The sequence below is a fragment of the Talpa occidentalis genome, unplaced genomic scaffold, assembly GCF_014898055.3.
Source record: "Talpa occidentalis isolate TD23 unplaced genomic scaffold, MPIMG_talOcc4v2.1 talOcc4.15, whole genome shotgun sequence".
NCBI classification, from domain to species: Eukaryota; Metazoa; Chordata; class Mammalia; order Eulipotyphla; family Talpidae; genus Talpa; species Talpa occidentalis.
The window spans coordinates 75026837-75148732 of NW_023601543.1; the positions used below are offsets into that span (position 1 = coordinate 75026837).

A 121896-nucleotide genomic window follows, 5' to 3' on the forward strand; every position below is an offset into this window, starting at 1 on the left:
GAGAAATCCCAAGGGAGGACATCTTTAGGGTTGATTAATTCAGGGCTCATGGTACCAAGATGGGTCTCACATTTCCAAGTGACACATGCATGACATGCTTGGTACAAAATATAATATTGCCTTTCCTATGAGCCCCTTGGCAAGAATGAAAAAACCTTTCCCTCCAGCAGACCACATCTCACATCTCATGCCATGTTGCATCACGCGTCCACACTCACCAAAAAACAGCCACAAGGAATGAAATCTCCACGAACGGCTAAGAATAGTTCAGATTACCCATGAGTTTTAGGTAAGGCCACCATCCCTAAGAGATGACACCCTGAATAAAATCAGTTTTCATTCTGGAGAGGAGAAAGTGAGAAGCGTTGGCGTGACTGCTTGGAGCAGTCCTGGAGTGAGAAGCCTTGGAGCGCCCTGCCCACACCTACTTTGCTCCTGCCCTTAAAATGCAAACCCCAGTGACTCCTGGTTTAAGGGCTTTTTACTGGGCATGGAGCCAGAAGTTCCACAGGGGCAATGGCCCAGAATAAGCCCTCATCATCCAATGATAAACAGGGAGTTGGTAGACAAATATCTTGCTTCCTGGGTCCTCCTTTGAGATGGGTTATATATTTCCCAGAATTCACCGGTGAAATAAGCCATGGTGGTAAACACTTAATATGCACATTTCATCAGCTGGGCTGCCTTCCTTGCCCTGTCTCCTTGGCACTTTCCCTGTTAGCAGCTCACAAATAAACTCTTTGCAACAGCATCCTTGTCTCAGGGTCTGCCTGGGGGAACTCAGACCAGTAAAAAGCTCCTCCCTCAAAAAATTCCACCACAATTGAAAACTCAAAAGCCCTTTTTCAATTATTTGTTCTCCAAGACACTTAGAGTAACCCTCTCGAATCAGAGTTCCTATTCTTTGCCAAAGACTACAAAAAATGAATATAGACAGAAATAGTTATTCTTGCTTAAGTATATATACAAAATATTTTCATCAAGTGGGTAAAATGAAGCACGTTGCCCGCTGTACACAGGGCTCCTTCTTAGAAAGCACCTTTTGCTTATGTGGCCACATTGGACCCAAGGGCAGCCCACCCTTTGGCTGACAATGTCCACATAATATGGAAAGATAAAATGATGCAATTTCCTCTTGAGAATCTCCATTGCGAAATACCAATGCCGAGAGATTAAGCAATTGTTCTGTGTTGGGATGAGGTAGACTTAAGAACAGTCTGGTAGAGCCAACGGCAGAAAATACAAATTATTATGAACCAGAAATGATGAAAAAACCAAAATTACAATGTATGAAGTAATGATTCATGAAGTCGAGATTTTCAGAGCTGTTTCTGCTCCTGCCTCTCCTTCTAGCGACACTCTCCCCAGGCTTGGCATGGTTACAGCTCCTGAAATGAATTTCCATGAGAGTGCATCTCCTTATTGGCCATGTTTACCCTGATACCCACTGCCCTTTTATGAGGAAGCCTGAGGAAGCCCATCACAACCAATATCACAATAAAAATGCTGTAAAAAACTTAATCACAGAAAAGCCTGGATTTTTTTTCAATACACAATGAGATATCTGAGATGTGGGCTATGTTTCACTGCAATGTGAATCAACACCACTGAACTGCACACTTAAAAAAGGCTAAGAGGGGGCCTCCCCTGGTGGCGCAGCGGTTGAGTGCTGGGCGGTGAAGATGCCCACAGTCTCTGCAGCGCCGGTTCGATCCCTGGCCGCCAGCGAGGGTCCCACATGGTGCGACAGACCTCTCTTGCCGCATCCTCTGCTCCCCTCAGCAGTGTATTTCGTCAGTCTGCTTGTTCTGTTGCCCGCTCTGGCTCTGGTGAATTCTCTCACCCTTCCACGCTTCTGACTATACCCAGTGCTTATATAAATAAATAAATATTTAAAAAATAAAATAAAATGCACAAAAAAGGCTAAGAGGGTAAATTTTTATTATGTGCATATATGTGTTTTATTATATTATGTATATATTTTATTATATAAATATACATATGTCTTGATGTATAAACTATTAATTTTATATTCTATATACCTTATAATCTATAAATATATATCTAAAGATAATATGAAGAGAATAAAGAATGGGAGAGGTGCCGTTATAAAAGGGTTTAGAATAAAGCATCTTGTCTTGTGATACACTAACATAATAATGGTATTTTCCAGAATAATAGAATGTTATCCCTTAGTTAAGAGTCAAAGAAAAATAACCTGTTATTTTACTCTTAACCCGACATCCAAATTGAGGATATAAAAAGACTGAAAGTAGTTGAGTATTAGAAGAGGAATTTTGGAAAAATTGTATATTGTGACTGCTTTTCCCAAACCTAAGGAAAGGCATATAATCAGATCAACTGAGAAGTTTCATAATTTCTCACGCAGGTTGAGAAGCACCAGGTAAGCGTGAGGCTGATCCCTCAGTGACATAAGTGTGCAGAATCTGGCCACTGCGCTGCTTTAAAATAGGAGTGAAAAAGAGATCGCTTCCTAGGGGGTCTTGTATATCCCTTGAATAAGGGATCTCTTGTCCAAGAGAATCCAGAGGAGGGACAAGCTGAAGGGGCCATCAGAGGACAAGGTGCTAAGGAAGGTATTCACCAGCCAGCAATGAGACGCATTTGCCCATCAAAGGAACTAAAAGTGAGAGTGAAAGGTCCCAGCATTGAGATGAAGAGAGACAAAGGGCCAAGGTCTCTGATGAACTCACAAAGGCACCAGCGAGAGCCTCAGCTTCAGCACCCGCTATATGGAGAGAGCACTGATGCTCGCCACCAAGCGCTGGCAGGCAAGCAAGATCATGCCTGGCCTCTCCACCCTCCGGCCTCCCCCAGCTCTCAACCTACAGTGGCCTGAAATCTCTTTGTGCAGGAGGAAGAAGAAAGAAAAAGTCAACCAGAGTTCCCACCCACTGGCAAGCAGCCTGAGGCAAGCAGATTAGAAGAGAGAAGCTTTACCCTCAGATGAAATATTTTGACAGAAGATATAAATTACTGAGTGAAATTTGTTTTATTACCTAAAAGTAACCATCAAGATCACGGAACTTCTCTCAAATTTCAACAAAGTCCTACAAAACAACCAGCTCTGCAGAATAAATTTAAAGAGATATTGGGAGACAAAAATAAAGTTGCTTTATAATTACACCCCATGAACCCAGCTTATTCAATGGAAAGGTTACAGATATTTAATTTTAGGAAATGGTTAGATTGGATAAAAGAAAAAAAGGCTCGATCTGATCATATACACTTTTCATTTTAAAAATAACCGAAGAAAATACCAAAAACCTTTATTTAGATAGGGACAGTATATTTGAGTAGGAAAGGTACAAGCAAAACAAAACTAAACAAAAAAGCCTAACCATCCTGAGTTGCTGTCTAGATAGTTAAAAGAACTGGAGAGAATTAGAACATCACAAATTTTTCTCTGCAGCGACAATTGCAAATTCTATTTTCCAAATTGCAGATCCATTTTTTATAATGCATGCTATCAAAATTGTAGGCCTATGTTAATGCTCTTCTCAATATTCTTTAAGTTTGGATTTCTCTTTCTAACATGTGTAAGGAGCAGATACAGATTTTATGCCTCAAAATCAACAAGACAATAGTAGTAATAGTTACAATTTACTGAGGACTCACTCTGGATCAGGCTGTGTGGTAGGAGTGACAGCATCGTGTTTCTGACCCTCAAGGGCTATGCTAGGTGGGGAGCTGCTATTCTCTGCAGCAGAGAAAGTGAAGTAATTTGCCCAGGACCATGGAGTGAATAACTGGCCAAGCCAAACCCAGGACCTTCCTGCTTTGGTGTGTTTTCTTTTCCTAGAGAACACTCAGGCCCATGAGAGGTGTTTTAAGTATTGATCAATCACCAGGCTTTGTGTTCTGACCCAGCATGCATCCTGGGCTCCTATGACACCCATGTCATTGGAACACCGGGTTGGGTATGTTAGCACCTGACAGATAAAATCTCACTTCCACATGGGCCTGCTAGTGAACTCACCTGGAGTAATTAATGCTCTGGGCTCCTAGTAATTAGCAGTCCCTTTAATGAGTCCTAAAATGATTAAAATAAATCCTCCTTACAATTCCCATCAGCAACAAAATTGTTAACAACTAAAAATGATTTCCATGTGTCCCTGGCTTGCCTGAAGACAAAATTCAGGAAGGTATGAAAATAACTCTGGCCATTAAGCAGAAAAACACATGTGCTTTCTATAATTCCTTCTTAATAGCACTGGACCAAGTTACTGAGCAAGGAGACCTCTAAACAACTCCACAACCATCCCCTGATAGCAAGCGGGCACTTTTCATTCTGTGAAAAAGAAAAAAAAAAAAAGACCATCTACCATCTTCCTCATTACAACCTCGAGGCTTTCTACATTGGTAGATTGTAACATTTTGTTTGTAAATTATCCCTCATACCTGTGGAAACTGTGAGAGGCGTGTGCTGCTTCTATAAATAAATAATATATTCTTCTTTACAGCAAGGAAATAACATACCAAAGCCATATAATCATTCCTATACACATATTATCTTCAGAATAACATTCTTGCTTCCACCGAGATTTTGTCAGGAAATCCAATTGGGCGATGTGACCAGCTGCATCCTAATGCACCAGGGGTCACAAGGGAGAAGCCTTTCCTGGCCCCCTCACTCCTGGGCTCCAGGGAGCCCCTGGCTGAGGTCACAGCCTGCCCTCCTTCTGCACACATCTCTGCTCTGCACTTGGTTCTTTATCATCATCCTTCCCTGCTTCTGTTCATTTCCGTGTCCTCATTAACTTCATTGTCCTCATCAGATGACTCAGAGTGATCACGGAGAGATGATTGGTAAATGAATTGCATTAGCAATCAGTTTACTTGAGGCTGACCCTGCCTTCTTGGATGCGTGAATTAGGAAATTATAGAGTCAAGGAAGAGACAGGAGGAGAGAGAGGGGGGAGGAAGGGAAGAAGAGGAGAGAAACAGAGGGAGGGAGAAAGGAAATGCAACATCCCAGACAAGGCGGCAATGCGCCTAGAATAGACATTATGGGATGACGTATTACCGCAGCCACTCCCACTGTGACAACAGCTCACTGAAAAATAAATAAATAAATATATGATACTTAAGGTGAAAGCCCAGAACAGTTTTAGGAAGAGAATCTAGAGTTTTTCTCCTTGATTCTTCTACTCATCATCTTTCTTTTCTCCCAAATAATTCAGTCTTACTTGATTGGGACAGGGTGGAAAGGGCAAAACCCCTTTCCTGACTTCCACCATGTGGGTGTAGATTTGAAATCCAGGCAGTCTGTCCAATCAGGTCGGATTTCCTAATGAATGTGCTGAAATATCTAAAATATTTTCTTTAAATCTTAGAGGCACTTCTGGTTGGCCAACCAGCTGTTGAACCACAAATATTTATGTCAACATGATGCAGAAAAATTGACTTGAAACAGACTTTTTTTCTCCAGATAAAGCAGTCCAAATATTCTTGCACTGTATTGGTTCAAGCTGTGTGCTGTGGGCTGAACTCTATCCCACCTCCAAAATTCCTATGTTGAAGTTCTAAATCCCAATACCTCAGAGTGGAACTGTATTCAGAAAGAGAGTCCTTAAAGAGGAGACTGAGGTCATATGGCTACTATGTCTGGTGTCAAAGATCAGGACACCGACAAGCACAGAAAAACAAGTGAAGATGCAGTGAGAAGACAGTCAGCTAGAAACCAAGGGGAGAGAGAGGCCTCACAATGAGTCAATCCTGTCAACACCTTAATCGCTGACATCTGGACTCCAGAATGAGGAAATACACGTGTGTGGGATAGTGTGTGATAGTCGGACACAGCAGCCCAAGCTGACTAACAGAGAGTGCCATTTAGACCCCAGTCCTCATCCAAGTTTATGACTATCAGAGGTCAGACTGAAATGGTTTAACCTTGAATACTATATATGAAAGTAATTCCAGAATTGTAAAGGTAATGGGAGCAAAGTAAATTAGTGCAAAAATAATATGTTTTACCATTATCAACATTCAAAGTGGGTTGTGAATTACAGGCTGGGATGACAATGTTATTACTACTAAAGGCCTAGACAGACAAAAAGCACAGCTTTTTTGTGTCATTTTCATCTCATTTTTCAGAACACAAAATAAGAATTGTGGCATTGCACTGGGATTTAGGGGGACAAGATGGGTAAAACATGGAGAGGTCTGGAGCCAAAAAAAAAAAAAAAAAAAAAAAACTTCCTAGTGTTATGCCACCGTCTTCCTGTTTCACACTGAATAAAAGCCTTAATAAAAAGCAAACATGTTCCATTAAAAGCTAAGGGAAAACTAGGGGAATACTTCCATTGAAATATCTGATTTCTGTCAAAAAAAAAGCAGGATGTGGGGCCTCCCTGGTGACGCAGGTGTTAAAGTCTCAGCACTATGAAGCTATCATCAGCCACTGTGGCCTGAGTTCAATCCCCAGCCAGGGAACTAACCCACATGGCAGAGCAGACCTCTCCTTCCCCGTCCCTGCTCCCCTCAGCAGTGTATTTCAGTTGATCTGTCTGTTCTGCTCCCCACTCTGTCTCTGATGAATCCTCTCACCCCCCCACCTCTACACCCCAGTCTTTATATGCATACACAAATAAATCTTTTTTCTTAAAAAAAAAAAGCAGGATGCATCATCTCCCGAATTATAGTTTCAATAACGAAAGTTACTTATTTTCCATTTGGATATAGGAATCATTATACTTAAGAATCAGCTTTACCCACTGCATCCATCTTCTTTTTTTACTACTCACATTAGCATATTTTACTGAATTAGTTATAATTTGCTGATGTGTTTCATCACATAATTCAAAGGCATATGGGTGCGTGTGTGCATGTGTGTGTGACTGTGACTGTTAAAGTAGAAAACCAAGACACTCACAGAAGTTTAGACATTGTGCATAATAAACACAGTATATTTGGAGCAATTTCTAAATGGCTCAATGAAATTTTAGGAATTTTCAATAGGGTGCAAAGACAAAAGAACCTTCATAAACACTGTAAGTGTTTTCTTGGTTATTTTTTTTTTCTTTTCACTTTTTTCCCTCCATGTTGTTTATCTATTTTTAGCTCTTGGCATCCATCGATCTTTACAGATTCTTAACCTTCAGTAACTCCACATTATTTTACAGAGGCAGATTTGACTATATGCCTCATTTCTATGATTCTGCTGTTATTAGTCTAATAAGTATTCTCCCTCACACTTGCTGCAAAGTGGTTTTCTAACAGCATCAACAAATAAATGAATAAAAAATGTGACTTCATTTGCTGCACACAAAATTTGTACTTAAAAATAAGCTGCAGTTTTTATTTTCAATACCTCTAAGAAATTTGCAAATCCATCAGGTCAAAATAACCAGCACATGCAAAATGCTTGTTACTTACCACCAATTTTACTTTTAAGAGACATTTGAATAGTTGGAAGAATTGTCAATCTGTACATTTTCCTTTGATTATAGAGGAGACAGGCTGCCATTACACTAGAAATAGTTAATATTACAGCAGTAGGCAGCCCAGAAACATATAACTCCTTCTGCTTTCCAATTTGTATTTATTTGAAAAAGGCCTAGGCAGTCTAGTTTATGCCAAATTCTTTAAGAAGGTGTTGTACACTTATAGCCTACTTTTACTGAGAATCTTAGATCCTGAGATCTTAACAATTACAAGATTTACTTTTCTCCCAGAAATGTTTCTTATGTGACTTTGACAAATACATTCCTCAGGTTTTTACTGGCGTCGAATACACACACATATACTCACCATAATTATAGGACATGCACAAAACATTAGAAAACATAAGGTATGATCTCAATGTTAAGTTGCTGAGATTAATATGAACAATGTAAAAACAAATTCTACTAAATCTTAAGATAAATTTACTCCTCCATGAGTTCTGAAGAGAGAAACATCAGTGAGAATGGAAATAACAAAAAGCTCAGTGTCACTTTAATCATTAGGGTGACCGACTCATTTATTGGCTCCATTTTTCACCCCAACCTCTGTTCACAAGCTTTGATATGTGATATTAAAGTTCCTCCAACAGGAACAGTTAGATTCTCCTATTGGAACTTGCTGTAACCAATACAGTATTAGTAAGTAAAGGTTTCAAATGTGCTCAAGTTGGAGGAGGTCACTGGGAGGATGTGATACTCAGTTGACCTGAGAGCTGGACCATGGCAATTTCAGGCTCCTCCTTCCTTCTCCTAGCCTGGGAATGTGCATTCTGCTTGACCTTCTTGTGACAGAAGTTGCCCCAAGGTCACAGCCTTGACATAGTAATGTGGTGTTGATACCATCTGGACTGTATAGGTGACTGAACCCAGTTAAGGTCTCTATACAAACTTTAAGAATCTGGCAGGCAGGTGTGGAAAGCTACTCATATCGCTGCTATCAAACATGAGCCTTAAAAGTAGGTCCTAGCTTATTAAAGCTGCTACTTTCTTGGCAATGTAAATTGTTCCAGCCAATAGGGAAAAAAAATAAGAGATACTTCTAAAAATGAAGAAATAAAATACCATAATATCTAGCTATTCCACTGCTCTGTATCTGAAGAGTACAAAAACACAAATCAAAAGAGATAAATGCACCCCCATACTCATTGCAGCATTATATGTAATGATCAAGAGTTGAAAACAACCTAAGCATCCACTGACAGAGGAATGGATAAAGAAAATGTGGTATATATGCACAATGGAATACTACTCAGCTATTAAAAATAATGAAACCTGCCATTTGCAACAACACAGGTAGACCTAAAGGGTGTCATGCTAAGTGAAGTAAGTCAGATGGAGAAAGACAAACACTGTATGACTTCACTCATACATGGTAGATAAAACAAGTGAATGAACAAAACACAACAACAAAAAAAATCTAGGCTATAAGAACAGAATAGTGCTTACTGGAAGGGCAACTCAGTTACCGGAAATGTCACTTAGAGGTTCAAAAAAATTCACAGAATCACCCTGTTCCCAGGCTATGCTCTTGTTCACCTTGAAGAAGCCATTTTCAGTTTCTTTTGCTAGAATTATTTTTAGATTGTCTTACCAAGCACCCCATCATAAAATTCTAAATATAAGAATGAACTTTGGATACTTATAGATTATGCATGCCTTTTAAAAAATATTCATAATAGGTAAGTATGGAAACAATCCAAATGCCCAAAAATAGATGGCTGGATCAAAATGTGGTTATATACATAATGGAATATTATTCAGCAATCAAAAAAGATAAACTCATGCCATTCATAGCACCATGGATGGAGCTAGAAGGCATCATGCTCAATGAAATAAGTCAGAAGGAAAAAGAAAAATACTGAATTGTTTCACTTATAAGAAGAATACATGGGGACCAAATAAGGGATCAGGGAAAAATACCAATAATAATTACAAAAAAAAAAAAAAAAAAAAAAAAAAACCCTAGCAGGCAACCAGAAATAAGAGACATTCTGCGAGAGAGGGGGAGGAAAAGGGATCAAAACAGAAGAGAGACGAGCACAAGGGACTGTGTTGAAGGTTCACAGGTGAACTCGTGATGGGAATTTTATAGGGAATACACAATGATATAAAAGATATAAATAAAAAATATTTAAAAATAAAAATAAAAAATATTTAAGAGTTCCAAATGGGTCCAGACATACTACTGGGTGCCAGGAATACTTAAATAAGCAAGATATGTCTCAGGTCTCCAAGCAGCTCCATATCTGCTTTAAGAGACAAAAGAGAATTATAATTCATTAAACTGCAAAGCGGTATGTTTTTTGTAGGGAATAATGAAGACATTGCTCAGCACAGGGTGCTGGTTAAAGAAATCTTGATACAACCACTTAACTACTGTTTGGATTCCATAAAAATGAAATTATAGGATATTTGACATGAAACAATGCTTTTGACATGTTATCAGTGAAAAGGCAGCTACATGCAATATTGCTGCATCAGTAGATACCTATTAAATGTAAGCAATATACATACACACAAATACATATTACACAAAAATATAAAATAGCGACTAAAATGTTAACTACAGTTACCTTTAGGTAATGGGATGACGAGTTTTTTATTATTATTATTTGTATTTTTCTAATGCATCTATAAGAATTATCTATTACCTGTATAAGGAAAAATTAAAGGCAATTTTAAGAAAATGTTCACACACATGAAGACCAACCCTCTAAGCATAGTGTGATTGTTCGTGGTGAGGAAAATCAGTAATGGCAGAGCAATACACTCTGCACTGTATGACTATAGTATTATGTTTTCATAATACTTGATTCTATACATGGGTATAAATGGAACCAATCTCTTTCAACATAAAGCTCCCTTCTTAAAGAAATTTTTGCAAATGATTTTACATGAAATGCTTTAGGATTTAAAGCCTTAGGTAAAATCTCTTCCCACATCATCAAAACTAAGAATTCATTTACTTGAGAGTATGACTTATTTTCTATGTTATTTGCATAAAGACTTAAGCACAAGATTGGTAACTGTTTATGCTAAAATGCCACATGTAATAGCTGTTTCTATCTATGCATCAAGATGCAAAGTAGATATTTATTATGGACCTATTATGAAAATCTGTTAACTTTTTGCTTTCCCTCAGAGGACATTATAATTCGCATTTTCTCAAGTCATCTACTGTTATTCCCAATATTTGCCCTAAAGTCTCCTATGCATGATTTTGATAATTTATCTCTGTCCTGGAAATAGTTGGAAAAAAATAATTTACTGAGCACATACAATGTGTCAGGTAATACAAAACATCTCTTACACAGATTTTCTCATTTAATCCTCTAAGTAACTCTGAAAGTATTATTGTATTGCTAGCCCATTTAATAAATAAAAAAATATTACTTTAACAGTATAAGTCCCCACTAACATATACCAGGGCTTAAGGGAGAAATGACTGATCCAGGGCTGGGCAAATTACAAGTAATCGATAATTAGATAAATAGGTACATACATACTTACAGACAGACAGACAGATATAGTATATATATGCAGCAAAGAGAAAGCTATTCGTTGGTTTAGAATGCCAATTAATAAATATAAAAGCTATGATATTGTTAGAAAATCACCACTTTGCAAACCCTATAACAATAATTTATTCAGATGATAGTTGTTAATGGGTGGGAACCAATGGGTAAAAGTTTATTGGGAAAGGATATCTACATAGTTTTCTCCATGGATAAATTGTTAATTACAAAGGAAACTGGATACCCTGATAGTGGAGAAATTTACAAGACACTACCTTAGCCAAGTGACCCAAATTACCAACCCCAAACATGAAACAAATTAGCATCAAGTGCCTCCCAGTATATTGATCTGAGCAGTACCCAGCATCACTTATGTTATATTTTTGCCAGTAATGCATGACCAGAATCAAATTATTAAAAACTTAATCCAAAATGGATGACATTATACAACTATACAGACTTTTCAAAAATAAGAATAACATGAAAGATGAAAAAAAAGAACGGCTGAGGTCAAGAAACTCAGTTCTAGATCAAAAGACTAAGGAGACAGAAAAACTAAAAAACATAACATCCAATCTAATATCCTGTGTTGGTTCCCACACCAGAAAAAGAAAATTGTTGTAAAGGGCATTTGTGAGTAAAATTGATTATATTTAAATTGAGATTTTTATATGGATGGATGATTACATCCATATAAAATGTTCTGAATTTGATAACTGACTTTGTCCATATAGGAGATTATTTTTATTCTTGGAGATACATGACAAAATCATTACAAATGAAAGATCACTATGTCAAAATTACTCTTAAAAGGTTAATAACAAAAGAGAGAATATGTACTTAGAGTTAATAAAGCAAATAAAAATATATTTATAGTTGGTCAGTCTCAGTGAAAAATACGAGTGCTTATTGTATTTTTCTTTTGCTTTCCTTAGGTTTAACAGTTTTCGAAATAAATGCTGAGAAAACAGGAGTCTAAGCAACTTGCCAAAGAAACGCAGTGAGTGATTGGTGGTGTCAGGACTTTAAACCCGGACATTATGATTGCAAAGCCAGCCAGGGTTCTTGACCACACCTCATATCGCAGCAGCCAGCGCCATCACTTCGACACACCAGTTGGCTCAAAATCTGCCATGGGCCTCCATCCCACTCAAGGCAAAAATTAACATCTTTATTTGCAATCGCTTACAAGGCCTTGTACCGCTTCGACTCAAGAGTTTGGTCTAATGGGCCATGAAGACTTTAGAAACACAGAAACCCAGACCCCACGCCAGATCAACTGAATCAAAATCCATACTCCAGCAAACCCCAGGGGATTTTTGAACCCACTAAATCTTGAGAAGGGCTGCATCTGTAACTTGATTTTATCTTCTACCGGCCTCCCTCTTTCTCATTCTTTTCTAGAATTCTTTCTCTGTATTCTTTCTTTATTCTACAAGGGCATCAGAACTGTACTGCCTCATCTGAACCTCTCAGCACCGATGCATAGCAGGTTAGTACAGTCTGATTAGCTTTGTTGGACAGATAAAGATCCTTCTCTTGATCAAAAGACAGGGAGTTGAATGCCAGGAACGACCTGGTGCAATGGGGCTGAGAAGTCACTGATCCTTCTTAAATGTGTCTCTGCAGCTGCATTGTGGGCACCAGCTTTCTTTGGGTGGATATCTGTGCTGCATCAGAGACAGTGACATCTGCGTACATCATCCTAGTTCTCTTCATGTCCTTACTGTTCTACCACCTGGAAATGGATTTCATCTGGTTTTAAACTCAATGACCTGAACCCTGGAAATACATTTTGGTTAATGACTTCATTTAAAGCATCTGACAGAAATGCATGCATGCAAATCAAGGAATTTGTCCTCCTTCAAGAGAGGTTGGAAGATCTCAAAACTCACTGAACTTTAGAAGCACTGGACTTTAAAAAAAAAAAAAAAATATATATATATATATATATATATATATATACACACACACACACACACACACACACACACACACACTGGTGCCTGGGCCCCAGCATAAAGAATCTTATCTAAAAGGTTTGGGGTGAGCCCCATGCACCTGTATTTTGTAAAAGGGCACAAATAATTCTAGTGATTAGTCAGGTTCAAAAATAATTCTAAGAGCTCAAGAAAAGATACATGTACACATGCAATCATGCACATGTCACATACATAGTAACATCTTAGAGGGTCTGCAGCAACTGCACCAAATAGGGAGAAAAACCAAGCAGATGATGAAAGAACGAGTTACTGAACTGACTCAAGAAACAACCTGGACGTGACTCAATGACGAGTGAAAGTCAACGAGGTGCTACGAATCCATTTACACCACTGATTTCACTGATCACTGAGCTGTATTTCTTTATTTGCCTTCAGTCCTTTTTTGGTATGAAGCATGTCCCCTAGAGAGGTTTCTAGCCACTTTGGATATATCAGCAACCTTGATTCACCTTCCAGGAAGACTATTTAGAAGACATTACCAAGTGTTGCCATGCCACATGGGGCCCAAAGACCCCAAGTCATCTACCTCACTGTAGAAGGAATGGGGGTAAATATCAACAATGGGTATTAAATGGATGTCCCCCTCATTTGTCAGTACTGAAGTTAACTGTTTCTGATAGATAAGCAGCATCTAAATAAGAAGTTAACTCCTTGGGGAATAGTTTTCTTCACATGGTGAATGGTGAACAACTACTATTCTTATCTTGTTAGATAGGAAGTCTTGTTGTAAATAACATGGAAAGAGATAATCCCTGTCAGGAAAAAGCCTCACACTATTGCCCAATGTTTCGGATATGCATTTTGATGATGCCACAAACAAAATCAATTTCTGTTAACCTTATTCAGCCTCACAGTATGAAGAAGAAAGGTAATAAGCATCTGATGTGACACTGCTAACTACTCATCACCATGCACCTCACCAGACTCTAGTCATTTCATTCTTTTATTTAACAAAGCATCTGATTTATTATCTTTTTCTCAAATTTTATTGATTTTTCACTTGTATAATTTGAGGAGTACAACTTCACCCCCCCCATGTGTGCCTCACTCACCCTCCGCAGAAGCTCCAGGGCCACAACTATCACCTTCCTTCCCTTCTGCCCTCCTCCAACTCCCACATCCCCTCTCTTAAGTGCCATATTTTTCAGTCTAAGAGTTATTTTTTAAAAGATTTATTTATTTATTTATTTATATAAGCACTGGGTACAGTCAGAAGCATGGGAGGGTGAGAGAATTTACCAGAGCCAGAGCGGGGAACAGAACAGGCAGACTGACGAAATACACTGCTAAGGGAGCAGCGGGCGCAGCAGGAGAGGTCTGTATGCCATGTGGGACCCTCACCGGTGGCCAGGGATGGAACCGGCGCTGCAGAGGCTGCGGGCAGCTTCACAGCCCAACGCTCAACCACTGCGCCACCAGGGGAGGCCCTCTAAGAGTTATTTTTGTTGGGGTTTGCCAGTTACTTAATTCTTACTTCCTTCCAGTTAAAATCCACTTGCCTCCAAGAAGCCACCCTGAGCACTGTGATCCCTGAGCAACTTTTCTTTCCTCTTTATACTTTATGATTCATTTGCTCCTAGGGATGCAGTGTGTCCTTAGTTATCTTTCAGTATGTATCTTTTCCCAGCAACTGAACTCTGCTCTTCTTGAAGATAAAAGTTCTATCTTGGGTTCCTTTTCTCTTGGGGCCTGCTCACAATATACAGAACACCTAAGTAGATGTTCCATAAACAAAAGCTGATCAAATTTTTTATGAAAATTCTTACCCAACCTGTGAACTTAATTTTCCTTCCTATCATTTAAAATATATTTAAATTAAAAAAATAAAAAATAAAATATATTTAAGCAACAATTCATTTCAAAAGTCCTACTCAGATTAGAATTATTACTCAACTTTTAATTTCCAGGTAATCTGGGGTCATTCAATAGTATAAATTTAGATGAATATAATTTTTGTTATCAATTTAAATACCATTTTAGGTGCTTCTCTAAAGGTATCCAACCATTCCTTGCTTACCTTCAACAATAAGTGTGTTCTACCTTCGGGACTTTGCACATGCTTTTCAATTTGCCTGGAACAGTCTTTCCTCTCAGCTATTCATAGCTGCCTCTTAATTATAATTCAGGTCTCAAGTTAAATGCTCTGCTCCAGAAAGACCCTTCAAGACCGTTCAGTTTAAAAGAACTCACACACTCACAAGCACACATACAGTCTCCAACACATCTTACGCTGTTTTCTTCATTACATGAAAATGTCAGTACATGTTTCCTTCCATTCCAGTGAAAATATCTCATTCACCCATTTGTTTATTGCCCATTTCCTGACATGTGTATGTAGGCCACAAAACAGGTGGGAACTTTTTTGTAGTTTTCTTCCCTCTGTCCCCAGCGCTCATGAACTGGTACCTAGTAAACACATGGTAAATCTTCATGACTAGAATGGATTTTGAATAGCCTGAAAACTGAGGAGAGCACTTTCTTACTCAGAGATGAGCCAGACATTTGAAATTTGAAAACAATTTTCATTTACTTGTCCAGTTCCTATGGAACCTCTGAGTTCTTAGAAGAAAGAGGCCTGAAAGTAAGTGACATGGAGTTGATAGAGGACAAAACTTGTTTGATAAAAGAAGAAATGGCAACGCAAGTTGCTAAGAAAAACTGGGACCCTCTCCCATTTCTCATGCATGTACCAAATGATTACAGGTAATATCAAAATAACCATTATTTGCTGAAATGAAATCAATAAATATTTAAATCCATGCACCTTGTCAACTGTCCTATCAGTTTTCCTTCCACTCTCTTGGTATAATTGTCTCATGTTTGACAACTCCCTGCTAAGAAATATCAAGTTCACATATTAAATGATCAAAAGCACAAATGACATTTATGCATCTGTGAGAAAAAAATATACAGTGCATTACTCAACCTCAAATGTAACACCATCTTTAGCTGTAATAACCATTGGATTTTTAAAATAAGGTTTAACATTCCTTGGAGTCAAAGGATATGTCATAGGATTATGCTTTTAACTTCTTTTCTTCCTTATCACACAGAGCTTTTCTTTTTTAACTCCAGGATGAAATTCACCAAGTTTACTTACATTCTCTTAAAGCAGTTGACACTTCAAGTGACTTTCATGTCCAACACTATTTGTTCAGAAGTCTTTCTGGCATATATCCATAGCATAGTGGTATCTTTCAGTCCCAAAGTGTTTTTTTTTTTAACCAACTGAACCATTTTTTTATTTTAATATTTGTCTACAGACTTTAGTTGGAAGCAATTCTATTTGAACCTTAACTGAAAATGCTGTAGTGAGTTTGCTACTTTAGAAGTCTAAGATCCTTTTGTTCTGAGTTTGCTACTTTACGTACTGATATAATTTGTAACAAGTAGGCAGAGTTACAATAATGAAAGGAAGTCTTTCTCTGGTGGTTTAGTAGCATTTGAAATTGAAATGACAGAGACCATGATAATAAATAAAGTTTTCTAAAGACAAGGAAAATTTCCAAACCAAAGGATGCCTTTCCTAAGGAATGAATAAAATACAATAAGCTATAAAACTGGTTTCAGATTAAATAGTGAATTATTCTAGTCAAAATTTACCCTGGGTCAGAATCTCTGAGTCTCTGGTTTCCGACATTGACTTTGCAGATTACCTAACGCCTCTGAGATTGTACTCCTACTTTTAGTAAAACAGAAATAGCCAATTCTGCTTTTCTGTGTGTGCTAAAATTGCTGTGAGGAACAAATTAGGTAATGTCCATGAAACCATTAGATAAACTGATAAAGTTTTTCAAGTGAGAGATTTTTCTTTGGAGGAGGGAAATAATGAGACTGGCAATGTAAATATATTCCCTTAAATGTTCTAGGCTACAAATACAATTTTAGTGTTTATTAAACAGAATGATTAATCAATATACTGAAAGATTTACATGTCTTGAATCTATTGATTCCTCCCCCCCACACACCCAGTGAGTATCAGTACAAATACTATTATGTTAGATATTGTGTTAAAATAGAATACTAATGATCTAACTATACAACTTCTGGGTACTTATCTGAAGAATATAAAACTATTAATTTGAAATGATATATGCACCCCCCCATATTCATTGCAGCATTATTCACAATAGCCAAAAGTTGAAACAATCTAAGTACTGCTGCAGGAGGAGTGAATAAAGATGATGTGGCGGGGTGTGCCTGTGTGCCTGTGTGCCTGTGTGTATGCACAGTGGAGTACTGCTCAGCCAAAGAAAATAAGAAAAAAGATGAAATCCTACCATTTGGAACAACACAGATAGACCTAAAGGGTGTCATACTAAGTAAAATAAGTCAGTAGAGAAAGACAAACACTACATGATTTCATTCATATATGGTAGATAAAATAAGTGAACAAAACCAAAACAAGTTCTAGAAGGTAAGAACAGAATAGTAGCTACCAGAAGGGAAGGGGGAAGGAGTGGATTAATTAGGTAACAAATGGTGAAGGACAGAAACGAGACTTCTGAGGAGGAACATAATGTAGTCTATACAGATGCTTATTTACAAAGCTGCACACTTGAAACCTATATAATGTTATGAGCCAATGTTACTTCTCTCTATATATAATTTTGACTTTTATATATTGCCTCATAGTTTCTTTTATGTCAACTCAATGTCTCCCATATTTGTGCAAAATCTCTTCTGTTATTTATTTCATAGAAGCTTCTGAAGACAACTCAGGCATATAAATATGTGAGTCAAGATTCTTAGCTTGCAAAAGCAATGTCTGTTGGAAGATGTCAGAGGATCACATCATGAAAGTTCCCCTGGTCTAAAATGAAAATTCAGGAGGGTTATCCTGACTGTGACCTTCTTCCCTGAAATAAATTCAGTGCCTGCCTCTATGCTGCAATAATTATAAAAACACAATTTATGACCAGTGAAAGGAAATGACCAAAAAAAATGGATGTCAGTTTCCCATCATATCAGTTCTCAGGGATGGGAAGTCTACCCCATGAAATGAATCAGAAAGGGGAGGGCATAGAGGAAGAGCAAAAGAGAAAGATGGGGGATAGGATTAAAATGGTTTTGATGTCCAAAAATCAAAAATACTGCTCACCAAAGAAGCACGATGTTTACCTTGTATTAACTGGTTAACCATTATTACCGTCATCAAAGAAACATTAAACACAATTAATAATGCTCTGCTTTATGTTACAGAAATTATTCATAGAATGGCTTTTATGCAGATATTGAGTGGGTCACTCTTGAAAAAAGTCAGTGCCCATGACATTTAATGTCTGCCAGTGCATATTCTGCTGTGAGAAATTAGAAGGTATTTTCTCTATAAAAGATTGCCTTTATGGCAATTTTTCAAGCCTACACTTAAGTTACGGCTTCTTCTATTACAGCTTCTGTAGAAGCAGCTCTTTCATTGCAGAATTCTGGCTGTACATATTATTGTAGTAATAAAGTAATAAGAACCTAATCTCTTTTGAAAGGGTTTGCAGGAAGGATGAGTGCAAAATTGGCATAGGATAAAGTTTTTGACCTTTACTCAGTGAAGTACAGACAAAGTAGGTTACAGACAATCTGATTTTTTCCTAACTTGTCTTCATTCCAGCATGTCCTGTGAGTTATGCACAGATCTATAATATTCATTACTACTTCAGAGCAATAAGACATAGTTCATACAATGTTTGAGTCAATTCCAAAGGTTGCTACATAAATATTGAATTTTCAGAATGAATGTCCAGTCTCTTCAGCATTCCTCAGCTGGATCCCCAAAGGCTAGGGCTTCTGGCACTCCACAGCTCGTGATAATTCTTTTGATCAAAGAGAAAGCAGAAAAAGTATGAAATGTATGGAGAGACTTGGAGTGACTCCAGAAGACCTATTTACATGCCTTGGGTTGAAGGACAGGACACACATATAAGGCAGTCAAGTATGGTGGTTTCCTGGCTCCCCATGCAGACAATGTTTCCACCAAACACTTGACCAAATCAACAGCCACTGGGTTAGCTGATTACTGTGCCCTTATCTTTATTTTTGTTGTAGTTTAAGCAACTGACAGCCAGATCATGATGACTGTGCAATCTAAAAAAGTTTTCTTCTTTAGTAAAAACCCTGATCTGATATTGGAGGTAGTAGTTATGAGCACATTCTGGAATCAGATTCAAATGCTGTGTCTGTATAATTTAATAGCTGTGCAGTCTTGGAGAAGTTGCGAAATTCTCTAGGCTTTTGTCTCCTAATCTGTAAATTGATGGGTATAGTAATAGGGTGGTATGTATAAACCCATATAAGATGTTTAATTTAGTGAATCTCATATGGCACTAGCTCAGTAAGTGTTATTATTACTATTGCTCTTACTGTTGTTGGAGATAGCAAAATCCTTCTTGAGAACCCACATCAAAACTGAAAGACGGGGCACTCCCTGGTGGCACAAGGGGTTAAGACGCAGCACTATGAAGCTATCGGCAGCCACTGCAGCACAAGTTCAATCCCAGGCCAGGGAGCTGACCCACATGGCACAGCAGAACTCTCCTTTCTCGCCCGCTGCCCCCCCTCAGCAGTGTATTTCAGTCGATTCTGCTCCTCACACTGTCTCTGGTGAATCCTTTCACACACACACACACTCACACACACACACACACACACACACACACATCTCTGGCCTGCACCCTAGCTCTTGAATGCCTAAAATTTAAAAAACAACAACTGAGAGATGATGGTACAGTAAAAACATATTCACTCCATATCTTTCTCTGAAAAAACCCAAAACAGAAATGAAAAAAAAAAATTCCATCTACATGAACCTGGGAAATAGCAAAATCCCCAATTCAGTGTACAAACCACATCTGCCCAAATTCAGTACAGTTTGGGCTTAATAAAGAAGGATGCCGAGGGCCTCCCTGGTGGCGCAGCGGTTGAGCACTGGGTTACGAAGCTGCCCGCGGCCTCTGCAGCGCCGGTTCAATCCCCAGCTGCTCCCCGGACACCAAAGGAGGCTCCCGCATGGCGCGCAGACCTCTCCTGCCACCCGCTGCTCCCCTCAGCAGTGTACTTCGGTCCTTCTGCCGTTCTGCTCCCCACTCTGGCTCTGGTGACTTCTCTCACCCTCCCGCGCTTCTGACTGTGCCCAGTGCTTGTATAAATAATAAATAAATAAATCTAAAAAAAAAAAAAAAGAAGAAGAAGGATGCCGAAAGCCAAAACTCACTTCTGCTCTTGAGTAGTGTGAAAATATTCTAGAAGTTAAAGGTTCTTGAGAGGCTGAATTGAAACCCCTATACTTGGACCAACAAAGTTTGGAGATCTGTATAGAGTAAGAGGAACTGGGGAGCTGAGGCAACTGGGATTACAATCCCAAATCACAAACTGTCATGGGAGCAGGTTGATAAAGAGATGGCATAACTTCACTATACTATTTTCTACCCCCAAAAATTCTTAAGAAGTGAGCCCAACAGGAAAGGAAAAATACCACTTGGTTCTGAAGCAAACATTTAAACAAAGATGAATACTAAATAATAAAATAATTAGCTAGCAATTATTTACTAAAAAATAAAAAAGCTCAGTTTCCACTTTGTTTCATATTGCTCTTTTACATTGTTTCCAAGCAATAGAGAGATGCTTCCACTGTGGGAAACACAAGCAGATATAAAGGGGAAGTACCCTGGCGAGTGATACTAAAGTAACATTCTAGTTGAGATGTGTCCCAAATTCTGCATGGCATATATTTGTAATGTTAAGAATATATTCATTATTTATTTAAATTTAGCTGGATTTTTATGTGCTAAATCTGGCAGCCATATCCCATTCACAAATAAGAAGGAGAAAAAAATCCAAGTGAGCCTGTATATGTAGACACTTTAAAAACATGGAATAAATTAATATAACAAGCAAAAGGAATGAAAGCTGCACTGTAGATGCATGGTCCCCAGGAAATTCAAGAAAAGTTCACCTGTGCATATGTATAATCTCAAGGGAAGTAAAGGACTATGGACTATTAGAAGAAATAGCTCAAATAATAAACAGCAGGAGTTAAAAAGTGATTTGGCAAAAGGAAAAGACTAGAAGATGACAACAAAGCTACTTCAAAATAAAAAGTATGAAAAGTCAAATACATTCTGCTGAGAGTCAACAATGTGGAAAAGAGGTGGGAGAAAATAACCCGAAGTCCAGAAGACAAAGGCAAATTCATGAAGAGCAGAAGGCAGAGGAGCAATAGAGACCCAATGGCCAGTTGATGATGGGATGATGACAACTGTACCAGAAGACCAGCCTAGAAGAAAATAATAGAAAACCACTCTAAAATAAACAGTCCCATAGCTGCAAATCAGCAGGACAAAATGTACCCCAGAAAAAAAATTATAACCTACATAAAGTCATAGCCTAATGAAATTACTAAACTCAAGGTTAAGAAAAGAACCCCCTATAAGCAACCAGCAGTAAAAGCAAGTCAGGTACAGGGCCTCCCTGCTGGAGCAGAGGTTAAAGTCTCAATGCTACCCAGCTATCACCAACCACCATGGCAGGAGTTTGATCATGCCAGCCAGGGCGCTAACCCACATGCCACCACCTGTTCTGCTCCCTATTCTGTCTCTGGTGAATCTTGTCACACACACACCCACCCCTCTGGCCTATACCCCAGTTCTTGTATGCATAAATAAAAAGAAATCTTCACAATAAATAAATAAGAGCAAGTCATTTATAAATGGGGAAAAAAACAGTTCGCTATCTCCTACTTCTAAGATACAGTGGAATAACACACTTTTGGTAGAAAAAAAAATGTGATCCACTGATACAATGCCCATTTTAAAACATAACAGAAAAATAACTATCAAACGTGTTGGACTGTGGAAATATAACCTCAAGGTCAAAATTCCAGACATCAAGAGAGGAATCAAGCGCACCATAGCACAAAGTTCTTATGTGAGCAGTAACTAACATTAAACAAGTGATTCCTCAGCTATAAAATAATAGTTGCAAGGATGGTTTTTAATTTCTCTCCTAGTTCTAAATCTTTCAAGTTTCATTAATTAGAGTAAGATATAGTTCTTGTATCTTGGCTTTTAAAACATAATATCATTATTCAATCACTCATTTAGCATTGAATCATATTTTAACTATATCTCTTCAATGTATGGCATGTTTGCCATTTGGTATGAAATAAAAAGCTGATTAAGAAATCATCATGGGGGCTCCCTGGTGGCGCAAGGGGTTAAGCACCGCACTATGAAGCAATCCACAGCCTCTGCAGCATGAGTTCGCTCCCCGGCCAGCCAGGGAGCAACCCACATGGCGAAGCAGACCTCTCCTGTCTCGCCAGCTGTTCCCCTCAGCAGTGTCTTCGGTCCGTCTGCCTGTTCTGCTCCCTGCTCTGTCTCTGGTGAATTCTTTCACCCTCCCATACCTCTGACTATACCCCAGTTCTTGCATTAATAAATAAATCTTTAAAAAAAAGAGAGAGAGAGAGAACATTTTAATCCCATCAAAATGTAAAACTCAAGTGTATATTTTCCTTTGCAGAGAATATGAATTAGAGAAGACCTTTTAAATGCTATCACTGAACAAATATGATTGTCTTAGGGGGTTGCTATGTTTGTCAGAGTCTCTATAAAAATACCCTGAATTATGTTATCTTCCACCACTTTCAATAGAGAGAGATGCCCTTCTTATTTTTGGCTGTTGGCAGCAACCTTATCCTGAAGGGCTCAGTGTCCTTCAATCAAGACATTGTGAACTATCTGTTTTCCTGAGTCATCTTTGATTAGGAATTAATTTGAATTTTTATGACCTCTATCAAGAGGACAATTCTCTTTTCAGTGATGCTACTGTTCTCAAATGAAATGCTCTGGACTTAAAGACACAATAAACTTTTAGTTCACAATCCTAGACCTCAGCACATTAACACAGATAGCTTAATTCTTAGAAATTGTGTGCTATGTACATAAAGAGAAAAAGGTCTGGGGGCGAACAAAACATGTTAATAAGAAAATCAAAGAAAAATATTGTTTCCTTTTCCTTCTCATTGTTAAGCCAGCACTGATATTGTTGACCAGATATTCTCAGTAGCTTACAGTTTGTTGGCGGGGTTGCTGTCAGATTCCACAGTTGAGTTTAGATGGATGACATACTAAGCAACATAAAGTTCTTCGAAAAACAGGGCATGATCTTTGTACTCTTGGGAGAACATAGGCAGAACCTTGTAATTGCTTGCTAATTACCCCGAGTAAAGTAATTTGTTTTATCTGTCTGCCATTTGGTTTCCTGCAAAGTGCAAAAAAAAAAAAAAAAAAAACTATTATGGGATTTTGCTCAAACTAATTACTACTATTTTATCATGAAGACTGTTCAAGTGTAATCCTCTTTCCCTGGCTTGCTTTCTCCTTGAATTTAAATTTAAGGTAAACCAAGAAGTAGTTTCAACACCCTAGACTGTAATAAATACTCCTGATTTTAACCTCCCACATGGATAATGTGCAGTGATCCTCAGTACTCTAAGTCTAGCAAGTGTTGTATATGGCTTTTCTTGGTAGGTGATGGAATTGGTAATAAGTCAATATCAAAAGGAATTTATTATGACAGAGCATTTAGAAATGTCATCGTTACATAGCGCCTTACAATTAACAAAGACCTCTCATACATATAATTTCACAGATTCTTCCCAATCATCATGTAAGGTGAGGTAAATTAGATAGGTTTTCAAAAAGTATTCACTCCCTACCCATCCCAAGCCATAGAAGGAGCACTTCTTTACCCCATAGATGGTTTTTTGGTTTTGGTTTTTTTTTTTAAAGATTTAATTTTTTATGCATACATGAGCTGGGGTGTAGGCCAGAGGTGTGGGAGGTGAGAGGATTCACCAGAGACAGAGTGGGGGACAGAACATGCAGATCTACTGAAATACACCGCTGAGGGGAACAGTGGTTGAGTCAGGAGAGGTCTGCTGCACCATGTGAGTCAGCTCCCTGGCCGGGGATGGAACTTGTGCTGCGGTAGCTGCGGATTGCTTCATAGTGCTGACACTTAACCCCTTGTGCCACCAGGAAGGCCCCACCCCATAGATGTTGACCGCATGACATGTGTTACTCAGAGGGCCATTAGCAGATAAAACAAAAGTGATGGCTTGAAATGTGCTTGTACAGATGGGCTTTTGCTACTGCCTTGAGAAGAACAAGCCTACGAGCTGGTCTCAGAAGAACGAGGGACATGTAAAGCATACCTGCAACCAACAAAGAGTCTGGAGGCCAGAGCAGCTGCAGCCAGCCCAGTCATCTTCACCCCAGCCACCCACTGACACACCAGAAAAATAGAATGTGCATTGTAAACCTGGGAAATACCATAGGTGCTTGTTACATAACAGAAGCCAACTGATGTATCTGATGCCATTATTCCTGATTTACAAAGAATGAGAATGTAGGACTCAGAGAAGAGGAATAACATGCTCAGAGTTTCCCAGAAATTAAATAAGTCATAATTGCCTGTCTGAAAAGAGAAAAAGAAAAAAAGGTCAGTGACATTTATGAGGCTGTATATCATACGTGTTTGAAATCAGCAAAAGATAAATCTACGTGTTGCTGGATTAAAAATAACATATATAAAGCCTGTTTCCCCTTTTGTCTTATCTATTCAGGATGAGCTCTAAATACTGATGGCTTTGAGAATGGATACTGACAGTCTCAGTCACAATATTAATGAGATATTTTGGCTAATAGAAACCCTGAAGTTTTATTTTCTCTATTGAGCCCATTAAGATGAAATCCAGCTCTGGCAGTATTCTCTCATTTGAATGGCTGGTATGGTTTCCTTGATTGAAATGACTGCTCCGTTGAGTTGAATGAATGGCACTGCTAAAAAGTACACTGTCAAATATTGATAGCTAATTAGATGGATTTTATCATAATAGTCAACTGCACTCACACAAAAAAAGAAGAGCTATTAAAGATCTTGACAAGAAAATAAACTGAGCCCTAGAACCTCACTGTTTATTCAAAGCTTATTTCTAAGTTTAGCCCTCAGAGTAGGAAGATTTATTTTTACAAAGCCAGTGAATGATAAGCCCAAGGGACTATGTACATATTTTAAGAAAAAAAAAAAAACAGTACTAAAGTTAAGTCTATTATAGAATTCCTTGGATTCTTAACCAACTGGCTTTTTAGAAGCTCTGAATTCTCCTAATTGGCTACACTGTTAAAATCTTTCAGAACAACCTAAGAAAGTTTTTCTAATAAAGAAGTAGTACAAGGACAAAGAAAAAAATTACTGGCACTTGAGACTAAACAAAAAGTTGTGGATAATCTTTAAGCCTTGACAAAGATGTCCATATTAGGTGAATACCAATCCAATAATAGAAAGATAAAGAGTAAAATCGAGCACAAACTGGGAATAAACTGAATTAATCTGAACATGAGAGGGAGAAGAAAGAAAACTGAAGAACTTCAGTGATTTCAAGAAGAAATTGCAATGGCACATTAAGCTGAAGGTCAACTCAGAACTAAAGTTAATAAATACACCGGGGACAGTTACGAGGATGAGCCAGGAACAGGGATGTCTGCATTATGGGGTAGTTAAAGGGGATGGGTGGGTATTGAGAACATTTAATAAATTTCTGTTCCCATAAATTTTGACTCATTTTAGCATGAATATAGCTACTACTCTGCCTGCCAAACTATATTGAGAGGCATTAAAAGCAGCAATGCCTATATGTAAATATATGATAGTCCAAAAATTTATTATTCTTGTTTAATTTAGTTCATCTGTTCATTTTCGCTATTTACAGTGTACAAGTGAAATTATATATACATATACATACATACATGTATATGTGTGTATATATATATAGAGAGAGAGAGTGTGTGTGTGTGTGTATGTGTGTGCGTGCTTTCTGTCTGGCTTATTTCACTAAGCATAATTCCCTCTAAGCTGTTACAAATGGCAGATTTCCTCTCTCTCAAAAAAAAAAAAAAAAAAAAGACATGACGACATTGAGATGGCTCACTCAGGGTGACACTGCTTCTTTATCACAGATTCGTGAATTATTCTTGGCAAATGTTCACAGGTTATTTAGCTAATTTGTAAGATTTCTTTCAACGTTCCTTTATTTACCTTGCTTCTCTATACACTATGGACTTTATTGCATGCTGACACTTCTCCAAAGGATAAACAGGGGAATGGAAACAATTCAATTTAACAAAAAGTTAATGATTGCTTAGACCATGTGATGATAATAACAGTAATAACATTAGCTACCATATGTTGAATATTAGTGTGCTCCGTAAAAATTGCTTTGTCGTCAAGGAAGAGCAAAATATAGTCCTTGCCCTCAAAAAGCTTACAGCCTAACAGGGAAGCTCTAATGATAGTAATTTCTTAAGCAGTTACTATGTGTCAATCACTGTTCTAAATGTTCACTTATGCGTATTAACTCTTGTTATGCTTGTAGGAAACCCTATGAGATGGAAGCTATTATTATCCCCATTTGATGGTTTAGGAACACGAAATCCATAGAGGTTTAAGTAATTTACAGAAGTTCATACAGTCATAAGTCACCGAGTCGGGCTTCACAGCCTATGCTTCTAAACTCTAAGTCACAATGCTCCTTGTAATCTTGTAAATAGCTAGGAAACAAAAAAATAATGGTAAGAATGGAGGTATTCTTTTCAACAGGGGGACTGCAGAAAGCATCATGGAGACAGCAGCATTTGAGGTGAATAAAAAAGTGAAATTCAAATCAATCGACTCAGTCACTTATTAACTAATGTCAAAAAAGACGGGTGACTAAAATAATAGTTGGACAATTTTTTGAATTTTAAATATCACCCCCAATGCAACTTCAAGGTACCAAGCACCTAAAAATATATTACAAGTTCTCAGATTACTGAAAATGACATTGGTAAAGTTTTCTTAGGCTTTTTTTTTTTTTAAATCAGAGAACTTCAATCTTTTCAGAGCATAGTAATGGGAGCCTCTATTCATTTCCCTTAAAATACTGATTCCAGTAAATGATTAGATTTATAAAGTACTCTGCAAAATGGACTAGACCAATCCTCAGCAAATTGCAGCTCATGAGCCTAATCCAGCCCAAAGTCTGTCTTTCAAATAAAGTTTTATTAGAAACAGCCAAACTCATTCATTTATAAATTATCTATAGCTATGTTTGCACTTTAGTGTAAAATAGAGTAGTTACAGTAGAAATTTTATGGCCACGTTAAAATATTTGCTATATGTTCTTGCACAGAAAATTTTCTGACCCCTGAATTGTATAAGAACTTTAGAATGATCCCCTAATTTCATGAAAATTTTTTGTCTTACCCTTATCAAAAAACATCCCCCTTAGTCTATCCAAAGTCTTCTATAACATTCAAAACAAAACCTCCAACATCAATATTATCTCTCCCCAATAAACTAACACTCAAACAACGAAGATTTATAGTCTCTTGTTCTCTCATAAACTGACTTTGTTTTTGCAAAACTGCTCTAAGTTGCTGGTGCCAAAAGGGTTAATCATCATTTTCAAGTACTAACAAGTAAAAGGTACTCCCTCCCTAGGAGCTACAAAGTTAACTTTAAACAGGATGTAGGCCCATTCTCCAAAGCTTTACACTCTGGCATAGACAATATGGGTGCAAACTGATGGTATGATAGGATGAACAAAAAAGGAGCACCTACCATAAATTTACCCAGCGGGCCATCATCATAATGCTATCTTCACAGTTCCTTCTGGGAACATGCATTCCAGATGAGATGATATAATAAACATATTCATAGGAGTGTAATCCGATCGATACTTGAAAATCCAGTACTTGTAATCCAATCGATACTTGTAATCCAATCGATACTTGTTTTCCAGAGTAAGGACTCAACAGTTGCTTTTGATGATCTTTTCTTTCCCACATTCTCTCACATCCCTCCCTCCTCACTGCTGCCAATCCAGCCAGCATTCTCCCAGCTCTCCCTCTGCAAAGCAAAGGTTGTGGACTGAATGATGCACCACTACCAGCCCCCACCTAAATTGAAATACTGAAGCACGAGGCCTCCAATATGGCTGTATTTGAAGGTAGAACCAGTGAGGAAAGAAGTAAGGGTAAATGACATCGGAAGGGTAGGGCCTTAATCTGATAGGTGAGGCCAGGATGCTCTCCCACCCACTCACATCGCCACATGTATGTGATGAAAAGGCCACATGAGAACACAGCACAAAAGTCACCATCTGCAAGCCTGTGAGAGAGTCCTCACATGAACCAAATCAGCTGGTCCCATCATCATGGACTTCCAGCCTCTAGCACTGCGAGAAAAGCAAATTTCTGTTGTTTAAACCACAGTCTGTGATATTTCATTATGGTAGCCTGAGCAAGCTAATACACTAAACCTAAATAGCACCTAGAGATCACTTTTCAAAAGTGGCACTTTGGGCACATCGCTTCCTCCTCAAGAACATATATTTTGCTGATGTGATTGTCTATTCTTGCGAATACAGTGCTGCTTGAATTACAGCCCTCAGTTAGTATCCAAGGTTTCTGAGGACTTCAATACCTTTAATTTTATTTCCAAACACTAACAAAAGTTAGGTGCTTTGCTCACTACGGCTGACTATACCTTGCTCATTTCCACAACTCTGAATTATCAGGGATTTCCTCATCATTTTTGGCCCACTTTCAAAATCCTTCCTCTTCCTTATAACTTCTGTCCACTATTGCAGGCTACACTTATTTCTTCCGCTGAGTCAAACTTACTCCTTATGTCACATATTTTGCACTAAATATATACACGAAATAAGCCAAGTGTGACTTCAAAATATTTTTTCAATGTGCCAGCAAGAGTAAAATAAAACACAAAATAGAGAAACAAAGTTGGTTTTTGCTATAGTAAAAATAAAAAAAAAAATACCTAATTTACCTGGAAATATCTTTACCCAAAATATATGGGCTCTACAGAATAAATGAGCAACAGAAAAACTGTGAGAGGCATATTTTATAAGAAAGCTGAATAAATACATAAGCATATATATTTCACCAATATGCCAACTATAATAAAATAATACCTGAATCAACAAAAATTAGTTCAAAATATAGCACACACAGAAAAGGTCAAGATAGTTAACAAAATCTGGGGGAAAGAAAGTTATAGGGTAAATGTTTATATTAAGCATTAGACATATAAGCTTTAATAAAACTTTTACTGGAACAAGAATAATCACATGAACATATAAAATAGTTTATAAACAGATACCTATCTATAAAAGACTAATATCTGCTTCAAGAACCATTTCAATCAGTGGAAAAGATGAACAGAAATGACTATAATGTAAAGGATACAAGGAAATCAATATACTCATAAAATTAAATTACATATGAACATACAGTTTGACTATAAAAACTGAAATCTTTTTTAAAAAGATAAAAATCGTAAATATGCACCCTGAAAAAGTCATTTCTAGGCCTTAAAGTGGTAAAATAGAATACTCAATTTGATTACACACGAAAAGAATAGTCTCTATATTTGAAATGCTAAAACTACATTGAACTGCCTATTCAACCCCATTGTCCATTTATTAATTGGGTTATTTTACTATTGTTGGATTCTGTAAGTTTTCTACATATCTTGGATATTAACTCCTTATTGGTTGTGTAATGTGTAAATATTTTCTCCCATTCAATAGGATGTCTTTTTAATGTCATGTATTTTTTTCCACCATGTAAAAGAATTTTAACTTTAAGTAATCCCAATGGTTTATTTTTTTCTTTTATTTCCCTTGCTTTAGAAGTCTCCAAAAACAGCTTTATTGTTACACAATATGTCACCAATGCTTTTTTTTTTTCATTATGTTATGTGTGGCCTTCTAGTTTTTTCAGTACTATTTATTAAAGAAGCTCTTCATTCCCCATTGTATGGTAGTGGCTGCTTTATCATAGATTAGGTAATGATATATACCTGTATTTATTTCTGGTCTTTAAATTCGGTCCCATTAATCCATATATCTACTTTTGTACCAATGCCATATTGTTTTTAGTACTGTTGCTTTAGAGAAAGTTTGAAGTTAAGTAGCATGATGCTTCCATTTCTCTCCTTTTTTCTCAATATTGCTTTTACAAGTCAAGATCTTCTATGGTTCCAGATAAATTTCAACAATATTTTAGAACACTATCTCATACCATACATAAAAATGAACTCAAAATGGATTAAAAGCTTGGCTGTAAACCTGAAATCATAAAACACATAGAAGAAAACAGGCAAAACACTCGATGACATAGACTTTAGCAATGTCTTTGTGGATTCATCTCCAAAAGCAAGAGAAACAAAAGAATGTGAAGAATTGAGATTCTAACAAACTAAAAAAGCTTCTGCACAGCAAAAGAAACTCACTAAAACAAAAAGACACTACTGAAAGGGAGAAAATATTTGTACAATTTCTTTGAAAAATATTGTTGGTATTCTGCTGGGTATTGTGTTGAATTTACAATTCCCTTTAGGCAGGATAATCATTTGGATTCTATTGATTCTCCCTGCCCATGAGCATGGGATGTCCTTCCATCTCCTTATGTCACTATTTAAATCCTTTAATAAGGTCTTCTGGTTCTAAAGAGGCTATCTGGAAGGCCAACAGATATATTTTTCAATGTTCATCATTGCTTCCAATGAGAGAGATGCAGGTTAAAACTACAGTGAGATAATAATCTTACACCTGTGAGAATGATACATCTTAAAACGACCCCCAACAAGTGCTGGAGGGGATTCCGGGAAAGAGGAACTTATTACTCTGTTCATGGGGATGTAAACCAGTGCATTATTGAAGACAACCTAGATTTACCTTAAAAAACTAAAAATGGAAATATTGTACGACCCAGCAATTCCACCTTGGGCATGTATCCAAATAAGAAGAAACCACCAACATACACATACACACTGCTCTGCAATGTTTACTGCAGCACTATTTACAAGAGCTGACATGAAAGCAGTCTCAGCACCATGTGACACAGGATTGGATCAAGAAAGTGCAATGTATTCACATCATGGGATACTACACAGCTGCAAGGCAAGATGAAATGTCATTATAGCAAAATGAAAGGCGTTCAAGGGAGTTACATGTAGTAAAGCAAATCAGAATGACAAAGACAAATACTGGACATTCTCATAGTAGACTATTTAACAAAGTAAAATACTTAACAAAAATGAGTGGACATCAAGAAAGAAAACGAGAGTTCTGAGGCCAGGAGGGCGGAAGAAAGGGACAAGGGGATGTAAGGGATGGGGCAGGGGGTTGCTGATGAAAGGGAAAAAAGTAAAATATCACAATTTAATTGATTTTATAAAAAAAGGGGAAATGCTAGAATCAAAATCTAAAGGCAAAAATTAGAAGCAAATCGGGGGAAATGTTGGAAACAATGGCGATAAAGGATTGCTATTCTTACTCTTTAAGGAGCTCAAACAATAGGCAATATGGTGGTATGAAAATCCACCCAAATGTTAACAAGGCTTCATCTGTGAATGTTTTTATTTTCCTCATCAAATTTTATGTGTAATCAAAATTCTCAGCAGTAAACAAAATGACATTTATGCTTAGAAAAAAAGTGATTAGGAGGAAGGAAAATATAAATGAGAGGAAGAAATTGCCAAGAAGGTTCTTGTTAGCAGATATAATCTTGTTACCACAGATTTTAAAAATAGAAGACAAGTGATAGAAGAATTAGCATATAAGTGATGGCAGAGGGCTCTATCCTGAAACATGAGTTACTAAGTATCTGATTCCAGAAAGGGCTTTGGTCAAAAAAACAAAGCCAAAGGAAAAGAACTTTGGAAATACTAAAAGCAAAAGCAATTTCATAAAGCATGCTATGCTACTCAACCAATTATATATACCTAGACTTAATAAGCTGCTACAATCCAATTAAAAGTTCTCTACTTCCTTCTCAAAGTCTACAATTGAATTATTCTGTCAGTATTTACTTTTGGATAATAAATTGATAATGTTACCACATAAAACAAAACTCAGGGGAATTTAAGAGGGAGAAAATAATATTTTCAATATGGAGAATGTATAAGTAGATAATCACAAATTGGAATTAAGTATTTTTGTATCCTGCTTAAAATAATCCACCTAGGGTCACCCTGGTGGCACAAGGGGTTAAGATGTAACCTACCTATGAAGCTATCTGCAGCCACTGCAGCACGAGTTCAATCCCTGGCTAGGGAGCGACCCACATGGCACAGCAGACCTCTCCTGACTCGCTTGCTACTTCTCTCAGCAGTGTATTTCAGTCAATCTGCCTGTTCTGTTCCCTACTCTGTCTCTGGGGAATCCTCTTACCCCCCACATCTCTGACCTGTACCCCAGTTCTTGTATGCATAAATAAATCTTTAAAAAAAATCCACCTAAAAAAATAGAGTGCCATTGGACTTGAGCTTTGAATAAAAAAACATGCAATTAATCATTCTAACAATTATTAACAAAAAGATTACTATGTATCTTTAGCATATGAAGGAGTCACTACAAGAAACAAACTATTTCCCCATATTGAAGTTCTTCGGCTTATTACAGAGAAGTAAACAGGCAATAATGATGTAGCGTGATAAGAGCGAGGATAAAAAATAAGAAGACAACTTTGACAGTATGTAGGAGCGTATCTCAATTCAGAACAGTCAGGAGAAACTTTCTGAAATAATATACTTTTAAGCTGAGACCTGAAATAGGATAAAGTTAGTGAAATTAATATGGAGAAGAAAAGAGTTAAAGACAGAGGGGAAATGCTTGTGCTGGAGCACAGAATGTGAAGGAGAGTGGTGAGAAAAACGGCTGGAAGTTGTTTAATCCGGCTCAGGAGTTTGGACTTCTGAGGATAACACAAAACCACCAAACAGGAACAGCAGAGTTACATCATCAGGTTTCCATGTTTTAAAAGTCATCCCGTCTGTGAAATGGAAGAAAGACAAAGCAAAGGGGCAGGGAGAATCAGTGCGTGTAGCTAAGGGTTTCAGAGTGAGCCGGGACAGCAGACTAAGCCCTGCTAGGAAATGGAGAGACATCAACAAGTTTTAGAGCAACTTAAGGGTCAGAATCTTTAAAACTTACTGACTGGGTATCAGAGGAGTAGAGTTTTTGAACATCTGTAGAATCCAAGTCACCAAATTTATTAGCATGGTTTTTTTTTCAGAAAACTCCCTATCCTTTTGATACCTGCAGACTCTGCGGGGGTGTCACCACTTACTCTCCATACTTGCACTTTCTTTCCTTGTTCCTAAGAAGTGTCAGCAGACAGTCATCAATTATATTGACGTTCTCAAAAAATGACCTTATGGGTTCATTGATGCTCTGTGTTTTGTTTTCTTTTTTTATTTAAATATTTTATTTTATATAATTCTTATATCTTTTTTCATCTTTGCACAACATATGCATTTTCATTTTGGTTATATTCCCCATACAATTGCACCCCCCCCCTTATTTTGACTCTAGTTCTTGTGTTTTGTTTTCTTTCAAAATTGGTTTGTACTCTGACCTTTGTTTCTTCTGCTTACATTTTATTTCAGATTCTCTTCTTTTTCAGTTGCTTTCTGTTTTCTCTATCAGACTTGCTTTTAAAATATACTCCTGGAGGGCCTCCCTGGTGGCACAAGGGGTTAAGCACCCCACTATGAAGCAATCCACAGCCTCTGCAGCACGAGTTCGATCCCTGGCCAGCCAGGGAGAAACCTACATGGCGCAAAAGACCTTTCCTGTCTTACCCGCTGCTCCCCTCAGCAGTGTGTTTCAGTCAGTCTGCCTATTGTTCCCCACTCTGTCTCTGGTAGATCCTCTCACCCCCCCACAAACACACCTCTGGCCTGTACCCCAGTTCTTATATGCATAAATAATCTTTAAAAAATAAAAGAGTTTAAAAAATTAAAAAATAAAATAAAATTTATACCTGGAAACCAGAGTGCATTTATTCTAGGGCTAATTTTTGTGCCACTTCTGAGTATTAGTAGTCTACCCAACGTCCCTTTAATTAGGAGGTTTTTCTCTCTGGCTGGTGGGAACAGTAAGAATTCCTGGTCCCGTGTGAGCACTGAGAACTATTCTCTGCCATCTTTTCAACCGACTCCTTCCACGGCTTCCAGTAGTTCCCTCACAAGTGTGCAGTGGTCAACAGTCAACTGAAAACTCAAAGGGGACCCTATGCAGATTTCTGGAATTCTCTATCTGTGCAGCTCCTTTCTTGCTCTGATTCTACTCTGCATTCTCTGGCCTTCTTGGGATGGGTAATGGAATAGTTCAACGACCAGAGTGACCACTTCTTAGCAAGTCCTATATAGATGGGTAGAGAATGTGGATAGGCACCATGCCCATCGCTCTGAGTTCTCAGACCAAATTGTAAAAAAAAAGAAAAATTCCCGTTTTCTTCTAAAAGTCAATGCCTTTTGGGTCCAGGAATGTCCATTATTGGCATTATTCAAGGAGGAAAAGTAAATACCTGTCTTGGGGCTACTACTGATGGGGCTAAAAGAGATACAATCCCAAATTCCTTCCAACTCTAATACTCTATGATTTTATGCACAATGCTAAAGGACTCATTATGAAATACAGTAGGAGAAAGTCTGCAACAGGCAAAATGAAAACAGTCTCATCGTATTAAAAATGAATGGCTAAATAGCAAAAATGAGTGAAGGAGGACGGTGACTGTTCCATTAGCAGCATAAGGGAAGTAAAAGACATTTTATCGCAGATGCACTGTAGTGTTTTCACATGTAAGCATCTCAGAAAAGCTAGCAGCCTCAACGCAGGGTCATTCTCTCTGTGTTCCTGGTGGACCATAACACATGCAACATTAATGATAGTTATTATAGGAGAAGTCTCTAAAATGCCTCTAACTTAGGGTCTCTTCCAGAGAAAGCTAAATATCTTCTGACAGACATTTACATTCCCCTGCTCTTGATTCAGCTTTTGTCTTAGTAAAAGGAAAAAAATTATAGGGCTGCAATATGTCACCCTTTTGAAGAGTTACTTAGAGGACAGTATCAATACCTACTCCCACCTACCTAAACCTGCCTTTCTTCCAGGTGATTGATTCGTAATCCCCATTTGTAAAAGAGGGTAAAGGCTATTATTTTGGAGTTTCATCAAGAAAATACAGGCCAACCCTCGCAGTTGAAAATTTCAGAATATCAACAAATTTCATTTCTTGAAGAAATGGAACGGCCAGTGCAAAAGTGACATCCATGTTATCTTTGGAATGCAGTTTATATAACATCAAGAGAAACGAGTTCAACTCTGTTCCTATCGCCTTCCTTTTGCCCAGTTTAATTCATACCTATTTCCAGTTGAGGTGTTTCAAAGCATTATATGGTCATCAGTAGTATCCCCAGACCCAAACGACCACAGCCCCTGCCCTGAGTTGTCACTTTAGTAGCTGTAGCCTTTCTCTGGCCATGACTGTGTAGGACGAAGATGTCCAATTAGAGCTGATTCAAAAGGAGCGTTGGCATTTGGTATTCCATCTGGGAAGCCAAAGATGTCAACTTCCCAAAGCCTTTAGTAGGGCATTTCGCTGAATTTGGCCTCTGCAAGACAGGCAGTGCTGGGGCAGGCATGCCCATAGGGCAGCTGACTCCCTGGCTAGGAATTCTAGATGGATATGCACAGGCCTGTGCATGGCGCACTTCCCGACAGACACAGCAGGGCACCATAAAGGCAAGCCGAGTTTTACTCTTTCCCTGTGTAGAGTACACCCTTGCGGGGGCCTTGGATCAGAAACACATCAGCCACCTTAAGAAATTATTCAAATGAGGGCCTCCCTGGTGATGCAGGTGCTTCAGCGCAGCACTGTGAAGCAGTCCGCAGCCTCTGCAGCGTGGGTTCAATTCCCAGTGTGCCAGAGAGATACCGACATGGTGCAGCAGACCTCTCCTGCCTCGCCCGCTGCTCCCCTCAGCAGTGTTTTGGTCCGTCTGCCTGTTCTGCTCCCCGCTCTGTCTCTGGTGAATCCTCTCACCCTCCCGCACCTCTGGCCTGTACCCCAGTTGTTGTATAAATAAATCTTAAAAATAAAGAACAAAAATGATTCAAATGAGTGACGTCCAAAAGTTAAATCACATATGCAGGAGATGAAGGAGAAATTGGGGAGACCATCAGACTTTACCCTCCATGCTAACCCCCTTCTCCTTCCTCCTCTCCCCTCGATCCCCCTATTCTGGAGGCTACTCAATCTTGCACCTCTAACTTCATTAGATCAACAAGAGGAACCATTAGCACCAGGAGAACCGGGGTCCTTTTTCCATTCAAGCCACAGTGGCTGAAGTAGCAAAACTAAAAGAAAACACAAGGAATTCCAAAATCTAAATGTGTCATCATCTTTTCAATCACTCCTTTCTATCTCCTCGTCTTAGTCAAAAACACAACCAGGCTCACCGAGCACTTCTGTGCTTAACACAAGGAATGGCTACAAACCGGGGCTACAGAGGCTGCTGGATTCCAATTAACTTCGCTACTTAACTTTGATTGCTGTGTCACTCTGGACGAACTCGCTGCTTATTAGTAAACGGGGGTGAGGCTCTCAAAGAGCAATGATGGCGCTGACTGTAGCTACACAACAGCACCCAGATGTTGCTATACTGGCTGCTTCCTCCCCTTGACACTGTTTCCTGCAATTACTAGAAAGAAGACACAAATAGGGCATTTAGGAAACCTGACATGAGCCCAAACGACTGAGCTGTTAGGGTCTAAATTTTGAGTAACACTTTGTCTTATACTCAGATTTTATAACTTCTGTAATACCACAACGGAGATGCTAAAAGGGGAAAAGCCAGATTACATACTTGAAAACAGGAATAAAGAGTTGAAGGCACATTGGACATGTATAACTGTTTGAAGTCAAAGCCAAATCTTGATGAAAAAGCTTTACTGTGTAGCTAGTTCATGTATCACTAAATCACAGGAAATCACCCACACTGAGTCTCTCCAAGAGAACAGACTACATCCATGTATCATCCATTTTTTAGACTCCTCTTACTGGTCAGTCATCTATTTCACAACACATAAATTTCATCTGTTTCTTTTACTGAATTCCCTGCTTGCCACAGAACTGCGGTTTGGGAATCTAAAGTCATCTAGCCCACCTAGAGCTGCAACCAAATCGTATTGCCTCTGATCAAAGTCATTACAAAACCAATTCTAATTGTAATGTTAGCCTCCTAGCAAGCTACAAGGATAAAGAGGACGAGAGATTACTAGTAACCACCAAATCTGGTTCCTTTCTTCTCCCTACGTACCTGGCCCTCTTGCAATTAGTAGGCCTATCTGATCAATTCTGGCCAATGGACTGTGAGCAGAAAGGAATGCGAGAGACAGACATGCTTCACTTTCCCAAGGAGGCAGGGAGAAAGTGTTTCCTTACCCTTCTCTTTCACCTGCCCCCAGCAAATGGGGAGCCATGTATCATGAAGGTGGAATCACAAGATGGTACCCGGCTAGATTTCTGATTCAGTCACTGATTAGAAGAAAGCTTCCCAGGGAAATCTCCAGAACTGCAACAGTATTGATGTGGATAAGAAAGAAGCCACTGAGATGTAGAGGAATTTTTTTTGGTTGTTGTTACTGCATCATTGCTTATGCTATCATAACTAAGATATGGAAAGATATTTACTATATTAAATATAGACATTTACTATATTAGAGATGACATCATAAAAGTAATCAGTAGATGGATAGATCAGCGAGTTGATTTGATAATACACTGAAACTATATATATATACACCATGGAATTTTGATATTCCTATATTTTTCAAATGCTATAAAATTTATAAACAAATCTATGTAAATTTATTTTATCTGAAATTTCATTTGAGGGCTTAGTAGTGAGAATTACCCTGAGGAATTTCTGACTTCAGCCATCAAATCATTGAATGATATTTTACCAAAAAAAGGAAAAACCTAAGATTACCTATTTTGCTATCCCAAGCCCACAAATATACCGTGCCCTTCACAAAGATATTCACAGACAAGCACACAAAGTCACAGAAGCAGACACCCACCTCACTGCATGCCAGAGCTCTGCTAGGCATCAGGAATAGAGTTAAATAAATGATAACTACCCTCCAGGGGGGCAGGAAGGGGGAAAAAATCACACAAACAAATAAGATCTGTGATTCGGGCTACTATGGAGCTCAGTAGAAGGAGAAAGCAATTTTATCCAGAGGAAGATGATGTCCTCACAAAGAGGAGACACAAGCTAACAATTTTCTTTTTTTTTTTTTAAGATTTATTTATGCATACAAGAGCTGGGGTATAGGCCAGAGATGCAGGGGTTGGGTGGCTGTGTGTGTGAGAGGATTCACCGGAGACAGAGTGTGGAACAGAACAGGCAGATTGACTGAAATACACTGCTAAGGGACAAGGCAGGAGAGGTCTGCTTCGCCATGTGGGTTGCTCCCTGGCTGGCTGGGGATTGAACTTGTGCTGTAGAGGCTGTGGATTGCTGCATAGTATGGTGCTTAACCCCTTGCGCCACCAGGGAGGCTCAGAATAACAATTTTCTAGGTGGACAAGGAGAGGATGTGTATTCCAGGGAAAGGTTCAGTACATGCAAACTTACTGAATTACAAAAGAACTCTCCAAGTATTTAGAGACTGATTGAAATATGGTGTGCTTGTAGGATAATTGTGGCATATAAGTCTAGAAGAGCAAGCCAAAATAGATCAGAGATCACATTTCAAGCCAAGCTCCTCCAGTTCTCTATTGCTGTATAACAAGCCACTTCAAAACTCAGTGCCTTAAAATAACAGTTCATTAACATCACCCCTGTTTTTTTAGGTTGACTGGGCTTAGCTCTGTGGTTCTTCTTTGGGGTCTGTGCTATAGTAGGCAAATGCTGGTTGGGTCTACAGTTCTCCTGATAGTTCAATCAACTGAGCTGGAGGCTCAAGCTGGCTCACTCTTATGGTTGGCAACTGATGATGAGCACAGCTGGCACTGTTAACTGGAGTATCTACACTTGCTTCCTCCACATGGCTTGAATTTCTCATGGGATGATGGGTGGGTTATAACAGAGTGTCCCAAGAGTGAGAGGTCCAAGAAAAAGGAAATAGTAACAGCTAGTCTTTTAACTCTTGAACCCAGAAACTGGAAGAGCATAATTTCAGTTATATTTAAATGTATATGCATGTGTATCAATTATATATTAATAAATACATTCATTTATTGAATCCAAACAGTCACAGAATCCATCCATATTTAATGGGAGTGAACAAAGACCCGAATTCTCAATGAGAAGAGTATCAAAGACTATGTGGCCATCCTTAACCTGCCACACAGGGCAACAGTTTGAACAGAAGGCACTGAATGGAAAGCAGACAGATACTTTTCAACAGGAGATGGGGAAGACAGAGCTACATTTGAGAAGGATGACTCTAAAGGCAGAGTAAAGATGGACTGGATGTCCAAGGCGATGAGTGTGGAATCTGGAAGCCCAATTAAAAATAAATGAATTTATATGTAAGATTATATGGCTTGAAATCTTTTATAAGGCTGCAGAGAACAGAACAGAATAAGAACATTTGAAGAGATATGAATGAGGACTTGGTGGTCAGTTTGATACAAGAACAAAGGAGGGAAAAAGAAGAGACAAAGAAGCAAAAGTCACTCCCAGGCATCTACGTGAATGTGCAGATGAATGGTGATCTCATTACATGAAAAGAAAAGATGAGAAAAAGAATACAGGGTGGTGACGGGAGCCAGGAGGATGAATTATGAATCCAATTTTGTTTTCAAAATTTTAAGTTTCTAATTGACAAAAAAAAAAAAACTTTGTTTTTAAGGAAATATACATTAGACATTGCATTTTTCAGCACTTCCTGATCTTTTCTGTATTCAAAAAAGTAAGTCGGTAGTGTGAAAGGAAGAAATTATTTTTTCTTTCCTCTTTTTAATTTTAACTGAGTATTTCCTGGCAAACTTGTCAAAATTCTATCACCTGGCAGAAATTAAATTCAATGTATCTGCCTATATAAGAAGAAATGGGAAGTTTTATAAATTCCAAGTTTGTCACTCAAGATTCTAAGCAGGGCCTCCCCTGGTGGCGAAGCGGTTTAGCGCTGGGTTGCGAAGCTGCCCACAGCCTCTGCAGCACCTGTTCGATCCCCGGCCACCGGCAAGGGTCCCACATGGCGCACAGACCTCTCCTGCCGCCCGCTGCTCCCCTCAGCAGTGTACTTCGGTCCTTCTGCCTGTTCTGTTTCTCGCTCTGGCTCTGGTGAATTCTCTCACCCTCCCATGCTTCTGACTGTACCCAGTGCTTGTATGAATAAATAAGTAAATCTTAAAAAAAAAGAACTTTTAATAAAAAAAAAAATTCAAAGCATTCAGTTTCTACAAAAACACTATCTTCTTTTTTTTTCAGAGCCACCTTTCAGGATATGAGTTTACATTTTGATTAACTACAATTGATTCATTTTAGCCACTTCAAGTGAGCCCCACTCTAACTCCCTGGCAGCACTGAACTGAGATCAACAATCTTCATACACATCTACACAGTGGCCCCAGTAACCTCCACTCTGAAAATGCAATGAAATGCTACTTGACTCCAACATCAAACAAAAAAATAAGTGAAAGGAAACCAATGGGACTACATCAACTAAAGAGCTTCTGCTTTTTAGTAAGAAACTGTTAGTATCCTATTAAATATCCTATTGAATGGGAGAAATATTCACAGCCATACATCTGACAAAGGGTTAATATTCAAGATCTACCAAGAACTCATACAACTCAGTAAGGAAACTAATAACCTAATAAAAAGGGTAGATAATCTAAATAGACACTTCTCCATAGAACACACAGATGATGAAAAGGCACATGAAAAAATGTTCATCATCACTTATCAGGGAAACGCAAGTCAAAACTACAGTGAGGTAACACCTCACACAAGAGAGAATGGCCCACACACATCAAAAAGAATGATGTATGATGATGGCCCACATCATTTTGGTGAATCCACACACCAAAATGAAAACAAGTATCAGTGAGAATCTGGAGAAAAAGAAACTCCTGTGCACTGTTGGTAGGAATATAGATTTGTTCAGCCCCCACAGAAAACGGTATGGAGGTTTCTGAAAATATTAAAAATATATCTACCATTTGATCCAGCAATTCTACTCCCAGGTATCTATCTGAGGAATATAAAAACACCATTTGAAGGAATGTATTCACTCCCGTGTTCACTGCAGCACTATTTATAATAGCCAAGCTATGGAAACAACCTAAATGCTCAACAACAGATGATCAGATAAAGAATATGTGGTATATATACACAATGGAATACTTACTACTCAACTATGAAGAATGATTAAATCTTGCCATTTGCAGCAATATAGATTGAACAGGAAGGGATTATGCTCAGTGAAGTCAATCAGAAGAAGAAAGACAAATTCTGATTTTACTCATCAGTGGAATATAGAGAAACAAAACAAGGGAATACGAAAGCAAACCCAAACAAACCCTTGCAATCTGACTATAGAACTAAGATCATCAGAGCAGGGAGGGGGAGCAATGGAAGAGGTCCACATGGCACAGCAGACCTCTCCTGTCTCACCCGCTGCTCCCCTCAGCAGTGTATTTCAGTAGAGCCACCTGTTCTGCTCCCCACTCTGTCTCTGGTAAATCCTCTCACCCCCCACCCCACACATCTGAACTATACCCTAGTTCTTGTATGCATAAATAAAAAAGAGATAACAACTGCATAAAATGTAGTAAAATTAAGTCAGAGGGGTAGCAATGAAGAACAAAAATAGAGCATTTCCAAACTGGTAAATGGTAACATTACTGGCCAACACAGAATTTAGGAGGAAGAAACTTACTCTGGTGAGAGCTCTGAACAACACTAAATTTTTGGTGGTAGTAAGGAATGCAGGAAGAACTTGGACCAGAGGGCAAGCTTTAAACTTTAGGTTAGAGCATCACATACAGAGAATTGAAGAAAGTGATGGGGAATGGTGAGAGCTCTCTAGGAATGAAAGGAGAGAGAGAAGAGCAAGAGGCCAGGAGCATGAAGACACCAAAGAGCTGACAAAGCGTGGGCTTTCCTAACACTGTAAACGCATACGCACTTCATATGCTCTTTTACAAATCTTTATTGAATATCTAACAGGTACAAAGCATTGTGTCATGTGGTAGAAAGGAACAAGAAAGAACCTAGTTCTGGGTCTCTAAAATTTCTAACACTGGGGAAGGGATGAAAATGAACATCGACTTGGGGAAAAATGAGATGGGGTAGGCCTAAGAGGTAGCCAACTTCAAGGTCACACATTAAAATACAAAAGTTGGGCCTCCCCGATGGCGCAGCAGTTGAGTGCTGGGCTGCGAAGCTGCCCACAGCCTCTGCAGCGCTGGTTCGATCCCCGGCCGCCAGCGAGGGTCCCACATGGCATGCAGATCTCTCCTGCCGTGCCCGCTGCTCCCCTCAGCAGTGTATTTCGTCAGTCTGTCTATTCTGCTCCCCGCTCTGGCTCTGGTGAATCCTCTCACCCTCCTGTGCTTCTGACTGTACCCAGTGCTTGTATAAATAAAAAAAAAAAATAAATAAATCTTTAAAAAATAAAATACAAAAGTAACATATATAATACGTGTGAGGTACTTTTAAATTTCATTTTATTGCTCTATTGTAGCTATAGAGAGTGCTCCTTAGCCTAGAGGGATGGAAATGATAGCTCTTAAATCTTACTCATCTGTTGTCCACCTTTGAACACTGCAGGCATTTAGCATTTCCAAAGGGATACCATGGTAACATCAATATCCTTGCCTTGACTCATGATTACCCCACTCACTACACAACATGCCCTTTGAGTCATTTTTTCAGTGCTGCTCTACTTGACAAAACCAGCTGTCCATTGTGCTACGTATACGTGGGGAAAAATAAATTTATCAATAAACTTGCTAGACAGATTCCTTCCAATCTATCAAAAAATCAGAGCTTTAAGGCATCAAAGCTCACCCCAGCTGTGCTCTTTTTCTGCAAGGTAATGGCAGAACTGCAACACAATCAGGGAAGCATTTTTCTCTAGAACTGACTTTTAATCACTTCATTTTATAATGTAAATAGCGAAAGTGGCTTACACACTGCTTCTGAGGCAGCTGAATCCTCCTGGGGCCTCCACACTTTCACTGACCTCTAAGGACACCCAAGGGTAGGAAGAAATGTGTTGAAGCAAAATGCACACTGCTTAGAAAGTATATAAGAGGGGAAAAATGTAAAAATCTGTTTTTAGAAAAATCCTCTTGATCAAAAATTTAAAAAAAAAAAAATCCTGACAGACCCAGTTAAGAAAAATATCTGCTTGTGAAGAGACCAAACTCTGGGGAAGCTTTCACAGATAAAGTCAGCAGTCATGCTACAGAGTGTGATCTCCATAAAAGGGGGGGCATCCATGTTTCCTACCCCACCAATTGAAGGGTGGAGCTGAGCAGCAAGGGGAAGCAAAAGAGGAAGACTTCGGAGATGATTTAGAGGAAGCACTCAGAGCAGAGACATGTGAAGAAGGCCTGCTTGCTTCTCAGCTTTGGATTCGCACCACAGACTTGGGGGACAAGGAAAGAGAAATGTGAAATCAAAACATGTAGAGACTCTTAGAAGAGGTGTGGGTGAGAGATCTGTGGTGAGGCTGACAATGGCAGCATTCAACATGATGTCTACTGCGATTCTGCTCTCAACCTGGATCAGGAAGAAGAGAATGAAAGAATCTCTAGAAACTCTTAGCAATGGGGAGGACTTTCATTTAGGCTGTATAACAAGGCTATGCTCATTTACTGTGTTCTGGAAACCTCCTGTAACTGACCCAGAATCATCTCTGGCTCCACAGCTTCCTTTGTCTTTAGCAGGAGACGGTATTTAAGGTGATGGCTTGTCCCATGTTGGGGACTTGCTCAGTTTGCCTGAGGGGTATATGTTTTATTAAACTTGTTTGTTTGTTTTTCCCCTTTTAATCTATCTTTCTTTTATTATAGGGGAAGTCTCAGTCAAGAATCTCGAAAGGTAACAGGAAAATTACTTTTCTTCTACTCAATGCACAACTGAACTTCAGAGCCAGCTTTTTCACTACACCTTCAATCCTCCTTGTAATGCACCAAGTCCCACCTTTTAAAACTCACCACCAGACAATTTATCATCATTTTCTTGGCACTATTAATTAAAGGTATTACAGTGATTTATATCTGCAACTAATTTCATATCATGCGATTCACACTACTTTTAAAAGTATAACCTCATTGGCAGCACTATGTAAATATTTAAGCACAGCTGCCTACCTCAGACATTTCCATAAAAATGGAATTTTTCTTTGTAAACGCAGACTGTATTTCTAATCCATGTTATAATAAATCCTGCCAAATTCATCTTTGAAGCCTCTGCTTTACACTGGCACTCTTCCACAATGTCCAATTTTAGATATTAAATACTTAATACCAATATTTCTCCTACTTTCGTGAATAGAAAATGTTTTCTGGCTCCAAGAACCTGTGACAATTAATATACAGAAACCCTATTTAAATGAGGTTGGAAGCTAGAAGCGTTTCCACACATGTGCAATCAGCAAACTCCAGGAATCAACATGCCTTCCATCTTCAGTGGAAGTGATACTGTTTCCCCAGTTCAGCAGAAGGTGCCTCCTGAAAGAGTAATAGCCCTCTAGAGGTTATATAACGGGGTGCTGGTTTTCATTCCGGAAGTACACATGTGTCTCACCTTGAGACTGCATTTTCCTAATTATTTTTGTTGTTGTTTTTGAGTAAACCCATTTTATTGTTGAAACCACTGATTACTTTCTGTTTGAGGTCAACAAACCCAAGCTACTAAACTTATTAAATATTGATATTGTTATCTTCAATATCTAAACAGAGGGAATGGATAACTTAATTTTTCTACCTTAAAGACTGTCTTGTCCTTTAATTCAACTGGACCACGCACATTCCAGATTTTTCTTATACAGAACACTGGTCAACACTGTTGTTTGGAAAAACCAAGCCGTTCTGGGTTGGATATGGAGACAGAAGGATTACTTGGAAATTAAACTACAACTGTATTTAGTAAATGAGACAGATCTTCTATTCAACCACTGAACCATACTTTAAAAGTCCTTAATAATCATTACATACTTTTAAAGTCCTTGAGTGCAGATGCCACAAGATGATAACTCAATTTCACTTTATTGCTTCAGAAACAAAGTATCTCAAAGCAAATAGGAAAACAACATTCAATAATCCAGCCAAAACTACATCAAATTTAATTTGGCACATCCTAAGGGTCAAGCATCCAGCAAGAAAACACTGATTAAACTCTCGGTAAAATCAATGAAGAGATGTCAGCAGAGTCACCACAACACAGAACCATCCAATTTTAAAATGTCAAGAAACAGAAATCTGTGAGATCTTCACATTGTGAAAGGGAGCAGAACTGGTCACCCCCAAATATGCCTCTTTGGCAGGATTATTTTTTAAAACAGGAGACACAAAGAAGCGCTGAAAACCAAGTAGAAGCTGCCCTTTTGTAAGAGACATTTACATTCATAAGGGAAATGTCAGTTTTTAAGGGTGTCTCCTTGTGTCCCAAAAAGAAAAGGATGGTTCTAAATCTCTAGAAATTGATCAGTGGAGAAGGCAATGACCTAAATCTACACAGCAACTTTACCTTTGCTTACTGTGTTTTTGCCTGATAGCCTCCCACAAGCGGCTCCCTCCATTCCAACATTTTCCTTTGTCTTTAGCTGGAGGTGGTATTTAAGGTGGTGGTTTGGGCCATTTCTGGGACTCTCTGTGTTCCTGGGACTCTCTAATGTATAGAGGAAGTATACACGGATTACACGTCTGTTTTTCTCCTGTTAATCTTTTATTACCACGAGGTCAGTTTGCAAACAAGAACCTGAGAAGGACAGAGGGTAAATTATTTCTCCTTCCCTATAACTGCAATGACTGGATCTTGGATATACTGGTTGCATCACCCAGAATGATAGATTTCTAACTTACAAGAATTTGGGGAAAACCCTTGTGATTATGTTTTGCCTTTTATTTGAAAAAAATAATAATTGTGTGAATAAACAAAAAACAATAGTCAATTTGGGTTTGGAGTTGGCTAGCTTTATCAAGTCAAACCAAGACAATCAGTACAGTAAACATCTGAATAAATACTAGCTACCACATTTAAGAGGCTATGGTAACACATTCCAACTAAAATATATCTTATTCTCCATTGTGCCTCAATGCCTGAATTTTCATCAAAATTAAATCAGCTTTTGTCTTCACTATCTCCCAATGTCTCCTTAAATAAGCAAATATCCCTGGGAAGGTGAATGTACTCAAGGTTGCAGCTTCCACATAGGATGCCTTTTTATGAATTAGAAAAAGGTGCTCTGCTGGGCATTTGCTGCTCCACTGGACCAAGACTATGGCTCTGGGTTCAATTTCACTCCACAACAGTCTTCACAGCCCACAGTGTTTGTGTGCAAGACTAGGCTGCCTGCTGATATTCAAGAAACCTAGCTCTTACTTCCTTGGAAGCCTCCAAATTGCTATTACACTTTTCAAAAGTAATCTCTACGTACCCTAAGAAAAGCCCTCTTGAGAGACCCCAAAATGAAATTTCACCAATATTGTATTAGCAATTCTGAGAAAAGACTTAGGTTTAAGGCTGCACTTTCCCGGTACCGCAAGGGCAGTTGAATTGGAATTTTTCAATGTCCAACTAAGCCTACTGTCCTGACAGCCTTGCTGACTGTCCCAAAATGAAAACCTTTATTCACCTAACCTTATTTAGTTTCGCTCCTCACCACCTCTCCCCACCTGAAACCAACTCTTTCTTCTATGGAAGTTTTTCTTTTAAAACTGTTATTTCTAGAAATGTAGTTCAATGGTGTGCTGGAACTGATTTTTATGGGCCTTCTAGAACATTTGGCAGTGTTATGTTGGTAGCCTGAAATCAGCCATAGTAAGAGTACACATACTGTGGAATCAGGGCATTTTCAAATAATGGGAATACTTAGGATTTATTCTCTGTGTTATTTTTTTTAAAAATTGAAGTAACATTGGCTTACAACACTGTACATGATTCAGACGTATAGGATCACACCCCCTCAGATGTATGCTACCACACCACACCCCCACCAAGGCTCTCACAGTCCTCCACCACAGCCCACTGAACCCCCTTCTCCTTTTGCTCTCCTTACCCCCAATCTGGTTGCTTCAATTCTACAGTCGGATTCCTAAGGCTTGTTTTAGTTTGGTTTTCTCTGACCCTTTGTTTTGTTTCTCTATATTCCACATGTAAGTGAAACCATCTGGTATTTGTCTTTCTCTGATTTACTTTGCTTAGCATAATCCCCTCCAGATCCATCCATGTTGCTGCAAATCAGGGCATCTTTTTGCAAATGAATGACAAATAATTCAAACATTTTCCCACACACAATTTCTATAATTAAAGAAAGTTTAATGTCTCCTATGTTGTCATAAAATTAGTTTATTTTCATTACAATTTTTTAATCAGTCAGCTAGAATCTGGTTCTCCCAAGATACCAAGATACCCAAGATACTATTTATCTTGAAGCCCTCTCAAGAGCAAGTAGATCATTTTATCATATTCCTGTAATAGATTTCCTTCAGGAAGCCCTTTAAAGCATTATATGGAAGGAATATTTTTCCTTTATTGTCATAGTATCTGATATATCCTTCTATAATCATTTGCCTCACCATATTAAATTTTGTTATGCATTTGCCTCCCTAATTTGCTGAAAGCTACTTGACGCAGGAACTAAGTTATACTAATCTTTGTATATCCAGTAGCTTCTCCTAGCTTACTACGGCTGTAAAAAGAAGCCACTGCTCAACTCATCATCCTGTAGAAATATTTTAGCTTTCGAGATGACGTCACCTGGCTCTATTTCCTCTGTGTCTCCTCCTTGTAGTTACATCTGCACCCTTAGCACCTTCCTACTACTCGCCTCCTCCTTTCAAATCAAAGCCCTGCTCTTCTGCTGGGCAACTTCAATGTCCTTCATGATGTCTTGTGCAATCCATAGCCACAAACACCTGCTACATTTTCAACCCCATTCTATTTAGTTATCATCTCTTAGGACCTTCCTTTCTCCAGGAGACGTTCTACTTGAAATACACAAAACTCCAAGTTCCCACTAGCTTAAACAACACCTATTCTTCTACTGCAGTTGTTAACTTCGCCAGATGACAGATATTATTTCCTTCATTCTTCCTTTTTCTCTCAAGTTATCATACCCTTCCAGTTCCACATAGTTCCCCATAAAATCAAAATTCAGCCAAGAATCATTTCAATCACTTTCTTGCCAGTACTTCCAACTCATTTAAGCTTTTATCCCTCATTGGTTTTTGACCCTGACATCACTCACCCTCTCATGAACACTAGCAGCCATCTTCTCTCCTGTAACATCCAGTCTGCTGAGCCTGCTGAGAGTCAGAGAGAGACACCTGCACAGACAGGCTCCATGACACGGCCATGGGCTGCAACTGCAGGTGGCCTCTACGAGGCTCTCAGCAACCCTTCCGTAAGCCCCTAATCTGTCCTTGCTCTCCTTTAAAAAAAAATAATGTGATAAAATATGCCTAATATAATAGTTATCAAGATTTCAATCATGTGTGTCTTGCTTTCATTTTTACTAAAGCTTTTCTTAACATTCACCACTCTCCTAGAAACCCCTACCCTATTTTTATCCCCTTTCAAGGAACAAGTTTTTCTTCTGAGTCATGGCTAAAAGTCAGGCTCTCATGTTAGCCTGCTCCAAACATCTGCAGAGCCAAGGGCAAGAATACAAATGGAAGCTTTGCACTAGAGCCTACAGTCTCCCCACCTTTTTAATCTACCTGAATCTCTCCCAGGTAGATAAAAGGGGCTTTCTTAAAAACCTAAGGCCATCCCAACATATATGCCTAAGTTCCATCTACATTCCCAAAACAGACAGGCCTCTCGGCCCCCTCTCAGAGCCAGTGTCATAGCCCTGCCTCAGGAAGACAGACCTTGGGAAGAAAACTGCAGGCGCTGAAACATGATTTCAAAGGGTAATGTCAGTCTCTGGACAGGACTATCCCATTAGCTCCATGGACTTCTCACCTTGTAAAGTGGGTGTAGCCAAAGGGGGATCAACAAGGCATGCTGAGCATAGGCCCCAAGGCAAGGGTGCCAGGTTACCTTGGTTTTCATCTCCCTATACTGCATCATAGAAATCCTATACTTCAGCTTTACCCAAATTTTGCTGTTTCCCAATATACCATGGTCTTACAATTCTATGCCTTTGACCATTCACTTCTCCTTATCTGGAACTTCTCACAGACACTAGTCTGTGAAGCTAATTTCTCTCAGACTCAGTTTACCCATGATCTCCTTTGGGAAGAATGAGTTAGTTACACTTTCCTGTGTTCCTGTAGCAGTTAATCAATTTCCTATGACCACAGGTGTCATAGTACTGTGGCATGTTGGCATGTCTTTCCCTATGACTGCACTAAGAGCTCCTAAAGGAACTGTACTATGTTCTAGCCATTATTACATTCTTTGGTTCTAGAACCTTTTCCCATTTATGTAATACTGGATGGGAAAATAACAAAGTAGTAAATAATAAACCATGGTTAAATACATGGATGACTGCTTATTTCTGTAATATATTCAAATTTGACTCTTACAATTAACTGAGACATTCTTGTATTCATTTAAAAAAAATAATCCCAATTATGAAACAAAGCCTACTTTTTTCTCTATACACTTAGGTTCCTATTAGGTCAACCTAGAATTCCAGGCTGCACCAAAAGCAGATCTGAAGAGAAGAAACAGAGTACAAGTATTTAATTTTGGAATGATCCCCAAAATCCCTGAGAAAGAGCAGAAAACAGCACAAAAGAGAAAAAAAGGGGCGTGAGTGGTTCCTGATATGGGCATCTATACCTACACTGTCTTGCTATATTACCTCTGTGCCTTCTCAAAGAGAAACAAGAAAAACTGTTTGCTTTTCAGAAGAAATTAGCTAAAAGAAAAAAATCAAAGATGCTCTGGTCTCATTCTTCTAACTTTCAGGTCCACCTACTTCAGGAACTTTAAGTTCTTCCACTATGTGATCCAGTCTTTGAAGCTCTCCACATTTCCCCTCTCTTTTTACACATGCACACCTCATCATTTATTTTAATGAAGAAAAATTAGGCAATAAGCCCTTCAAATCTGCTATGCCAAATGGAATGTATATAGCTAAGTAATGTAAATCACAGATTCTCCACCCTGAAATTAAATATATGGTAAACCTTAGATATTCACAAAAGTTAATTCCCAAATTCTTAATTTCTCAAGCACTACTCCCGCCCCATAAAATATGTATGCAATGACTAGGAAACAAAATTACACCGAAAAGGAAGTGCTGGCCCCATTTGTTAAATGAGAGCTCAAAACTCAATTTCATGCTGCAGCAAAATTCAAATTTCTCAATTTTATGAACATATATGAAGAGAATTGACATTGTAAATGTTAAAATCACTAATTCCAAGTGTCTCAGTTAGCTTTTCCTGTACAACAATTCACTGCAACCACATGAAAAGTAATAATGGGTGTTTCTTTCTTACTCATACATCTGTGTTATCAGCTGTGAGTTCAGCTGATGTACACAGGGCCCAGGCTTAATTCTAAGCTACAGGTTGGGTTCAAGAGTGTTTTATATAAGTACAGGCCAGGAAGCTTGCTGGAACATGAATATTTCATGGCAGAGATGTAGAGGCACAGGGTGAGCCCAACCACACTGGTACATATCAAGCCTCTGGTCACATCACATTCACCAGCATCTCATTGGCCAAAGCGAGTCACATGCCCAAGTGCAGTATCAGCGGGACAGAGTAGCATGCAGTCTTCCCAGGGGGCTGGAGAGGAAGAGAATTATTATTTGCTGAACAATAATCAAGTCTATCATACAAAATCAAGAAAAGTTCTCATGATAAATTCTTCCTAGGAATAGAGACATCAGAGCAAGCTCCCTAATAATGTACTGAAATCAGACGATATTCAACAGTTTGGAGTTCAAAGTGGAGTTTTTTCAACTTTGGTCCATGAATATTTTGTAAACAACATCTAATGCATCTTCACATTTCTATGTTTTATAAACAGTTCAACAAATTAGATGTCAAAGAATCCTCAGGGCGGAAGTTTCCTGATAAGAGGAATCTCATAAAGAAATTATGGTATATTTAGAAACCAGAATGACATTTCCATCCTTTATTTGTTTACCACTTGAACTTTAGCAACTATATGGCAATGCATTAAAAGTATTCTTAGTCATTTTCTTGGTGATTTTCCAGTCTCCTGAAAAATTATAGACCCAACAACAGTTCAAGGACTTCATAATTCACCAAAATTGTCTAAATTGGAAAAGCTTCTTTTTCTGAAATGCTCAGGACCTACAGCCAATGAAGCCAGAACTGACCTGCATTCGGCTGAAGGTCTTTTGCAATCTGAGCAATTTATAAATAAACCCATTTTTGCTAAGGTATCTGCATATGGTAAAGTGATTAAAAGTGATTCTCAATTTTGAGACACGAGCAATAACAGCAGTACTAGCAGCAACAACTATTCCAATTTCAGTTGTGACCAGTGGCTATAAAAGTACCACTTTCTACTGAAACCTCACAAAAGTGCCCGAGCAGGGTGGTGAACTCCAAGGAGTTGTTTTTTTCTCTACTGATGTGTATCCTTACATTTTAGGGAGTTGTTTATGGTTTCCCCCCCATGAAGCTCTTTAGATTTTTGGTCAGTGATATTCTATCATAGATAGAAAAAAACAATACTTAATGAGGTTTTAAAAGGTTTGACTTTAGCTTTAACCATAGTGATTTTATCACAGCATGGCAGAGAGAGGAGAGAAGCCAACAGAAAGTAGTGAAAAGGAAGTCTCAGCAGGCAAGATGGCAAAGTTTTTTAGTGAGAAAATTAGGTTGGACAGGATATACACAAAGCACACTGTAGCAAGCGATCGATAATGTAAAACTTGGTATTTAGAGGGCATCTTTTATCCTAAGAATTCAAGGGACTTTCCAGACATGAAAATAACATTCATATGGATCAAAAAGCAAGTATTGCTGGGTTGGACATGCAAAAGGAGAAAAATGAAAGTTGGGTTATCTGGTCAATAGAAATATTGTCAGCCAGCATTTGTGAAACTAAGTCTAGCCATCTATAAAACAAGCTATGTGATTTAAACTGGTCAAATCAAGTGGCCCTCGGTTAGAGAATAACAAGTAGAGTCAAAAGTAGATCAACCAGCAAAAGGCTTGTACCCCAGCAGCCATGGTTTTGCCTCATGTAGAAATCACATGGAACATAACATTTTCTAAAGGATATTGGTTTGGCCTGATATTTATGGATACTAAAAGCCAAAGTAAAAGAAAACTTCATTTTGGGTACTATTTCTGATAGAAATCCCACAACATACATGCATACACATGCACACATATACCCACCCCAAGTATGTCACCTTTAAATAAAACAAATATTCAAACTCTCAAGATTATAAAGTAACATTTAGAAAGGAATTAAACATCAACACAAAGATGCAGACATATAATATACTAGCAGGGTCCTAGCAAAAGTATGTAACTTTATTGCCTACTATAAAATGTCTAGTTTATATATATTGCAGTATTTGGAGTTTTTTGATAAACTCTATGGTAAGTGATAATGAACTCTTAGACAATTGACAAAAGAGACTTCATATTATTTAAGATGCTACTTCCGATTCTGGTTTTATTATTAAAACTTTAAAATATATTTTAACATCTGAGTGAGTAAATACCCACTCACCTTCCTCCTTTTCCAGAACCAACAGTCATTTTATTATATATGGAGGTAAAAGTATAAACTCTTTTTAGAAATAATTCCCTTGTGTCATTTGAAAGTAAATTATTCATTACCTTTGCAAATAATATACGAGTCTACCACCTTTATTAATGATACAGATTTGGTCAACTTATTTCACATAGGAATGTATTTTGAGGAACACCAACTCACATAATAATTAAATTTCTTCAGAAAAATTTCCTCCTCAAAAGCTGTTATTTACCCAAAAAAAAAACCACTTATATTTGTAATATTATGTAGTTAAATAACGAAGCTCACATAAAGAAAATCAGCCCTACAAAACTTATCAACAGATTTGTTTTTAGGGTTCCAGAGTAAACTGCCATAACTTTTGCAACACAAGGACTTACCTCCTCACTGTCTATAGAAAACTGTGGGTAAAATCAAATTTAAAAAACAAGATATGCCAATAGAAATATGCGAAGAACTGTTTTTTGTTTTGTTTTGTTTGTTTTGTTTTGTTTTGTTCTGTTTTGTTTTGGCCCTGGGGACTGGGAAGGAAGGTGTTGTAGCTATTGTTGGAATTCTGTGTGCTAGAATACACACACAGAGTTTTGTAAAAGAACTAACAATGTTTGTAGGGTGTCCACAGAAGTAGATTAGCAAAATAAAGACAGATGGCAATGAATTAATCTAACACCCAACTCTAACACTTAACAGCTATGTTGCCATTACACACTTCTCTCCTGTACTAATTCAGACTTCAATTTGACATTGATCACAAAAATATATGCATATATTCAACACCATCTGCTGCATAAGTACAATTCCAGGGAAAGGAGCTAGCCACCAAGAGATGTCCGTAGCCAAGGCTGGTTCCAAGGTAACACTCTTTCAGTGGGAAAGAAGGAAAGACCTCAGGTGACCCAGCTGCTGAGACAGTTATATTTTCTTTTCTTTTTTTTTTAATATTTTTTAAGATTTATGTATTTATTTATACAGGATACAGGCCAGATGTACAGGAGGGTGAGAGGATTCACCAGAGACAGAGCGGGGAACAGAACAGGCAGACTGACGAAATACACTGCTGAGGGGAGCAGCGGGCGTGACAGGAGAGGTCTGCGCGCCATGTGGGACCCTAGCCGGCCGGCCGGGATTGAACCGGCACTGCAGAGGCTGTGGACAGCTTCACAGCACGGCGCTCAACCATCTGCGCCACCAGGGGAGGCCCCAAGCCAGTTATATTTTCCAAAATCCAACTGACATGTCTCCCATTCAAAATATGTACCCCAAAATGTACAAAGCAAAGATCCTTGCCTGGAGTAACCCTGTTATGATTTATATATCTTTAAACTAAGTGTGCAACTTGAATTGAAAATCAATGCAAGTTGTATAAACCGACTTTTCATTTGCTCTTTTTCTCTCAGTGAAACTGTAAACCAAAAGAGAACAGAAATTTTTTTAAAGGTATCCAGTATGGAAAGAATTTAATGTACTGTATATACATAGCTAAAAATACATAAGGAAATCAAAAGCCATGCCTCCAAATAAACATTAGAAGGCCTAAGCTTTCCAGAAAGCTCTTACCCATTGCTACTAACCAACCAACTTCTTCACTCCCTAGTCCTACATGGTCTAGAGGTTTAGGATCGCTCTTGGTCAGCACACACAAGGAACTTCTAGACATGTCACAGTTGCACAACAATCATGCATTCAGGCTGCCCATCTTTGGGAGAAGAAAACAAAATACTGGATCATGATGATTCAGAATCATTTAATGCACTGTTTTGACAGACTTCAAATTCTTCAACCTCTTAATAATAAAACAGAAGGGAAGACCGATATACAACAAAGAATATAATGGAAGATATTTGAAGATATTTTGACATTTTCCCCCAAACAATACTCCTTTCATAAATTTGTACACTTGAGCAAATGCATTTATGAGGCGAGGGGAGAAAACAAAAACATTTTCAAGAACAAAGTGTTTGAAGTCACGCCAAGCAGCATGTCTTTGACATTAACACTAAGACCTAAATACAACTTAAAAAACAAACCCAAAATAGAAACAAAATAAAATGACATGAACTAAAAGGGGGGTTATCATTATTGTCATAGCTATAAATGTTCAATAAACTCAAAAAGGGCCCTATAAGAAAAAAAAAGTCATGAATGACATTTCAAGCCTTTAATTTACTAGTGAAGTAATGGCTGTTGAAGGTAATTAATGCAATTAACCAACATCCCAGGAAAAGAAACGTCAAGAATAGTTATCCCTACAGTTATGCAATCCACTCCCCAAAGGCTCCAGGACATTCCCAAATTAAAATTCCCTATCATTAAATGAGGTAACAGGTAAAAGATTGCAATTACTACTTGGAATATATAGCATGCTATGAGATTTTAAAAGTTTGGTAGCATTTTAACTAGATGAGCCGCTGAACTAATGAAAATATAAACCAAAAAATAAAATACAAGGAACTTGTAATTCATGCGCTCATAGTTCCTTATTCTGAAATCGATTTTTTTTTAAGTCTTGGCATGGTGTATAGCACTAGCTAGCTTTATAAACAGTACTACTCAAAGAAATGTAGTCATGTTAATAAAAATCTACTTCAGATGTTTCCTTGTATCACATTAAGTTCAATAACTAAGGAGAATGTCCCATTTCTATTTAATAATAAAGTTTATAAGCATTTTGGTAAATTTTACTAAAAATTGGCTTGGCTTAAAGAAAAGCTTAGATTCACCATCCACATCATAATTCATAAAGATCATGCAAAAGATTAAAGGACACCTGTAGTGGTTTTGTATGAAAATCTGGACACAGAATAAATTAAACTGAAATGTATCATTCCTACTCGAAAGGATTTGCTTACCTATAAGCAAAATACATTTACTGGTAAAAACTTACAAAACTTATAAATACTTGCAAAGTAAAGCAGGTTTCAGAGCCAATGTGAGAAAAGAGGAAGAAAAGCTAGAAGCATCCGTGTACTTGATGGAACATCACAGAAAGTGAAAATTTTGATGGGCTTTTGATTGTGACAAGCAGAAGTGTAAATGCTTTTTCAAGGGTAAAAACAGAGAAACAGCAAGGTGATTTCATAGTTGTATTTGCTTTGTTTTGGGGTTTGAGCTACACACAGGTAAATGGGCTTGGTTACTTTTGAATATAAATGAAAATAACACAGAAACAACCAGAAAAAATACATAGTGCTATTCCTCTGCAAAATTCTCAGCAAGCATCCCTGCTTCTTCAGCAGAGGGCACTCTGCAATGAAAAGTGGCTGGCAGCCCAGGGATACTATCTCTCCACTGCAGTATCCCAGACTATAGTTACAAAATCAGTGGAGAGGCTAAAGAACTACCTTCCCACCCTAACTCATCTGTGTCAAGCTGCAATGGATCATGCCACAGTGGCCAGATGGGATCAACACACACCTACCCAAGGTTATGCTGTTGCTCACCCTCCACCCCTGTTTCCCGAACTACCCCAAGCTGCTGTCTTCATCTATGATGAGCGTGTATGTGTAGGAAAATGATCAATCCTATGAAAGTTGAAAGACTAACAAAAAACTGCTACAAATGTCAATGTTCTGATATTCAAACGCCTCAGAGTTGATGGTTTCAGACAGAAAACATAGACATGAAATCTTCTTTTCTTCTCCAAAGCAATGCTGAAAGTCAGCCCCCGCCCCCTTCCTGCTCCTTTTCCAGCCTCATTACACAATTATGGTTATTATACTCCAGGAGAATCCAGGTTCCCAAACAGGCATCACAGGAATAGAGGATGCTGTAGAAGACAAAACAGAGGCATACCTTAGGAGCTAACAGCACAGACTGTGGCATCTGGAACTCAGGCTCTGCCATGTACTTAGTTGGCTGTGTGATGCTGGGCAAGTTATTTAAACTTTGCAATGCCCTGGATCCCGAGCTTTAAATCAGTATTTGCAGGCCTGAGAAACTAAATGAGATCATATGCCAAGTGCCCTATTCTGACAGGGTAAGCACCTTGGATATTTCAGTTATTATCATCATTATTAGTAACATTTCTTTGTCCATGCCATCTGCTTCTCATTATTATTTTTTACACTTAGCATATATTCATTAGTTTTGATATTTCTAGTCACCAAAGGAATATAGTTACGAAGACAAGAGTAAAGGGTCTAAATAAGAGGTTCCACCTCTTTGTCCTTTTATTTTCACTTTACTAAGATATTGCTAAAAATTAGCACTAAAATTTGAGCTTATCCCTCCATAAGAATTCTCTCTATATTAATGTATATGGCTCACATGTGTATGTATCTCCAAGATATTTATCTGTTCTCCAACCCGTTCTCACTTATGAATTATATCTTTAAAGCCAATGCTTATAGTGCTGTCTTGTTCTTTTTAGTATAATGTTCCATCCCTTGCCGGAACCATGATTTGTTTAACCAGTACCCCATGGATGAACATTCAGGATGTTTCTATGTTTATATCACATATAATACAACAAAGAACACCCTTTCACATAAATCTTGGGGTGTGTGTGTGCAAATACGCCCACAGAACAATGGCCACGCTGGGATAAACATGATGTACTTTTAAGATATATTTTGTGTAAACTTGCAGACAATATGACCAATTAGTGATTTCTAGAAGGGAAGGGGGTGAGTAAATTAGGTGAAAGTGGACAATTGTATGGTGAAAGTTAGAATTGGGACTCTTAGAGGTAAACATAATGTAGTATATACACATACTGACTCTTTTTTTTAATTAATTTATTTATTTATACAAGCACTGGGTACAGTCAGAAGCACGGAAGGGTGAGAGAATTCACCAAAGACAGAGCAGGGAGCAGAACAGGCAGACTGACGAAGTACACTGCTGAGGGGTGCAGCAGGCACGGCAGGAGAGGTCTGCGCGCCATGTGGGACCCTCGCTGGCGGCCAGGGAACGAACTGGCGCTGCAGAGGCTGCGGGCAGCTTTGCAGCCCAGAACTCAACCACTGTGCCACCAGGGGAGGCCCTACACATACTGACTTTTAACAAAGCACACTTGAAACTTACATTACAATGTAATGTTACTTCAATAACGTGAAAGAAAACACACACATTGCAAAACTGGCGTACAAACAAGTTGCACCACCTAACACACTTTCCAACCACGTATGAAAAAAACTCCACCTTTCACTTTGCTAATACTCTTTACTGTTGCACACTTATTTGGGGGCGATGTCTCAAGTTATGTCTCAAAGTTATGTCTCTTCTTTAAGAGCAAGAACACTATTTTTCCTGTCTTATCTATCCTTTGCCCCTGACACACGATGCCTGGCAGACTGTTCATCCCACAGTTGTCCCCCGGGAACATGTTAATTTAGTGAGTAGTAGGGCAACAAGATAAATGAGAGGACAGTGGGTCTGCAGGATGTCTAGAAGTTTTGGCACTCTATACAAGCCTTTTTCTTTGCTGTTTTCTCACATTTTGTATCTGTCCACTGGAGTATTATTTGCCAACAGTTTCAGAGGACTGTTGTCACAAAAGATACAGTTTATAAATAAACCTCTTTGTAAAATTCAGAGTTCTAGTATGCACTTTTTTATGTCACTGTAGTGCACTAAGTCTTCAGGTGGTGGCACCTTAGTGGCTTCAGAAGTCTTACCAAGACTAAATTACTCCCCCAAATTTTTGGATGGGGAAATTACTATCAATTAATGCAATTAGAATCAATCTGAAAGCTAGCATGTGGTAGCATTTGAATAGTTCAAACCCCAGTAATTCAGATTTGGCAAAAAGTTAAATGGAGCACCAAAAATAGGCCAGAGAATTGTCTGCGGGTATTAGAGAACATTTCAGCAGCACTGGGTAGAGGACAGTAGTGTTGGACCAATTCAATGAGGTGGCAGCTAGTGGTTTAGGGAGCTACAGTATTTGGTGACAAGCTGCGGCACTTAAAATGCCAGCTATTAATTTTGTTGTCTATTATTTATATTAAATATTAGTCATAGAGTGTCAATTGGACTTCAGGCTATTAGAAATCCTCTAGATAGTATAATTTCTCTGAAGGGAAACATACCTATCAGTTTATCATTTAACTGCATTTGTCATTTCTGAATGATGGTAAGGGGTGAGATGTTTGACTCTTCTAAGAGCGTTTGTATTCTCCTGTTTCCTGCAGGTTGAAATTCCGCAAGACATTCTTCCCTGAGGCATTTTCATAGATAATCAGTAGCATTTAATACACATTATTACTAATGGAAACGAACATTTTTGGGTACCTCATCTGTCCCTAACATCATCCAGGCTCTGTGTGTGTTATTTTACATAACCCTTACCACAGTATTGTCAAATATGTACTATTCTGTATATATTTTACATATGTGGAAGTGCACACAGAACTTGAATAACTTACTCAAGGAGATCAAAGCTAGTTATTTGTCCCATGAGACAGTTTATGCTCTGTACAAAGTCAAGAGTTACTTTGCAGCTATCAAAACTTCAAGAAATGTTTTCAGATGAGAACCTAAGCAAAAAAAAAAATGACAGTATTTTTAATCTCTGGGAATTTTTAGCATTGAAATGAGCCAGCTCTCCCAATCAAGAAGGAATGATAAGGAATGATGAATGCAAATATCCGATTTACAAACGCAGAGGGACACAGAAGATCGTTAGTCAATTTTGGATTGCTTATACTAACAGAAGAGAGCAGACATGTAGACAATCTGGTGACACACACCTTTTAAAAGTTTTATTTCAACTTGGACCTCATTTTTCTCACTTGAATTATTACTAATATAAATAGCAAATTATCACAGTCTTATAAGATCTTATTTCCTAGACATTAGCTTCCGCATTGTGTTAAGGGGAATTTATCTCATGCAGGACAGATGTGATTCAGAGGTACTGGGTTTCACTGACTCATTCTCCTTCCAGCCCCTCTTTGACGTCTCCTAAAATCAGTTCACTGCGCAGGCTGATGCCAAGGACCAGTGAGGAGAAAATCCTCACATCTTGAAACTAATCTTATTTCAGAAACAGACCATATTTCCAAAAAAAAAAAAAATGAAGCTAGAACACAAGCCAAGTAATAATAGATAAAGAAAGGGCAAAGTGCAAATCAATATAAGGAAAGGAAGGGATGGTTTGTGGCTCAATGAGATCATGAGCAAAGCACACTTCTTAAGTTGATGACATTTAACATATCTGCTATACAGTTTCTGTGAAAAACAAATTAAGGTAAAGACAAAGAATTCCACAGACAAAATTTCACATAAAAACACCAGCCACATAATTGAGGGTTTGACAGTACAAATTCAAGAACTGGTAGCAAATAAAAGACTTCACAGTCTGGTTGAATTGTACTAAGTTCTCTGACCCATGCAGCTTAGGAACTCAAACTCAATTTATGTTCCTCATCCACTGGAATTATTTTATCCAAGAATAAAATAACAATGCTATATTCAAGTTGCATAGTTTTTCTAAGTTGCTAGAACCCCTTCGTAAGCTTTCATTTAAAAAAAAAATCTGCATATAGTAACAGCGAACTCAAGAGAGCTTTAGATGTAAACTTCATGCTAATATTAAGCCAGCAATATTTTCTTCATCCCTAATTTATTTCTTCATAAGTAGAATACTCTTAATACTCTTATTTACTCAGCTGCCATTGGTTACACAAAGAAATGAAATAAAAATTCATACCTTCATGTGGGCAGTGGCTTTGAAAGAAAGAACATATTAATTGAGTACTTACCATGATGTTCTTCAATACTTAGGCCAACTCTGTGCAGGCATTGTAGTCCCCATCACAGGAATGAGGAAGCTGAGCCAGGAAGGTACCAGTGATGAAACCAGCAAATGGCCATGCAGATTCTTTCTACCACAACACACGGCCCCTTCTTAAGTTCTAGAAAACTGTGAAGCACCAGATGAGAGGGAGAGACTTGGGGTTCAACCTCAAGTCCACCACTTTGTGGTTGGGTGACCTTTAGGAAGATGATAAGCCTGATTCTTCATTTTCTCATCTGTAAAATGGGAATAAAAAACATCTGAATTGAGAGGCGGGACGCAAAGGTTAAAAAAGTGCTAATAATGCTAATATGTGCCCATGGATATTGCTAATTCCCAAAAGGAATTATATGGTGCTTATGTTTAGTACAGACACAAAAATAATTTAATAAAATGGAGCAGGGGCCATAGCATGAAGGAATAAAGAAACACAGGAACAAGAGGAGTCAAAACAGTCATGTTAATCTAGACTACAGCCTTCCCAAGGCCAGAGCAACATATTACACCTCCCACTTTCCCAAAAAACAGATCCTCTGTGAGTTTTAGCTTTTCCAGGTGGAGGAATTCAAATGGGACACTCTAAAGAGGAAGCTGTGTCAAATGGCAGTGTCTGCAGAAAAGCCTCACAGAAAAGCCCAAAGTAGACAGATAACAGAGAGGCTTCTTGTAGCAGCCTTAAGTGAAATACAAAGGCCTGACAATAAGCTGTAATTTTGTGGCGACGGCTCAGCGAAGGATTAATGTGATGTGGTTCAGGTGTTTGGACTGTACAGTCTACCCCAGTGATTCTCAAAGCACGCTTCCCAGCACGCGGGTCACCTGAGAACTTACTAAAATGTAAATGTCAGGCCCCACGCTGACCTACTGAGTCAGAAACTTTGGGATGGAGCCCTGCACTGATGTTTTCACAAGACTTCCCAAGATGCTCCCCTAAATGTGAGAATCACTCTTCCAACTTGACTCAAGTGCAGGTAGCACCTGAAATACATCAGAGAAATGGCAGCAGTGGTAAATTGAATTTTCAGAGCCTGTAATTCTGACCATCTCTCACAGGCAAACTGCCCCAAACAAGGAGCCTGCTCTTATCTACACAATATGGCCAGTCAATGGGCCTAAAAGGTGTTAACTACGAAACACATCACTAAGTTGACTGGCCAAGTGAGCCTGCTAGGTGCACGTGTGGCTCTGATGACTTAAAAATTCAAATGTTGGGCCTCCCCTGGTGGCGCAGCGGTAGAACGCTGGGCTGCAAAACTGCCCGCAGCCTCTGCAGCGCCGGTTCGATCCCTGGCCACCAGCAAGGGTCCCACATGGCGCGCAGACCTCTCCTGCCACCCGCTGCTCCCCTCAGCCGTGTACTTCGGTCCTTCTGCCTGTTCTGCTCCCTGCTCTGGCTCTGGTGAATTCTCTCACCCTCCCATGCTTCTGACTGTACCCAGTGCTTGTATAAATAAATAATCTTTAAAAAAAAATTCGAATGTTTGCCAACAACAGTAATTTTTTATTACGATTAAAATTAAAACTTTCTTCTTCCCCACCCCATGCGTGTGGGTTGCACAGGGATGCAGTGCTTCACAAAGAGTGCAGTGTGGAAAGGGGGGGAGTCATTGTGCAGTGGAGAAATGAAAATGGCACTTTACCTCCTTTGCCAAGGATTGGTAACCCTAGTCTCTTTGTAACAGGGGCATCTCCGTAAACAAAAGAGGTTCTGTGTTCCCCGCCTCCCCTAATGAGGGGCAGAGCTGAGTGGCGAGGAGGAGCTTGAGACACAGAGGAGACAAAGGGGGAGGTACTTGGAGAGAGAAAGAGAGACACGTGGAGAAGGTCCCACTTGCTTCTCGGCTGTGGACTTGCACCAGGAACTTGGGAGACTGGAAGGAGACACGTGCACCTGAGACATGTAGACACACTTGGGAGAGACACGTGAGAGAAACATGAGCGAGAGACACGTGGGGAGTGGACAATGGCAGTCTTTATCTTGATTTGTACTTGAATTTTGTTCCTTTAGTCCCAGGCTTGCCTGGCCCTTTTTGCCCCATTTTGATGGTTCTCCACCAGAAGGTGCCTTAGACTTATGGCAAGATTTGAGGTCTCAGCAGCCTCCTTTGAGCCAACTGTTTGGGCATTAACCCATAAGGGACAGGTGACTTTGGGATGTTGCATTGGGAAACTATTATCCCATCTCTTCTTCCCTCTCTAGGCACAATCGTTCTACTAAAGATCTCACACACTTAGCGTATGTTTTGTCTTTATGCAATGGATGGCAGAATCCTTTTACAATGTACAGGTCTTGAGCGTCCCAGGTTCCCCTCAGTCTGCCCTCTCACATATTCAGGAGAAAAACATCAGACAAATCCCAGTTGAGCAACATTCCACAAAGCACAGGACCAATATTCCTCAACTGTGTCAAGGTCATCAACAACAAGGAATGTCTGAGAAACTAGCACAGCCTGGAGGTGTGTAATACCTGAACCTTATGTGGGATCTTGGCTGGGATCTGGGAAAAGGGTTATTAGAAAAAAAAACTAGGGCCTCCCTGGTGGTGCAAGGGGTTAAGACACAACCTATGAAGCTATCCGCAGCCACTGCAGCACAAGTTCAATCCCCAGCCAGGGAGCTACCCACATGGTGCAGCCGCTGCTCCCCTCAGCAGTGTATTTCAGTCAATCCACCTGTTCTGCTCCCCACTCTGTCTCTGGTGAATCCTCTCACCCCCACACCTCTGGCCTGTACCCCAGTTCTTGTATGCATAAATAAATAAATCTTTAAAAAATTAAAGAACTAAAGAAATATGAATGAAGTATGGACTTTAGTTGACACTAGTATATGAACACTGGCTCATCAATTGTGAAAAATACACCATACTGACATAAGATGTTAGAATAGGGAAAACTAGTATGGGGCAGCAAGAACTTTCCATACTATCACTGCCATTCTTTTTGTTGTTGTTAATCTAAAGCTATTTAACAATTAAAAGTTTATTTAAAAAACTAAAGATTTTCTTCCTTATCATATGCAGATATCAAAGTAAGTCTCCCCCTTATTAATGAAAACAAATCCATGGGAAAATACATTTTGAACAAAAAAATTGGTCACCTTTTCTACAAGTTCTGAAGCATTCTTATTGTTTTACTAGCTGCTACACTTTCTAATTTACATCATTCCTGTCCCTAAAAACACTGTGAAGGGATTGTAAAGCTTTCACAAATTTTTCTCTTTCTTCTCTCTCACTGGACATGACTCTTCACTGTTGGAACAGCGCATGACCTGTTTTCCACATCTGCTTAAGTGAACAGTATAGTAGCTTTCAATTAATTGTATCTTAAATCTGAATATTCAATTTCCTTATCCTGGACCTTTTTCCGTAATGAACCTAAATGATTCTATTAAACATGAAGCACTCAGCTTCCTATTCTTTATCTTGAGAAGAGAATTGGAGGGCTTTGTTCCAGCTGACCTTAGACTAAGTCAGAAAGTCATCCTCCAGCTGTTTTTGATACTTTGTAGAAATAGCTATAAAAAGAAACAAAGCAATCAAGAATTTCACAGTCATTTGGCAAAAATAAAGGAGTGGGGAACTCATTGTAGTTTATTAAATAAGAAACAAAAATAAAAACCATTTCTGTGATGCCTGGCTCCAAATTAATAGTAATAGAAAAGGCCCATAGAAGAAGCTTCTGAAGTTATGATAAGCAGCAGATTTAAGGCAAAGAAATACCACTCTAAGTCTGGGAGATTATCACAGCAAAATAGTAGAAAACAGAATCAGCTTTAGGTGCTTATCCCACTACAGCAGGCTGAACAAGACAAGTCAAAATAAGCCAATTGTGTCCTCTCACCCAGGAAAAGACATTACTAAGAATCAAAAGTTTGTGTCTTTATGGAAAATGGTATAACTTTAGAATTTTGGTAAGTTCTCTGGTATCCAGCTAAGCAGACGAGCAGATTTTAAAATTTAAACTCCAGTGCAAGACTATTGGGCTGGTTTAGGAGAGTCTGTTCTACCACCGATTAGCTGGTAAAGTTAGGTAAATCACTTACAAAACCAAAAATTTGTTTTCTCCTTCGTAAAAAAAAAAAAAAAATATGAAGCATTGCAGCAGCTCACAGTGACCAATATACATGGTGTGCATGGTGTCATTTGATCCTTACAATAAAGAAATAAAAATTCACAGGACATGGATTCTCTTTCTTTCACAGATGAGAAAATACAGTTTAAAGAATTTATGTAATTTCAGTTCGGTCATATACTGGAGAAGCAGAAAGTGGGAACTCCACCTCAGGTTTTTAGACTTCAGTCCTCTGCTCTTTACACATCACCACAAAGCTATCTGGAAATACCTCTGAGTGCTAAAATTCCATTACCCTTTGACTAAGAAATGGCTTTGAAATTTCAAAATAATAATCTTCCCTCTCCAGCTAAATAAATATGAATGTTCCTACATCTCCACCAAAAAAAGTCAATATGTTTTCCAGTTAAAAGTTCGAAAAAAAGATGGGCGAGCTTAAAAGCATAACAATCAATCATAATTTTAGCATCTCTCATAGATGTAAAAGGCTTTGCCTGCTTTACAAAAATGGAGCAATTCTTCAAAAGGTCACAGGGATTCTTAATAAAGCTGCAACCTAATCTTGGACCAATGTATGATCACAAAACAATGTGAGTCAGCGGGTGCGTGGTTTGGTTTGGTTCCTCAGTCTAAATTGTGGTAGGTGATAAATAACAAGTTCTCACAGAAAGTTACAGTAATAAAGAGCAAATAAGTAGTTGTTATTTCCATAACTCATGGTTAGAAAGTACAGTAGACAATTACCCTCCTCCCAATTTTGGCATTTCACCTGTGAAGTGAGAATCTAAGTGATGCCAATTAGATTATGAAGAGAGGAAAGTCGATCATGGTAAAATTCTGGCACTGCCACTTATCTGTATAATCACCAATTTCACAATTAGTGACCTCAATTTATGGTTTGCGATAATTTATGTAAAGAAGAATTTTAAATATTACCTCAGAAATTACAGAGACAGACCAGCCTTTAAAATATGAGATTTATTTCAGCATCTTTAAAGAGATATTTGCACCCCCATATTCACTGCAGTGTTATTCCCATCGCTAAGACATGGAACCAACCTAAGTATCCACTGACAGATGAATAGATAAAGAAGATGTTGTGGATAAAGAAGATGGAATGGTATTTATCGTTTAAAAAGAAGGAAATTCTGTCATTTGCAACAGCATAGATGAACCTGGAAGATGTTATGCTAAGTGAAATAAGCCAGACACAGAAAGACAAATACTGCCTAATCTCACTTGCGTGTGGAATCTGAAAAAGTCAAACTCACAAAAGCAGATGGTAGACTAGTGGTTGTCATGCAACTCAGAGGAGAGGAAAATGGGAGATGTTGGTCAAAGGGGAAAAAGGTTCCATGATGCAGCTGGAATATGTTCTGGAAATTGACGTATAGCATAGAGCCCACATTGAATATTTTATCCAATAGTTAAAATTTGCTTGGAGAGCAAATCTCAAGTGTTTTCACCACACATACAAAATGACAACAATGTGAAAATGATGTATGATAATCAGTTTGATTGTGGTAATCATTACACAATGTATACATACATCAAAACATCATGTTGTACAACTTAAATATGTACAATTTGTATTTGTCAATTATACTTCACTAAAGCTAGAAAAAATATATTAGCTTTCTCTTAAAATAGCTACAAACTTGAAAAACCAAAATTATTTCACTAGCAAAACACATACACAACCCTCTGTTTTTTAATTCTATTAAAAATACAGGAGAAATACAATCATCCAAACAAATTCTTATTAGCACTAGAAAGCTGCAGTTATCATCAGAAGACCAGAATAGTGAGGAAATCCTGACAGACCTAAAACAACTCAAATTGACAGAAATCTCAACACTGTTGAGGAATTTATAAACCTGTCAAGACATAAGGAGAACAATGTAGAAAAATGTTAATTTTCCCAGAAGAAGCCTAAACTAATCCACAAGTCAGAAACCATGGAAGCTGAGAAAAGGAAGCGAGAGCAAGAAAACAGGTGATCAACTGAAGGAAAGAAATAGAAGAAATAGAACTGGACTGACCCCTAGCCACAGACCCATTTGCTATAAAGGCCTGAACATTTGGACCCCACCCTACACCCTACACCAGAGTTCTGACAAGTCCCCTCAGCATGGCCCTTGGGGTGGGAGAAGCAGGAAGGACAGTGCCTCCAATTGGTAAGGCCATTCCACCCACACCCTAAATGAAAGGCGCAAAGTCATACAACCTCTGCCTCCCCTACTAAGTGCTGGATTTAAGATGCTAGCATCATCTGGACCTCCTTGGTGGCACAAGGGGTTAAACACAGCACTGTGAAGCTATCTGCAGCCTCTGCAACATGAGTTCGATCCCCAGCCAGCCAGGGAGCTAGCTACCCACATGGCACAGCAGACCTCTCCTGACTTGCCCACTGCTCCCCTCAGCAGTGTATTTCTGTCAATCTGCCTGTTCTGCTCCCCACTCTGTCTCTGGTGAATCCTCTCACCCCTGGCACCTCTGGCCTACACCCCAGTTCTTGTATGAATAAATAAATCTTAAAAAATAAATTCCATGAATATATTGCTCTTGGAAGTATAAATCAATACAACCTTTATAGGAAGGAACTTGGCAATAACTTTGTAAATTAAGAATGCATATATCCTTTGACCATGCAGCTGCACTTCTGGGAACCTATCCTATGGATAGAATACAGAATGATATTCTTTAATGCATATGGACTAGGCTAACCAGAGGAGGCCCCAACAAGTCCCAGCAAGTTGCCTCTCCATCTTATAACTGCTCCTCTGACTCTCCCTCCTTGACTTCCTTTCTTTTCTCAAGAGGTCCAATGGGCTGACTTGGCACTATTTCTTCCCTCTTTTACCCCAGACTCTTATGTACCTAAATAATTTTACATTTATTTACATCTATAGGCAAGGTAATGCTATACTTCAGTATTTTGGGAGCATTTTTATGTGTACCAAACATTCCTCTTTCAAAGGTAACTAGTACTACAGAGAATGCCAACCTGGAAGATTCCAGAAGCTAAGTTTTTCCTCATATTGAAGAATATCTTTTCTTTCTAAACTTATGATATTTTTAAGGAAACTTACAAACAAGATCTGTTACAGTTTGCCCTAACAGTGCAAGATCTAGTGAGTAGTCCATTTGACAGGAGAAAAGAGCACAAGAATAAGATGAGAAAAGAGACAAAGAAGAGACTTTGAAAATTAAGTCTACAAACTACAGGTTGCCTGGAAAGAGTAGGAGGGTCTCCTCTATGAGCTCAGCGTGGGTCTGTTTAAGCTAATTCAAAACCCTTCCAAATGAGCTTATTAGATTCTAATTTGGTGGCTCAGAACCTAATAAGAATTCAGATCAAACTGTTCTTCTTTCTCAAAGAGACAGCATTGTCAAAGAGCCAAAATTGGAGTGGGTGTTTGAGGGATTGAGTTATACAGCTTTCACATTATGATTCACCTCTCCACCAGCGAACCCTTCCCCCCACTTCTCAACAGCATCTGTCATACATTTGTATTTAAATTCCTTACCACTAAGGGCAATCAGAAGCCGAGGAGACGTTCCTACAGAAGTGACCGCCACAAAAATAAAAGTCAATAATATGGCCGGCTGACAGAGGGGATGTCAGGAAGTGCAAAATGATGAGGACAAAGAAAAAAAAAAGGCAAAATTCTGTAAGGCAGTAGAAAAGGAAACAATCACAGGCCCGGATGAAAAATTAGGGCAATTATCTGGATAATTCAGCCTCAAAACTCGCTTCCTGAAGATTGACATAAATGTGTTTTCCTCTCTAGGCTCCATTTTCACAATAGATGGAACACTGAAGCTGCAATAAGGGCTTTCTATTTCCCATCGTTGCTATTTACAGTAAGTTTAAAGGAAATACACCTCTTTGCACCTGCTTTAAACTTTATAGATGGTGTGTAGGAATGCTTTATAAATATGATGCTACCTGACAGCCTGGCTTCAAAGGAAAATAAAATTATTTCTTGCCTGGGTTGTTTCTTGCCAGGATTATACAAATATCAAATGCTGGGCCCAATTCTTGCCTTCAGTCGACTTCTCGAGTTGGGTGCAGAGGAGTTATTGGTTGAGAGTCATCTCATGGATCCTAATAAGTGAGTTAGGACCTGGGTGTCGTCGCTATCCCAGTAAATGTCTTTCCAGGTCACACACATACACAATCCCTAGAACACATGCACACCCTCACTGCGGACAAAACGCAAATACAGAGTCCCGAGCGTTTAGATTAAGGAACGTGAGAACTTTGGGAAAGGAATAGTCATATTTAGCAAACTTTAGAATTCTCTCCAAGATGTCTACAATATTATGGAATTATAATCCTATTGAACAAAATGAAAAGTAGGGGGAAGGGAACCAGTAATTATTGAGCACCTTATTTGTAGCAAGCCCCCTTAATTCTCTGTGTAACGCTTGTGAGGAAGGTGCTTCAAAATAAAAGAGCTGGCCTCCCCGGGGGCGCAGCGGTTGAGCACTGGCTTGCGAAGCTCCCCGCGGCCTCTGCGGCTCTGGTTCGATCCCTGGCTGCTCTCCGGCCAACGGAGGAGGGTCCCACATGGCGCGCAGACCTCTCCTGCCGCCCGCTGCTCCCCTCAGCAGTGTACTTCGGTCCTTCTGCCTGCTCTGCTCCCCGCTCTGGCTCTGGTGAATTCTCTCACCCTCCCGTGCTTCTGACTGTACCCAGTGCTTGTATAAACAAACAAACAAATAAATAAATAAAAATACATGCCTCTTTAAAAAAAACAAAAACAAAAACAAAATAAAAGAGCTGAGGAGGCTTGGAAGGTTTAGTGCCTCACCCAAAGCAAACAGGTAGGAAGTGGCAGGGCTGAGACCAAAGATTCGTCTGGTTCCAAAACCAGATGCACTCACATGCTAGGAGACAAAGGCAGGGAACACGCACAGGTCTCAAGGGCACATTACAGTAAAACAGAAAAAAAATAATCTGCCCACACAGATGAGAAACCTTTAGTTTTGTTTGAGCCAAATGCCATCCTTGGCATTCACAATGATAAGTATGGAAAGAAATGTCCTTTCTTCTCTACTAGGCACTCTAAGATGTACAAATTCCAGTAAATCCCTGGCATTCTAAAGTTTCAAATGAACAGATTTAACACTTCCGAGGAGACAGCCAATTTCCACAACATCTAATAATCACAATGACTCCAAAGCACAAATCTGAACCGCATGTTCCATGAGGCTGGTCTGCAGGAATGAATCAGTGAGTGAGCGAACCAAGTCTACTGTTCAGTGTTCTCCCTCAACCTGGGGTTGTTACTTTACATTTATTACAAAGCTCACAGCCTTTGGAGGGAAATCAGGTGATATGGTGTTATTCATGAATTTCAAGGGGTATTCGAGGCGAGGAAAGGGGAGAAGCCCCCTGAAATGGAGGGCTCACCACCTAACTTGGGACTATCAAGAGAAACTTGATTCGCTATCATCAGGGGAAGCCTGAGCACTTTCCTAGATCTAAACACCCACAGGACTCAGACGCTAATACAGAGAGCTGTGCATGAATAGTGTGTGTCTAGCAAGTTCTATATGTTGGGTCCACAGTGAATGAACATGACATTTCATTTCCCACAGTCCCTGCAATGAATTAAAGTGGAATTGACCCATGATGTTGTGTTACACTAATTGACCTGGGCTCACTGCATGTTCACCACCCCCCCAGCGTGCTAATTATTCACAGAGAGCTGGCCCCGACCATGACTGCTGCTGTGCTGGGAAACCTTGCCAGGGTCTGCTACCACCGAGGAATGATTTCTCCTTTAGCTGCCAAAACTAGGTGAGTGCTCAGTGGTAAGCACTGGGGACACACATCAATGAATTTAGTACCATTGTTGGCACATCCTAAATATCTGCTGTGGGTTTGGCAGCCCCAGAGAACACCTAAATACAGTGATGTGAAGAGAGAGAAAAATATTCTTCCTTACTCATCTGTACCTCAACTGTTCTACTCTGGAATGAATAGTGAATGGCAGTTGGAATGTGAAAACTTAATTTCAAAGCCAGAGGTTGTCAAGATAAACTACTGAGTGTTCCTGCAGATTCTTCAAGGACTGCCCTCAAATATGTGGATACAATTGCTTTCCTGAGCTAACAGAAGACAACACCTCAGAAATATACAAATCATGATGATGTTGAAGTCTCTAAATGTCACCCTACATTAACTCATCATAGCTTGAATAAAAATGGGTCAATGATAAAACAATCACAGAAAAAGAGCTTATTGTCCTTTGCTTCCCTTTACTTGGCCTCACTTCTGTTCTCTTCCTTTCTATCTTCACTCCCTACAAGATGCCTCCATCACAGCGCACAAGACTTTAGTGAGAAAGAAACTTTAGAAATCATATCAGGGACCTCCCCCAGTGGTGCAGTGGGCTGAATGCAGTGCTGTGAAGATGTCCACAGCCTCTGCAGTGCGGGTTCGATTCCCGGCCGGCCCGGGAGAAACCCACACGGCATGGCAGACCTCCCCTGTCTCACCCGCTGCTCCTCTCAGCAGTGTATTTCAGTTAGTCTGCCTGTTCTGTTCCCTACTCTGTCTCTGGTGAATCCTCTCATCCTCCTGTGCCTCTAGCCTGTGCCCCAGCTCTTGTATAAATAAAATAACTCTTTTTTTTTAAAAAAAAAAAAAAGAAATATCAGGCAAAGTCCTCCTAAGTCCTCACCCAATTTTAGTCATCTAGTTATTGATGTGACTCTAGCTCAAATGCCAATCTCTTCATTCACAGCTCAGGTTGGCAGCATACAGAAATATAGAAAATGACAAGTGGAAAGTTCAAATAGACAGAATTAAGATGATGACCCAACAAAATAATTCTGCCCCACCCACATGATTTGCTTATCTTAATAACATATGTTTGATTCAGAGAAGAAAAATTGAGAGTACTATAATTAAAGCCACAAAATTAACTATAAACATCAAAAATAAATTTAAATCAAGGACATGGACTTAAAGAAATGCTCGCAGCAAGTTTTCAAAATGTCATTTTGCCAAAAATCCTTACATGTAGCAATGAAAAAAAGGCAAATAAAATGTACTCTCTCACACTAACTTTTTAATTAACAGCTGATATTTCTGTCTTGAATGCTAACTGATTCCAATTCTATGTAACTTGACAAAAAATTTTTTGAAATGAGAAAAGGAAATAGCATTGCCCTACTCCTAATTCTTGTGGTTAACTACCTTCACAAACAAGTGGGGAATTGTCTTTTTGTCAAATACTGTATAAGCTCTGTTAGCTATAATTCATAAAACAATGCATCATGATTGGCATTATTGTACGTTAAATGCAGAATCTGCTTGGTAGTCCTCTTTTCATTGTCAAGTAAGAAATTGTGAAGATAAATGAACCCTGGGAATTTCAAGATCTGGAATGTGATGCCAGCTGGTGCATGAAAGACATGAATTCAATCAGGCTACCTGATGGTTCCTGGTGCTGCCTAAGCAGGGCGGTTTGCAAGGTTGTAAGAGGACCCAATCTGTCCTTGTCTCTCTCATAGTGTAAATTCAGGGGGGAAAAATACCTCTTTAACTCTGTTTAAAGAAAGAAAGAAAAATAGTTAAGTTGAAGGAAACCATAGCAAGCTTAATAGAATGGATTTTGGAGATTGGGGAGGAATTTTGACAACTGGTTTTAACAACAATGTTTTAACAGAGAGGAAGGTGCTAATACCCAATGACTCCTTTTCACAAACATAGCTGCATTTTTAAAAATCTGACTTGTGCTTTTTGCCCTCTGGTTTTCACTTAATGAAAGTCATCGTGCAACAAAATGAAAAAACAGAATTCCAGAAGTTTCAGTGACCTATTATGCTCTTCCATTAAACATTTTGATTCATTTTACATTTTTTCAGTGTTTCTGAAATTCTTCATTTGGGGTGAGAAACATGTATTAACTACCTACTCTGTAATGAGGTCTGTGCTAAATGCTGGGGCGACAAACTTAAATAAGACATACCCCCTCCTTCCAGAACATAAAGGTGCTGAAAACCTAAACACAAGTACCAGCCTGCTCTCTTACAAAATCTGGAGAGGATCATCTAATAGTTAAGCAGAGGGAGACTATGCCCAGACAGCCCCATGGCATGGGGTGCAAATGGATCACCCCTTGGACATAGGAGAGCAACACAGACTTCCACAGAGAGAGGAAGAGATATAGAAGATAATCACGCTTCACTGAACAGGAGAACAAACAGGTAAATGTTGGTAGATATAAATTTGAAACAAAAATCAGAAAAATTTAAAAATGTTTCCTATTATCCCGCATGTGATAATAGAAAAATATGTAATTTTCACACTGGTCTCTGAACTTCAAACAGTATGGAATAGAGGTAGCACATGATCAATGATGGAAATCAACCTCAACAAAGATTTGCTAAATAAATACATGCCAGATCAATTTTTCTAAACCATTACTTCTCATTCTCGCCTTCAACCTTTGACTACTCACTGCCTAATTTGATAAGAATAAACTGTAACTCTTTACTCTAGCATTGAAGATCTTTCTTAATATACCCCCAAGATACTTTTTGAGGATTTTCTTTCCTGTCTCCTGCATGTGGACTTGCATCCCCGATGAGATTAGTCCCTTCACTACCCACCCAAAAATAGCCATCACTTTTCAAGGTCATCCTGAATCTTGAAGTTTATCATAAGTTACCTTTTATTGTTTGCAATCTGTGTCATGTTATCTTTTACAATCCAGAATAAACTATTAAGTTAAACCATACAAAACTCACTGTTGTGTGATCCTATGCTTTTGAATCACATACAGTGTTGTAAACCATTCTCTCAATAAAATAAAATTCACCAAAACAGAAACATATATAAGGTTGTCCCTACTTAGCTAATCTTCTACCAAAAAATAGCAACTTCACATGGTTCAATACAAATGCTGTGTCATTATGCTCCAAGTTCCTAGAATATGCTGCATATAATGGGATATGCAATTCTCTTTGATTCAATTTTCTGTACCACCCTCATCTGTAAGCTGGGCAAGGAAGTGTGCAGGCAATAATTTGCTAGTGTAGAGGTAGCAGTTTCTCTCCAGCTTGATATCCCTTCGGGACTCATCATAATTTTGACTTAGTAGTTACAGTAACACTTCCACACTGAAAAGACTATTTACTGTGTCACTTAGGCTAAGCCAGCCCATCGGGCTAGGATGCTTCAGTCCCAGGCTTCTGGTGAAATGAATAGGTTCTATGTTCATGTCCTACAGCTGTAACAAGGTACCACAGAGAGTCTTTAAAACAACATAAATTTATTCTCCCACAGTTCTGGAGGCTAGAAATCCAAAATCAAGGTGGTTAGCAGAGCCAGTTTTCCTCTGAGACGTTACATAGAAACCTTTCCTTGCTTCTTCTGGTTTCAGTAGTGGCTGGCAGTCTTTGGTGGCCCTTGACTTTCGCCACGGCTCTTCAGCCTGTCTCCACTGTCACACAGCATTCTCCACTAAGTGTTTGTGCCTGAGTCTCTCCTCGTCTTCTTGTAAGGACACCAGTCACAGTGGATTAAGGGCTACCCTACTCTAGGATGACCTCTTCTTAGCTAATTATACCTGCAATGACACTATTTCCAAATAAAGTCACACTCTGAGGTTCCAGGGGTTAGGACTTCAACATATAGTTTTTGTGGGACACAATTCAAATTATAAAAGGTTGATTTTGAAAGTTGTTGTTTATCCGAAATGAAGAATATCATACTTATCTTTAAATAGCTGAACTTGGGCCTCCCCAGTGGCACAGCGGTTGAGCACTGGCTTGCGAAGCTGCCCGCAGCCTCTGCAGCACTGGTTCGATCCCTGGCTGCTCCCCGGCCACTGGAGGAGGGTCCCACATGGCGCGCAGACCTCTCCTGCCACCCGCTGCTCCCCTCAGCAGTGTACTTCGGTCCTTCTGCCTGCTCTGCTCCCCGCTCTGGCTCTGGTGAATTCTCTCACCCTCCCGCGCTTCTGACTGTACCCAGTGCTTGTATACATAAATAAATATATCTTAAAAAAATAAAATCAAAATAAAGGAAGCGAGCATGCAGGCATCACTGAATAGCCTTCTGAACTATTACTCCAATCTATAATCATTTTTTAATATTTAATTTTATATAATTCTTACATCATTTTTCATTTTTGCACAAGGTATGCATTTTCATTTTGGATATATTCCCCATACAATTCCCACCCCCCCTTATTTTGACTCTTAATCCTTCCTCTCCCCGCCCCACCCCTGTATTGTGTCTCTGATTTAGAGTCAGTGAAAATGTCCTCTCATAGCTTATATAGTAAGGAATTCAACCCAAATATTGAATTTACACAGGCTCCAGCTAATCACTTACTACCAGGATGAGAGTTGCTGCAACCCCTTTTGAGAATCCATCAGTTTTTATTCTCCTGTGACTAATATTACCTGCCTTTTACAAATAAATGGAGAAAGGACATCATTTTACCTTTCCCCTATTCGCTTTTTCTTCTTAATTCTCGCTTCCAAACACAGTCTAACTGAACTTTCTATCTCGCCAGATCTCACTCTGAGGCCTTCTCTACTTTCTACCTGTCACTCATCTAACCCATTCTATCATCACCTTACTCAGCACACTACGGTGTCTCTGCAATCCCCTTATACTATGTACAGAAAAGAGTGTTATCCAAGGGAGATAAAACTTCAGAAAGAGAAGGCTGTGCTGCCCCATGAACTCAGTCTGGAGAATTAGTCCTAAAATTATGATCTGAAATTAAAACTCTATAGATACAAAAATATTAATCACAGCACTGGATATCATAATCAAGCATTTAAAAAGCCAAAATTGCTCATTATTGGGGAATAAAGATACAAAAAAATTATATTATAAAAATTCATTAGAATATAAGTATTAAAACAAAATTACAAAGGCTATTTAATAATTTGCATACACAATATTAATAAAATCTATCATGAAAATATTTCTTAGATTTTATTGTAACTATGAAAATATTGTAAGAGGACAGACGTACTAATAGATTCTAGAAGTGGCTGAAAAATGTTTTTTTTTTTTTAAATTATTGAGGTAATGTTGGTTTACATCTTTGTGTGAATTTTAGAAGCACAGGACTCCCCCTTCAGGTTGTTGGCATAGTGCTCCCACCACCAAAGCACCCAGAATCCTCCACCACAGTCCATTGTGCTCCCTCCCCACTTTATTCTTGCATCTTCTCCTTCACCTTTCATTGGTTAAATTTGTGGCAAATTTTAAAGATAGTTAAATAGAACAGAAGAAATAGCAGGTGCAAGTATCAAACTACTAGTGATAAAAACTGAAAAATTCAGTTAGTAAAAGGCTGGGAAAGAAAAGAGATTTGTGCTTAAGAAAAAACATGAAATTAGTTGGCAAGAATGCATTCCCTGGTGGCACAGCGGTTGAGCACTGGGTTGTGAAGCTGCCCGCAGCCTCTGAAGCACCGGTTCAATCCCCGGCCAGCTGGCGAGGGTCCCACTTGTCGCGCAGACCTCTCCTGCCGCCCGCTGCTCCCCTCAGCAGTGTATTTCATCAGTCTGCCTGTTCTGTTCCCTGCTCTGGCTCTGGTGAATTCTCTCACCCTCCCACACTTCTGACTGTACCCAGTGCTTTATAAATAAATAAAATCTTTAAAAAAACATGCATTCAGGTATATTTCAATAAATGTTATAGTGGTTAAATAACCTTATTGAAAGACAGAGGCTTTCAGGTAGGGCAAAAATAAAAAACAAAATAAATTCCAGATATGTGTTATTTATAAAAGACATTCTTTTTTATTGACGTAACAGTGGTGTATAACATTATATAGGTTTCAGGTGTATAAACTTTTATGTCAACATCTGTATATACTACACTATGCTTATCACCAAAAATCTAGTTTCCATCTATCACCATACTGTTGATCCCTTTTACCCAATCTGTCTACCCTCATGTGTTGTCCCTTTGTTTTTGTAGTCCAAAAGTGTGTTCATGCTTTGTTTTGTTCATTCGTTTTATCTACCACATGAATGAAGTCACACAATGTTTGTCTTTCTGTTTGACTTACTCCACTTAGCATAATACCCTCTAGAGCCATCCAAGCTTTTGTAAATGATGGGATTTTACCTTTTTTACAGCTGAGTACTATTCCACCACATATATAAACCACACTTTTTTTTTTTATCCACTTATCCATTAGGTGCTCAGGTTGCTTCCAACTACTACCTATTGTGAATGATGTTGAAAGGAGTATGGGAAGCATATTATCTCTTTGAATTAGTGCTTTTACATTCTTTAGATAAATACCCAGTAATGGGATAACTGAATCAAAAATAATGCCTTCAAAAAAGAGATGGAAAAATGATAATCCTGCCAATACTAGCTAAATGAAAACTGGAGTAGAATTGAAGATGAACCATTAAAATGCACAAAAATATTTTACTTATTTTTAAACTGATGAATGGTACAGTCCACCAAAATATAATAATCACAAACTTTGAAGCATGTAACCACATAGCTTCAAAATATGTAAATAAGAACTGCTTATAAAAGCAAACAAACAAAAACCATAAAGGATAAATTATGAGTCATGAATGCAATGGAATAGTTGAAGCACTTTTCTTAGAAATTCAGTTTACAAATTAAGTCAGAAGAGTAAGGAAATAAATAACCATGGAATTAAATATATTAGTTATCTTAGAATATTGTTAATGCCTGACAAGCATAAAATACACCATATTTTAAAATATCAGTAACATATTCACAAATGACTGTGTTGTTATACAGAAAATTTCAAAATATTTTTTAAAAAATATTTAAGCCAAATTCTTTGACAGTGGAAAAAATTTTAATTCTTAAAAACAAATTATGTTTTCATGGATTTTATGGATTCCAATAAATCTATAGATTCTTTACCAAAATTTTTCGATTTTTCTTCATGCTACTTTACAAAAAGTTAAATTTTAAAAAGACTCATGTTAAGGTAAATTTAAAAAAACTATATTTAAAACTCTTTCAGAAATGACTGATAATCAGAATACTAGATATCAAAACATTGCACTGCAGGTCAAGTGACAACCCAAGGGAAGGTCATTCATTGCCTTAAAAGCATTTATTAGAAGACCAAAAATTTAGAAATGCAAGAAGCTAACAAATAATATCAAAAAATCAATGATATAATTATAATAATAAAAGTTAAACTTCCACTTACAGAAAATCAAAAGAACATCATAAAGATATAAATGACCTGAACAACACCATCAACCAACTTGATCTGATTAACACTGACAAACACTACACCCGACAACAGCAGAATACCTTCTTTTCAAATGTACATGGAACATTCTCCAAGATAAATTATCTCCTAGGCCATAATGCAAATCTTAAATAGAACTGAAATTATCACAAAGTATATTCTCTGAATATAATAGAACCAAATCATGTATAAAAAATAGAACACATGTTTCCTATACATTTCTTCAAAAGCCTACTAAAATGAGAGCAATTATTTTTTTAAATAATCATAGATTTCTAATGACACAGAGAGCTGGCAAGTGAACAAATGTATGCCCATGTACCAGAACCGAGAAAGCTGAACCCTATGCCATCAAAGCAGAAAGCCAAAGAACTTCATTTACCCACCGGTACTCCCACCCACCCCACAATGTTTAAGAATTTGTTGTTCCAGTTACCTCTGAAATAGACAAGATAATGTAACTAAAACAAGAAGAGAAAAATCAACATTCTGTGAAGGGAAAAAAGATCTCGCCTCTCATCTATGAGCCAGGTGAATGCCCTCTCCTACTCTAGAAGGTTGGAGTTTATACTCTAAAAATAACTAAATACAGGGACTATGGACTATGGGATATCAGGCATAATTAAGGAAAGGGTACTACATTGAAAGTATGGTATTAAATGAAAGTTTGCATGTTGAATTTTAAGACTTCCAATTTTCCTCAAAAATATCTAATATCCTACTAAAAGGAGTTAAAGAAAGAAGAGAAAATGAAAGGGAAAAAATCAGCAAAAATATTATTCAGGGTATATTTCCCACAACTGAAAAGACATAAGATTCTAGATTGAAAACACTCAGAAACAGATAAAAAATAGATCCTCTCTAAGACACATCATCAGGAAATCTCAGAACAGTAAATAAAGAGAAGATCCTCAAAGTTTTCAGAAAAAGAAAATTAGGCCTCATAAATTTTCAGAATGTGGTACTGCGTGTCTCCTTTCAGAGATGGCTTGAGAACAGAGAACAACTATGGCAGCTGGAATCATGGCAAGACAGGCATTTAAGAAGTTTCTTCCTCTCTCTGCTTATTAGTTGAAAGGAATGCAGCTGAAACTGTAACCAAAGGAAGCATCATGCTTCCAGAAAAATGTCAAGTATTGCAAGCAAAAATAGTAGATTGGATCAGGCTCTAAAGGAAAGGATAGAGATTCAACCAGTTCATTGTGAAAGTTGGAGATAAAGTTTCTCTCCCAGAATGGAGGCACAAAGTAGCCAGGATATTTTTCACAGGGACTAAGAATTATACTTATTGTTTTTCCAATTGGTTTTCTTTGGTTACTCATATTCCTCAAATGAGTGAGACCCTCGAGTAACTGTCTTTCACTTTCTGACTTAGTTCACTCAAGCTACTCATCTCAAGATCCATTCATTTTGTCCCAAGAGGCACTGTTCCATCTTTTAAAATAGCTGAGTAGTATTCCATTGAATATAAATTCCACAATTTTTTTGATGGATGCTCATTTCAACATCATTCATAAGAGTGGAAAAAGAGAAACAATCTAAATATCCATCAATAAAGGAGTGGTTAACACTATTCTCCACCTATATTTAGAAATCTATGCAGCAAATTCAAAAATTAGGAGGGTTTCAATGGAAAGATATGCCAAAGCTTGTTTTTAAGTGAAGAAAATCTTTGTCCAATAGATACAGTCTAAAACCATATTTGTATTTGCATTTTACATATGTACACTATGTTGAAAGAGCTAAATGGATACATAGTAGGCCCTTAATTTTATCGTTTTAAATGACACAATAATGATTGCAAGGTTTAAGGAGTAAGGGGAAAGTGAGAGGTGACTTTAATTTTTTATCTATACACTTCTCTGTATTAATTGCTTACAATGTATGCTTTATCTGTTATAATGTGTTTGTGTAATCAAGTCGTTAAAATTAACCAATTAGGGCCTCCCCTGGTGGCGCAGCGGTTGAGCTCTGGGCTGCAAAGCTGCCGCAGCTTCGGCAGCACCATTTCGATCCCCAGCCGCCAGCGAGGATCCCACATGGCACACAGACCTCTCCTGCTGTGCCCGCTGCTCCCCTCAGCGGTTTCATCGGTCTGTCTGTTCTGTTCCCCGCTCTGGCTCTGGTGAATTCTCTCACCCTCCCGCGCTTCTGACTGTACCCAGTGCTTGTATAAATAAAAATAAATCTTTAAAATTAACCAATTAAATAGTAACAATGGTGTACGTATGTGAACAGATCCTAAAGAAAAGGGAAAAAAATTAAATAAAAAGCTTCACGTGTATTTTTGTTTGATTTAAGGTGTTGTGAATCTAAGAATTAAAAAAAATATATTCTAAGGTTTTCTACAGAGCTGGGTTTGTATGGTTGGTCCAACCCAATCAGACACTTTAAATATTACCAAACATCACAAAAAGATTTGGGAAACAAAAGTTTAAAGGGAATGACAAATGATTACATCTTCCATTTTTAAATGAAACACTGTTTCACAGGCTAGAAAAAAAAAGAACAATCTGTCCTTGGAATATTAAAAATCTCAATTTAACTCACAAATTTTGACAATCCAGTGAGACACATGCCTGATGGAAGGATAGTTCTGGATCCAAGCAAGCTTGCTAAAGTAGATAAGAGGATTTTTTTTTAACCAAACAGGCAACTTAGTACATGATTAAAGAGAATATGCAATTGGGCCCAAACTGTTTCCCCTTTTCCCTGATAGTAAACAAATCTTCTGATATACATAAAAAATTTAGAAATCAAGTAAGTATGATGTAAAATGTTTGCCTTTAAGGCAGCCTTAAAAAGCAATCAGTTTGATGGAATGAATTCCTGTCTTTACTAGCTTCAAAAATCCACTTTCATACAGTAATGTATCTAACATAAAATTTCTGTCCTGTGCTCCAAAAAAAAGTTGTTATATATGAAACCTTTTGGCAGAACTTAGTGGTAGAGACATCTTGTTTTCAAATCTTGTTTCCAACCGAGTGATATTATTCCCCTTCATTTTCCCGGACCCCTTCGAAGCAGAATAGAATGTTTAAGCTATGATTTATTTTAATGAAATTCAGAGTACAGAAAGAGTTTCCACATAAATACTGCCAATACCTCTATAAACCTAACTTAAGGATTCCTGTTGCTCACCATTCATATTACTTGGTCATTCCATGATAACAAATTAGACAGCAAAAGCACTTAGAGCTGTACATTAAAGCTTCAAATTTTGCAAACTCCAGGGGACCATTTAAAGTGGCACCTGGGGGCCTCTCCTGGTGGCACAGGTGATTGAGTGCCGCACTGTGAAGCTGTCCGCAGCCTCTGCAGCACCGGTTCGATCCCAGCAGGCCGGCGAGTGTCCCACATGGTGCGGCAGACCTCTCCTGTCTTGCCCGCTGCTCCCCTCAGCAGTGCTTTCGGTCTCTCTGCCTGTTCTGTTCCCCGCTCTGTCTCTGGTCAATCTTCTCACCCTCCTGTGCATCTGGCCTGTACCCTGGTTCTTGTATAAATAAATATTTAAATCTTTAAAGTGGCACCTGCACCCCTATGTTAATAGCAGCACTATTTTCAATAGGTAAGCTATGGAAACCACCCAAATGCCCCCAAAATAGATGACTGGATCAAAAAGATGTGGTACATATACACAATGAAATATTACTCAGCTATCAAAAAAGATAAGCTCATGCAATTTGCAGCAACATGGATGGAGCTGGAAGGGATCATGCTCAGCAAAATAAGCCAGAAAGAAAAAGAAAAATACTGGATGGACTCAATCATAGCAGGAATTTAGAAAACCTAAATGAGGGACCAGGAAAAAGACTAATTATAATAAAGTAGAAATCAAAATCAACAAGCAACTATAAACCAGAGACACACTACAGGGGTGGGGGGTGGGGGGAGCAGGATCAAAACAAGGGGGGTGGGAATTGTATGAGGAATATAACCAAGATGAAAATGCATACATTGTGCAAAGATGAAAAAATGATGTAAAAAAATATATATATATAATATATATATAAATTACTGCAGGGGATGGGGGCCAGGTTGCAGGGGAGACTCGTGGGAACAAATTGTGAGGTGGCTTCACTGCAGTCATCCTCCCGTCTTTGAGGTCATTTCCCCTTTCCTTAAGGATCATTCAGTCCCATAAAGTCTATAAAGTTTCTTCAAAAATGATAGGTTCATTTCTCACTATACCACATCTCCCTCACGACACCATTACATATAAATTAATGAACTTATTCAAAATATTGAAAGTCCCAGAGTAGTTTACTTCGTGATCAACAAAATTCAGTCATGAATCTGCACATATATTTCTTTTGCCTAAATGATGGCAATACCTTGCACTTATTCACTGCTTATTATGTGGTTGGCACTGCTTGATTTATGCAATTCATGCATATAAACTCATTTAGTTATATGAACAAGTAATACTAATACTCCTATATTATAGTTGAAGAAACCGAGTACAGAAAGGTTAAGTAAACTGTCCAAGATCACACTGGCAGAGAGCTGTGATCAGAATCTAGGCAGCCTAGTTGCAGAGTCCAAGCTCTTATCACCATGTTGTACCGCCTCTCAACAATCAGAATAATTGTGTCAAATTCTCCACTTAACTTTGCATGTATAAATAACTGAAGCATCCAATCAATTCCTTTGATAGCTGAAGCTACCAAAAACCATTTATTGAAAAATAAGGAGTAGCATGTTGCTGGCAGATCAGATTCCCTGATTACTCATCACACTTTTGTATCTGGCTCTTTTTCTCCACAAAGATTTAAGATATAAAATTCTGCATGTCACTGTAGAAAAGAGCACATTTTAGGACGAAGTAGAATCTTTTACCAAGAAAATAATTTCTCCTTCTATAACAGTAAATAATATTATTTTACTCCATTTGGGTAGCACTCCTTAGATTCGGGCAAAATTGTAGCATACCAAAATCAGAGTTTATCATCTAAAGCTTGCAGTAAAGTCATTTTCAAAAAATTGTATACTATATACTCAACAATCCCATACATTATAACTTTCTGGTGTGAACAACAATAATCAATAAAGCATTTAATTTCAAAAAATCAGGCTTGTTTTGTTTTTCTATTGTATGAGTCAGTGTCTGGCACATGTAAAGTAAAATGAAGAAAATGAGCTTATAAATCACAGTAATCTCCCTGATAATCACTACTCATTTAGTGAAGGGACAATGTGCTCACTACATGAGGCATTCTTATAAAAGACACCAAGCTGCAATTAACGATCTATAGATCTCATTTGCTCTGAATTAGTAAGTGCTCTGACTCTAATAAATTCTCGATACCTAAGGACCTTATTCTGATTATTTTTATCTTATGTTCCCTGCCCACAGAGAAAGGAAAAGGAAAACGATTTCTTCCCCCAAAAGCCAGCTGAGTGCATTCTTTTTCTCCCTATTTCTCATATATCTACCCAGAAAGGTATTCCAACCAACACAATGTCAGAACACATTTCATTTTTTTTAAAAGGTCACAATATTTTTCCAACTCTCTTAACCAGAACAAGAAACTACTGCAAGAATACTGTGATAAATAATGTTTAAAATATCCTTAGCTAATGAAAAAAAACTAAAGTTCCTTCTAAACTATAAGAGAAAAATTCATTTGACTTAGCTTTATTTTCCAATATTTTTATTATGCTATAAAATGTATGTTCTTATTTTTCTTATTTATTGGAGCAATACTGGTTTATAACTGATTTTTCAACTAGAATGATTTCCTATATGCTAAGTAACTACATAGGCCAGAATGTGATTACCCAAGCGCTCCCACTGCATGGACTGAACATATAATGCAAAACTTATAGTTTTATCATTCCTTTTATATTAATAAAATAAATATAATTCCTGGCAGGCATTAGAATTGATAAATGTAAAGAGAAAAAATCACCCAGGGACTCAACTCTGAGACCCAGAAGAGTGAATCTAAAATAGATTTTAAAATACAAGCACTCATTAAGTTAAATAAAAAATAAAAAAAGAACTCCACTCCGTTGCTATTGGGTTTTAGCTCAGTCAAGGAACAAGAGGTGAGGCACCCAGATTAGAATAACACAAAGCGTTTAAGAGTTAAATTTAAAAAAGAAAAAGAGCTTAATGCTTATAGATTTGTGTAGGATAGAATTTCAATCCTGAGAGTACCTCTCATTCACTTAAGCAAGGTTAAGAGAATCTTATGGCTAAAAGATAGACCATCCTAATAGTGTAAAGTTTTATAACCAATGCCTTTGAACCAAGAACATAACAAGGACTTTCTTAGAATCAAAGGACTCATCTCAAGCAAGCCCTCAAAGTAGATTCATCACTTTGAGTGGTAACCCAAAGTCTCAGCTCCTGATGGAATCTCTAAGTATGTAGATGATGATAATCTGTGTCCACTGATAAGGGAGCTCTAACCTAGCACCTTACATCACAGAGTTGTGGAAGCTGAGGAGAGAAAAATGATCACACAGGAAGGTGATGCAGTCCCAGCCTTTAAAAACAATCTGTCAAATTCAAGAAGAAAGAGGGGCTTTGATCAAGTATCTGAACCATGCTTAAGGGCATAAAACCCATTCATGTCACATCAGGAGGACAGATGAGAAGATCATACCTCCAGTATCAGGAAGGCTACTATGAAAAATCCTCTTACCAGGACCTGTGACATTAGAATACATTCTTCATGGCATTTCAAGTACCATAAATACTAATTGCATTAGAAATATATCTGACAAATCTAAAGAATATCCATAATTTTAATGAGAAATAAATTCACATCACAGTAAAAGTAGTTATAACTTTTTTTGGCTATTTTGATGCACAAAAAAAGGGTATTTTCTCCTGCCTTCTCAAATAAAACATTAGTGGAAACTAATCTAGTCTTGATGAGATGTCTTCAGTCTGAATACAACTTACATAATACACTATAAAACATAAGGCAGTTTTTTATCTCCTTTATGATCAATATGAAAATAAATGGTCACCACTTGCTGTTGCCATTTTTTCCTATTTTAAACAGCCTTCCATTCACCTTCTAATTTAGGCTTTTCATGTGCTGTGTCTTCAGAGAAAAACACAGAAAGAAACTTGTTGAGAATTGTATATTCAAATATATAACTATCTGAATAAGTGTTAGATGTTTATTATGATATTATTTCATCTGTCTTTATTATATGTTTATTTCCTTGTTTGAGGATTTTTAAATTCTTCACTACCAGCACCATATTCTACAAAGATTTTGAAGTAACATACAAGAATCCAAATAGCAAAGTAAGACAGCAAAGTCTGACCTCTGTTCCATGTTAAAATCATAGACTATTTGCAATAAAAGGGGCTGAAGATCATCTAACCCAGTGAAAGCTAGAGGGATCAAGTGAGTTTCCAGTGCCAGGAAGAAGAGAAGAGCCAGTTCTAGAACCCGGATATTGGGAGGTCTCTATGTAGTTTAGTGTTGTTTTCCAATCAGCAACATTACTATCTATCCCCACAGCAGATACCAAGAGATCAATAATGTAGAATTCTTGAACTGAAACAACCATATGTCTAATTTCCTTGTTTAATGGCTGTCTCAGGGTAAGTCCTCATGATTGAAAAATCTGAAGGGAGAAGGTAAGGATTGTAGCTATACTTACAGCCAAAAGGGGGACTAAAGAATTCCCAAATACAAACTACCTCCATACCCTAATTTCTGTTCTATTTAGTGTTCTCCTTCCCCTTCCCACCCCTCTCCTCTTCACCATCTCCCACCTGATTCCTTCCTCTCCTCACCTCTCCCCCACTCCCACCTGATTCTCCTACCTCTCCACTGAATTCATCATTTCTGGTTATTAGGAACTATCAGAGAAAAATGAGACAGAAATTTCTAGAATTTACATGGGAGATTTAGTCACATGGGACATCATTAGTGTCCTGAATAGCCAAAGTAAATATATTTCAGAGGATATAAGGATGATTTGATAGAGACATTGGAGGGGTTATTCCTTAGAAGCAAGGCTAAATTGGTGCTTAGATATGACCTTTAAAAAGCTTAAAAACAAGCTTTGGAAAGGTAAAAGTAATCCACAAGTGAATTAATTAACTGTGGAAGCCCAAACTCTTAAAAGGAATGCAACTAAATCCCATATTCAGCAAAGTAAAATTCATACTGTTGACCTACTAGACCTCTGAAGAAGCAGGAAAATCTGATACATAACCACAAAAAAGTAGGAGATGAAGAAATGACAAGGATGGTGAAATTAACGAACAAGCATATTAAATAGCATTGGAAGATATGATTGATAAGCCTACATTTTTAAAGAAAAACAAGAATATACTGAGGAGAGCACAAATTTACAGAATGAGAAACACAATATGTTAAACAAGAAAGATATATAGAGTTGATACTGTACAAGGAGAGATTAGTGAACTTGAAGACATAGCAATAGCAGCAGAAACTATCAAAACTGAAGCACAAGCAGAAATTATCTGGAAAGAAATAAATAGAAACAATGACCTATGAAACAATATAAAGCAGTCTAACACTAATTGGAGTCTTAGAAGAAGAGAGGGAGAAATAGAAAATTATTTCAAAAAATAATGACTAAATATTTCCCCAAATTACAAACTATAGATCCACAGAAACAAGAATATCAACAATCCCCAAGGGAATAAGCAAAAAGAGATATCACAATCAAATTGTTTAAAAGAGAAAATATTCAGTGCAGCCAAAGGAGGGTGGGGAAAGATGCATTACGTTTAGAGGAACAAGAACAAGCATCACTGCCAATTTCTATGAGAAATCACTAAGTCTGAAGACAACGGAATGACTCCTTCAAAGCACTTAAAGAAAACACCTGTAAACCTAAAATTATATTCCAGGGAAAATATTTTCAAAATGAAGTTGAGTGAGACCTCTGGTTTCAGCTACAATATGTAAAGAATTTAGAACCTCTTCATGTAGCAATAAAATGGAAAAAATGAAAATCAAGACTTCTCTTGGACCCACCAGAGAACTGATGTCATAGGGCAACCACAGCCTTGAAATCTGGAGATAAGCATTCAGAGAAGCACAGCCAAAAGCTGTTTGCCTGAAGAAGTCCCTGGAGCCATAAACCAGTAGGAATATTTAATGACAATTTTTACAAACTGCTGGTGACTCAAATAGACTAATACAGTGAAGAGTCAAGAAAGAGTCATTCATTCAAGGAAAAGGGAAGGGTAATCACTATGAAACATGCCCTACCTTCTTACTATGAAGGCATATTTTCCAGAGGAAGAGGCTTCCCCAGAGCTTTATCACAGCTAAAGGAAGGGTATCTCTTCCACTCTAGCTCTTTTTATAGCATTTTTTATCTTACTGAGAGACAAATTATTTCATGAAACCGTACTGCTAGAGAAAAACTTATAACATTCACATGCTAGAGACACAGGTCCCCTAAACAACCGAAATTAATTGTACCAGTATAAAACCGAAATATCCATTAGGTGAATAAAGACATATCTAGACAATACAAAACCACTCAGCAAAAAAAAAAAAATGAAATAATATTGAAAAATCTCAAAAAATTCATCTCAAGCAAAAAATTCTAAAAACAAAGAATACATGTTGTATGGTTCCACTTATGGGAAACACTAAAAAAAATTCTACTCTAATGTGTAGTGACAAAGCAAATAAGAGATTGCTTGGGGGGGGAGGGTAAATAGGTGATTGACTAGGAAAAAGCACAAGGAATCATTTTTGACTCGTGGGAATGTTCTATATATTAATTATGATGGTAGATATATAGATGTATATTTGTCAAAATGCATTGAAAATGAACTTAAAATAGTCTTGCCTTAACATAGTAAGAATATGTCATCTTATTCCTTCACCAGCAGAAAAAAAATGTGCCATTCACCAGTGCTCACCTGACTGAGCTCCAGACTGGAAGCCAGTGGGCCCATCATTCCACACTCTTCTGGAAGAAAAACAATGAGAACTCCATTCATGGATGGTCATCCCTTACATTCACCAAAGCCTACATTATTTGGACTACATTTACCACCATAAATTAGTATTTATTGAACACCTACGTTATTTGTCTCATGTTCTCATGTCTCATATTTAGTATTTGCCCCAAATTATTGAAAATCAGTTAATTATTAAAATGAAGAAATGATTACAATGTCTTAATTTTTAAAACTGTTCTTTAATTACATGTAAAAAAGTCAAAAAGCAGCTACTGTTCTTTGTCATATGTTGTTAAAATGTATTTTTACCTCCAAGTTAAACCTTACAGTTCTTGCGAAATAACCTGGCCCTCATCCTCAAGCCTCCACGACAGAAACATGTTAAACGGCCCCTTCCTTTCTTCTTATCTCTTCAAAAAAAAAAAAAAACTTTCCCATAAAGCTTTCTTTTCCACTTTTGAAATCCAAACTTTTCCTAAGGTATTCCCTGATTAATTAGAACAGTGTTATAAAATGTCCCTTAGCTGAAGAAGCAAGTTTCTCTATCTGCTACTCTATTTATCACTGCTCTATAATATATTACTCTTTTGTTCTTAAATAATGGCAGTGAGTTATTGGTCTTCTCACTGAATGGCTGTTCAGAGGTCCACATGTCCCTTGTATTGGGTCAGGAGCATGTGATGAGTGTCTACTACTTGATTTGTACATGGTATTTCTCAAGGAAGATGCCGTTAAGATCATCATGGTCATCTCACAAACTAAACATAAACACAGGCTCTGTGCCCTTGAGCCACCCCTGGGTTACTACTAGCTAAACAGAGATACTAATTTATACAACGCTTATAATCAGCCTTACTACAGAACTGTGTACAGTATCTTTACAGAACACAATATACATCTAGAGCCTAAGAAAAGAAATTAAAGTAACCCTTTATTCAATCTGCCAAGGGACTATAGAACCTTGTAATTATCTGACTTTAGATAGAAGAGATACATTGCAATTGGATACACACGAGGGCACAGGTTTATGCCTCAGATGACAGACGATAGAGAAAAAGCTCTAGAGTGCAAGCTTTCTACTAGACCTTTTTAATTTATTTTCCCCAAATGCATCAAATTTTAACGCTGGCTCTCTGACCCAGTATGTTGGCTTTTTTATGAACTTATGATTAACTAGTACCATAGTAGCAGGAGCTAAATTTTCTTCCATTTAAAACTAAATTTTACTCATAGAAGTTATAACCCCTAAATACTGGGTGAAAGAGACCAAATGAGGAATGAAAGTGTTTTTAAAAGACAAATGAGAACAGAAAATTCAGTCTTGCACTATAATTACCGGAGCATCTGGAATTCCATGCACCAAATCTAGTCAGTTCCAACCTTGGGCAATTCAATCTGAAAAGCAGGGTTCAGGAACTAGCCCTATCAACTACTGCCAAGTAACCTGATCCCCCAAATTAAGATAATCTCTTCCAGATCATGTGGTAATTCTCAGCCTAGGATGGAATGGTAACAGTGCTTACAGAAGCTACTTTTACATTCATTTCATTCAAAGACTATGACATAAAATATTATAATTCAGGTGCCTAAATTATGTGGGTAGGATCTGTACTTTCAAATACATGGCCAGGGTGTGAGCTTGGCTTTTGGCTGTCCTGGACAAATGAACAATTGAAGTTATCAAACATGAGACAGGATTTCTCTAGGCAGTTTCAATCATTTTGAATATTCTTCATACTCACAATATACCCCCTGGTTGCTGAGAGAAGAATTTAGAAATATTTGTTAAACTTGATAAATATATACTGATTTACACATTTTCCCTTACAGATTTTAAGGGGCAACTCAAAGAACGCATCTTGACACAGACAAGAGAACAAAGTCCCAAAGAAATTTCTCTTTCCCCTCTTCTTTTTTTTTTTTTTTGTTGCTACCATCCCAGTACATTTTATAGTAATGATGTCATATTCATTTCAGAACCAAACTCAGTCCCACCCATTTTTATCAATACCACTACAACCAATTTCTCAAAAGTTCTCAACATTATCTTCAGAAAAGTCCTTGCACATATTAGTAAATGTTTTAAATTCTTTAGATTCCATTTCAATAATAAAATGACACCATAATAAATCTAAAATATGAACTCCATACTTCGGGAAGGTGAACAGTTCACAAACTTTGGACTTTTTAAATTCAGCTCATTTTCTCTCATGCTGTGCAGGGGAGCAAGGTGTGTTGAAAGTTCCACATAAGTGGATTATCCTCATCCTTTTACGTGGTCCTGCTTTGTTACAGTCTTTAGCTTCTTAAAACTCAAGCATTTCTCCTCAGCACTGTTGGAACTAGTGTTTATACACTTCAGATTAATTAAAAAATATATTAGTGTATATAGTTGGTAAGTTTGGAGGGGTGGGTAGAGAACTCAGATAAATGTGTTTGCATCCCCAACTGAACTTAAAAGATCACATAAGAGTATGGATTAATTCATTCTTATTCCCACCCAAGTGTGGAATTTGGCAGTAGTAGCAAGAGGGTCACATTCACACCCCAGATTAAGGCAAGTCAGGATCGAAGAAACCAAGCAAACATTTGATCAATAATTACTAAGTACATATTATTTATCAGACACAGGAATTTAAAGATAAATAAAACCTGTTTTCCATCCTCAAGGATCTCACCTTCCAAAAGAAGCAGCAAAGATAAGTAGATAATGTATGATATGTTACTAAAAACAACAACAACAACAGTATGTTGGAGGTTTTTTCACCTATTGAGTACTCACTATGTACCAGGCACTATTCTAAGGACCTCGAATGTATGACTAACTCACAAGCTCACACAGCCCTGTGAGGTAGGCTAATTCATGGAAAGATCATGTACCGAGAGTGACACAATTGGTAAGTGGTAAAGCCTGGCATCAAATTCCAGCAGTATGTACTGAGGAGTCCAAATTCATAAATCACCAGGCAATAATGTCTCCCATTACCCCCACAAGAGTACCATTAATTTTGCTAGGGGATTAGCATGTAAGGTCATATGGAAGGATTTCCAAGGAAGGTGACACTTATTCTGGTTAAGCCAGGAACAAAGTGAGTTTAATCCATAGTCATATTTTCAGATACACAGGCCCATACCTAGACAACAGCACATGCCACACCACATCATAAACCACCGATATCTAGTTACCATCCATCACCATCCAACCCACCCCTCTACCTGTTCCATTCTCTCCTGACCCTCTTCTTTCTCTGCCATTGTTTCAGACTCTAGTGGTTTGTTTTGTTTATTCATTAGCTTTACCTTCCACATATGACTGAAAGCATAGGGCATCTATCTTTCTCCTCCTGACTTATTTCATTTAGTACAATCCCGTCAAGATTGACTCATACTATCACAAATGGCAAGATTTTGCTTTTTTACTAGTTGTGTAGTATTCCATTGCGTATAGATACCATATTTTACTTATCCATTCACCCACCCATGGGCACTGAGGTCAATTCCATATCTTGGCTGTTGTGAATAGTGTTGTAATGAACATAGGAGTGCATCTATCATTTCAAATTAGTGTTTTCACATTTTCTGAATAAATGAACAGAGTTGGAATTAATGGATTATATGCTAACTGTATTTTTAAATTTTTGAGGCCCCTACATACTGCTTTCCATAGTGGCTACACCAATTTACATCCTGACCAACCAGGCCCAAGGGTTCCTTTTTCTCACATCCCTGAAAATTACAGATGTCCAACAGATACATGAAAAGATGTTCTTCACCACTTATCAATAAGGGAATACAGGGCCTCCCCAGTGGCGCAGCAGTTGAGCGCTGGGTTGTGAAGCTGCCCGCAGCCTCTGCAGTGCCGGTTCAATCCCCGGCTACCGGGTGAGGGTCCCACATGGCTCGCAGACCTCTCCTGCCACCTGCTGCTCCCCTCAGCAGGGTACTTTGTCACTCTGCCTGTTCTGCTCTCCGCTCTGGCTCTGGTGAATTCTCTCACCCTCCCGCACTTCTGACTGGACCCAGTGCTTGTATAAATAAATCAATAAATCTTAAAAAAAAAGGGAATACAAACCATAACCACAACGATATATCCCCTTACCTGTTAGAATGGCTATTATCACATTGCATTTACTTCTTATATCTCCCTAATCTCTTCCGGTCTATAACAATTTCTTAGTCTTGCCTTATATTTCAGTCTTGAGTACTGACCTGGTATCCTATACAAAGTCCCCAATCTTGGGGGACAATTCTGGATGTTTTTCTCATGGCTAGACTGAGGGTAGGGATTGGGGGAAGACTATCACAGAGGTGAAGTGCCTTTCTCCATTTACATCATATCAGCAGAATGACACAACATCATTGGTTAACTTCCCTTACTTGGCTAAAGTAGGATTAGCCAGCCAGACATCTACACTGTAAAGTTACTAATTTTCCCACTCTTAGAAATGAGTCACTAAGTCCAGTCAAAACTTGGGTAGGGTTGAAGATTAAGTTCCACTTCCTAGAGAGGGGACAGCTTATTTTAAAGCCAATGAAAGTCTAATAGCCTTGCGCACATAGAGAAAGATGATTGGATTAAATAACAACTGAAAAATTGTGACTAAACTTCCATGAGCCTCAGTGAAGTCAGGTATAAAGTAACACAATTTGCCTTTGTCTCAGAGTTATCAGAATCAAATGCCTTGTTTGTTAATACAAAAATGCTGGTATTAAAGTTATGGACCTTATTTCCATAAAATGCACGTAATACACACAATTTTCAACCATTTTTAGGGATTCTCAGTCTGGCATCTTCAATAAGATTGAACTGGTGTTTCTACAATGTTAAGTCGCATCATACTAGACATGACACCATTTCACTGAAGTAATTTTCCAGGGCAACAAAGCAAAACAGAGATAAACTGAAGAAATAAGAAGCTTATTTCATCTCATTGAAGGCCTGACACTAGACAGAACCACAGAAAGATGGAAATTCAGGAGGAGTTTGTATGTCACCCCCTCTAGCTCATCCGACATCCACAGGGCAGACTGGTGCCACGGCCGACACTTCGGGGGCTGGGCAGGTCAGGGGCACATACAAGCATAATGACCACAGTTCTCTTGGCTTCAGCATTTGAGGCCACCAATGCAACATGATTTTTTAAAGCACACATTATTTATAATTTTAAAATCTAACCATTAAAAAGAGATCTGTAGGCAGAGATTATTTTATGAGATAAAAAGATGTATTTAAAATTTTTACTTAGATGACTGTAGTGTTTAATAAAACTGTTCTTTTTCAAATTATTTAAAACAAATTAATGCTTATAATTCTTCAGGCTCTGCCCACAGATGACAGGCATATTAAGACTTTATCTGCTGAAGCGAATGAGTAAATTGCATTTAAATACCAACATTATAGGCCTATTTGTTCTGAAATCTTCCTCCCAAAGATTCATCCGCCCCCTCGCCCCCCTCTTCCAAGCAAGAAGGTCACTCATTCTTACTGTAGAGCAGAGCTATGCTTTTGTTTTAGATCTTACTGTTAGTCATTGCATTAGTCATTTTCAACTTCCTTGAAGCAATATTGAAACCTTCTTTGCCAACTCCATTACCTGCTATGACTAAAGCTGAAATCACCCCTTCTCCACTTCTGGGTCTGCCAAACTCTCAATCCAATGACTTATGGGATGTATGTGTGAAATGGGGTATGCCCAGAGGAGAGAAAATAGCAGATAGAAACAAGCAGCACAGTATATTATTGCATCTCTGCTGAGTATAATCCCTCATCAGGCAGAAATTTTCTTTCCTCTGCACAATTTTCTCAGTGGTTAAGCTACTTTTTTGCAAAATTAAATAAGAGTTATAAAAAAAACTGAGAGGTTCGTGGAGCAGCAAGGGATGGGTATTGTGGCTCATAGTAGCCCCCTTTTAAATAAAGAAACTCATCCCTCTACCTCTCCTTCTTCCTATGTGCCCCCCAAACAATATGATTGTTTCAGGGGATATAATTTTGCATTGCAATTTCTTCCCAACACACAGCGGAAAAAATTGCAAAACTGGAGCTTGAAACCCGAAAGTCATGCAGAGCTTTGTGTGTGCTTTGAAGGGAAGGGGGGCGCGATGAACAGAAAGGAAGCAGAGACCCACTGTGCTGCTCTGGTCTGCAGCCAAACCATCCACGTACTCCTGCCTCTGGTGCCTCGGGGAGTTTGTTTTTCAAGCTTTTTATGGTAAAAAAAAAAAAAAAGAAAAGAAAAAAGTCTTGGAAAATGGGGGAAAAAGTGTTCCTCAAAATGATATTATTTAGTCCTATCCCAGCAACCTAGAACACACCAAGATGGAGGCACGCTCACTCTTGAAAAATCTTTTATGAAAGTGATTTTCATATACGTAATTGATGTGTCCTCTACAGATCAAGCTCAAGTCTTTGATGTTAAAATCCGAAGCTAATTTTTTATTTTTTTCCCAACAATCAAATAAGGTTTTCTTGTCCCCACTTTGTATACCTGGAAGTAAAAGAAGTAATGATTTCTGCCAGCATCTATGGATTAAGTCTCGCGGATGCTTCATTAGACCCTGAAGGGACAGTGAAGAGCCGTGCTGGAAGGGGGAGGGGTCTCAGTGAGCAGATGCATTAAAAAGGTCATGCTACAATCTGCTGAGCCCCCTGAAAGTTGGGGCACTACTCTTTAGGAAAATGCCTCAGTCTTCCTAGAAAGCTGAAAGGTTTTAAAAGCCAGTTCGCCTTTCTTTATGTCAGGCTATTTTCTTTTCATTGCAAAAAAAAAAAAAAAAAAAGTATAGGAAAAAGTTATGTTTAACTATTAATTCTTTCCAAATATGTAAAATCAGAGCATAAAAAACATATAAATTTGGGCCTCTCCTGGTGGTGCAGCAGTTGAGCACTGTGTTGCGAGGCTGCCCGCAGCCTCTGCAGCGCCGGTTCATTCCCCGGCTGCCGGCGAGGGTCCCACAATAAATTAATTAATTAATTAATTAATAAACATATAAAGTTAACCATTTGGTATGATTGTGGTCTTTCCAATCGTGAACTCTCTGGTAAGATGACAGTTAGATACAAAGACTTTTAAAAAGCTTTATATTAATCACAGCATAAAATGTAATATATGTAACATGCTATATATATATATATATATATTTAACATCCAGGTGTACACATACTATTATATCTAAAATATCTAGGAACAGTTTGACAACTTCTGATTTTCTCAAATTTATGAAAATACAGACTTTCATAGGCAAGCAAAAAAATGTATTGCTAGAAAACTAGTTTGCATTTCTATGATCATAGTATTAATAAATATTAGTAACAGAAGAGAAGCTTTGAATTGAAGTAAACAAAATATAACAATGAAGAATTTTTACTGATAAAGGAATATAAATGCCTTGGTCTACCGTTAAACAAGTTTCTGTTACTCTAGCATGTCAAAATTCCCAACACCCAATGTGTGCCTTTAACCTTGTGTACTAAAGCCCTTAGACAAATAATTATATATGGCATTATGAGTAATTCCAATTCGTGACAATTCTTCCAGGAGTGTGGAAACTGATCAAACCTCACAGCAGTGACAGAAAATAAGTACTTAACTTATTTTCTGATAAATAGTGAACATTCATCCATTTACTATTTATCAGGTGCCCAAGACATACAGATATGGTGCCAGGTTTAAAAAGTCAGCACTAGGTTTAAACTCTGTCCTTGAATGTTTTGCTTGAGCATAATTATTTCTCTTCTTGCTGAGTAGTACTCCATTGTATATATGTACCACTTCTAGGTAGAATATAGAGAACACAATCAAAGAGTCAGACAAAACCAACCCAACAACCATCCCTAGAAATTTGACTGTGGAATTGAAGCTGCGAGACAGGGAGGGGAGGGAAGGCAGCATGGGGGTGGCGGAACACATTGGACCATGGTGGAGGGCTAAGGGCGCCTTGGTGGGAGGTGTGGGGGGCTGACAGACATCTGAGGAGGTGTGATCCTATGTCTTTGACGCACCGTGTTGTGAATAAGTGTTACAGTAATAAAAAAATTTATTTAAAAGATTATTTCTCCTATCAAGTTCTACTGAGGACATAAGTCCCCATAATCTTAGCACAATGTCTTTTCTGCTTAATTTTTCATTACTTATATCAGTAAATTTTCATAACCAAAAAAATATTTATTTATAAAGAATGTTTACAGTATTGGGATCTCCTTAAGCCTACAACTTTTAATAATTTCAGTGGGTGAATCTCTATCAGCCCTCCCAATCTGTGCTTTTCTAAAGTAACTGTGATATTTTTGTTTGACTCTTTAGGATATAACCTATAGAAGCTATTGGAGCCAGGCTATTTACCTTGTGAAATGCTACATCATCACTGGAGATTGCTATAAATTCAGCAAGTACAAAAATCCCAGAAGCAAGGAGACAACAGCTCCAGAGATAAGGATAAGGGAATTTTCTATCTTATTTCTCTGGCCAAGTTGAGAATATGAGATCAAGTTAACTACTTTTCAGAAATTAGAGCTAAGGTAGCCAGCCAACTTCATCAAAGGTACTTTAAAAGGAGAATTTGTTCAGTCACTTCCTCCCCCCAGAAGTATCCTGAAATCAGAGGAGTTCTATGAAAACATAAAAGGTGGGTCTTATTCTAATAGAAGGTGTCATTATGAATGGCTGCGTTTTCACTCATAACTATCTATTGCAAACAACAGATCTTAAAAATTCAGAATAAAATCCAAATATATAAAGCCCTTGGTCTATTGTCAAACAAGTTTTTGTTACACTAGCAGAAGCTCCATTACTACATGGGTTGATTCTTTGCATAGCCAAGTACAACTTCTAGATTCTCTCTGTAGGTTGAGAGAGGTCAAAACTCCCAACACCTGGTGTGTGCCTTTCACCTTGTATATTAAAGCTGAAACTTTAAGGCCACAAAAGGTGGCATTTACCTCGAAATTATTTTCTACTGATCAACTTAGCCCTTTCATAGAGATACCAGAATTTTAGTCACCAGCCTCAATGTCTGTCACGGCAGTGACTTGGGGATTTTACTTGCTAAGAATTTGCCTTTATAAATTATTTTCTTCCCAGTACACATTTTTCACCATTTCCATCATAATCCCCACATCTAATCCTATTTTGTCTTCCCTCATGATTACTTTATGCAAAACAGGTATCTGTAACAATATGGGTTGTAAAAATATAGAGACTAGAGTTTAGGCTTCTCAAAATACCGAGCACAGGGAAGCTAGAGTTCGGGTATGGAAGTGTGATGGAGCAACGTTCACAAATAAAATATAGGTGTGATCCCTGGTCTGAACTGGTAAACAAGAAACTAAATGAACATGAGATAAATATGCTAATGGTGTCCTCAAATACCTCCATTTGATAATGCGATGAAGACCTCATGGGCATGAAGGGCTTATGTGTGCAAGGTAACATTTTAGCTTGGCAAATTTCACTCTCAATTTCTTGAGTGTTGTAGGGTGCGGGTTGGCACTAAACCTTTTTGACATGCCTGAAAGAGAAGGATTTAAGTCGAGTTCATTATCTCTTTAGTACAGAAGTCTGGGAAACGAAGAGGCTAGACCAGGGAGACTCAATCCAACTAGCGTTCCTTTTTGTTTTTCAAGCTGCCCTGACAATAATGCGGCAGGGTGAAAAGATCAGGAACACTTTATACACATTGTGCTAATTACTGCAAGTACTTAAAGTTGTAATTAGCTTATTATACTGCAGAGATCCTAACATGGCATGTCTTTCAAAAGAATTTCTCTCCAGATCATTAGTGGGAAAGCTAACAACATCTGCTTCAAATAAAATCAACCAATTAGCACAGGCAACTCCACATAGTTTGCAATCAGAGAATTATATTGTGCCAAGTGCTAATTTCAATGTGAATGCTATCTCCTTCTCATATCCCACGCTTCTCTGCCAGCACAGCTGGTGTTTAACACCACTGACTTCAGCGAAGTCTCCAAAAACTTATGTTAATTTGAAATAACCTAATCAGAAGTGTGCAATACAGACTGAGGTTGATCTCAGCTTAATTAAAACTGACCTTGTCATTTCACTGCCTGTAAAACACCATTATCTCACCATTTATCGTTCAACTACCACAAATATTCCATTTATTTGAAAACCGAGGAAGATGACTTCCAAACCACTAGAGCTATTTTCAGAAGTATCGTGAGCGCCGGAGTTTAATGGAAGGAGAGGTCTGCCTAGAAGTACTGGGCAACAATAAAGGTAATTCAGCAGACTCAAAATAACTTGTCAGCCCTACCCATGAAGGCTGCTTCTGCCCACTTCCGTTGGCTCGAATGGCACATTCACTCCAGAGACTGACAGGCATTAGCAGATGTGAAGGCTTTCATTTTAAAATTAATATCTCACCCAGTACCTTTCAGCAAGCTGAATCGTTCAATCAATAAGCATGACATGGCAGGTGTGATGTGTACAAGGCACTAAATTCTTCTGCCAAAGGTACTAGAAAACATCTGCTCACATGCGTGTGTGTGCATGTCAATGGATGAACCGCTGAGAAAAATGATTGCAAGTGGAATATGTAATATGCTTGTATTCACTGAGATAAAATTAAAAACAAAGTAAGACCATATTTTTATGTTGTAAACCTGCCATCAAACACACCTCGTTTAACCTACCTTAAATCCATAACTATCGTGCATGGTCAACTGTCAGACTACAAAGTCACCATGCTGGTTTTCTGCACATTAACAAGGTTTTTATGTCTCCAGGTTCTCCTTCCAAACTTTATTTTCATACCATCTTAGTCCATAAAGTATTACAGAAAATGCTGCAAGCTCTGAAAAACTTGCCCATGAAAAATTTCCAATGATTTACAACAAGAAGACCTTGGATTTGTCCAGATCACATGCTTAGCTACAATTCAACAATTTGCTGGTGCTTTTCTTCTGGTCAAACAAGCGGCCCTTTTGCTCTTGCTCCACCCACCTAGCCAAACCCATCTCTGATTACCACAGCCCATGTGGATTTCACCCTGTAACACTTGTTTGCTAGGCCAGTTCTTTCAGTGGAATCGTTTTGATACAATCTTGGATTGATTAATGTGTTCCCTCTTCTATCTTGGCCAGATCATGAAGGGATAGTCAAATTTCATTTATAAGGAGAGGCTCTGGTCTTGTGGAACAAACAGGGTACATGATGTCAAAATATCTGAATTCTTATCTTGGCTCTTGACTGCGTTACCTTAGACAACTGTGACCCTGAAAAGTACACCAATTTGTCCAAGACCAGGTCTTCCCATCTTTAAAAGAAATTAATAATACCCACCACAGAAAGTTAATTATAAAGATTAGAAGAGATACTGAAATATATGTGAGTGAGTCTAAGAATTCAACAACAGATGTTCATTGAATGAGTTACATGGGAGGGAACCAAACATTAGGTGAAATATTCATTGGAAAAGTGTTAGATGACCAGGAGAGATATTTACAGAGTAAGGAAACAGAAAGTGGTCATTTTGTAATGCTCATAACAAGCCTATGTGCATATAAGAGGGGTTATTTATGTTCACAACTAGGGAAAGCTGTGTGGCGTATCCTCCAAACACTGAAAATGGATCTACTATATGACCCAGTGATTCCACTCCTAGGAATCTACCGTAAGGACACAAGAAAAGGAAACCTGCACTCCTACGTTTACTGCAGCACTATTTAAATAGCCAAGAATGGAAACAACCTAAATGCCCCAAAATGGATGAATGGATCAAGAAGACTTGGTATATATACAATGGAATTCTACTCAGCAAGCAAAAAAAAAAAAAGATAAACTGATGCCATTTACCACAACATGGTTGGAGCTGGAAGGGATTATGCTAAGCAAAATCAGAAGGAACAAGATAAATATCAGATGAGTTCAGTTATATGCAGAATATAGAGAAATAGAACAAAGGGTCAGGAAAAACACAAAACTTGCAAGCTGTCCATAGATCTGACACAGACAGCAGGGGAGTCAGGAGGACAGGGGTCAAAACAGGAAGGGAAGAGCACAAAGGACTGTGGTGATGGATCACGTGAGCTATGGTGGAGCTATTATGGAGACTACAACTGAGGGGAGAAATCAAATACCTGGACCTGTTCAAAAATTAACAACAACATAAGAAAATAAGTACATAAAAAACCCTATTTTTTAAGTAGAAAACTTATTTTCAGGCGCAAGAGAATAAATAAAGCCCATTACAGTCTGAGCTGATGTAGGTGAGTGAAGGTATCTCCACTCAGGAAATTAGAGCCTTATGAGGAGTTAGCTAAGTACTTACTACCTTTCCTGAAAAAGAACCAAAATGTAGAGCTGCTAATTCTTTCCCAAGAACAGTTGGAATTGCTTATGCTGCTTACAGTTGCTTGGACAATGTTATGCCACGCACATAATCTCTTTTAGGATATTATAATTTAGTGAAGTACTTCAAGTCCAGATTTATGAATGTTATGTGATTTCATTCACTCATTCATCAAAAATGTACTGTTTCCTACCTCTGTGGTCATGGGCAGATTAGTTGCTTCCAGTTTCAATTCTGCTCATCTATAAAATGGTAATGACAGTATCTATCATATTGGTTGGTGGGTATAAGAGAGTGAAAGTCCGTGCCAAATGTCTCGTGTTTTGCCTCGCCCTTAGACATTTCCTGGAACTGGGCCTCCGTGGTGGTGCAAGAGGTTAAGTCTCAGCACTACGCAGCTATCCACAGCTACTGCAGCCCAAGTTCGATCCCTGGGCAGGGAGCTGACCCACTTGGCACAGCAGACCTCTCCTGTCCCCTCCTGCTCCCTCAGCAGTGTATTTCAGTAGATCCACCTGTTCTGGTCCCTACTCTGTCTCTGGTGAATCCTCTCACCCTCCCCCCACACCTCTGGCCTACACCCCAGTTCTTGTATGCATAAATAAATCTTTAAAAATGATTTCCTAGAACAGCTACTCTTAATATTCTTACTACTTCTGTCCAGCAGGTGGACAGAGCCATTTCTGCTGCCGCAGTCAGTCCTGTATTATTTTTTACCATTAATATTATTATTTAGGTTACTTAGGAAACCCAGATTAAACAGACTCCAAAGTAGAAATTAATTTGCAGCTAACCCCTTTGACATGGTAGAAGCTTTCCAAAATCTTCATTTTTCAGTCTACTTCTGCTCCTTAAAAAAAAAAAAAAAAAAATGGTTGTTTTATACTTCCTAGGATAACCCTGAGCATTGCTTCCTTTTCAGATCAGACTTCTTTTGTGGGTCTGCCACTAGGCTGAATTATTCACCCACTCTTTGGTTTCACAGAACTTTGTCCCTATTTTTATTGCAGCATTTAGCATAATGCAGAGTAATAATCTACTGATATCATTGTCTTCCTGCCACCTTTTTGAGCTGCTTAAGAGCCAGAATTTTCATCTCATTAATGTTTTTGTCCTAATGCTCATCAAGGGCTGTGCATAGTAGGAATCCAGCAAGTATTTATTGACTAAACAATGAATGAATATACTGATGTGGTATATACAGGCATAAACATTAAAAGCACTATTCTGAAATACCACAGTCCTCTGAAGTTTAGATCTTAGAAATTGGCAATAATATAACCCAAGGTATTGATTTTAAATCTTAGAAACTTCTGAAGATTTTTCCTGGGCTATCATAGTTCCCTGACAGTTCTTCATGGACCCCAATGAATTTAATTAGAACTCTTAAAGTTTTCCTATTTCCTATCACCACCAGTGCAATTAAATAAGGGACTTTGCTACCTGAGAACTCCTTTCTCAAAAAAAAGCCCAAGTTTGGTGAGAGTAACCACTGCAGGGCAGGCCAGCAGGTGGACAGAGCCATTTCTGCTGCCGCAGTCAGTCCTGTATTATTTTTACCATTAATATTATTATGTAGGTTACTTAGGAAACCCAGATTAAACAGACTCCAAAGTAGAAATTAATTTGCAGCTAACCCCTTTGACATGGTAGAAGCTTTCCAATAAAAAAATCTTCATTTTTCAGACTCATTCAGACAAAAGTACAACTATAGTTAGAACCGAAAAACTACACCAACAAAACACTATCTCCACCAATGCACCATTTATCCAAAATAGATATAAACTAAAATAGGCTAAGATTCAAGGGAGGAGCACAGGGGACTGTGGTGATGATGCATGGGTGGGTGCATTGGTGAAGGAAATTCTGTGGGGACTACACCTGAAAGGGGGGGAAGCAAACATTTAAAAATGAACAATGATGTAAAAAATATATAAATAAAAAGAAAATTGTTTAAAAGATTCAAAAAATTTTAATTTGTAGTCATATGACCCTGTGGTCCTGGAAATCAACAGAATCAACAGATAAACTATATTTTTGGACTAAATGCATATCATAATTTAAAAATTTTAACTATATTAAAACCATTCTAGCTTTTCCAGAACTACCTCAATTCACATTTTCTATAAGCCAAGTTGAGTTGCAAACATCCTGGTCTCCATATTTAATTATGACTCTTCAGTTAATTAGAATGTGTAATGCACTAGAAATTCCATTGCAGGTTATTGGGATTTGTGCCTCCAAACTTCAGTATATGATTTATGCTATGGAAAGAAATATGTGTATCATCTGAGTGTCACTTCCTATGTGGCCTAATCAAACAAAATGAGGGAATTCCCAAGAATGGACTTAGGCCAACTTTGCTTCAGTACAATTTGGTAATTGCAGAAATTACCCTATTGTCCTTTTCTAGGTTTTATTAGCTCTTTTTTTCCTTCTACTTCTCTCATTGCATGGTAAACCTTCTTACTGCCCATGTTATAACAACTTCCATTCCAAAAAGCCCAGACAATGGATGATGTTTACTTGCTGTTTGCAAACAACAGAATCCACAGCATTGCCAGCAGATGCCCTTGATTCACTGTGAATGAAGAAGGGAATTACAGGAAATCAGTGTGCATTGTGTGTCCAGCTGAGATGGATGCTGGCAGAGCAGGCTCTGAGCAAAATTTCAGAGCACAAAAGAGTATCTTCTGGGCCTTTCCCATGACAGGATATCCTTTGAGGCTGACCATCTCCCTTGTACCTCTGTTCAAATATGTCCATTTTTCAACTCTTCAAAAATATCTTTCATTTTCACAAGACCTACTAGTTCATCGGATAAAATGAACTGAGATGAATGGCTAATGTCATACTTTCCAGATATTCTTATACTTCAGCAGGGAACATCTAAAGAGTCAATATCCTAACCCAAAGCAATAGATTTCTAAAACAAACAAGAAAAAAAAATCCTTGCATCCTATTTGGTCAGTGAAGAACAATTTATCAAAAACTGAGATGGGTCTGAGATTTTTGCCCTTCCTACAAGCTGCCAGTTTCATAGATGTTGGCAGAGGATAAAGAACTTCTGAATCTGAGACAAAGAACTTTATTACTCACAGTACAGCCAGCAGCATGAGTGTCATGCTTGTGTCGATACTTATGACTCTATATATCCCCCAGGGTGAGACTGAGGGGCCCCGGGGAAGCATCACAGTTGGGTAAAGCCAAGCCTTGGGAACCTGAATCTTTTATAATGGGCAGTCAGCATGCTTGCCCTTTGTCCCATTGGAAAAAAATTACCTTTATTATACTAGACAGTAAGCAAATCTACCTTCTCCTCCAAAAGGCCGTAATCTCTCCCTTCCAAGTCTGTTTGTCATACAAAAATCTGAAGAAAAGAGTCTAGAACAAAGGTCAATCAATGCCACTGCTCATAAGATATACAAAAATAAGAGAACCATGGAGAATTCCAACACTATTGAGAAATTTTGTCCAGTTATAACAAATGATATCTTGTAGATAGTTGGCGCTCACCTGGAGAACAAACACGCATGCTCCTGGGTCCCACTGCAAAGATTCTCATTTCCCAGGTCTGGGGGGAGGCTTGACAACAGTCACTTCTAAGTGATCACAAGTGAAATTGATGCTAGTGGTTCCTGAACCACTCTTTCTACACTACTTCACTGATAGACAGGAAATAACCAGAATTAGAATTGAAGGGAAAGGTGGTTACAAAGTCCACAATTAGAAGCAAATAAAGAAAGAAGGAAATAGAGAGGAGTTGGCTTCCTCTTGCTCAGGGTGAGAAATATTGCGATTTGGCTTTCAGGCCTGTGCGCAATGTAGTGCACTGCACTTTCAGCTGGGAGGTAACAAAATTATTTTGCTTTCCTAGCCCAGGACTCAAAACTGGGGAGGTGCAATCTTACGTGAGCCCAACCTGAGAAATGTTCATGCTCAACAAAATGCCTCTGTTCTCCAGTCTTTCCTCCTTCTATTGAGTTCCATTTCACCCTGTCCTTGAGACAGAAAGTTTCCTCTGTGGGTGATACCAGATTCCTCCCCCCAAGAAACGGTTCTCTACTGATATGTCATGCTGAAGAGAAACATGTTTATATAGGCAGTTGTCATACTGATAGTACCACAAACACAATAAATAACAATTTTACATAAGATTTCTTGTTTTATGTGCTTTTTATGCTATTCTCAGACATTAGGATTTATTACAGGTTTATTCTTGTAAACACAGTTTTCTTTAACCTCAGGTAGTTGCACATGAGCCTCTAGAGACATGCATAAGTGTCTTGTTATTTCTTATTCTTAAGCATAATATGGAATATGTGTGATACAAATTTGTTGCCCTCTGACATCAAAATTAAAGTTGTGAAATGAAAACAAGGATGCAGTCTACAACTGGAAGAATAATGATCCTTCCGCAGCCTTCACCATCTTCAACTTCTCACCTGTATCTAATGCTGTTATTCACGCCTGCTTTGTGGGCGCCTACTCCTTTAACTTCTCTGATGTCAACTTTTTTAACATAATGATTTTTTACACTTTATAAAATTTACCCATACTTGTTTTTTTTAAATAAGAAAAAAAGACAAGTATTAGAAAGCAAAGAATTACCCCAGATCCCATGAAACTTAAAACATTGTTGGGCCTCCCTGGTGGCGCAGCGGTTGAGGGCTGGCTTGCGAAGCTGCCCGCAGCCTCTGCAGCACCAGTTCAATCCCCGGCTTCCAGGCGAGGGTCCCACATGGCTTGCAGACCTCACCTGCTGCCTGCTGCTCCCCTCAGCAGTGTATTTCTTCAGTCTGCCTGTTCTGTTCCCGGCTTTGGTGAATTCTCTCACCCTCCCGTGCTTCTGACTGTACCCAGTGCTTATAGAAATAAATAAATAAATAAATCTTTAAAAATAAAAAAATAAACATTGTTAATATTAGGTGATCGATGTGCCAACCTTCTCTCTCCATCTGTGGAGAAGGGAGGTATATAAATAGATTAAAAGGACAAAGACAAAGAGATAAGGAAACACAATTAGGAAAAGATAGACTGATACACTACTTCATAAAATAGAGTTACATTCTAATTGTTATTTTGTAGAAGAAGTATTAACATTTACATGAATTTATTTTTTTAAGATTTATTTATTTATCCATACAAGAACGGGGTACAGGTCAGACACATGGGAGGGTGAGAGGATTCACCAGAGCCAGAGCAGAGAACAGAACAGGCAGACTGACGAAACACACTGCTGAGGGGAGCAGCGGGCACGACAGGAGAGGTCTGCTGTGCCATGTGGGACCCTCATTGGCTGGCTGGGATCGAACCAGCCGGTGGAGGCTGCGGACAGCCCCACAGCGCTATGCTCAACCACCTGCGCCACCAGGGGAGGCCCACATTTACATGAATTTAAAAGAGAAAAAACTGAAGGAATTTCCAGCTTCTACTGGGAAGATGAACACTGAAATCTTATCGCTAGCACATCCTGAAACCTCATCAAAATAAAAGTAAATGGTAAAGAAGAAAAAATGTGTATCTACAAGGAAAACAAGAAGATGGGGAAGAGATGACAGCACAACCTTTAACAGAGAAAAGAGCCAAGAGGGAAGCTAACAGTGAGAAGAGCTCCAACACCTCAGATCCCGACACACTCAGGCAGTGACTGGGAAGGTAGGACTTAAACATTGATGGAAAATCTATTTAAGCAGTAGTTTAAAAGTAGGATCCCCACACACTGCAAATGTAAAATGGTGCAGACACTTTGAAAAACAACCTGACAATCCTGAGACAACTAAACATAATTACCATATGAACCAGGAATGCTACTCTTAAGCAAACTAAAAACATATATCCACACAAAATCCTGACATGAATGTGTTATCATAATAGCCAAGACGCAGAAACAACCCAAATGTCCAACAACTGATGAATGGATAAGCAAGATGTGATACATGCAGAGGCAGAACATTATTCAGCCACAAAAAAGAGTGAAGGTCTGGCACATGCTACAACCTGGGAGAATCTTGTAAACATCACCCCAAGTAAACAAACCAGTCACAAAAGATCACTCATACTGTATGAGTCCTTGAATTGGCAAATCCAGAGACAGAAAATAGACTAGTGCTGACCTTGGGCCGCACAAGTTAGGGAGAGTAGGGAGTGATTGCTAATGGGTACACGATTTAATCTAAAAATGTTCTGAAATACATCAGGGTGATGTTTACACAACTGCATGGGTATACCAATAAGCAATGAATTTCATACTTAAAATGGGTGAATTATATCTCAAAGTTAATTTTTTTTATATAAAAGAAGTAGTCAGTTATACTCCCTGGTATGCTTTTCTACTCAGCACAGTGAGGCCACCCGCCTTCCCCAACAGCACCCCACAGGCCAATTGGAGGCAAGTGCTTTAGTGGAAGTGGGGGAACTGGAGTAAGGGACATTCATGCACTGAATATTAAGATTATCAGTCTTCTTTCCTCCTTAGATCCCAGAACATTGGCCGGCAGGCAGGATCTGCACAGCAGAGTCTAATAAAACATTAGACTCAATGACCAGCCTTACCTGCTGTCACCCTGCACAACACTGGTAAGCAGGCACTGTGACGTGTGGTTATGTGCTCCGACAACGGATCAGAATGTTCTTGGTTGGAATCCTAGCTCTGCTATTTATTGGCTAACAGGTCTTTAGCAAGGTATCACCCTCTCATAACTCATCTATAAAATGGGAATAGTAAGAGTATGGTGGGAATTAAATACACAGTACTTCGAGCAGAGCCTGGCATGTAGTAACCCTCTTCTACTTGCTTACTGCTGTTATGTATGTCTCATACTTAAGTGTAATTAGACCAAGAAAACCAGGAAGTTAAGACAAGTATTTACTATGAAAGACAGAAACAAAATAACAATCAAAAAGTCACTGGGATCAAAAAGAAGCATGAAGGGAGAAAAATAAAAATATCCTCCAGATTATCATCAATATCCTCAGAGAGATAAGAGCAGCTACTGTGACCTTGAAAGAGAACAAAATGCTGTGAAAGAACAACAGTGAAAGATAAGCAAAGACTGACATAATTCTCGTTAGAGGTAAGAAGAGAACATAAAAAGAAAATCAGAGTGGTCATGGTTCTAGGCAAGCAGAGAAGAAGCAAGATCTGAATAATGTCAGAGAATAAAAAAGGCACAGGAAGAAAAGCCAGTAAGGAATGCTACGTAGCAATGACCTGCCACCTTAGCAAGAGGCCCCCCACATAGACAGTGCTCAATAAACATTTCATGACTCAATCATCAGTCAGTGACCAGAACTTCTGGAGAAGTAACAAGCCATGTGCACTGGGAGTGGTTTGCAGGCACAGTTAATCGGTTCTTGAAGGCAATCTGGCGATATGGCTCAAGAATGCTCAAAAAAGTTAAACCAATAACTCTGTGTCCAGTGACCAATCCTTGATAAATAATCTCAGAAATGTAAGCAAAAGTTTATGCGAAAAGATCTTCAGTGCAGGGTCATTATATAAGCAGAAATTTAGGGAAATCTAAATATGCAGTAACAAAGGTATCATTACATATCGTTAATATATCTGTTAATAAAATTCATTTAAAAGTGATTTTTGAAGGCCACCTCATGATAATGTGGAAATGTTTCCAATGATGAGTTAAAAGAACACTAAACTGAGTGAATTATATCAAATTTTTAAAAGTAACTTTTTTGGTGGGAGAGGTTTTTTTTTTTTTTTTCTTACAATATTGTTCATTTTTGTACAATATTTGACTTCTCCCCTCAGGTGTAATCTCCATAAATCTCCCATCACCACCTCGCTTGTGAACTGTCACCAGAGTCTCTCGTGCTCTTCCCTCCTCTGTTTTGAGAGGCCTCAGTTTCCCCATAGCAAAGTGAGAATGCCTGATGTCAGTGTTTTCAAGGAACCTGAAGATGAAGATTCATGTTCAGGTGATATAGTAAGTGCTCCCTGGCAATATTAGGGATGGGCGTGGGGTGGGAGAGAGACAGAAAGGGAACAAACAGGGTGTGGTCTCAGGTGAAGTCTGAGCCTGAGCCTCACCACAGGAGGTCCTGGTCACACAAGCCTCAATCCTATCCCTTCTTGAGTGAATGGAGGTGGACTGTCATACTTACACCGGTCAGTCACCAGCTAAGCTTCCTTGACGCAGGGACAGGATCATAGGTGAGGACGGTAGGACTAAACTCCCAGGCACTGCAAGTTCTCTGTGTCCATGCAAAGTGGCTCCAAAGCACAAGGTCATTCTTCCAAAGAAAGTCACAGATGGAAGCCTTTAGAAACAAAAGAGCAGAGAAGCTGTGGGAGGGACAGCATCTGAGTGGAGGTCAGCGACCACTCAGAGGACACTAGACCAAGTGACCTCTAAATCCATTTTCTGAATCAAATTGTAACAATAGACATTATACTTAATAGAGGAGACAGACTCCTTAAATCTATTTGTGATGATAAACATATATTAAATCACTGGATGCTAAGTCAATGTACATTCAAACATAAATGCCATTCAGGAAAAGGGACAATGCAGAGCTTAATTGAAAGACATTAGCGAGGAGATAAATCTGTGAGTTAGCCAAGAAGGACATGACAGCTTGTCATTGGATTTCTTCAACACAAATTCCTGTTTCCCTCAAATTGTGAACTATAAAATGCTTCCTTTGAATGCAACTTTCTCCTCTCTCCTCCTCTTTCCCAATGAACTTGCACATAAACATTTTATGACAAACACAAGCTCTCAAACCCTGTTTTCTACCCCTTCTGCCACAGCTTCCTCACTAGTTTCCCCCACAAACATACACATTTATCCTTGTGTGTTCTCTTTTGACTTTTTCCACTCTAGATTGCTGTTCTCACTTTTCCTAAGTATCCAAATCATAATTCCACAAAGCAACATTAATACATACTTTAGTGATGCTCCAGTTCATAAACTGTCCCCAACACACAGAGAATATTTAGAAAGATGACAGTGTAAAATTAATGTCTCAACCCTATGGTATGAAATCCGGCTGATGTGGGCAACTATTCTTTCTCCTTAACTAGACTGTAATCCTCCGAGGACTAAGCACTGCGTCCCTTCACGTCACTCGGCACAGATCTAGACAAGCATGTGTGAGAGACATCACTCCTTAATAAAAATGACTACCAAAATATACTCACACAAGATAAATGTCACTTCATAAAATAAAACACAGATACAATGCAGGATCAGCTTCTTGATGTGCGCTGACATGTTACTTCAGTATGATGAATCGGAAAATGGAAAAAAAAAAGAGAGAGAATGCCTATCCAAAACATTTTATAAAACGCATCTTGAAATTTCTCTTCAGGTTGATTTATTTTGGTGTTTCTGTGTCTGAAGGTCAAGATTTATCACATTATTGTGATTAATAACATTCTAGCTACAGATATCCAGCTCTTAAGAAAAATATGACACCGGACAGGCTACAGCAATGAGAATGGGAGCATAGGAATGCCAGGCTTTCTGATGTGGCAGATGTCTGGATGTAACATAACAACTGTGTTCTATGACCTGCATGTCAATACATAAATTTTTCATATGCTGCCTAGAGTCAGCCTTAGGAGAGATTAAAATTTTCCACTCCAAACAACACTGCCCTATATGAGAAAAATATCAATGCTTCCTAGGATTGTTGCTTTGAATACTATTAATTCCATGAAAATTTTCTTACGAACAAAGAAAGAAGAGAGGAAAAAGATAAGAATGGGTTGAACAGACCGAATTCTCTGTGGTTCAATTTTGCATGTGACAGAGGCACTCACCTACCTTCCCCAATGGTTTCAACAAATGTTTCATAAACTGTCCACTTCATTCTCTGCTCATGCCTTTGGCTCCTTCACCTTCACAGTAACCTTTTAACTTCGTGGAATTAACACTCGATTTCTAAGACTTTAGCATCTTCATCTTCACTCCCCTGCATTCACTCCCAAAAGGGGCCACTTCAAATGCCTTGGCATCACTTGAAACTGTCCCAGCTCGCTGATCCAGTTCTGCAACTACTTTGTCTAGCCTTGGTTTCCTATGCCAACTGCTACATCCCTCTGTCCCACCTAGTTTTCCTTTCCCTTCACTACATCTTCTAATGTTTTGCTGTCCTTCAAGAAAAGCTTGCTTCCTAGCTTTGACATTTAGTGCCACCAAAATGTTTAATTGACACAGATGATAGAATATAGATTTTTTCTCATTCTAGTATACACCGCCCAAATCTACCAAAAAATTTAATGATTTTCACAAGGTCTAATATATCCTACTTCCTCTTTTATGGTCATATAAAAATTCTTTGCCTAAGAAGAAATATGAATGGCAAATAAGCATAAGAAAAGAGGCTCAATGTCATCTGCCATCAGAGAAAGGCAAATGAAAGCCATAATGAGAGACCATTCCACGCCTAATGGAATGACGCTAAAAATGGCTATATCAAGAGCAGACAAGGCTACAGAGCCACTGGAACTCTCCCGACTCCATGTGTTAAGTGGCATATATTTGCCATGCAAAGCAGATCAGCAGTTTCTCATATAAAGGTAATCAGAGTTACCATATGATCAAGCAACATGGCTTTCAAGTCTTTACAAGAAACTAATGGAAATGTGTTCACCCCCCAAATCTGGACACAAATTGCTAACAGCAGCTTTATTCATAATTGCTCAAACTGAAAACAACCCAAATGACCCTCACCTGGGGCATGGGGAAGCAAAGCGTGGCATACCTACACAATGGACTACTACACAATAATAACAGGAAAGGAAAGAAGTGCCCATATATCCAACTACATGGGGACGGTCAAACGCACGCCGTTGAGTAAAAAAACTGGATCCATAAAACTTCACACAATATGATTTCATTTCTATGACATTCTGAAAAAGGCAATGACAGGGGTGGAGCACAGATCAATGGCTGTCAAAGCCTGGAGATGGAGGAGGGGTTGGCTAAAAAGAAGAAGTGAGGGAACATACTGGCGCGATGGGGCTATTCTCATCCTGACTACCTGGGGGGACACACAGCTGTGTGTTTTGGGAAAGCCCAGAGCTCCACAGCAATTTGCAAGTTCATTTTAACTTACGTAAATTTTTTACAGGACAATTTCCCTTTTTTTAGTTTTCTAAGGCCCTCTAGATTATATGTGTGAGCATATAAACTACATATATAGTTAATAAATAAATATAAGTATATAAACCATACACATGGATATATACGGCTCTATATACAGTATATAAACCATATATATATATATATATATATATAAACGAGAGAGTTTAGGTGCATGCATGTATATGTGTGTGTGTATATATATACTGAGGTAACATTGGTTGGCAATACTGTATATGATTACATGATTTAGGGGAATATGTTCACATCTCCTCAAATGAATATCACCACACCACAACCCATAATCACTCATCATACTTTACCAGGGACCACTGGGCCCTCTGCACCCTTTCTTTCTCCATCAACCTCCCTGCCCCTCCAGTAACCTCAATTCTACAGTCATATTTCTAGGGTTTGTTTTTCAGATTTTTCAGTTCCTTTGTTTTCGTTTCTCTATATTCTACATAGGAGTGGACTCATCCTGTATTTGTCTTTCTCCTTCTGACTTATTTCACTTAGCATAGTGCCCTCCAGTTCCAACTATGTTGTTACAAATGGCAAGAGTTCTTTTTTTTTTTTTTCTTATGTAGCTGAGTGGTAGTCCATTACATATATATACCACATCTTCTTAATCCACTCCTCTGCCTTTGGGCACTCAGCCTGTTTCCATAACCTGGCTATTATAAATAGTGCTACAATGAACATAGGCGTGCATATACCCCACTGAATTAGTGTTCTGCATTCTCTGGATAGATACATAGGGCCGGGATTGCTGGGTCACATTGCATATCTATTTTTCATATTTTGAGGAACCTCCATATTTTTTCCATAGGGGCTAGACCAGCCTATATTCCCATCAACAGTGTATGCTCTTAAGAATGTGTTATATCATCCAGATTTTCCAATTTGTTGGCATAAGATGTTCATAGTAGTCTTTTATGATCCTCTGTATTTCTGAGATGTCTATTTTAAATTCTCTTTCACTTCTGATTCCATTTATTAGAGCTATCTCCCTTTCTTTCTTAGTGACTCTAGCTAGAGGTTACCATATGCAAATTTTAAAATAAAATTTTGAGAAATGAAGTGTGGGTGCAAATGTAGGCAAAGGAACATTTATACAATTTTGTGGGGGTGTAAAATGGCATAATTGCTTTAGAAAACAATTACGTATCATCTTATATAGAGTTGAGTAAGAACATATCTTGTGATGTGGCAATTTCACCCTAAAGAGAAGTTTGTGCATCTGCACCAAAAAACATATACATATTCATAGCAGCACTTTGTAACAGAAAAGTTTTGCAACAACCCATGTTTCTGCTGGACAAAAATACGGATAAATATATCGGAAAATATTGAGTACCAATATTCAGTTCAGTGGGTGCAGCAGTAGGTTGCTCCTGCTATATGACTGTGTTTCTCGTCAGCAAGCTCTTAATTCTGAAAGCCTCCTACCATGGTCTGCAGTCAAATGCTCTACCACTGAGCTATACCCCCATCCTACCATGGTCTGAATACTTGCATTGTCTCCCCCAGATTCCTATGTTGAAATCCTAAACTCCAAGATGCCGGTTATTAGGAGACAAGAACTCTGGGATTAGGTTATAAGCACAAAGTTCCATGACCAGGATTGGTGCCCTTATAAAAGAGGCCTTATATGAGAGTTATCCTGCCCCTTCTGCCATGTATGGTTACAGAGAGATGATGATCAGCAGTGAGGAAGCTGGATTTTACCAGACACAGAATTTGCCAGTACAACAATCTTGGACTTTCCAGTCTCCAAAAGAAATAAATGTTTGTTGTTAATCAGTCAGCTAGTATCTGGAATTTTTGTTATAGCAGCCATTCCCTATCTACTCTGTAAACTCCAATCCTTCCAGCAAATTTTCTTTTTTATATATATAATAAATTTTATTTTTATATTCCCCATACAATTGCAACCCCCTTATTTGGACCCCAATCCCTCCCCTCCCGCCCCCTACCCCCCATAGAGTGTCTCTGGTTCATAGTTTTTTGTTGATTTTGATTTTCACTTTCTTATAGTTATTCATTTTCCTGGTCCCTTATTTAAGTTTTCTAGATTCTTGCTATGAGTGAGACCATCCAGTATTTTTCTTTTTCTTTCTGGTTTATTTTGCTGGGCATGATCCCTTCCAACGCCATCCATGTTGCTGCAAATTGCATGTTTATCTTTTTTGAATGCTGAGTAATATTCCATGGTATATAGGTACCACATCTTCTTGATCCAGTCATCTATTTTTGGGCATTTGGGTTGTTTCCAAAGCTTAGCTATTGTAAACAGTGCTGCTATAAACATAGGGGTGCAGGTGCTCTTTGGAATTGATGTTTCTGTGTCCTTTGGGTAAATACCTAGGAGTGGAATTGCTGGATCATATGGAAGCTCTATGTTTAGTAGGTCCAGAAATCTCCACACAGCTCTCCATAGTGGTTGGACCAGTTTGCACTCCCACCAACAGTGCAGGAGAGTTCCTTTTTCTCCACATCCTCGCCAACACTTGTTGTTGCTAGTTTTTTTAATATGTGCCATTCTCACTGGTGTAAGATGGTATCTCATGGTAGTTTTGATTTGCATTTCCCTGATTACAAGTGATGTTGAACATTTTTTCATATGCCTGTTGGCCATTTGCATTTCCTCTTCAGAGAAGTTTCTTTTTAGCTCTTCTGCCCATTTTTTGACTAGATTATTTTCTTTTTTTTTTTTTTTTTCTAGAGGCATGTCTTATTTATCTATTTGTTTGTTTGTTTGGTTTATACATGCACTGGGTACAGTCAGAAGCCGGGAGGGCGAGAGAATTCACCAGAGCCAGAGCGGGGAGCAGAGCAGGCAGAAGGACCGAAGTACACTGCTGAGGGGAGCAGCGGGCGGCAGGAGAGGTCTGCGCGCCATGTGGGACCCTCCTCCGGTGGCCGGGGAGCAGCCGGGGATCGAACCGGCGCCGCAGAGGCCTCGGGCAGCTTCGCAACCCAGCGCTCAACCGCTGTGCCACCTGGGAGGCCCTAGATTATTTTCTTTGTTGTTGTTGAGTCTCATCAGCTCTTTGCAGATTTTTGTGATCAGTCCTTTATCATTAGTGTTGTGTGCAAAAATGTTCTCCCAGTTGGTGGGGTTTCTCTTTGTTTTTGTTATTGTCTCTTTCCAGCAAATTTTCTTATGAAGGTATGGATTGATTTATGTTTCCTGCCATCAAGAACCATGAAAGGTTCAAAATCCAATCCAAACTTAACATCTGCCTTCAACACATGTAGACCCACCATCTTACGAATCATTTACATACAAACCTGGCATAACTTTAACAACCTCATCTGTCTGACCACCCCATCATTTCTATCTTATTAGCAAGTCACATATCCGCCTGAGATAAATACAGACTTCTTTGAAATCACAGCAACAGACAAATCTTCTTAAGTTCTACTCATCTTTTGATAACTAGGTCAAAGTCAGATTTTATCCCCTTTTTCTATGCCTACTCAAACTTTTATGGCCCAATTTATCTATTTCCCATTCTGACTAATGTATGCAACTACTGTTCACTGTATATGTACTGTGTATCAGAAATTATTCTAAGGGCTGGAAATACAACAATAAACTGGACAGGTATCAATTCTAATAGGGAGACAGAAAATTAACAAAATAAGCAGAATGCATACTAAGTCAGAAAATAAGTGGAGAAAAAATAAAGAGAGTTGGCTATCAAATTCATGGAATGTTTTATTTTAGATAAGGTGGGCACAGAAGGCCTCACAGTAAAGATGAAATTTGAAAAAAAAAAAAAAAGAGGTGGTAAACCAAGTGGATATTGCACAGAAGGTCATCTAAGACAGAGGAAACAGCAAAGTTTCCAAGTTTGAAGTAGGTCAGATATTACGCAGACGAACGAAGCAGCGGAGCTGGTAAGAAGAGAGTAAAAGAAATGAGATGAGAGAGATCACTAGGGGCCAGGTCATGGAGGACCTTACTGATTGTGGTAGGGCAGTCGGCTTTTCTCTAAGATGGGAAGCCACTGAAGAGAGTATTCAGCAAACATGACTTCACTAAGTTTTACAGGATCATTCTGAACTGAGAAAAGACTTTGGGAGTAAGGGTGAGCAGAAGCAAGACAACAAGCTGAGAGGTTGCTGTCCTTTTGTAAGATGTTGGAGGAGAGAAATACAGATTTTTAATCTCTCTATGCTCCTCTCAGAAACAGAACAGTCAAGTAGGGCAATGTAAGAAAATAACTAATTCAAGACAATGTCTTTGACAAATGAATCTTCGTGAATCCAGAATACAAGCTGGCTGAAAGGGGAATGTGGGAGCAGCAGCTCTGCACAAAGGGAGGAAAAATAATGGTCTTAGGAGCTATGGGATCCAGAAATTGCCAGTAAATCAACCACCACAAAAAGGAGTCCCTCAGAGAGAAATTGGGAACGGCATGAGTTTCTTAGAGCCCCACTTGAGGTGAGTTCAAAAGGGCTACAGGCATCCAAGAAAGTAAAGCATCCCACACATACCCTATGGAAAGAATGTTAGGAGAGGGAGAAAGAAGTCCAGACTTGGGGGGTGGGATAGGAAGCCAATGGAGGCAGTGTTCAGGAATAACTGGAGACGCAGCTATACTGAGAAACTGTTGCTGTTTTTGTATTTTTAAAAAAAGATTTATTAATTTATTTATTTATACAAGCACTGGGTACAGTCAGAAGCGCGGGAGGGTGAGAGGATTCACCAGAGCCAGAGCGGGTAACAGAACAGGCAGACTGAGGAAATACACTGCTGAGGGGAGCAGCGGGCCAGATAGGAGAGGTCTGTCATGCCATGTGGGACCCTCGCCGGTGGCCAGGGATCAAACCAGCGCTGCAGAGGCTGAGGACAGCTTCGCAGCCTAGCGCTCAACTGCTGCGCCACTGGGGGAGGCTCTGTTTTTGTATTTTTTATTGAGGTAACATTGATTTACATCATTGTATTTTAGAAATGTAGGATCTCCCCCTCAGGCACTGTTGACATAGCGCCCCCACCCCAAAGCACCCGCAGTCCACCACCATTGTCCCTGCGTTCCTTCCACGCTTTACTCTTGCCCTGAGTGTCAAAGTAACACCAGAAGATGGTGACGAAGAGCTCTGCAGCTTGGAAAACTATCCTGGTCCAACCCTTAGGGAACTTCCTTGTAAAAAGAACAGGAAACTTATCTTACTTGAACATGAGGAACAGAATAGAAGAAAGCATTCAATTTGATAAGCAAATCTATCAATTTTTTAATTTTTTTCTTCTTTTCAGGGGGGTAGGGTGACATATAATTGCGATATGCTCTAGCAATGCAGACACAGTAACTATCAAAATTGGAGGACGCTGGGAGACTGGTAGAAAAGCAGGATAAGCTTTCTGGTTGCTTTAAAAGAAAGGAAGGAAAATAGAGTAGACATTCTGAGAGAGGGTGAGGAGGTGGAGAACCAGTAGACACTGTCAAGGATCTGTGCCTCGGGGATATGGAGGCAGGAAACTGCACCAGAAACTTAGAGCCTCTACAAAAATGACAAGAGCAGCTTGGGACTGGTAAGTCACATTCCCAGACATGAGCCCCATTCCCAAACACTTGAACAACTTGGGAAAAGCACTCTCGGAGAAGCAAGGGACTTGCTCACAGTAAGAAGCCACACACCGGATGTGAGCTGTTTGCAGAGCCAAAGCCAGGGATGGGTAAGGGGCTGTACGGAGGGGCCACAGGGCAGGCTCCCACACATGCTGGTCTTTTGAGGAAGGAGACAAAACATTTATTACGCAGAAGCTAGACTATCAGTTTTGCAGCACAAGAGGTGTGAACAGGTACACTGAAAAGTCGTATAACAGAGTGAGTAGAAATAAGATCTAATTTCAATTCTAGTTTCACCAGCAACAGTGCCTTACTTTCTGGGAGCTTCAGTTATCTCATCGCAACAATGTCCTCACTAATATAGCTTACGATATTAGTGTAAGGATTGGCATGGTGAGATATAAGATGTCTAGTTCTCCCCTTCTTGGGTTCTTTCTCCCCTTCCCCACACCCATTGTTTACAGACATCAAGATAAACTCTCTAATCACCTTTGCAGATGAAGTACAACTTCCCGACACATTAGAAGACTACCTCTTCTGTCCACAGAGCCTGAAACAGCTAGCTCTCACTCTCCAAAACTTAGGTTTCTTAAATTCAGCTACATGTATTAAACAATACTTTCTATTCAGGATAAATATTAACGATGTTTTTAATAGCTTTTTATAGTTCCTGCCCTACTGTTTTGTTATAGACCATTAAGCAGTTGTTACATTCCATTAGAGGTTGAAGTTGTCTTTGTTTTGCTTTTATTGTGCCATATTGGTTTGTAAACCATGTGGGGAAACTCCCAGATGAAAGGTCCTTCATCAATCCAAGACATTAGTATTCTATCTTTTTAGAATAAAAGTCTACTTTGTAGGCATATGGAATTGAATCTAATTAACAGCATCTGCATCATTTAGTTCTAGCAAAAGCAAGACTGTCATCCTGTCATATTAATTTTATTTCTGTCATCTTCATGTTTAATGGCTGGGTCTAAAAGCTAGGATGCCTGGCCATGCAGGAGAACATCAAGGAAGGCATTGTGAACAGTATCATCATTCAACACACTCGTTGGCTATTTGAGGGGCTCCCACACTAAGCTCTGGTGTTTATACAGCCACAGGGACCCAACATCAGTTATCCACAATGTGCTACAGCCCCAGAAGACAAGAAAATCACACGCAGTGGACAATACACAAAACACGATGGTTAAGAGCAATCAGACAGTGTGACTCCTTCCTGGCCAAAAAGGGTAGGAGAACCACAAACCTACCAGAGAACAAATAACGATTATACTCCTAGCTTGAAAGATACAACCCTGTGCCAACAAAAACTTATCCTTAGAGGATCTGAACATCTCTCCCCAAAGCCATTAAAGTCCACGACCCCATACGTGCCACTCTCCCGCTTAAAACCCTGCCCACTGACCTTAAGGTTAAAATTAAAATCCTAAGTAGGACTTATACCAAGGATTTCAAACTGAAGCCTGGTATTAGATGATAAATGAGAACTGACTCTAGGCACATGTGTCAGGAAGGAGTAGGAAGTAGCAGGGACTGTGGTGAGCAGCAGGGCACAAGGCCCACACCCTAGGAGTAGCCTCCCCCCTTAGTTATACGTGATTTGTTGTTGGGAAGGTAGTTTTACCAGACCTCAGACTGGTCAAGAGAAGCCAGAAAATTGGAGTTCAAATTCTGATTTTTAAATAATTTAAACTTAAATATAAGTCAACATTCTGCAGAACCAAAAAAAAGTAAATCTGAACAGAAGACTACCATTTTGTAACTTTGCTGTACACACACATACACACACACAAACACACACACACACACTCTTTACTACAGCTACATTTATTAACATATTCCATATAACCATCTATACAAATAACTATATACATGTTTTATATATATATAAACTTGTAGATACAGAGTAGAAAATAAATGTACATATGGGAGAATCTTCAAACCAAGACAAGACTATAACCAGGACAATTTGCATTAGCCAGCATTCTATATTTTTAATCATTTGGGCAGAGGGTAAACTAAAGTATCCCTTGGTATTTATTATTAGAAAACAGCCCTCTTAAGCAAATTATAATATCAGTTATAAGTTAATTCTTAACTTCTTAAAACTAGTTGATTCCAAAAACCTCTGAGTATATACTAACAATCAGGCAATTGTGCATTATCCAAGACATAAACTGACTCTTCATTAAGACATACATTAGATTGTTTTTGTCCTATATCCACAATACTTGTCAGCTGTCATGTTTTTAATGACAACAATTCAAGCCATTCACTAAGTTACATAGAAATCTCCAGAAGTTAATTCAAAATAGAGATGTCTAACATGCTTTTATTACTTTCAAGTTATATATACTATGCTTAAAATTCAAACTTATTTCAAATAACTTTGTTTTTGCTTCTGAAAATTAGAAAATTGTGCTGGGGCTTGATAAGAAATATCAGTATATCCTTTCACTAGTTTCTGATATGACAGATGAAATAGCCTTAAGGAAATTCCAGAAAATGACTCTAAAAATTGCTTGAGCAACAGTAGCATCCATGTAACAAGTACCTTCTGCCAGGGTGAGATTTTTGAACAATAAAGCTATTGGATATCTAAAATATAAAATAATTTTAACTATCTTATTTCTTTATAGCTCTGCTCCATTCAGTAAAATCTAAGACAGATGAAATGGAGTTAATTCCTTTTTTTTACCAACTCTATTAAGTATGTGGGCATGCAAATCTATGTGAAGTTGAAAAACACACCAACCTTCACAACGGGAAGGGTTCCTACCATTTTCTCATGAATGAATTTTTCATAGCTGGGTCATTGGATAATTTACTATTGGCCTAAAAGCCACTTAGCATATTGTGCATTTACATGTACTAAAGCTGAAATAATACATTCCGGCGTTTAAAAACACTTCCTTCTTGTCCCTTGTCTTATGACTGCAGAAATAATACTGGAGGGTCTTGTAATTGAATTTTGAATTTTAATCCTTGTAGCACAGCTTCATAAATAATCTGGAGTTTATAAGTACAGTAGAAGAAGGAATTCCCCAAACTCCAGGCTGGGGCAATAGGCTTCTCCAGGATGAGCAATCTATTTATACACAGCTACCATCATGAAAAATGTCTGGTTCAACCACTGTCTGGAAAGGGGAAAATATGTTTTTGATCTTTAAGCCAAACTTTGGACATACTAAGATGCCTATTTTTTGGATTTGAAAAAATTATTTGAAAATCAATGTGATCCATCGCATCAAAAAGAAAAATGACAAGATCATATCAATAGATGCACAAAAAAGTATCTGACAAAATCCAACACCAGTTCATGATTTAAATGTCTCAGTAAACAGGAATTAGAGAGGAACTTGTCAACTAGATAAAGACCTTCTACAAAAAGCCTCTAACTAATATCACACTTATTTGAGATACTTTGAAGGTTTTCCACTAAGAACACCTATTTCCCTTTCCAAATAAAAAAAATCATTCTCCTCTTATTTTTTTCTCTCACCTCCTCTATTTTTTTTAAAGAAAGAAGAACTTTTGAAGAAGAAGATAGTAAGGGTTAAGATGCAACCTATGAAGCTATTTGCAGCCACTGCAGCACGAGTTCGATCCCCTGGCTGGCCAGGGAGCAACCCACTTGGCGCAGCAGACCTCTCCTGACTCGCCCGCTGCTCCCCTCAGCAGCGTATTTCATTGGATCCACCTGTTCTGCTCCCCACTCTGTCTCTGGTAAATCCTCTCACCCCCCCACCTCTGGCCTGTACCCCAGTTCTTGTATGCATAAATAAATAAATCTTTTTTAAAAAAGAAGATACTAAGCGGACATTTCAAAGAAAATCAGGTGCTGAATTTCCTCGTGACAGGGTTTATTAAAACATTAAATTCATTTGGCTTAGATATGTACTATATTTTTTTCATTTCCATTCCTACAGGTTATGTAATTACTTCAGTATTTAAATCTGGCTCCTGGAGCAAGCATATATATTACATGTGAATCACTGAACACCAAACTGATATTATTATTTCTTAAATACATTTGGGGATGGGATTAGTGAATTCAAATTAATCCTCTACAACTCTATGTAGAAATAACTTTTCTATAACCTTCATGGGCCCATAAAATCCATGACTAATGCATAAATAAAAATCAGAAGACTCTGAATCAAGACCTGCCACCTATCAGAATTCATAGAAGCAAGTAATTTCTCACCCTACAGCTATCTACAAACATTACTATTTTAAAATAAAGCATTTTGATTAAAAAGTGACCCCTATACTTTCACAACACTACATTACTTCTCCCAGATAAATCCAGAATGTAGCTCTCCCATTCACTCATCAGCCTTTGACAGTAATTATTACGGGGTAGCTCTATTTTATGAAATAGACCAAAAAAAAGTCTGCAAATTGAAAAAGTCCATAGATTAGAATAAAATTTTGGTCACTCTAATTTTAACCAAAATTAGACTGTGAGTATACAATTTATAGGTGTGCCCTACATTATTAATCAACTTAGCACTGCCATCTACTCTGACCCATAATTTGTAAGTTTAGACAACATAAAAGTATTTCTTAAAGTTACAAGTTCTTACATTATATTAAGTGAAATAAACCAGTCATAAAAAGACAAACAGGGTATGATTCTACTTACACAAGAGTAGTCGAACTCACAGAGATAGAAAGCAGAATGATGGTTGCCAGGGGCTAGGACAAGGGGAAAAAGAAAGTTGTTTAATAGGTCTAGAGTTTCAGATTTGAATGATGATAAGGTGCTGAAAATATCTTTCACAATAATGTAAGTACACTTAACATTTCTGAACTATTTCACTTAAAAATGGTTGAGTGAATACTATGGTCTCCCTTATGACTAAATAAATCTTTCACCTTTTACTTAAACAAGGTTAAAATGTTTTTTTTTTTTAAGTTGCAAATTCATTACATCAAGGATATAATCTTACTACACTAATTCTTTAGGGAGGCAATTAGGTTACTTAATGATATTCCAATAAACAAAATTATCAGAGTAATATCACAAGAAATACTGTTTAATGACAATAAAGTACAATTTTAAAGAAGTGCCTATGCGTTCTATTATTTTCAAAGAC

General features: G+C 38.4%; 1 long non-coding RNA gene across 1 annotated transcript; it reads right to left on the reverse strand.

The window, feature by feature from the left end:
- Window positions 1-60503: 60503 nt before the first annotated feature.
- LOC129145892 (uncharacterized) lies at window positions 60504-121488 on the reverse strand. The gene is made up of 3 exons (XR_008552038.1): window positions 121443-121488; window positions 108220-108375; window positions 60504-60768 (listed from the first exon to the last, which is right to left on the reverse strand). It is a non-coding gene; the product is annotated as an uncharacterized LOC129145892 (long non-coding RNA).
- Window positions 121489-121896: the final 408 nt, after the last annotated feature.